Here is a 134356-nt window from a genome sequence, read left to right on the forward strand (position 1 = left end):
CGGGAATAACACCTCCGTGGCTACTGTCAGGGAGGCCGGAGTGGGAAGAACACAAAACCCACAAAACAGACCAGGGGTGTAGGTCTGCCATGAATATCAGAAAATTTCAAGCTACTTCTAGTCCTGGAACCAACAGAAATCTGCTCTATTTCAGTAGTATGTCTTCTATTTTATCAAATGATGTCAAGAAACAGATAATAAAGGCATCCTGGAAAATGCATCAAATTTGCTATTTTAAGCTGAACACAAAGTCAAAGTTTTGCTTTTCCCATCATGCATCACATGGGGCAATATTTCTTTTACATTTGTGCACTCAAAGCATAGACCCATTCTCTCATTTCTAGGCCAAAATTTACCACTCACAGATTATATGAGTGAGCAGAACTCATGATGTACATCTACCTGAGGAACCCTGGCATCAATAATGTAGTTCTACATGATGGCCAGTCAAAGGGATAATGATAAGTAGCAAATTTTTTATAGCTGTTGACTAATGTATGATCAAAATCTTTTACATAAATATAGTTTTCCAGTCTGTCCTACAATACATAAAAATTCATATATCATATTTTCTTACAAGAGTTTCTCACAGATAACCATCAACATTCCTTAGAAAATTCTTTGTCAGTAAGTTTCTATGACATGTAGATTTTTAAATACTTGTACAACATTGAAGTTGAAATTTGAAAAAAGGATTCTCAAGAAGGCATTCTTTGCAATTTTCGAAGATTTATCATTAAAAGTTTTGGGTACCATACTGTTGATGTAGGCTATTTCATTTATTCTTGTCCTCAATCACCACTGCAAAGCAAAAGTGTTACTAGCAAGAGACAAGTGAAGAGGATTAGCACAAGGGAAAAAGTAAAGACACATTGCAGAATGTACTTTTATTGTCAGCATTATGCTATTTGGATTCAAGAAGACAGTGAAGTGAATCATTTGCTGTAAGTAATGTACCTGAGGTTTCCCTTTATATTGCTGAGGAATTTACTGATTTTTTTTAACCTGAAACAATTGGGTTAAGCTAGAATGTGCATTTTAGACTTTCATGTCTGAAAGTATTTTTACCCAAATTTGTTTTAGTATTAATTGCAGAATAAAAGTGCTTTTATCAAATGCCAAAAGCCTAGCAGACACCTTTACTTCAATCCTTAAGAGAGCTTCACTTTAAATGTTTTGTTTTTAAATAAGAGATTATAAACCATTTTTTACTGCAACTTTTGCCTATATTATAAGCTGAAGCCAGCAACCAGGTGTCCAAACATAAGGTGTCCAAACATAAACAGTCACTGAGTCAGTAGTTGTGCATGGAACACTTGCAAGTGGCAACTGACTTGAGAGACCTTTAAGGAGTTTCAAAAAATCTAAAAAAAAAAAAAAAAAAAAAAAAAAAAAAAGTGATTTACACATATGTTTGGAATATTACAAATTAAAAGCATTTTAAACTGAATTTTTCCTGATACATGGGCAACAGGGCACAAATAACATGCTATACATCAGCTACATATTGGTAGTGGCCATGTGGTTTGCCAATGCATCAACTAGTCACATAAATATCAATGGAGTTTCACGAGGCTGTCATACAAAGCAAAACATGACTAGCCAAAATTTCAATATACACAAATAACATACGTAATTGAATCATTTCAATCATATGCACAGTATCAATATAGGCCATACTTAACGAACAACTTTATTTCTTTGTCTAGCATACAAAGTATAGCTTACCATACCATGGGTGGGGTTTGATCCCGCGGTCAGAGAGTCTCTGACCGTGGGATCAAACCCCACCCGTGGTATGGTTTGTTTGCAATCATGTCATTACGATTTCGTGAGTCAAAGTGTAGCTTACATGTAATCAAATACTGTTAAACACAAAGAAAGCCACTAGCATGCCTGTGCATTATCACAAATTACTAACACTCTAACCAAGCCTAACTTAATTATCATCTGCGGAAAATCATAAGAAAATTTCTGTAAAAAGATAAGGTTTTGTTATGTCATAAGTACATGTGTGACACTTATAGTGGCAAAGTTAATACTGTATGTTGTATTTTGATTTGTACATACGTTGGAATCCTACTTGCACAAACAAATTTAATAACATACAGTACTAACCCGAAAACGGGTTGCAACAATCTAACCAAACGTAGCCTTACATAAATAACATTTATGGAGAAATCATAAGAAAAATGAATAACCCCCTGTTGAGATATCTTTAAATGCTGCACTGCAAAAATCTATATAAAAAAAGAAGGCTGTCTGGGATCTGGACACCCCACCTGATACATGCAACCTGATACACTTCTCAACTGCTGTGTAAATAACATTTCATGAACTGTTCACTACCCAACTGCTGGCCCAATTGATGCTACCTACTTTATGCTCAACCAATATTTTTGAAAATAAAAACCTCATGCTTCAGCATGTAGACTGAATGTAAGTAAGTTTATTCAGGTATACACAAATACAGTTACAATGATTATCATACATAGCAACATATGTGTAGAGAACCTAGGATAACCCAAAAAAGTCAAGAGTGACTTATTTCCATTGCTTGTTTAATACCAAAAATCCAACTTAAAAATTTATGTTAGTACAGTAATACACTTCTAACTCAACAGAAAGTGCTCTGGCTCAATTATTTTCCTCTTGTAGGTGTGCATGGTTTACGTACACACTGTCTTTTAATAAACAAGCCTCAAAGTGTTTATGATGTGATCTTTCTACTGCGTTTAGTGGACGATTTGGTGCCCCTTGGCCTGGTGGCAAAAGCTCTCGTTTCACACGGTGAGGGTCTGGGTTCAATTCCCGGCAAAGGGGTAGAAATATTATGTTTCCTTACACCAGTTGTCTATGTTCACCCATCAATAAAATGGGTACCTAAGTGTTAGTCAACTGGTGTGGGTTGCATCCTGGAACAAAATTGACCTAATTTGCCCGAAATGCTCTGCATAACAAGTGGCTTTCTATATAGTAGTACGTATATCACTGATGTCAGCTAAGCCTGTATACCTTGTACATGTACTTGTAGTAAATAAAGATATTAGTATTAATATTATTATTATTATTGTTTTATATTCCCATGTTTGAACTTTTTATCACATTTATTGTCATTGTTGTATGTTATAGTTCATTAATTTTTACTGAAATATGGAAATAAGACACTTGGTCTGATTTTTTCGGGTTATCCTAGGTAATCTACTCATATGCTGCTATGCATGATAATTCATATATAATTGTATTTATGTGTACCTGTACCTGAATGAACTTACTAACTCAATTAAACCTAACTTCAGTAAGGTAAATTGAGAAATTGGCTATGAACCATGAGAAATTCACACAAAATTAAAGAGGAGAGGTTATGTATTTCTAGTCACATGTATGTCACTGTTTAAAAATAAATCCAATCAAACTTTTTTATTTGTTTATGAAGTTATACTTGCTGCTAATGAGTAACTTTTACCTAAATACAACAAATACATCAGAGATTCATTTTCCCCAATTGAAATTGAAAAAAAAAACATTCTTTCAAAACAAAAAAAATAATATAAAGTTAGCTCAGAAATAAGTTATGAGTAGGATTTGCCCAACATGAGCCAGTAGGCTTACCATAGTGCTACTCCACTACGTTAAGCAATAAAATAATGTTCCTAAACTGGTACTTTACCACAAACACTACTTTGATGTCTCTCAATAATGACATGTTTTACATAATGACATTTTCAATTCAATTAGTAAAATTTTCAGAATAGCATATGACAACTTTAATTAGTTTAGGTAGCTGGGTGAGCAGTTTAAGTTCAAAGATTTGTATATATAGCCTACATGTACATGATCCTAACACATTTTATTGTATTTCTCTTATTGTAACTTATACACTACATATTTTTTTATCAACTGTTTTGTATTTCTACATTAGTTAAAGTAAGCACATTGTTACTAACAGTGGTATACAGCATAACAAATTAATATTTAATTTGTTATACTGAGCTCATAAAAGACTACAGTGGAATGTGTGTTAAGTCAGTGTAGGTGGAGAGTATAATACACAGTTATTAAAGTTGTGAGTGAGTGTGTAGTGTAGTGTCAGAGGGTAGAGGAGGTTGTTACTGGCTGTGAGTCCCTCATAACTCCCGCAAATGACAATATCTCCATCTTGTTTCTTCCCACATAATTTATTCCTTAATCAGAAATGTCAAATTTCTCTATCAGGAGCTCAAGGTGGTGGTGGGGGTCGTGACAGTAGTTGTGGAAGATGCTGAGTATCAGGAAGAGTGTGCCGGGGGAGACACAGAGTGTAAAATAAGAGAAGGAGGCAGCAGAAATAAGGTGAGCTACAATATTAGCGTAAACACAGACCGGCGCTTTCGCGGGCATTTACCTTTTACTGAGAAACTTCTCTCCTGTGTGCTGGATGGTGAATAACTGAGTGCCAGGCTCTATACTGCCCGGCGGCTTGATCAGCCGGAACTGTTGGCCCTGTAACAAGGGCATCTGAGAGATCTGGTTGGGGATAATATGGTAAAAAGAGCGGGAGGAGGTGAGGTACTGCGACTGTTGTTCGAACCCACGAGCGTCCTGCACTACCTCACACTCATTATACTACCTCGCTCTACCTCACACTAGCACCTCCCAACACTCATTATCCTACAAAATATAACCCGTCATCATCAACGGAGGAGCAGGAAGCAGAAGGGAGTAATAAAGAGGAGATATGAGGGTTAGAGAAGAGAACCAAGAGAAAGTATCAACAAATAGTGATGGCGGGAAAAGTGTGATCCAGGGAGGTGAGTGTGTCAGATGAGTCACACTCTCACATTTATTATTCCAATATTACTCCTTTAAACTACTTTCCTTTATCCTCTTCGACACTTTTCAGTCTGGTGATGTTCTCCCCTTCCTTGGATCAATCATTACCGCAATACAAATAACTTGCACCCCTAAGAAAACAAGTCACTTTCACTTTTTTTTTTTTGGTGGGGGAGGAAGGTGTTATCACAGGTAATTTACACATATGTTGCTAACACATTTATAATACAAAAATCGTGTGATTGTACTTAAATAAAATTATTTACCTTCTTACTACTTACTAATCTTGCCTACTTTACTTACTTTAATTAATTTTGCTTTATTTTATTTTACGTATTAATGCAAAATAGGGTTTCAGTTGCTATTATAGATTGTTGGGATGCTGCTTCTGAAGATGGTGTAGCAACACTAGTGAAGTTATTGCTGCTCTGGTGCTCTTTATCAACACCACCAAAAGTCCCTTCGTATGCTCTGCATACGAAGGGACTTTTGGTATGTACACCTGATTATTTTATTCCTTTGTACAACCATGTATCATGTCAAAATAAAAGTATTATTATTATTAGTAGTAGTAGTAGTAGTATTAATATTATTATTATTATGGTGCTGCTGCAGGTGCAGATCTAGAAACTCTACCAGTTGAAAACCCAGCCACCACAAATCTTAGCAAACAGATATATGCAGATTTTATGCTTGTAATATCTGTATGAACATAATATCTGGAAAAACTAATGGGATATACAATTCTGACTATCCAAAAAATGCCGTGATCTCCTGACCAAAGGAGTATTTTTTTTTTACTAAGTTCGATCATGGTGTAATATAGCACACAATATGCATGCAAAAGGAATAACTATAATAGTGAGCAAATGGATTTTTAATTTTCTAACAAATAGAACGCAAAGAGTATTAACAACCAAAGTGAGAAGCTCTGCTACCCAAGGCACAGTTATCTCCCCCCATCATTTTCCTCATCCTCAATTCTGATATAAATGGAGACGTAAACCGTAGTACTGTATCCTTTGCAGATGATTCTAGAACTAGCAGAAGAGTGGCATTCATTGAAGATCACGGCATTTGTAACAGCCTGGTTGATCAAGCTTTGATCCACCATGAGCCTTGGTCACAGACCGGGCCGCGGGAGCGTTGATACCCAAAACTCTCTCCAGGTATGGTAAATCCCCAAACAAATATAAGCAAAGTCATCATGTGGGCCGCAAAAAACAATATGATGTTTACTGAGGACAGATTTCAATTACTCAGTTATGAAAAAGTTGAGGAAGTAAAAGCTCAAATGGAGTCTTAAACAAATTGTATTCATTCATTAGCGTAAAACTAACGTGAAAGATTTAGAAGCTATAATGTCAGAGGATCTCGTTTTCAGTGATCACAACAGTTATCATGACAACCCCAAAGATGACAGGATGGAAACAGGACAAATGTCTCCCGATGCAGTCATGATGACCCGCCGTTGGAGGTTTTGGGCATCTGACCGAGGCCTTCCGCTGGTTTACCGGTCCACCCCTTTAAAAATTATGGTTAAAGTTATGATCATTTAGTTACAGTATGGATAATGAGAACCTTCAAAACAAGGGATGCCAAACAAATAATGATCCTCTTTAAGTCATTTGTTCTCTCTTAGTTGGAATACTGTTGTACACTAACAGCCCCCTTTAAGGCAGGCAAAACACTTAGATCTTAAAGATCTAGGTGCTTCACTGCACGTAGAAGTTCAATGAAGCACCTTAATTGCTGGGAACGCTTGAAGTCCGTTGACTTCTACTCCTTAAAATGCAGATGAGACAGATGCATCATAATTTAACACCTGAAAAAACCTAGAGGGATTGGTCCCAAATCCGCAGACAGAAATCACTTTCTACGAAAGCAATAAACACGGCAGAGGGTGCAATATACTCCCAATGAAAAGCAGTGGTGCTATGAGTACACTAAGATACAACACAATAAGTATAAAGGGCCCAAGATTATTTAACTGCCTCTAAGCATACATAAGGGAGATTACCAATAGAAACCTAGCTGTCTTCAAGAGAGAACTAGATAAGTTCTTAAATAGTTCCACATAAGCCGGGCTGTGGTTCGTCCGTTGGACTGCATGCAGCCAGCAGTAACAGCTTTAGTTGATCAGGCCCTGATCCACCGGGAGGCCTGGTCATGGCATGGGCCGCGGGGGCGTTGACCCTCGGAACACTCTGGTAGGATCTAGAAAGAAAATTTACTTACATTACTTATTTATCTCCAGTTCCACATGTGTTAAATAATCCCTACGGATTTAACACTTCTTATTAATATAATAATAATAATAATAATTTATCAACAGCTCTGTTAGGTTACATGCAACACTCAACACTAATGAACCTGCAACACTCAACACTAATGAACCTGCAACACTCAACACTAATGAACCTGCAACACTCAACACTAATGAACCTGCAACACTCAACACTAATGAACCTGCAACACTCAACACTAATGAACCTGCAACACTCAACACTAATGAACCTGCAACACTCAACACTAATGAACCTACAACTCAACACTAATGAACCTGCAACACTCAACACTAATGAACCTGGAACACTCAACACTAATGAACCTGCAACACTCAACACTAATGAACCTGCAACACTCAACACTAATGAACCTGCAACACTCAACACTAATGAACCTGCAACACTCAACACTGATGAACCTGCAACACTCAACACTAATGAACCTGCAACACTCAACACTAATGAACCTGCAACACTCAACACTAATGAACCTGCAACACTCAACACTAATGAACCTGCAACACTCAACACTAATGAACCTGCAACACTCAACACTAATGAACCTGCAACACTCAACACTAATGAACCTGCAACACTCAACACTAATGAACCTGCAACACTCAACACTAATGAACCTGCAACACTCAACACTGATGAACCTGCAACACAACTAATGAACCTGCAACACTCAACACTAATGAACCTGCAACACTCAACACTAATGAACCTGCAACACTCTACACCAATGAACCTGCAACACCAACCAACCTGCAACACTTAATACCAACCTACAACACTAAACACCAACCTACAACACTCGACAATCTGCAACACTCAACACCAACCTGCAACACTCAACACCAACCTGCAATACTAAACGCCAACCTGCAACACCTAACACCAACCTGTAACACTCAACATCAACCTGCAGCACTCAACACCAACCTGAAACACTGAACACCAACCTGCAACACTCAACACCAACCTACAACACTCACAACCTGCAACACTCAACACTAATCTACAACACTAAACACCAACCTGCAACACACAACACCAACCTGCAATACTAAACGCCAACCTGCAACACCTAACACCAACCTGTAACACTCAACAACAACCTGCAGCACTCAACACCAACCTGAAACACTGAACACCAACCTGCAACACTCAACACCAACCTACAACACACAACCTGCAACACTCAACACTAATCTACAACACTAAACACCAACCTGCAACACACAACACCAACCTGTAACACTCAACACCAACCTGCAACACTCAACACCAACCTACAGCACTCACAATCTGCAGCACTCAACATCAACCTGCAGCACTCAACACCAACCTGCAACACTCAGTCCCCTCAAGGGAGGTTTCTTGACGTTGGTGAGGGGATCTTGATCTAGGGAATAAGACCTGTGCTCCAGTTCCCTGAATTAAGCCTGAATACCTTCCATCCCCTCCCCCACAGGATTTTAATAATAATGCAACGCTCAACACCAACCTACAACACTAACACCAACCTACAACACTAACACCAACCTACAATACTCGATACCAACCTATAACTCAGCATCAACCTACAACACTCAACACCAACCTACAACACTCAACACCAACCTACAACAACATGCAGCGCTCAACACCAACCTACAACAACCTGCAACACTCAACACCAACCTACAGCAACCTGCAACACTCAACACCAACCCACAATACTAAACACCGACCAACCCTTAACACTCAACACCAGTCTGTAACACTCAACACCAACCTGCAACACTTAGTATCAACCGGCAACACTCAGCAACATGCAACACTCATATGACTCCAAATACAGTATTTTGACCCCTGTTGATGGGAAAACTTTAACTTCTTAAATGAGAAGTAATGTTGATTTGATTGAAAGATTACACTCAAACATAAGTGACTGTGAGCTATTTACCTCTGCTGTTATAGTCTTGTTTGCTAAGGTTCCTAGGAGCGCCCTCTGCTGCTGCAGCAGCAGCATAACGTGTCTTCATGTAAATGTGTGTGTGTGTACTCACCTATTTGTGGTTGCAGAGGTCGATACATAGCTCCTGGTCCCGCCTTTTCACTGATCGCTACTAGGTCCTCTCTCTCCCTTCTCCATGAGCTTTATCATACTTTGTATTAACACTGTGTATGGTTCCTGCCTCCACTACGTCACTTGCCAGACTATTCCACTTCGTGACAACTCTGTGACTAAAGAAATACTTCTAACATCTCTTTGACTCATCTGAGTCTTCAACTTCCAATTATGACCCCTTGTTTTTGTGTCCTATCTCAGGAACATCCTGTCTCTGCCCACCTTGTCAATTCCTCGCAGTATTTTGTATGTCGTTATCATGTCTCCCCTAACTCTCCTGTCCTCCAGTGTCGTCAGGCCGATTTCCCTTAACCTTTCTTCGTAGGACATCCCCCTTAGCTCTGGAACTAGCTTTGTTGCAAACCTTTGCACTTTCTCTAATTTCTTGACGTGCTTGACCAAGTGTGGGTTCCAAACTGGTGCTCCATACTCCAGTATGGGCCTGACGTACACGGTGTGCAGATTCTTCAACGATTCCTTACTGAAGTATCGGAACGCCATTCTTAGGTTTGCCAGGCGCACATATGCTGCAGCAGTTATCTGGTTGATGTGCGCCTCAGATGTGCTCGATATTATATTCACCCCAAGATCCTTTTTCTTGAGTGGGGTTTGCAGTCTTTGGCCACCTAGCCTATACTCTGTCTGCGGTCTTCTTTGCCCTTTCCCGATCCTCATGACTGCATTTGGCGGGGTTAAATTCGAGGAGCCGGTTGCTGGACCAAGCTTCCAGCTGGTCCAAAGTCTCTTTATAGTCCTGCCCGATCCTCATCCAATTTAATTCTCCTCATTAACTTTGCATCATCTGTGAACAGTGACACTTCTGAGTCTATGCCTTCCGTCATATCATTCACATATACCAAAAATAGCACTGGTCCTAAGACTGACCCCTGTAGAACTCCGCTCGTCACAGGCACCCACTCTAATACCTCGTCACGTACCATGACTCGTTGTTTCCTCCCTGTCAGGTATTCTCTGATCCATTGCAGTACCCTACCTGTTATGCATGCCTGATCCTCTAGCTTTTGCACTAATCTCTTGTGAGGAACTGTGTTGAAGGCCTTCTTGCAGTCCAAGAAAATGCAATCTACCCACCCCTCTCTCTCGTGTTTTACTTCTGTTACCTTGTCATAAAACTCCAGAAGGTTTGTGACACAGAATTTGCCTTTCATGAATCCGTGCTGGTTGTCGTTTATAAGTTTGTTCCATTCAAGGTGCTCCACCACTCCCCTCCTGATAATCTTCTCCATGACTTTGCATACTATACACGTCAGGGACACTAGTCTATAGTTTGTGCCTCGTGTCTGTCTCCTCTTCCATATGTCAGGTAGTTGCCCAATTTCAATGGATATGTTGAAAATTGTTGTAGTGGCACACACAGCATCTCTGCTCCCCCTTTAAGGACCATGGAGAGATGTCCAGTCCCACTGCCTGTGAGGTATCAAGGTCACTCAGCAGCTTCTTAACCTCCTCGGTTGTGTGTATTTCATCCAACACTTGTTGGCGAACTCCTCTGTTCTGACTTCATTATCTTTGTAATTTGCCATGATTGTGACCAGATCTACCTGGAGTTCATTACCTTTGTAACTAGTTCAGCTATCATAACTTTGGGGTCCAGTTCCTGGACCCATTATGTACCTTTGTAATCTTTTGACTACCGCCCACAGGATGGGTATGGGGTGCATAATAACGATATTAAACTAACTTCTGACTTCCCAGAGTCCTTTCTGTCTTCACTGTAAATACCTCCTTAAATCTCATGTTGAGCTCCTCACATACTTCTTGGTTGTTTCTTGTGAGCTCTCCACCTTCTTTCCTTAGCTTGATTACCTGGTCCTTGACTGTTGTCTTCCTCTTGATGTGGCTATACAACAGCTTTGGGTCAAACTTGACTTCTGATGCTATGTTGTTTTCGCACTATCGCTGGGCTTCTCTCCTTATCTGTGCACACTCGTTTCTGGCTCTTCAACTAATCTCTTTATTTTCTTGGGTCCTTTATCTTCTGTGCTTTTTCCATTCTCTAGTGCACTTAATTTTTGCCTCCCTACACCTTTGGGTAAACCAAGGGCTCGTTCTGGTCTTCCCATTATTTCTGTTGCCCTTGGGAATAACCCTCCCCTCTGCCTTCTTGCATTTTGTTGTTACGTAGTCCATTTCGTTTACTGACTGTCCTACCAATTGTCTTCCCCACTGAAATTCCTGCAGGAAGGTCCTCATACCTGTGTAGTTTTCCCTTTTGTAGTTTGGCTTTTCCCATCCTACTCCTGTTACCCTCTCCACTTGTAACTATGTATTCAAAGCTCAGAACCACGTAATCACTAGCTCCAAGGGGCCTTTCATACGTGATGTCCTCAGTGTTCGAGCTACTCAGGGTGAACACAAGGTCCAGTCTTGTTGGTTCATCCTCCCCTCTCTCTCTAGCAGTGTCCCTAACATGTTAATGCAGTACCACATCCATTATTTTGGCTCTCCATGTTTTGGGACCCCCATGTGGCTCCAGGTTTTCCCAACCAATCTCCTTATCATTGAAATCGCCCATAACTAGTAACTTCGCTCTACTCACGTGAGCTCTTCTTGACACCTCAGTGTGTCCACCATTGCTCTGTTGCTCTCTTCATATTCTTCTCTTGGCCTCCTGCAGTTCTGTGACGGGTTATTCATCACTGTGTGTGTACTCACCTAATTGTGGTTGCAGGGGTCGAGACTCAGCTCCTGGCCCCGCCTCTTCACTGACCGCTACTGGGTGTGTGTGTGTGTGTGTGTGTGTCGTGCCGAATATGTAAAACTTGGAATTTTGGCTTAAATACCAACGCTCTTCTTGCCGAATAAGTCAAGCGAAAATTTGTGTACGCAATAATTTCGCAAAAATCAGTCTTATAGTGCTAGTAGCACCCCTGCTTTTCATTGGGGGGATATTGCACCGCCTACCGAGTCTATTGCTTTCACAGGGAGTGATTTCAGATATTTCACCTACCTTGAAAGGCGCTGTTATATGCAAAAAATCGCGAACACCCGATGAAAGATACAAAACAACCACGGGGGAAGTTGGAAGATAACTCAAGGCCTAGGTTTTCGTGTTGCAATCGACACATCAGGAGCCTGCAATGTTGCAAGTAAGAGGATAAAATCTGAGCAAACACGTTCAGAGCACATAATGGTGTAGGGCGTGACAATAGTCCATCTGGCAGAGTTTACGTTTAGTTATGTCTACATGAGCTGGTGGTGTAACTTCCTGGACCTGGTGGTACTTTTAACCCATCCGAAGCTGGGCAGTAGTGACATAACATCAAGAGTGCTAATTTTATCCCCCTGCATAAGAGAATGCTGATAAACTGACTGGTGTCAGTCTTCCTCGGTCTTAAGTCCATGGCGTTTACCTGAAGTTATTTTTCATATTATTGTTCTAAAACTATTAGTTGACAGCCCAAGATTAAAATATGCTCCCTCCTTGAAGACATGTGCCTTTGAGATCGACACCATGCCCAGCCCTTCTAGGGCAGGCTAGGTGCCTGAGCCAGAGCTTGCAGCTCACAAGACTGTCATTCCCATCAGCCCCCTTGGGGCGGGGATGGCAGATCAGAGAGGCCTAGCTTCTCCCTACGAGCCCCGTGAGGGCGGGGAATGTGGCTAGGCCTGGGGACAGTTGGTCCCAACGATGAGGGGGTACTTGTACCTCCTCCCATGGGAGACTTAAGTCTCAGACACTCCCTCGACAGGGAGAAGGGAGTATGGCAAATAGTTCATTTTGAAGGATAGAAGCTCATTTATTGATACGGGCTCCACTTTCTATATGGAAACCATAACTGCACGACAACAACGACACTTACCAGCTACACCAGTGGGTTGGTGAACAGAGTCATCAACATGCATTAATTATGCAAGAGAGTACTGTGACTAAAGCATCATTACCATTATATTTGGCTTTAAAATGAAGCTTTGGTTGTGATTTAATAAGGTTCTTTGGAGGAAAGTGAGGGATGGTGGTTGGGAAAGAGGTAGTCTCCCATGGTGCAGGTAAATGTCACTGTTATCATACTTGACAGAGATTATGTATCTGTTTCATTGTCAGGTCATTTCTTGTTTTATAATTCTTTGGGAGAAACGTTCACCGGTGCTAAAGAAATTTTTGATATACCTTTGATGAGTTCCGAGAGTCTTTTACTTCCGGAGCCCGGCCAAGGTTTCTGTGCAAGGTTAGAATGTATTTTCATGATTATATTAACACCACTGAGGACATTTCTTTCAGTGACACGATCTCTAATGTTTGAAATATCTAGTTTTTTTCCGCATGTTTAGGATTTTGACTATACGTGGACATCAAAGGACGATCCTCCTATCTTCATTTTGCAATTTTTCAAGCCTCTCCAATCTTCCAGTCTGACACAAGAGCAGGTAAGGGTGCAGCATGGTCAACCAATAATCTATTGTAAGCAAAATACATAATTTTCACATTAGAACCGTACTTAGGATGAAACCCTGCAACAGCTCGAAGTGCTTTCATCCTCCTCGTGCATTGCCGACAAAGTTTTGTTACAAGTTCAAGTAGTGTGACCTCAAAGCCTAGATACCTGTATATAGTTACATCTTTGAGCCGTGTCCAATCTTGCAACTAGATTCTGAGGACTGTTTCTCTTTGTCGGAAGGACACCTGATAACTATCTTCGTTTTCACCGCAGAGATGATTAACCACAGGTCCTGACGCGAATCAATTACATGGTTAAAAATATTATGGGAGCTGGACAGTCCGGTGGTGTGAATCATTATATCATCAGAAAAGTGGTCATATAATGATTGGACTAGCAAGGCATGAAAATTATTAAAGCATTAATTATAATATTGAGTAAGGTGGAACTATCGACACCTCTGTGGGTTCCTAAGTCAGGTAGCCTTTAATTAAGCGGAGAAGTCATCCTCCTACATACATTCCGGCAAGTTCATTAATGATTACATGTTGGTTAGGTATATCAGAGGCAGAATTAAGGTCAAGGAAGGCACAATGGGAGCTGCCAGTGTGCAGGGTGAGAAAGGTGGTTATGCCTTCCATGTGTGAAACCTCACAGCCTGGGAGACAATGATTGTTTAATTCTACGCATGAGACGATTTAGAATCATCTTTTCAAATGTTTCATATGAGCAGCTAGTAAGAGATATTGGGCGAAATGCATTTTCTTGATTGGGTTTTGGAATAGGAAAGATGAGACTATTTTTCCATGATTTAGGGAGCTCCACGTATACACAGCTCATATTCTGTAGTTCAGGTAAAAAAAATTCCTGGTACTGGACAGAACTCTAAATATGTTGTAAGTATTACTACCTTTCCCAGACAACGTGGATTTGCCTTTAATTAGTGCAGCATCGATCTTAAACTTAATGAAAAGAATGTTGCACTCATCTTCCTTGCTGAACATCGTGTTTGGGCATTAATTTCATCTGTGTAGTAGTGGGTAGATTGTTATAGCTTTACGTAGCAGTTCAAGCAGTGACTTAACTCACTGACTCAGTACAGAATGAGGGTGTGTCACCTAACCAGTCTTGTTACCCTTATTTCCATTTATATCCCTTCATACCCTGTCAAGGGGGTGTGGACATTGAGGAAATTGACAATTTTTTCAAGAAACAAAAAAATCGTAATAATTAAAAATTTTCATGAGGTACGAGGACTTTAACCGGGAGGGGGGGGGGGCAGGAAATTACGCCGTGAAAAACTATTAAATATTTCCATTTTCTGTAAAGTCACGACAACAGAAAACAGTATCTTAACTAGCACATGCTTATTAAAAGCAAACGAGAGGGGCGAGGAAAGATAATAATATAAGATAATATTTGTTCGAATTTTTAACCTAGAGAGTTAGCCACCCATGATAACCCAAGAAGCTCAACGCGTCATCGAGGACTCACTTTTATTTCCATTGGAACCATTTAATCTTGTGTCCCAGGGTGCTACTCACACCAGTCGACTAACACCCAGGTATCTACTTATTGCTAGAGAGAAAGAGAGAAGGGAGATAGCGAGAAGAGACAGAGAGAAGGGAGACAGACACTTGATTCAGAGAGTTAGTAACTCAGGATAACCAATGAGTAATAAATACAACTTATTTCCATTAGTGTAAAGGGTTCCCTTCCCCAAGATGCGACCCCACAATAGTCATCTAACATCCAGGTACCTCGTATCACAGTTCGGCTCATTACCGAGGGGGCTATGGGGTCGAACCCAACGTAAGGCGGGATATATGGGACAGCATTCTAATAGATGGTCATTTATTACCTGGAAATTAAATAAATGCCTAGGATTTAGTCGACGTAGCATTCCGGGAGGCTGGGAGAGGGGGGTAATCCTAAAAGGACCCCAGTGGAAATAAGCCACAATGATCGGGATTAATACCCCTTAAGGGAGTTTCCTTGACGCTGGTGAGGGGGCTCTTGATCTAAGGAATTGGATCTGTTCTCCAGTTCCCTAGATCTTGGCTGCGCTTCTTCCAAGGAATTGGATCTGTTCTCCAGTTCCCTAGATCTTGTCTGCGCGTCTTCAACTGCCCCAGGCTCGAACCTGGGTCTTTCGGTTGGGAGACACAAACCATTAAGATTAATTAGACATCCTTAGGTTATTGATCCCAAGATAATTATTAATCAAAGATAGCCCAACACAGTTAACTATGGCTAATTTCTCTTGGGATCTTTCTCTTGGATGTGACTTACAACAGCCGACTAACTCCGTGGTACTTATTTACTGTTAGGTAAACAGCAGCAGCTGGTATAAGGGAAGGAGATTTTATAATATTTTGCCCACCTATCCTCCCAAGAAATTAATGCATAATCCCCAACTTCCATTACTTTCTAAAGTCAGTGCTCTGGAACACTTACACGACAAGATAAGATAAGATTTCATTCGGAATTTTAACCCCGGAGGGTTAGCCACCCAGGATAACCCAAGAAAGTCAGTGCTTCATCGAGGACTGTCTAACTTATTTCCATTGGGGTCCTTAATCTTATCCGACCTATGGACAAACAGTACTATCACCCAGACTATGCTGAGGGTTCCCTTATTCCTGACTGGGAGGGCCTGATGGTACTATAATACAGAGGTGTATTAGAATTAATCACTGGGCTTCCACGTTACAAACTGTGAGCTGTTTGCCATACTTGTTCTCAAGCTTGTGGAAGCTACGACTGCACACACTGTAATTTTAACTGACTCTTTCCTACCTGGAGGGTATTCCGGAGATCAACGCCCCCGCGGCCAGGTCCACGACCAGGCCTCCCGGTGGATCAGGGCCTGATCAACCAGGCTGTTACTGCTGGCCGCACGTAGTCCAACGCACGAACCACATTACTTTCTATAAATAGCCTGAAACCTGAATGTAGCATGCTTATGTATGAAGCCAGGCAGATTTACTCAAATTATTAAGAAAGGGATTATAGTTAAACTTTTGTTGATTTCATGTCATTCCTGGATTGCGTGCAGCTAGCAGTAACAGCCTGGTTGATCAGGCTGTGATCCACCATGAGGCCTGGTCACGGACCGGGCCGCGGGGGCGTTGACCCCCGGAACTCTCTCCAGGTAAATTCCAGGTAGGCCTCCGGGAGTATGACAAAGTTGACGAATTAGCTAAACAATCATTAAATAAAAAGAATGTTGAGTATAATTTTGTCTTTCAAACAAAAGTTTACTAAACGTCGTTGGAAAGGAACTAGGAAACGAGCGTGAAGAAATTAGAACAGTACAGATAGGAACTAGCAGATTCTTTATCCACCATAATAAAATGTGTCAAATTAAACATCTACAGGAGAAGGTACAAAGATTAGTAGACTGCAAGAGGCTGTTACTGATAGACTTAGGGTGGGCTATAAGTATCTCGAGCAGTACGGTTTGTATGAAGATGTTAATGAGATAAAGTGCAAAGTGTGTGGACAGAGACACGGTCATACACTCAAACATTATGTCTTAGAGTATCCAAACATCCAACATTTCTGAGAGACCTCCATATATATCTTACAGGATATGGTAAAGTATTTTATCATTAATGGTAAGATATCTGAAATCTTGAGGTTGTATCCACGTTTTGCATCGACTAGATGAATGAACTGTTTTTATAGAGATTGTAACCCAGTTATGACCATTTATTTAGTGGTAATATCTATTATTTATAATGTATTCCATGCTGTATTGTGCACATCAACTATCTGAAATAATTACAAAATAAGTAATGGCTAATTTTTCTTCATAGTGATGTAACATTGCTCAGTGGGGTCTAACAAAGACCTATTCTGACATGTAATCCTGTTTTGTAGCGCTACCTCTCACAGGATGAGCATGGGGTGCACAAACTAGCGCTCAGGCGTCACAGCATAAAGAAAGGAGATCAACCTATACGTTTCGTCTCTTTCTCGCCCAGTAAATACACACCTGGGTTTCGTGGACCCTATAGGATGTTCACCACCATGAAGGCTATGTATACAGTAAAGCTATTATTCCAGCGTCTGTTAGCTGTAACCATCTCTGTTGTAACTATCTCAACGATGCAGCGTTCGGCTCATATCTGAAAGGACTTGGGTTTAATCTTCGTCGGGGCGAGGAAACTGGGCAAGCCATTGTTCACCTAACAGTAAATTGATACCCATGTGTTAATAGACTGTTGTGGGTGACATCTTAGGGAATGGCCTAAGGACTCCAACGAAAATAAGAAACGCTCCTTGGTTTTTTCGGATTATCCTGAAGTATTAACGCCTCTGGGGTTACTAATCCAAATAAAATCTTTTAGCCGTCAGAGCTTAATAATGAAAATAACGTTCTTGTTTTTCAGCCATTTATGGGGCGTCAGCACAAAGGAGTGGGCCCAGAAAAGCAGTAACCATGTAAATCGAAACTGAATGTTGAAAATTGTCAGGTGTGTCAGGGTATTAGACCTAACTTGACCAAAGGAGACGAAGACGGACGATGTACTATCGCTGCGCGAAACTTCTCCCCAGCAACCTGGTCAATAGAGATGGATTCTCCCTAGCTATGATGTGAAAATTATACATATGTTTACCTGACAGCAAAACGGTCGCCAGCTGTCGTCAGGAACCCATTTGATTATATTTATCATCACTAATACCGTGCCGAATTGGCTCAAGTCGGATATCAGTGATAATAGGCCTGAGCATTATTTACAAATCCAGAGTGGGCAGTATATTATCAAGTAGGGGGATATCTTAATGATCATTAATTCTTTTATAGTTATCAATCATGCTTTACGAATCTCATACACTTATAAATTGCCTCATTCATCTTATGTGCTATATCAAAACCAAAATTTCGCAAGGGAATTTTACAGGGATTGTTGCTTTAGACCTACAAAAGGCCTTTGTTACAATGAACCAAGATATATTAGGTAAAACAAACTACAAGCTATTAGCATAGGCTCTGTAGACTGGTTCAAATCTTACCTGAACAACAAAACATAAATTGTTAAAGATAAAAATACGGACTCGGAATTCTTGCTGACATCGTGGGAGCTCCACGAGGAAGTATCTTCAGCCTTCTACTATCTTATGTTACTTAAGTGATATACTCATTAGGATTAAATGTAAACACCTGTTATATGCTGATGACTGCGTTCTTTAGTATCAGATAAACACCTAAAAGATATAGCTAAAATGTGAACGTCGAAACTGAAGTCATGCAGACGGTGGTTAATAGTCATCTTGAAGACTAATCTGTATTATACTGGTTTGGGGCTAATTTTCGAAGCTACTAATAATGAATTAGATCAAATACAATCTAAGCAGAGCAAATGATTATTTTAAGGTAATGTGCAACGAAAGAATATGCAGTGAATATGCAGTTGAGAAGTGAATATCTTAGTGTATATACAAAGAGAGGAATATATCTCAACAAATACACACTGAGATTTTATATCCTAAAACAGAAATTCAGATATTCGTGATTTAGTTTCCAGGTGAACTGGAGCGTTAATGAGTATTAGTGTGTCTGACCAGACCAATGACTAGAGTGTTTGACTCACAGCTAAAAGGATCTGGATTCGGTCCCTTGAAGAGACGGATGTGACATTCTTTTGATGTCCCGGGAAATGAAAACGTGGATGCTGAGGCAACGTCTGCTGTTTCGAGCTCACTGTTTAACAGATATTTGCCTCAGTGGCTTTATGTGGCACACATGGTTATGTCCTTGGAAAGTAACAAACCCAGTAGGTCCTACAAACAAGGATCAAGTTATATAGGGTTCAGTGAGCTTGGGAAGCTTCGCGCTCCATCAGCAATAATCGTCACTTACAGATGAACCAGCTGACTGAGGAGTGAGTATAAACATCTCACCCATAACCACCTGTGTATGTATCATGTGGCATGCAGCTAACTCTAAGATACATTTTAAATGATTGACTACAATTAGACCTTTTCACTTTCGCCGTGGTTTTTATAATTACCTTTGTGCCTGTGCGAATCTCTGGGAGCTTTTAGAAAAATCTTTAAGCACAGACAATTTAATGAGATTTTTAACTGACACCGGTTATTTTGATTTGGTACAAGAGAATTTATTTGTCTGGTGTGTGTTGTTCATGCTAAAAATTATTTATTTTTGTTTAATTTTACATTTTTTTATGTGCGTTGTATTTTTTATTACTGTCCAAGAACTTTTCAAACCTCGCAACAGCCTATCTAAGAGAGAGACCAGACGCATTGGCAGTTTTCCTTATACCTGCTGCCCGGTTCATCTAGCAGTAACTAGATACCTGGGTTTTAGATATAAAAGTCGGAAATTCATCGAGTTGAAATATATGCTACGTACTGAAAGTTTATACTGCTCGAATACGAGATATTGAAAGGGAAGGATTTGTGAAGGGTAGCGTGCAAACCTTGTGCTGTGTAAACACTTCGCCCGTCACAATTACTCTTCGTGTATTCCTGATTTAATCGGAATTATTTACATAGAACATGCACGAAAATATATAATATATATGCTGACATGCACTTATTTTATTTCACGTACGCCTCTTCCTACAATATTTCTGGGTTTTTTTCCGGAATATTTCTGAAATTATGATCACAGTAGGTTAACCAAGCTAAAAAATGTAAGGTGATGGGTAAATGTTTGATAGCTGTCATCATTACCACAACTTCAGAGTATCCCAACCTATCATGTACGTGCTGTAAAGTTGTGATACCTAAATACTTATGAAATTTATATGTTTACAGTGAATCCCTATTTCGTCTTATACCCTTCAAGGGCAGTGCCTGTATGATGGAATTGGAGCTACCCTTCTTCAGGTAAACCTAATGGGAGCTACCCTCTCTCAGGTAAACCTGATGGGAGCTACCCTTTCTCAGGTAAATCTGATGGGAGCTACCCTTTCTCAGGTAAACCTGATGGGAGCTACCCTCTCTCAGGTAAACCTGCCTGGCTCCCAGTTCCTGGAAGTTGTGACTCTTTTTGTGTTTAGTGCTTACCATTCACTATAATAATAATAACAACAACAACTTATGCTTCTAGGTTGGTGTGTGCGACAGGAAATACGTTGTAGGTGTTCGCAGCTTTGCCATTGAACACAAGGCCGTCCCACGACAAAGCCTTCAGTATGTCGCGTGGCAAAGAAAACTCAAGGAGCTTTCCCTCAGATACACTCTCGGACCTGCCCAGTGCACTTCTCAGTTCGGATGTTAACGTGGGAGCTTCCACCTCCAGAAGTTCAAGTACCAGCATTGGCGTCGGTGGAAGGCGAGAGGCCACTTTAGGTGTCAATGTGGGAGCCTCCACCTCTAGGAGCTGCAGTAGCAGCATGACTGGCGTGGCTCAGAGTGTACCTGCGTCAGCCTTGTCAGGAGCACAGTGGGCGACGCGCAGTGACAGGTTAAAAACACGTGTTTAGTAAGACCCTGCATCAATAAAAGTAAAAGTAACAGTACTGTGACTGGAGCAGTTCACAACTAACCCGCATGTGAGAAATTACCTTCATGAGGTTTACAGGGTATTTCCTAATTTATTACATGCAAATAATTTGGGTGAGGTATAAGGGACTTAGTCATAGTAGGTCACAGAACTGCCACTCTTTCGATGCCCACTCCTACATCACTCACAAAAAAAAAGCTTGACCTGACATTAAATTACATTATTATACATGATTATATACACCTGGAAAATCCTAGAGGGACTAGTACCGAACTTGCACACGAAAATCACTCACTACGAAAGCAAAAGACTTGGCAGACGATGCACCATCCCCCCAATGAAAAGCAGGGGTGTCACTAGCACGTTAAGAGACCATACAATAAGTGTCAGGGGCCCGAGACTGTTCAACTGCCTCCCAGCACACATAAGGGGGATTACCAACAGACCCCTGGCAGTCTTCAAGCTGGCACTGGACAAGCACCTAAAGTCAGTTCCTGATCAGCCGGGCTGTGGCTCGTACGTTGGTTTGCGTGCAGCCAGCAGCAACAGCCTGGTTGATCAGACTCTGATCCACCAGGAGGCCTGGTCACAGACCGGGCCGCGGGGGCGTTGACCCCCGGAACTCTCTCCAGGTAAACTCCAGGATAGTAAATTATAAAATAGTGTGGACTGTATGAAAATTAAAGGAACTGATCTCCAATAATGATTAATGGGAACACTAATACACATTGACATGGTTAGAATTTTCTAATTGACACCAGGCACATATGTACCAAAAGTTAGATAATTAAGAAATTTGTATTACCACTTACCATTTATATTGTAGTTGGATCACACCACAAAGCCTACCTAACGAATAGAATTCTACTGGCTGGCGAGAAATCTAAATGAAAGGATAATGGCATACATACTGGATGTATTGCATGGCAACACCTCATTATTTCCACTATCATCACCTAACTCTGGAGGCCCCACAAATTTTCTGTCCCTATTCTTCAGCAGGGGACATTCCACTTCTTATTAATTATAGTTTGAGGCCAATCCAATCAATTATGGCCTCGATTATGCTGGATTACTAGACGATTTCACCACAACCAGTGCTCACGCATTAATTCATTATGACATCTCCCCTACACACCCAACTTCACACAAAATTTCTTAAACGATCAAATCAGCATTACATTTTATACACAATTATTATATTCACATTTACACATGCTGAATTTAGGAAAATTTAAAAAAAATCCGTACCGCACATTTGAGATGAAAAACTAGTTTCAGTTTGATCTAAATTCTAAGTTGATAATGGGGCAGGGTGGACCAAAAAGTTGTTCGCTCTGCACTTCAGTTTTGTTAAATGTTTGTGAATGGTACCTTTATAGTGCATAACCTGTCCATTTAACTGTGTTTGTTATCAGTTATGTGGATTTACATTCTTACCTGCTTGTCTCATTACAGATTGTATAAGAGATATGAAGAAAATACTACCTATAAAATTACTGTGAAATGACCCACTTGTTTCTATAATTTGGAGCTCTTCATATGTTAACTATCTTAGTTACACAATCCTATGAATAAAGAGAAGAATGGACGGGGACTCAGACCGTGGTCCTTGAGTGTTACAGGCCCAGGTGTGTGCTATTTAGTCACAAGTGAAAATTTAATTATTTTATAACCGGCACTGTTGGTTGTAAAATAATTTTATTTTAACCTTTGTAGGTGAATGGTACAGCACTGGGCATGCCACACACATGAACCAATGTTCGAGTTCCCTTCCATTCTTCTGTTTATTTACTGACAGTTGTTCATTATGACTTATCCTGGGTTAATACACTGTCGTATGTTAAGAGGGTCCGTCTAAAATCCGCCTTGATTAGAAGTAGCTACCTTTTTTTTTCTTTAACACCGGTCGTCTCCCACCTGAGGAATGTTGAACCTTCCCCACCCCCACCCCCACCCCAAAATAAGGAAACTGTGTTACACTTATGTTGGTGTGAGGTAAGTGTTACACTTGTGCTAGTGTGAGGTAAATGTTACACTTGTGCTAGTGTGAGGTAGGTGTTACACTTGTGCTAGTGTGAGGTAGGTGTTACACTTGTGTTCATACGCTGAGCTAAACTTGTATGCACAGAAGGTGTACAAGTGTTTTTCAAGGATTAAGAGACATGTTAGGCCTGAATCGGTATTATGAATGAATAACTTTCATTGGTTTACATTGGTGAGAATATACATAATGTATGGAGCATCAGTAGTTCAGTTAAACCGAGTTTATTTTAAATACACATTAGAGTACTGCTGTGTTTGAAGGAACGTATGCACACCATGTTATGTAATGTTGGTAGTATAATGAACACAGTTACTGGAGGCTGGGAAACCAAGGTGGAGACATTAATAATAATAAAGCAAGAAATGAACATTAGGATGTACGTTTCTACTTTTAACTTTTCTGTTGAAGAGGATCTCAGTAAGAGGTTTAAATATGCGCACCTCTTCATTTTTTGTTTCAAATGTACAGTGCTAGTGGCGAAAATCAAAGGACTGCCGTACAGGGGGTCTTTTTTCATCAGTGCATTATGACGGGTAGCAGCTGTTAGCATGAAGTCACGGTGTTGCGTGAGTGCCTTTGGAGATATGCCGGTTGAAGAATACACATAAAGATGGTTGTTAACTTATATTGACAGAGTCTTGTGAGGGGAAGCCCATACCTATATGTCTCGCCTATGCCTAGTCTGGAACTGAGAGGGAGGCCTGCAGGCAAGCTCTCACATGCGCGGCTATGTGACGTCACAGCTGGCCACTGAGCCTAACTGGACAGGGAGCCTATATATAATACAGCTGGTTACTATATATATATATATATATATATATATATATATATATATATATATATATATATATATATATATATATATATATATATATATATATATATATATATATACTAGACACGTAATATGGGTAATCAGTGACACTGCCGACAACAGCCTGCCGCCACACTCCACAGTGACGACTCAGTGCTCATGTGGCTGCCGTGTGAGAGGAAGTGTTGCACTTTTGTCTTTCATATGCCCCATCTTTTGTCCGGTGTTCCCTTTGGTTTTGGGACTATACATGTTTGATTATGGGTAAAAGGAAGTCTTTAACACCTGAGCTCAAGTCACAGGGCTTCACAAAGCTTGGCACTAGACAAAAGAAATAGTGGAGAATGTTGGTGTGTGTGACCGTTCAGAGAGGACCTGGGTGCAGCCTTCAAGGCTGGTAGAGGTGTCGAGTTACCATGTGCCAAACCTCGGCCTGGCCCTTCGAAGAAGACATCTGTTCGTACCTTAACTGTTGAAGAAGCAGTTAGAGTACTCCTAAGATAACTGCTGGAGAACTGAATGAAAAGAACCCACATCTTCTCTCAGAGGTGTCTGTAAGAACTGGTAACAGACATGTGTCAGAACTGGGGTACAGTAGTCACTGCCAGGTTAAAAAACCGATCCTCTCGAAGCCACAGAAGAAACGTAGTCTGGATTATGCAAAGAAATATCTTCACTGGAATCCTCAACAGTGGTCTGAAGTACTTTGGAGTGATGAAACAACCTTCACCATCACCTGTAACCGTGGGGGACATGTGTACCGGCCCAGAGGTAGTGACCTGTAGGACCACCAAACACCCAAACTCTCTCATGGTTTGGGGGTGTTTCAGTGCTCAGTGTTGGTGAACTCATTGTGCTTCCCAAAAGCCAGTATATGAACCAGTATAATTACCTGGAGTTATTGTGTGACAATTTACCTGAGGCGTTTGACAAGTGTGGGGCTACGGTTTTTATGCAGGATGGTGCACTGTGTCATACTGCCAAATCTGTAGTTTAGTGGCTTAAGGACTGTGAAGTGAGGTTCTTTAATGACTAGCCAGGCAATTCCTCAGACCTAAACTCTATTAAGAACCTCTGGTCAGTAGTGAAACAAAGTTTACTGGGCAAGGGTATCAATTCCATCCTGCAGCTGGAGGCTGCTCTACATGAGGCATGGAATAATATACCTCCCTAAACCCGCAAGAATTTGTGAGAGTCTTCCTACATGGCTGAGAGACGTGATTAAGCGTAAAGAATGCAACACCAAGTATTAAAACCTCAGTAAGTGTGCATATATATATATATATATATATATATATATATATATATATATATATATATATATATATATATATATATATATATATATACATATATATATATATATGTGTGTGTGTGCAGAACAACCACTCTGAAAGAATAGAGAAATTCCAAGTGCTTTCGTGACTACTCACATTATCAAGGAACTATGAAAGTAAAGCATCCAAGGAAGCTATATAAGGGGTCTGGCCAGCACCTCACTATCAGATCCCACAACGGTTAAACACCTGACGCGCGCCGACCCAACTTGGATAGGTCCTTTGCACAACTCACCCCACAAACTATTCTACCCAAGAAATTTTAAAAATTATTTGTTCAGTGTATTATTAAATTCTTCCCAAATTCTATTAATTATAAATGGATCTAATTTATATAAACCAAAGGAAATATTCATATTATTGTCAAAACTGAATATTTCCTTTGGTTTATATAAATTAGATCCATTTATAATTAATAGAATTTGGGAAGAATTTAATAATACACTGGACAAATAATTTTTAAATTTTCTTGGGTAGAATAGCTTGGGGGTGAGTTGTGCAAAGGACCTATCCAAGTTGGGTCGGCGCGCGTCAGGTGTGGGATCTGATAGTGAGGTGCTGGCCAGACCCCTTATATAGCTTCCTTGGATGCTTTACTTTCATAGTTCCTTGATAATGTGAGTAGTCACGAAATCGCTTGGAATTTCTCTATTCTTTCAGAGTGGTTGTTTTGCATATTCTGAAATCACCTGTTTACTGTGATCTTATTGCATATATATATATATATATATATATATATATATATATATATATATATATATATATATATATATATATATATATATATATATATATATATATATAATTATACATATACATATATATATATATATATATAAGAGGGAAGAGAGAGGTGAAGGTTTATAAACTAAAAGAGGAGGCAGTTAGGGTAAGATATAAACAGCTATTGGAGGATAGATGGGCTAATGAGAGCATAGGCAATGGGGTCGAAGAGGTATGGGGTAGGTTTAAAAATGTAGTGTTAGAGTGTTCAGCAGAAGTTTGTGGTTACAGGAAAGTGGGTGCAGGAGGGAAGAGGAGCGATTGGTGGAATGATGATGTAAAGAGAGTAGTAAGGGAGAAAAAGTTAGCATATGAGAAGTTTTTACAAAGTAGAAGTGATGCAAGGAGGGAAGAGTATATGGAGAAAAAGAGAGAAGTTAAGAGAGTGGTGAAGCAATGTAAAAAGAGAGCAAATGAGAGAGTGGGTGAGATGTTATCAACAAATTTTGTTGAAAATAAGAAAAAGTTTTGGAGTGAGATTAACAAGTTAAGAAAGCCTAGAGAACAAATGGATTTGTCAGTTAAAAATAGGAGAGGAGAGTTATTAAATGGAGAGTTAGAGGTATTGGGAAGATGGAAGGAATATTTTGAGGAATTGTTAAATGTTGATGAAGATAGGGAAGCTGTGATTTCGTGTATAGGGCAAGGAGGAATAACATCTTGTAGGAGTGAGGAAGAGCCAGTTGTGAGTGTGGGGGAAGTTCGTGAGGCAGTAGGTAAAATGAAAGGGGGTAAGGCAGCCGGGATTGATGGGATAAAGATAGAAATGTTAAAAGCAGGTGGGGATATAGTTTTGGAGTGGTTGGTGCAATTATTTAATAAATGTATGGAAGAGGGTAAGGTACCTAGGGATTGGCAGAGAGCATGCATAGTTCCTTTGTATAAAGGCAAAGGGGATAAAAGAGAGTGCAAAAATTATAGGGGGATAAGTCTGTTGAGTGTACCTGGTAAAGTGTATGGTAGAGTTATAATTGAAAGAATTAAGAGTAAGACGGAGAATAGGATAGCAGATGAACAAGGAGGCTTTAGGAAAGGTAGGGGGTGTGTGGACCAGGTGTTTACAGTGAAACATATAAGTGAACAGTATTTAGATAAGGCTAAAGAGGTCTTTGTGGCATTTATGGATTTGGAAAAGGCGTATGACAGGGTGGATAGGGGGGCAATGTGGCAGATGTTGCAAGTGTATGGTGTAGGAGGTAGGTTACTGAAAGCAGTGAAGAGTTTTTACGAGGATAGTGAGGCTCAAGTTAGAGTATGTAGGAAAGAGGGAAATTTTTTCCCAGTAAAAGTAGGCCTTAGACAAGGATGTGTGATGTCACCGTGGTTGTTTAATATATTTATAGATGGGGTTGTAAGAGAAGTAAATGCGAGGGTCTTGGCAAGAGGCGTGGAGTTAAAAGATAAAGAATCACACACAAAGTGGGAGTTGTCACAGCTGCTCTTTGCTGATGACACTGTGCTCTTGGGAGATTCTGAAGAGAAGTTGCAGAGATTGGTGGATGAATTTGGTAGGGTGTGCAAAAGAAGAAAATTAAAGGTGAATACAGGAAAGAGTAAGGTTATGAGGATAACAAAAAGATTAGGTGATGAAAGATTGAATATCAGATTGGAGGGAGAGAGTATGGAGGAGGTGAACGTATTCAGATATTTGGGAGTGGACGTGTCAGCGGATGGGTCTATGAAAGATGAGGTGAATCATAGAATTGATGAGGGAAAAAGAGTGAGTGGTGCACTTAGGAGTCTGTGGAGACAAAGAACTTTGTCCTTGGAGGCAAAGAGGGGAATGTATGAGAGTATAGTTTTACCAACGCTCTTATATGGGTGTGAAGCGTGGGTGATGAATGTTGCAGCGAGGAGAAGGCTGGAGGCAGTGGAGATGTCATGTCTGAGGGCAATGTGTGGTGTGAATATAATGCAGAGAATTCGTGGTTTGAAGTTAGGAGGAGGTGCGGGATTACCAAAACTGTTGTCCAGAGGGCTGAGGAAGGGTTGTTGAGGTGGTTCGGACATGTAGAGAGAATGGAGCGAAACAGAATGACTTCAAGAGTGTATCAGTCTGTAGTGGAAGGAAGGCGGGGTAGGGGTCGGCCTAGGAAGGGTTGGAGGGAGGGGGTAAAGGAGGTTTTGTGTGCGAGGGGCTTGGACTTCCAGCAGGCATGCGTGAGCGTGTTTGATAGGAGTGAATGGAGACAAATGGTTTTTAATACTTGACGTGCTGTTGGAGTGTGAGCAAAGTAACATTTATGAAGGGATTCAGGGAAACCGGCAGGCCGGACTTGAGTCCTGGAGATGGGAAGTACAGTGCCTGCACTCTGAAGGAGGGGTGTTAATGTTGCAGTTTAAAAACTGTAGTGTAAAGCACCCTTCTGGCAAGACAGTGATGGAGTGAATGATGGTGAAAGTTTTTCTTTTTCGGGCCACCCTGCCTTGGTGGGAATCGGCCGGTGTGATAATAAAATATATATATATATATATATATATATATATATATATATATATATATATATATATATATATATATATACATATATATATATATATATATATATATATATATAATGTCATGCCGAATATGTAAAACTGGTCAATTAGCAAGAACTCATTTAAAAATAAGTCCTTTCTGAATTTTTCTCTTATACGTTTAAAGACTAAAATGCCGGGAGCAATGGGCTAGTAACCCCTTCTCCTGTATACATTTACTAAAAAAGAGAAGAAGAAAAACTTTATAAAACTGGGATGCTTAAATGTGCGTGGATGTAGTGTGGATGACAAGAAACAGATGATTGCTGATGTTATGAATGAAAAGAAGTTGGATGTCCTGGCTCTAAGCGAAACAAAGCTGAAGGGGGTAGGAGAGTTTCAGTGGGGGGAAATAAATGGGATTAAATCTGGAGTATCTGAGAGAGTTAGAGCAAAGGAAGGGGTAGCAGTAATGTTAAATGATCAGTTATGGAAGGAGAAAAGAGAATATGAATGTGTAAATTCAAGAATTATGTGGATTAAAGTAAAGGTTGGATGCGAGAAGTGGGTCATAATAAGCGTGTATGCACCTGGAGAAGAGAGGAATGCAGAGGAGAGAGAGAGATTTTGGGAGATGTTAAGTGAATGTATAGGAGCCTTAGAACCAAGTGAGAGAGTAATTGTGGTAGGGGACCTGAATGCTAAAGTAGGAGAAACTTTTAGAGAGGGTGTGGTAGGTAAGTTTGGGGTGCCAGGTGTAAATGATAATGGGAGCCCTTTGATTGAACTTTGTATAGAAAGGGGTTTAGTTATAGGTAATACATATTTTAAGAAAAAGAGGATAAATAAGTATACACGATATGATGTAGGGCGAAATGACAGTAGTTTGTTGGATTATGTATTGGTAGATAAAAGACTGTTGAGTAGACTTCAGGATGTACATGTTTATAGAGGGGCCACAGATATATCAGATCACTTTCTAGTTGTATCTACACTGAGAGTAAAAGGTAGATGGGATACAAGGAGAATAGAAGCATCAGGGAAGAGAGAGGTGAAGGTTTATAAACTAAAAGAGGAGGCAGTTAGGGTAAGATATAAACAGCTATTGGAGGATAGATGGGCTAATGAGAGCATAGGCAATGGGGTCGAAGAGGTATGGGGTAGGTTTAAAAATGTAGTGTTAGAGTGTTCAGCAGAAGTTTGTGGTTACAGGAAAGTGGGTGCAGGAGGGAAGAGGAGCGATTGGTGGAATGATGATGTAAAGAGAGTAGTAAGGGAGAAAAAGTTAGCATATGAGAAGTTTTTACAAAGTAGAAGTGATGCAAGGAGGGAAGAGTATATGGAGAAAAAGAGAGAGGTTAAGAGAGTGGTGAAGCAATGTAAAAAGAGAGCAAATGAGAGAGTGGGTGAGATGTTATCAACAAATTTTGTTGAAAATAAGAAAAAGTTTTGGAGTGAGATTAACAAGTTAAGAAAGCCTAGAGAACAAATGGATTTGTCAGTTAAAAATAGGAGAGGAGAGTTATTAAATGGAGAGTTAGAGGTATTGGGAAGATGGAGGGAATATTTTGAGGAATTGTTAAATGTTGATGAAGATAGGGAAGCTGTGATTTCGTGTATAGGGCAAGGAGGAATAACATCTTGTAGGAGTGAGGAAGAGCCAGTTGTGAGTGTGGGGGAAGTTCGTGAGGCAGTAGGTAAAATGAAAGGGGGTAAGGCAGCCGGGATTGATGGGATAAAGATAGAAATGTTAAAAGCAGGTGGGGATATAGTTTTGGAGTGGTTGGTGCAATTATTTAATAAATGTATGGAAGAGGGTAAGGTACCTTGGGATTGGCAGAGAGCATGCATAGTTCCTTTGTATAAAGGCAAAGGGGATAAAAGAGAGTGCAAAAATTATAGGGGGATAAGTCTGTTGAGTGTACCTGGTAAAGTGTATGGTAGAGTTATAATTGAAAGAATTAAGAGTAAGACGGAGAATAGGATAGCAGATGAACAAGGAGGCTTTAGGAAAGGTAGGGGGTGTGTGGACCAGGTGTTTACAGTGAAACATATAAGTGAACAGTATTTAGATAAGGCTAAAGAGGTCTTTGTGGCATTTATGGATTTGGAAAAGGCGTATGACAGGGTGGATAGGGGGGCAATGTGGCAGATGTTGCAAGTGTATGGTGTAGGAGGTAGGTTACTGAAAGCAGTGAAGAGTTTTTACGAGGATAGTGAGGCTCAAGTTAGAGTATGTAGGAAAGAGGGAAATTTTTTCCCAGTAAAAGTAGGCCTTAGACAAGGATGTGTGATGTCACCGTGGTTGTTTAATATATTTATAGATGGGGTTGTAAGAGAAGTAAATGCGAGGGTCTTGGCAAGAGGCGTGGAGTTAAAAGATAAAGAATCACACACAAAGTGGGAGTTGTCACAGCTGCTCTTTGCTGATGACACTGTGCTCTTGGGAGATTCTGAAGAGAAGCTGCAGAGATTGGTGGATGAATTTGGTAGGGTGTGCAAAAGAAGAAAATTAAAGGTGAATACAGGAAAGAGTAAGGTTATGAGGATAACAAAAAGATTAGGTGATGAAAGATTGAATATCAGATTGGAGGGAGAGAGTATGGAGGAGGTGAACGTATTCAGATATTTGGGAGTGGACGTGTCAGCGGATGGGTCTATGAAAGATGAGGTGAATCATAGAATTGATGAGGGAAAAAGAGTGAGTGGTGCACTTAGGAGTCTGTGGAGACAAAGAACTTTGTCCTTGGAGGCAAAGAGGGGAATGTATGAGAGTATAGTTTTACCAACGCTCTTATATGGGTGTGAAGCGTGGGTGATGAATGTTGCAGCGAGGAGAAGGCTGGAGGCAGTGATGTCATGTCTGAGGGCAATGTGTGGTGTGAATATAATGCAGAGAATTCGTAGTTTGGAAGTTAGGAGGAGGTGCGGGATTACCAAAACTGTTGTCCAGAGGGCTGAGGAAGGGTTGTTGAGGTGGTTCGGACATGTAGAGAGAATGGAGCGAAACAGAATGACTTCAAGAGTGTATCAGTCTGTAGTGGAAGGAAGGCGGGGTAGGGGTCGGCCTAGGAAGGGTTGGAGGGAGGGGGTAAAGGAGGTTTTGTGTGCGAGGGGCTTGGACTTCCAGCAGGCATGCGTGAGCGTGTTTGATAGGAGTGAATGGAGACAAATGGTTTTTAATACTTGACGTGCTGTTGGAGTGTGAGCAAAGTAACATTTATGAAGGGATTCAGGGAAACCGGCAGGCCGGACTTGAGTCCTGGAGATGGGAAGTACAGTGCCTGCACTCTGAAGGAGGGGTGTTAATGTTGCAGTTTAAAAACTGTAGTGTAAAGCACCCTTCTGGCAAGACAGTGATGGAGTGAATGATGGTGAAAGTTTTTCTTTTTCGGGCCACCCTGCCTTGGTGGGAATCGGCCAGTGTGATAATAAATAAATAAATAACGTTTAAAGATATATTTTTTCATTAATGTTTTTTTTTTTTATTATTATTCGCCGGTACTCTCCCGGTCCGGGTCTTTTCCAAGTAGTGGTGACCCGGCCTTGGCTCCCTATCTGGGGAGTGTCTCGAGACTTAAGTCTCCCATGGGAGGAGGTACAAGTACCTCCTCATCTTTGGGACCAAGTGTCCCCAGGCCTAGCCACATTCCCCACCCTCACGGGGGTCGTAGGGAGAAGCTAGGCCTCTGGTCTGCCATCTACCCCGCCCCACAAAGGGGCTCGTGGGGATGGCAGTCTTATGAGCTGCAGATGGTAGCAAGCTCAGTTCATTAATGTTAATGTAAATTATTTTTATTTTGCACCAAAAAAATCTTAGAAAACTTACCTAACCTTATTATAACAAGAACAATTTATTTTAGCCTAACCCAACTAAATATATTTTAGATTTGTTTACAATAATTTAATACTAAACAAAGATAGTGAAATATATTTTTTTCGTTAGGTTCAGAATGATTTTGGCGAAATTATTGCATACACAAATTTTCACTTGTCCTATATGGCAAGATGAGCGTTGCTATTTAAGCCAAGATCGCAAGTTCTGCCTATTCGGCACGACATATATATATATATATATATATATATATATATATATATATATATATATATATATATATATATATATATATATATATATATATATATATATATTATATATATATATATATATATATTATAATCTTTCATAGTATGTGTTTGTGTTTTGGTACGTGCGTGGGGAAGGGACGGCATAATGCTGTAACTAGCACTGTATCTCCAAGTGAGTTTCTCCATTTATATACTCAGATATTTTAATATTTTGTAAGTAAACTTTCTCATTGAAAGCATGTATTGAGAGTATTGATTACAGTAAAATGTTTAAACAGTCTACAGGCTTATATACAAAATATATTTATCTTGTGGGTTATTCAGCTGTAGCTTCTGTTTTGTACTATAATAGCTGGGCGAGATGACCATGTTAATATACTGCTTACGGAGGGTATGCTGGCTATCTTGAAAACTCTCATCGCTGTTGGAGTGATATGTTGTGGTTATGAAGAGCGTAAAGATTTCTGTCCGACACTGCTTACCCATCCTTTGTGCTTTATGTCTCTGCAGTTCCTCCCATGACGTGAGCGGATCATTGTGGCCATACCGGAGAGAGACCCTGAACCAGAGTTGTACCTCCACCACGCCGCTGCTTCACAAGAGTCTCCCCTCTGACTACCTCACCAAATCGTCCCCCAACGTACAAGGAACTAACTACTCGGCGTTGTCTGCCAGAACCACCTTCAATACACCATACACTCCAGCCTCAAGAAAAAGAGGACTTTCTTCGAGGAGCAGCAGTAGTCAGTATCCCCTGCGTACCCCAACTCATTTCCATGGTGATAGCACAATATTACTACCAACGTCTGCGAGCGGAGATGAGCACTCTGTTGACTTGCCCAGGTGATGATCTCTGCTGGTGTTGTAGCTTACTGTTGTCTGAGCAATACTGCAAGATTAGGTGCACCACATACTTCTTCTAGCCTGGTGTTTCTTCACTTAATTGGTCCAAATTTACATTGACTTTTTCTGTTATTACACTACAACACGTAAGAAAATTCATTGCTAAATTTGCTGTTGTGTCTTTTTCGGAGGTTATATTTTATGGAAGGAGTAAGGGATTATTTCTATTTCTCTATATACACAGTAAGCTTATTTAATATTTTTAGAATGTCAAGTATCACTGCTAGTTAGTAATTTAGTGAACTGCAGTCTTAATAACCCTCGTGAAATCAATAGACTTTAATCCTAACAATGTATCTATCAGCGATGATTAATACAACCCTAGTGTATGTTACCCAGTGGTACGAGGAGGAAATGGGGGGAGGAAAGCACCTCCATCAGACAAGGAGTAGCCAGCTCCAGCAGCACCAGCGTCACACCAACCCAGCACACCCCTTCTGCCGCTGCTGCTCACTATGACTTGACTCAGGATGATCTTGGCTTACCGGACCTTTCTGAAGACGACATCTCTCAGGTATGTATGTAAACTCGGACGGGAAGAGGTGGGAAGACGTATGCATCAGATATGACACCGATTAACTTAGTCGCGCAAGAAAATTTTTGCAAAGCCTGCAAAACGTAAGCTTGTCCAGGCAAAAGCACTGATAAATGTGGTGAGTGAGGTTAGGAAGCACAACTTCAGAGGTGGTGGAAACAAATACCGTGGTCAGTTTTAAGGCTAGGTATAAAAGGGACCACGAGACAGAAACCTGTGAAGCCGGTGGAGTGTGGTTAAGAGGTTGAACCAGGAGCTGAGACTAAACTCCCTACCCTCTCAACTACGATTTATTATTATTGTCAAAACCAAGCGCTAAATCCATAAGGGTCATACAGCCAGTCAACTACGAGCCGCTGTAACCTATCCTCATTTTTGCTTTAATTTTCTCAAGAAGTTTCCAACGTCAGTTTCTCAACTCTTCCGTCTTAAATATACTGATTTACGTATTCCCAAAGGGATGCCTTTTAAGTGGTTGCCTAAATGTTTTTTTCCTTCCAAGGTTTTCATGTGTATCTTGAAAACGCCTCATCCAGTTGGGAAAGGATCAAGCAACTATTGGTAAATGCAGGTACCTCGAGCTCAATTTTATAGACTATTCCGTATTTGGCTTCCGTGCGAAAGTCTCTTCTCATTGGTCTTTAGAAGAAGGTTTGTATTGTTAATGGAGTGTGTAGTGGTAAATGTACCAATTTTATTTTTAAAATGCTGTATATTTTTCCTGAGATAACCTGAGTATGCCTCATCTGAACGGCTTCAGCCTCTAGCGGCTGATGCATCTTATTAAAATGATGGTGCTCAATAAGTCTAGGTGTTGTAGATGCAAATCTGTCAGTTTCCTAACATAGTTAATAAACCTGAAGTCGTTAGATTCCAAGCAAAAACTGAGGAATGCTTCTCTGACCGGCTTGAAACTTCGAGCGATGGTGGGTTTTGATCGGTGAAAAGTTCGCAGTGATTTTGGGCTGTATGAGTTTTAATTTCGCTAATTTTATTAAACACATTGGTTTCTTTGCAACAAATAGAAAATGCCTCTTCTGGTTGACTTTAAACCTTAAATGTTGTTGTATTAATTCTACTTTTAAGAGACAGGTCTTGGGATATGTAGGTGCCAATCTGTCAGTTTTACTGACTTTTTTTTTTAAATATAAATATTATTTTTGCGATAATTTGTGAAAGCCTCAATCCGATGGTGACTGCCTCCTCCTGCTTCTGCTCACCTGACTGCAGTATATAAGCAACTTCTCCACACACATGCTGCACATTCCTAATGGCTATAATAAGTAAGTAAGTAAGTTTATTCAGGTATACACAAATACAGTTACATAGAATTATCATACATAGCAGCATATGTGTAGAGAACCTGGGATAACCCAAAAAAGTCAGACACATTGACTTATTTCCATTGGGGTCCTTTTACCTTATTATTATAATATAAAGGTTATAATATTTTCTTATTATTCTACAATGAAGATAACATCTTATTATCATACTAAAAAGACTATCTACTACACGAGGGTCATTAAGACTATCTACAATACGAGGGTCATTACTAGGAATAAGGTAAAATTTACACGTATGTTAGCTAAAAAAATAGAAAATCATTCCCCTCCCTTTCTGTAGCTACATTCATCAGACACCTTTTGGCACTCTTCTTGAACTGGTTCATGCTAAGACTGGCTTTGACATGTGCAGGCAGTCTGTTCCATTCCTTTATTGCTGTACAATAAAAGGTGTTTGAAGCCTGGCCACTAACTGTGGGTACTACAAAGTTGTGCTCCCATCCCCTAGTACTATGATTGCTTTGGTTCCCAACCTTGACAAAATTGACAGCAAGATATTCTGGACACTGTTTGTGAGCAATTTTATAAACATGATTTAGCTTCAGTTGTTTTACTCTGTCTTCAACATTCAGCATATCCAACTGCTGTAATTCATCCTGGCCTACATGTTCTCTTGGTCCCAGCCCCAGGATGAATCTTACGATTTTGTTCTGGGTGATTTTCAGTCTATCTTTCAGTTTTTTTGTCAAGGCAGAGTACCATGAAGAGCAAGCGTAATCCATATGGCATTGTATAAGGGCTAGACATAGGGTCCTGCGAGCCTCAGTAGGTAGACACTGTGCTTGTCTATACAGGAACTTCAGTCTGACATTCGCTTTCTTTACTACATTGTTCCCTATCAATTCTCCTGACATGCATGGGTCAAAGGGGATTCCCAGATATTTTACTGATGAAACCAAAGTGATGGGCTCCCCATTACACTGAACATTAAAATTATTTACCCTTCTCAGTTTATGTTTCGTGCCAAAGAGAATGGCTTCAGTTTTCCCGAGGTGTAATGATAGTTTGTTGTCTACTAACCATTTGCTGCAGGACTCCAGTTCCAGTGTTAAAACATTAGCAATATCTTGTGGGTCTTTACCTGACACTGAGCACTGTCATCTGCATACAGTAGGAGTTTGCACTTGACACTGATAGGCATGTCATTGACATAACATAAGAATAATAAGGGACCCAGAATACTACCTTGGGGAACTCCACATCTTATCGGCAGGGGTTCTGATTCCGTTTTGTTGATTTTGACTATTTGTCTCCTGTTGCTAAGGTAGGACTTAAACCAGTCTACAGAACCTATACCGATAGCTTGAAGTTTCTTACATAATATATTGTGGTTGACAGTATCGAAGGCCTTTTGCAGGTCTAAGGTTACCATACCTGTGAGGTTCCCCTTTGACATTTCAGTTCTCAGGTAATCCATCAGATTAATAATGGAGGTGTCGGTTGAGTAGGTTCTTCTAAAGCCCGATTGATAGCTATGGAGAATGTTGTTGTCATTAAGGTACTTAACTACTTGAGAGTACACCGCCCTCTCTAGAATTTTAGATATTATACTGAGTATACTAACAGGCCTATAGTTGCTTACATCAGACCTACTATTTTTCTTGAAGATAGGAGTAACTCTGGCCTCCTTGAACTCCTCCGGTACGGTATTAGTGGTGATTGATCGATTTAATATGTGAGCAATAGGGATTGACAGTTCAGAAGCACCATCTTTTAGGAACTTAGACGGGATGTTATCCGGGCCAGTGCTCTTAGTTGGGTTTAACCTGCTTAGTTCTTTTTGAATAAAGTCATGAGATACACTTACTAGTTGACAGCTGTTTGGGGTTACCCCTTTATTGGTATAGTATGTTGAAACTTATCAGAGTCTGTGTTAAAGGTATTTGATGCAGCTGGTAGTTTACTTACTAGTGTTGATGCAACAGATGTGTAGTAGGAATTAAAGCAATTTGCCACCTTAGATGTTTCGTGGCGTACCTCATTATCGATAGTGAGTACTATGTTAGACCTATCTACTGGCTTATGGCTATACCCCAACTGTTTTAGTTGTTGCCAGAGCTTTCTGGCAATCTTCAATTTTTGAGCAATAGTGCTTTGCCTTTGCTCCTTTTATAAGTCTCTGTACTCTGTTCCTCACCCTTTGGAATTCATTTAGTGCTGCAATATCCTGTTTGTTTGCTTTAAATCTTTTTAGCAGCTGGTCTCTGAATTTCATATTATCTAATATCTCAGTATTCATCCAGGGCTCAGTTCTTTGTTTAATCCTAACCTCTTTAACTGGAGCAATATTATCAAGGATGGTAGTGAACATTGTTTTGAATTTTTCCCAGGCATCGTTTACGTCCGTGCAACTTGTTATCTCTGTCCAGTCACAATTGTGTAGCCTATTTACCAGTGTTTCTTTACTGTAGTTTCTAGTTGATCTCATTTTTATTGTCCTGTGTAGGCCCACCCTATCCCTAGTGATTTTCCTGGTGCAGTAAATGATGAAATGATCACTAAGACCTGTGGTAATGACGCCTGACTGACTAATGCTCTCAGCGCGGTTACAAAGTATGTGGTCAATTAGGGTGGCTGAGAACTGTGTGATCCGGGTTGGTGTGTTAATTAGTTGAGTGTAACTATTTAATCCTAGAATTTGCTTATACCTTTTGCATAGCACGTTATTTTGCTGCTGAAAACAGATATTGAAGTCTCCCAGTATTATTGTCTCGCAATTGTTTTCAAGTCCGGACAATACTCTGGAAAAGTCTTCTAAGAACTGGTCCTGGGTAGGAGGACGGTAACTAGTTCCTACTAAGATGGGTTTGGTCTTAGGAAGCAGCACTTCAAACCATAGAATCTCCAGTTTATTGTTATTTAAATCAGGTCTTGGGTTGTAAGCTAAGTCATTTCTAATGTAGGCACATACTCCACCACCCTTTCTGTTCCTATCTAAGCGTTTTATATTGTAACCTTCTATTTTGACCTCGTCGTCAGTCACCGTATCGCCCAACCAAGATTCAGAGATGGTTATAACTGCCGCCCTAATTTTGTTAGCTAGAATCCTAATCTCTGCCAATTTAGGAAGAAGTGATCTTGTGTTGACATGAATAAAGTGAAGGCCTGTTTTCATAAAACAATTATAATCATCAATATATGGCAATGGGTCATTTGTATTAAAATTAGGTAAATCAATGTCATCACTGCTAAAGGGTAACTGTGCCAAAGTGCATTTGTTGCACACAAAATGAATTCTGGCACCGTTACTATAATTGTACATACATCCATCATGCACCCACCCCTTACACATTTTACATAAGGTGCATTTTCTGTTTTTCATGCGTACTTTAGTACAGTGTATGCACCTGTTTTGTAGTATTTGAGATAATAATGGCTGTATTGTCTCACATTGACCTATGTAAGCATTACATATGGAGTTAAGGTTATCATTCCTAGCTACTAGACCGTCATTATCACCGTCATTTATCTGTCTGTTTTGCCTCTGCACAATAGTTTGAGGTCCTGGATTAATTTGGATATCACCACTTAAGAGCGCTACAATAAGAGCTGTGTGCCACTGTTTTTGTTTGGGCATGCGGTGGTGCCATACCTTGCGGCGATAGTGACGTTTACTTTTCTGGTAGGATGGCAACTGTTGGGCTTTTACTGTCCAGGGTGCTGTTACTCCATTCACCTTTTCCAGCCCCCATGACTGATTTCTTTCTTCATGGAATTGAAGAAGAAAGATAAATATAATTATGGCAGCCTGTACCCCCCTAATGCCTGCCATTTTCACTCTTCTCTCTTTTACTCATATACAATAATATTTATTTCTCTTTTCAGTCACCTAGTACACTTAGTATCTGCTTTAGCAATCACCACTGAATTACTAGTAAATTTTCTTCTTCAAAACCCTCTTCACTGCTCACTTTTCCCTTAACTTCACAAACCCCTTACAGTTAACCCCTTATTACACACTCCCCTTCCCACCTCACTTCACAGTCTGGCTTCACCAATTAACTTCTAACTCCTTTCCATTCTGGTAGACCAGAAAGGTTTAATCAATGGTTTTATCCTTCCAAATCCCCCTCAATTCCATTTATCGGGGGTTGTGTGGTGTTGTTGTCTCCTGACCTGTTCTGCTGACTCAGCCATTTTTAAAACACTGAGGGGAGTAACGCCACCTACAACCTGACTTTCCTTGAGTTTATAGATATATTTGGCGTTTTCTGCTATGATTCTCTCACTGTACACTGGTCAGCTGAATATAGGTCAGCTACTAAAACATTAACCTTGACTATTTAACTATTCACTTCTTTCCCACGACTGGCTCTGAGGGATAACCGTCCTATATATAACCTTGGAGTTTTGTACTGTTGATTTGACGATATCTCCTGTGTTTCCCTCTCGTTAGCACTGGTACAGGTGATATGATGGTGGTACAGATATGATGCTACTGTCAACAGATGAACGTCAGTAAAGATGAGAATTTCACTTCGCTAGTTGTACGTCTGGCAGTAGCTGCTGTTTGGATGCCGGTCAGCCATGTTTAAATGCTCAATTCTTTCCCTCGTTTGGCACTGAAGAAAAAAGTCCTACAGACCTGTCATTTCCTTGGAGATTTAGTTGGTCAGGTTTTCTGCCATGTTGTCTTCCCTTTAAACACTGGTGCAGTTGATATGGAGGTCAGTTATTTCATTGTAGTGGAAAACGTCTCATGCCTGGCAGCAGGTCTGGTACTTGAATGCCGGTCCCTCTTTTGTCATATTTAGTCCATTTCGTTGTCGTCACCGTCAGTTTTTATGTCACTATGGGTTCCTTGCATGTTGTTGCAGCAGTACTTGCAATTTGGCCATCACTGGAGTTCGGATAGGCCCACGGGACGGCAAGATATAGGAGCAGCCTTGTTGCTGCTTGCAGCGGCTGCGGCGCAGCAAGGGGTGGAACGGTAAGCCTGCGGAAGGTCTCGGTCAAATTGATCAGAAGCTCTAGCTGCGGGTCACCATATGACTAAAACCCGGGTCAGGAAACATCCTGTTTCCTGACAAACCTTACCTAACTTAACCATGTGCTATACATTTTTTTAAGATTGATGGACTGAAGACATCGACTCCAAACTGAGGGACTGATTACCTCAAACTCCTCCTTATCTTTCACTGTTATGCTCTGTATTAGCCAGAAAAAAAAACACTGACTGGCGAAACATTTCCTTGTAAAAAATTCGCAAATGTTGCACATGTGTTATTCTTCATATTATAAATCTTTATTTAGTATTAAAAAGGAATTATAATGAATTGTAGTGTAACGTATTACATTATATTTATTTTAGAACATTTGCAACTGCATTACGTAGTATTGTGCGAATAGAATACGTGTGCAATACCGGGGTACATATATTTATGAAGATATTCCACCAACCAGTGGCTCTTTTGTTAACTGATTTCAGAGATACATAAGTTTTCATAAATAAAGATATGCAGGTGCAGCACATGTGTCTTACTCATGAACTTGTCTGTATTTAATTGAGGTACAGCATAGCTGACAACTGGTAAAAAGAGACATGTAGCAAACTGAGATCCGCACAATTTCTTAATTCCGCATCCGCAAAATAAGTAAGACATCCTCATACATATCTGCATCCGCGGATATCTAAATTTTCACATCCGATACATCTCTAAAGTGAGATCTTTATCAGTATGACGGTTCACTTACATGAGGTTTTATCTGGCACAAACAGTCTCATAAGAATGATTTGTCTTAATAATAAAAGTCCTTTTTCCTGCATGTGTCTTTGTCGTTATTTTATAGCATTAATGTTATAAAAACATTGTGTTGCTGCAACTAGTATATTGTGTGTGCGAGTGTACTTGTCTCGTGCCACAGGTGGTGATGAGTGTGTCGTGGTCACAGGGCAAGCTGGGAGCTGCATTCTATGACATCACCTCAGCTCAGGTAATGACCTAATTATAATTACTTATTTGTAATCATCTGTTTGTGGCTAGAGGAGCAGAACAATGCTCTTGGTGTTCCGCCTTTAATGACTACCTCGGTCATTTATTAACGTCAAGGACCCACTCACTAACAAGGTATTATTAACTCGCAATTTGAAGATTAAATTTCAGACGTCCTGGACCATTAAGTCATTAGTTTAGGACGGACTAAACATAACCATCCACTAGCTTTGTTCTGTAGTTAGTATCTTCCCGAGTATCATAGCGCCGTGTTCAATTGGCCGTTGGTTTACTATTATAATATCTCATGTGAAGCGCTAAACGCTTGTGGGTCATTCAGCACAAGCAGTGGTGGATGGTTAATCCTCCATACGAGACAGACACGCCACAAAACTGTACAAGTTCACACAACTAAGATACTGATAATGCTACACTCGTCACTGTGTGACGGAAGCCACTCTCTTTAATCCACCCAGAGTGATTAGTCCAATTTAACCTTTCTCTCTCTCTCTCTCTCTCTCTCTCTCTCTCTCTCTCTCTCTCTCCACTTATATTGTTTTTCACTATATCCTACATTCTTACTCAAATCCCACCCCTCCCCATTTTTGCTATCTAACCTGATTACTTTCCATTCTTCAGGCGCAATATGACCCAGTGAGTTTAGCGCTTTCCCGCGAGCATCATCATAACAATAGGTTTTAGTAACCCAGAATAACCCAAGACACTCTCCTCACCCTTTGGGGGTGGGGTCCTTTAATCCCGTGTCCCAGGATGTGATTCACAACATACCCAGGAGCCTATTTACTGCAAGGTGAACAGAGGAAACAGTTGTAAGGAAACATCTCCAACGTTTCCACTCGGCCGGGGATGGAACCCCGATTCCTTCGTTGCGAAGGATAATTTTATAAAGTAGTTTTATGCAGTAGTCTCCTGGATGGTAATCGTTGAGAAGCGCTATACCTGCATGAGAGCTGGGGTCATACAACTGCTGAGTTGGCCGTTAGGTTGGCTAATGAGGTCTAAATACTCTGGAATACATTAGGGTCATTATGGCTGCACGCAACGTTTCACCACCAGACAAGAATACTTTAATCCCTAAAATAGGGATTAAACTACACACACACACACACACATACATGTGCACACACACACACACACATACATGTGCACACACACACACACACACACACACACATACACGGGGCCAGAAGCTGGGACTCGACCCCTGCAACTGCAACTAGGTGAGTACACACACACACACACACACACACACACACACACACACACACACACACACACACACACACACACACACACATACACGCACACACATGTGCACAGGTAAGAAGGGAGGCCCAACGACAATACGAAAATGACATAGCAGCGAAAACCAAATCTGACCCGAAGCAGTTGTACAGCCACATCAGGAGGAAAACAACAGTCAAAGACCAGGCAGAGTGAGGAAGGAAGGAGAGATCACAAGAAACGACCACGAAGGATGTAAGGAGATTCATGAGATTCAAAGAAGTGTTCACAGAGGAGACAGAAGGGACTCCGGAAAGACAGAGAGCTGGGGTGCACCATCAAGTGTTGGAAACAATACATGCAACCGAGGCTGCTAAGCGAGCTAGACACCTCAAAGGCGATGGGGCCGGATAACATCTCTCCATGGGTCCTGAGAGAGGGAGCAGAGGCACTATGTGTGCCATTTTATTTTGGCAACGTTTCACTCTCCAGGAGCTTTGCCAAGCCGTTACAAACAGTACATGGACACAGAGGGTATATATAGGTTTAGAGTGAGGTGTAATACTAGTGGTAGTAGTAGTAGTAGTAATATTAGTTGTAGCAGTAGTAGTAGTAGTAGTACAATATGGTATTACTACTACTACTACTACTACTACTACTCTTCCATTAGTATTAAACCTCACTCTAAGCCTATACATATACCCTCTGTGTCCATGTATTATTTGTAATGGCTTGATGAAGCTCCTGGAGAGCGAATCGTTGCCACAATAAATGTCACATTAATTGTAATTGTGTCCTTTTACTTAACATATTGTCGGTAATTCTGCCAATATTAATCCAATCTTCAACACGTCTATCGAAACCGGGCGACTACCTGAGGTATGGAAGACAGCAACTGTAGTCCCAATTTTTAAAAAAGGAGATAGACACAAAGCATTAAACTACAGACCAGTGTCACTGACATGTATAGTATGAAAAGTCATAGAGAAGATTATCAGGAGAAGAGTGGTGGAGCCCCTAGAAAGGAATGAGCTTATCAGCGACAGCCAGCACGGTTTCAGGGACGGGAAAGCTTGTGTCACAACCCTACTGGAGTTCTACAACAGGGTGACAGCAGTGAGACAAGAGAGAGGTGGGGTAGTTTGCGTTTAGTGCAAAATTTGGAGAACCAGTCAGGGATAACAGGGAAGGCACTGCAATGGATCAGGGAATTCCTGTCAGGAAGATAACAGCGAGTCATGGTACGTGGCGAGGTGTCAGAGTGGGCGCCTGTGACGAGCAGGGTTCCACAGGGGTCAGTCCTAGGACTGGTGTTGTTTCTGGTACTTGTGAACGACATGACGGAAGGAATGGACTCAGAAGTGTCCCTGTTTGCAGATGATGTGAAGTTGATGAGAATTCAATCGGACGAGGACCAGGCGGAACTAAAAAGGGATCTGGACAGGCTGCAGGCCTGGTCCAGCGACTGGCTTCTTGAGTTCAACCCCACCAAATGCTAAGCCGTGAAGATTTGGGAAGGGCAAAAAAGACCACAGACGGAGTACAGTCTAGGGGGTCCAGAGACTACAAAGCTCACTCAAGGAAAAGGATCTTAGGGTGAGTATAACACCGGGCACATCTCCTGAGGCGCACATCAACCAGATAACTACTGCAGCATACGGGCGACTAGCAAACCTAAGAACAGCATTCAGACATTTCAATAGGGAATCGTTCAGGACCCTGTACACCGTGTACGTTAGGCCTGTATTGGAGTATACAGCACCAGTTTGGAATCCACACCTAGCCAAGCTCGTACAGAATTTTGAGAAAGTGCAAAGTTTTGCAACAAGACTAGTCCCGGAGCTAAGGGGCATATCCTACGAGGAGAGGTTAAGGGAAATCGACCTGACGACACTGGAGAACAGAAGAGATAGGGGGGATATGATAGCGACATATAAAATACTGAGAGGAATCGACAATGTGGACAGAGACAGGATGTTCCAGAGATGGGACACAGCAACAAGGGGTCACAGTTGGAAGTTGAAGACTCAGATGAATCACAGGGATGTTAGGAAGTATTTCTTCAGTCGCAGAGTTGTCAGGAAGTGGAATAGTCTGGGAAGTGATGTCGTGGAGGCAGGATCCATACATAGCTTTAAGAAGAGGTGTGATAAAGCTCATGGAGCAGGAAGAGTGACCGAGTAGCAGCCAATTAAGAGGCGGGGCCAGGAGATGTGTGAATCGACCCCCGCAACCACAACTAGGTGAGTACACACACACACAATTATATATATATATATATATATATATATATATATATATATATATATATATATATATATATATATATATATATATATATATATATATATATCATTTACCAAACTGCAGCAGGCCAGGACTCGACCCTACGAACCTTGTACCGCCTCCAGAGACAGAACAATGCACGCATCACCTTACCACTACGCCACTGATCCTACAAGAACCAAGCACACAGCACGTAACTGTGTTCGCCTTGGCCCGAGGACACGTGGCAATGGTATCTCAAGGATTAATTTCAGCCTCATCTTGTTTGAATACCCGCCTCAGTATATATATATATATATATATATATATATATATATATATATATATATATATATATATATATATATATATATATATATATATATATATATATATCAGTATATGCGTTGAGAGAAATATTCCTCTCAGTGTATATTATATCCTGAGAACAGCTGGGTCATATGACAGCTGTGTCGTGCAACAGCTGGGTTATACAACAGCTGTGGAAGGTGAGACAACAAACATGGATGGTGAGTGTGCTTTTTGAGCGTCTTCCATTATTATTATTATTATTATTATTATTATTATTATTATTATTATAATTATGGGGGAGCGCTAAACCCGTAGGATTATACAGCGCATGTGGGGGGATGGAAGGAATTCAGGCTCAATTCAGGGAGCCGGAGTACAGATCCAATTCCCTAGGTCAAGAGTCCCTCACCAGCGTCAAGGAACCTTCCTCGAGGGGACCGCCTTCCATCATAACCACACTGCTTATTGGTGATTCCCTTGCCCACACTGCTAACATTCCTACCCACTCTGCTGACCTCCCTTACCCACATTGATGACCTACCCCTACCTACACTACCCACAGGTGTATGTGGTAGAGGACAAAGTGGATGCTGCCCCCGACTTCTGGGTACTAACCACCTTGTTCCGTGAACAGCGACCCAGGTACGTGTATCATCTTACCTTAATGCTGCAGTGTGATAGGCGATATATAAGACAGTATGTAGGCTGTAAGGTGACAGGTATTATAGAAGACAGGTAGTCCAGAAAAGAATAGATAGGCCGTAAGAGGATAGGCAGTCTAGAAGTGCAAGAGATCAACTAGGCTGTAAGAGAATAGGTAAGATAGAAGAGCATGGGTAAGCTAGAAAGTGACAAGTAGTCTATAAGGAAATATGTAGAATAGGAGAAGTAGGATGGAAGGGAATGTGTAAGATGAAAGAGAAAAGGGTAAGCTGGAATGTAATAGGATGGAAAGTGACGGGTAGTTTAGAAGCTAATATGAAGGATAAGAGATATGTAGACAAGAAAAAATAGATTTTAAAAGAACTAGAAAACTATGAAAGAATATACAAGGTGGAAGGCAATAAGCAGCCTTGAAGAAAATAGGCTGGAAGGTAAGAAGTAAACAGGAAGATGAGAGATAAACAGGAACATGATGCTTAGACAGGAAGATGACAGAGAAGGGTAGGTAGACATCTAGACATGAAGGTGCAAGACAGAAAGGTGGCTTTCTAAATAAGAAGGTGACTGGAAGACAGGAAAGTTAGATGCAAACAGGGAGGAAAGCCAGACAGCAATATTAAAAGAGGTAGATATGTAAAGGCCAGGAAGCGGCACAGAGTGAAGAAACAAAAGTTACGCAAGAAAGAGGCTGCATCAGTAAGAACATAAGAATGGAGGAACACTGCAGCAAGCCAGTAGACCTGCTGCAGTGGCCTACTGTCCTGTTGCCTACTGGCCTGTTGCGGTAAACACTGCAGCAGGCCTACTGGCTTGCTGCAGTGTTCTTCCATTCTTATGTTCTTACTGATGCAGCCCCTTGCGTTAAACACTGCAGCAGGCCAGTAGGCCTGCTGCAGTGTTTAACGCAACTAGTGAAGGTGTTGCGTTGTGCAGAAGTGATGACTCGGGAAAAAAATCCAGAACACGATTTTATTTGGACAACTTTTCGTTCTGCTAGAACTTGATTAAGTACTTTGACTTATTGAAGCTCTAACACGGGCGAGATGTTGTATCAGGAACATGTGCCTTTTCCTCAACATTGTCTGCAATACGTCATTAGGATGCATCAGTGTCTGGGTTGCAGGTGGGTTCTGGTGGGTGGGAGGCAGGACGACCGTTTGTTTACCATGCTGCGTCAGCTGTGTGGTATGCCGCCCACTCCTCTCTGTAGGGAATCAACGTCCACCCCCACCCAGGTAAGTGTGTCGCCCATAATTATGAACAAGAATAGAGGAACACTACAGTGGGCCTACTGGCCCATACTAGGCTGTACTATAACATCTGGACTCCTGTTGCTTATACTTCTTGATATAAATCCCGGCAATCTGTTTGTCTCACTGTGTACGCTTAGGCATTACTGTCTTGGCTTCAAGTTGTTTCTTAACAAAACTCCCAAGCCCTTTTCGCATACTGTATAGCCAAGTTCTGTATTATTTACTTTATAAATGCTAAGGTTATGTAAATTCCAGAGCTTTAGGACTTTGTATTTATCTACAGTGAATTGCATCTGCCACTTTTCTAACCATGACACGAGCTCATCTAAATCCTCCTGAAATTCAGTGGCATATTCTTCTGAATCAACTATTCGGCCTATTTTTGTGTCTGCGAATGTGTCGTTTGACTAGATTCCCGGTCAAGGAATTCCAATCAAGTTAGTCTCCTAGAATTACTAGGTTATCGTGCCCTGTAACCTTAACAGTTTCCTCCCATTGTAGTTTCCCTTGGTTCCTATTTAAGTTGGGGGGAGGGACAAGACAAGAAAGTTTAGGTAAGACTCCATGTGGGGTGAGTTAGGAGGATGGGACAGGTGAAGAATAGCGCTGGAGAGGAGTGTCCACAGTCGTAGAGAAAGTGCCAGGGCCCAGCCCCTTGCCGATCGTGGGACAGACTGGAGAATCAGGAAGAGTAGGCTTAGTTGCAGCAGTCTTGTGGAGGTCTTCAGTCTTGACAAGCTGGCAGCAGGTTAGGTCGCAGGACAGGGCGGGCAGGTAAGAACATCAGAGGGCAGCATACTGGTGTTATTAACGTGATTAAGTTGACAGATTTGTAGAAGAGCCATTCTCAAATTTCTTGAAGCTGCTCCTAAAGAGGTGGTAAAGTTTTGTCTTGTTTCCATTGATGAATCGTATAGGCTTGAGGAATTCCAGAACTTGGGTGAGTGAAGTGATGAGCTTGTTCGCAGGAAAACTTGACAGTTCCTGCACCATGGCCTTTGTAGAATTCAGTGCAGGTCATGGTATCAGCATTTGATGGAGCAGTGTAGAAGGTAAGGCTTTCCCATGTTGGTGTGCTAGAGTCGTCAATATCTTCATCTGGCGTGGATTCAGTAGGCGAGTCTACCACGGTACTAGCGGGTGACCGAGGGTCGACAGGAGCAATGGAGAGGTGTACTTGTGGTGTAACATCAGGTTGGGAGGCGGCGGTGGCGGTGGTCGAGGGGCAGCGTGAGCGGTGATGTCGGAGGTTGTGGAAGGTGCAGGAACAGTTGCTTGGGCAGTAGGAGACAGGTCAGCAGGAGTAGTGAAGTTAACGACACTAGAAAGAATCCTGAGGATGTCAGCTGAAGGTGTGGAGTCAGGGACGACGAAGGCAGGCAAATCGTTAAGTCAGAATAGTTAATTTTGGTGGTGTTGAATGTGCCTGGGTTGGCTGCATTTGCAAGGTGCGCATCATACACCATGCAATACAGCACCTTTGAGGGAGCCGCGTCCGGCAGTGGAGAGGGGGAGGTGCTGGATAGAGATGGCTGTTGTGTAACTTGAAGAATTTTCTTGGTATCAGACTGCAGTTTTGTTATGGCGACATATGTCGGCGATTTGGGGCTGCTCTTCTTAGGTTCGTACTTGTCATACCTACCCTTGCAGCCAAATACCACTAGGGAAAGAAGTGCTGACTAAGAAAATCAAAGAAGTGGGAGGGACGGTATATCACGCCTAGAATTATTTCTCGTGCCTCTCCGAAATTTCTACAAGACACTGTATTTGTCATGTAAAATAATGATCTATAATAAGAGCAGCTTCATAAACGAAAGAGGGAAACTAAGTTATCGTAGCTACTGAACCCACAGTGAAACCCTTGATGATATCACCATCTTATTGCGTCTCTCAACTCAGGCTGACCCATTTCACTACTCTACGTAAGAAACCCATCTTCTGCGGTGGAATGTGGCAAGGAAATAAACTTTATTTCCCACTATGTAACTAAAGTACATCGTCTTTATAGAAATACAGGGGACTCCAGTGGAAATAAGTCTTAGTGTTTGACTTTATTGAGTTATCTTAGGATAAAATAACATATATTATGAACCCCTAATATGTTCCCTCGAGAACATTGTAAAAAATATGTTATATCATAGTATGTAACTTTGACTAAGAACGTCAGATTTGTGAATGTGACATTGGAATGAAAAAGTGATTATGTGACTATTTCATCGTGCGCTAGGTGGGTTTCCTTGTCGTGTTCACGCTTCAAAAGTGGCTATCACCTTGACTCGTCAACGCGTTTTCTGACGTTATTGTATAATTGATGAAATTTTGCTGACAGACGTCCATGCCCTAACTTAAGCTTATATAAAATAGAGTAGCCGCACTATTACGAACACAGGTAAAGAATGGCCCGTGAGACCTGGTCGTAATGGGAATTTGAGCAGACTCAGTAGTAGACTATAATGTATATTTTGCCCATACCTCGCTATACAGATATGTACACTATGTACAGTATGTACAAATAGAATAATACGTGTACACCATGGTGACAGATGGCAAAGCAGAAGTCAGAGAGTGCACCATACTCAACCAACAAGTAGGCAAGTCTGTCAATGCTTACCACAAGTGAACCACGTGGCTTCAGCTTTGGCGGGCTTGCCTGTGGTTGGTCAATAAATCAAGGTATTGATTTAACAACTGTTACCCTATTGATCGTTAAATCCTTAGCACCTGGTTTGCTGGCTGGGAGGCAGCCTATATGGGAGTGTGACATACGCCGAATAAATTGTAACATACTCTTTGCATGCCACATGCACAGTGCGGGGTGTGCCTAATTTTGTTTGAGTGCTTGAGAGTCTCTGAGATGGAAATATACAGATGTTTTACCTGTTTTTCACTGTTTATGTCCAAGTGGTTTCTACCTTACCAAATAATAATAATAGTGTGTATGCCTAGACCACTTATGTTCATGGAGGTATACCTCCCACTTTAATTAAAATAGTTTTATATAATACACTTGTGACAGAATGAGGGTGGAGGCAGCAGCAGCAGCGGCGGAGGTAGAGGGAGTGTGGGAGGAGCCTCCAACACTGGTGCACCCTCACCAGCACCATCCTCCACCACAGGCTCCTGTACCATCAGGGTTCTCCCCATGGCTGACTTCAGTAAGTCCTCTTGCTATATTCTTTATACCCTTCATGACAGGTGTCTCGTGGCTCATGTGGCAGCGTTTCGGCAGACATAGACTGGGATTGTATCCCAGCACGGGTGACAACCTTGGGCATGTTTCATTATACCTGTTATCCCCTTTCCACGTAGCAGTAAGTAGGTACCTAGGTGTTAATAGGCTGTTGTGGGCAGCATCCTGGGGAAGAGAACCGAAGGACACTAGTGGAAATAAGTGACACTAATTAGCTGTCTTAGGTTATCCTGGGTTACTAACCCTCTGGGTTAATATTCCGAATAAAGTATTCTTTTTCTTGATGCTGCTGAACGTTTCTTGATCCAAGGAATTAGACATCCGTTCCAAGGATCAAACCTGATTACCTCTTATTCCTCAGATGCTGTATGACCCTTACGGGTTTAGCACTATCCCATTAATATACAGGTAATAATGATACACAATGAAACCTGTGGAGGGTCTCTAGTGGACATAAATTATTCCAGTTATTTCTGTACTCTTGAATGTGGGTAACTCTAATTTACTGACTTTCTTGAATAATGAACACAAGCCAGATACTAAGAGAAGTATACCCTTCCCAGTGCGCACTGCGCTCAGTATGTCAGATACACGACCAAACTACGTGCCCAGAGGTATTCCGATCCCTCTGACCACTGTCCCGAGTTAGTCGGATACTGGACCAAAGCTACTGAGACATGAACACGGACTTTATTTATTATTAGTAGTATGTTAGTTATATAAGTATTAGTTGCGTTAGTTTAGATACAGAACAGAAGACAACAAGTCTCTACCTTGTGTGATGTTGACCAAAGGCAAGTGTGGATTGTCAACAGAATCTTTAAAGTCAGATCCTCTGAAGGGAGGTTCTTTGATGCTGATGAAGGGCTCTTCATCCAAGAAATTGAACCTGCCTTCCCCTTTCTTGGATCGAACTTGAATGCCTCCCATTCCTGAAAACCCTGTTTGATCTCCACGGGTTTAGTGCTCCTCCTTGAAAGTAATAACAACCCATTATAGTCAAGCATTCATTTATTTCTGATCAGAAGAGACATTTTTCAGTTATTTCACCAGTTTGACTAATGTAATTGTCATATTAAAACTTACACAGCCTAAAATGAAGGCAAAGCTTCCTTAGAGGAAAACAAACCAGCACTAAAAGTTGTGCCCCGCTTCACACGGTGAGGGTCCGGGTTCGATTCCCGGCGAAGGGGTAGAAACATTGGACGTGTTTCCTTACACCGGCTGTCTGTGTTCACCCATCAGTAAAATGGGTACTTGGGTGTTAGTCGACTGGTGTGGGTTGCATCCTGGGACAAAACTGACCTAATTTGCCAGAAATGCTTTGCGTAACAAGCGGCTTTCTATATAGTAGTATGTCATTGATGTCAGCTAGGACTGTATACCTTGTACATGTACTTGTAGTAAATAAAGATATTATTATTATTATTATTATTATTATTATTATTATTATTATTATTATTATTATTATTATTATTATTATTAAAACCTACCAGAAGAGGCATTCTCCAGTTACTGAACGAATTAAAGAAAACATTCATCTACACAAGCAATAGCCATGATTTTTTTTTATACATTTCATAGGATGAATCAGCCATTAATGATTGATGCTGTTTACAATTGTTCTACTTTGATCAGAGGAAAGTGCTAAACCATAAAAAGCCATATACCACCTGTGGAATGGGAGACATTCAGATTTCCTTCTTCCCCATTACCTTTCTAAGATATTACTACCTCTGACTGCTCTAAGATGTCACTGTCTCAGACTGCTTTAAGATGTCACTACCTCAGACTGCTTTAAGATGTTAAACTTTCAGTGTATATACACTGAAAGGAACGCACCTCTCGGTATATATACTCTGCGATGTTTGGGGTTTAGGCCAAAATATGATCTTTTGGTTATTATTGAGAAATAAGAAAAAACAAGATGGTGTTGCCAGTCAGTCAAACAATAACTGAATTGGAGTCTATGTACCGTGTCCCTTTATTTAAACACGCTGACACTTTCTATATAGAATCTCGCACTTTTTCTCTCCCAATTCAACAGTTTTGTAATCGATTTTTTTATATTTTGTCTGTAAGACATTTGAATAGTGTATTGTTGTGTGCAGAGTACGAGTTGTGTGTGCGGCGTGTGTTGTCCCTGGTGCTGCCTGGAGAGCCAGAGGGCATCACCGAGGAGGAGAGAGAACTCTTCGTCAGAGGCAAAGTCAACACAGACCTTGTCTCCATGACCCGTGCTCTGGGAGCACTCCTCAGGTGAGACGCTCTACTATTGCTTCATCACATGGGGGTAAAGGAAGGGTTTAGGATGGACCGCGATGTTTCGATTCATCCTGGACTTGATAATAGCCCAAGACCGACCGAAATGACGTCCAATTTTCCTCTTTAATACATAAGTTAATTGTGAAATATTGCAGCTACGGAATTGTTGCTTTTATTCTTTCAGAACGAGTAGATTGGTCGTAGTCATGAAGTTTAGCACAAAAATGGACAGTATTAAATGTACTATGCAAATCATTAATGACATTAATGAATAAAGTAGAAGACAGAAGAGAACCTTGAAGAACATGAAAGTTGATGGAGGGAGGCACATTCAGATAATCTTCATCAACAGAGATAGATCAGAGAGGAAACTCGAAATTTGTTTGCAGAGGTGAATATCTGAAGGATGTTAGTCTGGAGATTACATGTGTCATACCCTGTTGAAAGTTTTGTCAGTATCCAGATTTTCGGTGAAGAATAAGTAAGGTAAAAGAGATCACCGACAAACCGAGCCTTAAGGAACATATTCTTACGATTAGAGAGATTATAGTTGCTTTAAAAAAACTGTTAAGCAATAAGAGCAACGGGGCAATAGTCCGAAGGGTTGGAGTGGTCACTTAGGACAATAAACCAAAAGAAGGAAAGATGTGAATAGGAATCTAACTAGCTTTTTTTCCTTGATGTTCATGTCCACTGTTCTGAGTACCTCTGCATGCACAATGGCATATGCCGCACAGTGATCTTTTTTTTTCTATCTCCTCGGACTCCTCCGTACCCTCCACATGTGTGATCCTTAGAGTCCCTGTTCTGAAATTTCCCTTTTATGCAGCTCATTCCCTCGTCTTGGCTACCATTCTAATTTCATAAATTACCTACTCTAATACTAAAAAGATTTTCTTTTCTCCTAAACCCATCTCTCCTGTGAAAACTCCTGTATCCGCCATACCTTCGTTTTTAATTTGTATAATCTTAATAAGGCCTTTGGTCCTGTGGATATCAAGCTTGTCTTTCGTCAAACTAATTCACTACGTAGCCATCTGGCTTAGACTTCTACTGCCACTGATACTTCCAGTGTCTATTACAGTTCCTGCTTCTCTTATCCTCTCCAATATACTGTAAAACTGGCCGCCCCCCTTCTAACATATTTAAAGAACACAAGAGAAGTGTTCGCATTGCTGATATAACAATGGTTTTGTCTGTGAAGATGCTTGCATTTCCTAATACATTGAAGTTTACTGCAGAATACTCGTTACTTGACAGTAGTTTTCTCCTTACTCTACCTGTTCTGGTTTATTACTGTTTCCTTTCATTTGTAGTCCATAACAGACAGAAATATTGTCTTGCGATGCATCGTAATACTAGGTGGTACAGGAATGCCGACAAGTTCTAGTTGATAAAAGTTAGTTGTGAATTGCCTCATCTATGGTAGTCAGTTTTATTTTTCGTTTTAGGTGAGCCAGTAGAGACAAACTCCGAGACATTCCTTTTATCGCACGGGAAGAGAAGGGAAATGAGGGTACTTATCTGAAGCAGAAGTTCTTTTGATTTTAAGTCTGACACAAAAACGAAATTTATCTTCTCATTGTTTTAATATTATAACTAAAATTATGCACTAAATAACTTAGGTGAGTCAAGTGTGAGTCTAGCTATATTTATCTGTGTTTTTATGTTTCTATAGATTCCTGGACAAGCATGGGCTGGAGCTGCTGGCTTCGACCGTGTTGATGGACGGTACACCTATTCTAGGCCTCCATGTGTATGCTATGTGAGTCAACAATCACGGAGTATACATGTCTGAACCAAGACAGGCTGAGGGCAAGTTAGTTAGGATGTAAGGACATAGGTGCATTCACTCAGCACATCTTTAGTGGAAAGGCTTAAGTCCTGGAACCTTGGTCACTCACTGGGAGTGACCAGGTCTTATGACCGAAACGTAGGATTTTTTTTTTATTTTATTTAAAACAGTGCGATACAAATGACAGAAATATATTAAAAAGATACACGACAAAAGATTACTGCACTAGAATCGCACTTAACCCGAGACCTAATAACAACACCATACAGTACAGTGGTAATACACACTCACACACACCACACCGTATATTACATTGGTATTACACTCACACACAACACACCGTATATTACAGTGAATATACACTCTCACACACAAACACCGTATATTACAGTGGTAATACACTCACACACAACACTATACATTACAGTGGTATTGTTTTATTTGTTAAAGAACATCTCTAACAAGGTTACATATTACCAAACATCAAACACTGAAAATTATGAAGATTGTACAATAAAACAGAGATAAACAAAACAAACAAACACGCACAATGACACACACAAGCACACACATTACACTACATGAGACTACATCAGGCACATACTAGGTGAGGTTTCTGCCTGTCAAACACGTATGCAAGACTAATTCTAAGATCTCAGGTGCTTAACAGAGCACCACGATACTCAAAACATTAATATTGGCGATTATCACGAGATCTTAACATACATAGGTATTTAGTATTCAAAGAAGGAAACGGGATAATACTAAAAGTCACTATAAAAACATCCAATATAACAAAACAAAACTACGATGTGATATTTTACATCTCAGCAAAACAAAGAAAAATAATGCAAACTAGTTACATGTAATATAATATTACTGTAAAGCACACTGTAACACAGCATAAAATATAACATAAAATAAACCAATTGCTTATGCTAGGAAACACTTTTTACCACTTACAATTGAATCAAAAACAGTAAAGACACCTATAACATATTTGAGTCTCATTGAAAATTTTCATCATAAAGTCCTTGAAATGATTTATACATGATAAAAATATGCAATCGTAGTGCTACACCTTTCTAAATGATAACTGTGTAGTTCCTGAAACCCTCGGGGTAATAACCCTATTGCCTCTAGATATCAAAACTCAATTATACATCCATATAAACAGCTCTCCATGCTCACACCCACGTCTAGGAAAATAGCCCGTCGTATCCCCTTACCCATTTTGCAAATCCCATAAATCCCTTAATGTGAAATTTCGATAACCCTCACTAAAATCTCTCTCCCATCTCCCTCCATACACCCCTTTATTCCTACACTGTGTCCTATAAAAAGTTGCTGCCAATGCATTAATTCTTGCACGCACGTCCGCCTCCCTCATAGCCCACATCATGTATATATAATCCGTAATCATATACCCAATCGCATTCTCAACCCTTTTATTCACCCCAGTTATATCTAAACTTAAAACCCTCAAAACCTGCAAACCCCCTCCCCCCACTAACCTTAAAACCTTACCCATCCAAACCCTTATAAGTTCAATACAATCGCAAAAATATACCGTATGATAAATAGTCGCCAATCCTCCACAATCCTTGCATTCCCCATCCTCTCGTATTCTCTTATAGAATAAAACCATTCCTGACGGCAAGATTCCATGTAAAAATCTATACATAACTTCTCTGACTTTAGGTTTTAAACGCAATTTATTTAAACGCCCCCAAATATTATGCCAATCATACATCGGATAAACTCCTTCTACCGCCGCTACCAGAGCCTTACCATCTGCCCTATCAAGATTTCTCAATTTAATTTGTGAGTGATCCCTCACGTTTATGAAGACCCGTAACATTGCCTCACCTATCATGAACTCCCGACCCCCCCACCACCGTCGCATATCCTGATGTATCCTATGAAGACCGTCTTCTTTCGCCCCCCCCCCTCCCGCTTATAACTATGTTTTAAATACATACTTATTATCCTCTTTTCGACATCTATAAGACCCAGCCCTCCACGGCCAACGGGGAGTGTGACAACCGCTCTACTTAACCATTCGCTCCCTGTTCCCCAAATGAATCTAAAAACACTTTTTTGTAACCTTTTTAATTCACAACGAAGTATCGGAAATATTACCGTAACATGCCATAGTTTACTATATAATAGCACATTCGTTGTTATCACCCTTTGTTGCAAACTTAAATTAGCAGCTCTTAACCCACTAAGACGCTTCAGAACACTATCAACGATACGCACGGAATTTATTTGTTGTGCTGACTTGATATCATTTACATAAACGATCCCACATATCTTTATTTGGTCCACCCTTTCCCACCTTTCAGCTACCATTCCTTCCTCACGCGACCCTTTTCCAAGATTCATATACTTTGTTTTCCCCATGTTGATCGTCATGCCAGTAGCCTTTTCAAAAACTTTCACTAACTTTTCTACCCGAATCAAATCCATGTTTTCTCTCACCAAAATCGTCGTGTCGTCGACATATCCAACAATGCCCGCTCCCCCACCCCTTACATTACCCAACCCAATTGCTTCCAATAAAACCCTTATCCCTCTATAAAAGGGATCTTGAAAACAAGCAAAAAAAATTTGTGAAAGGGGACAACCTTGACGCAAACCCCTTCCCATCTGAATCCGATCTCCCAACCTCCCATTCACCTGCACACGCAAAGATGCCTCTTTATACATTAATTTGGCCCATGATATAATTTCTGCCCCAAACCCCTGCCATCTCATTATCTTCCATAACGTCTCCCGTTCCACACTATCATATGCCGCCTCCCAATCTATAGCCAATACCCCCCCCCCTCCCAATCTTACTCTTTCTTCAATAAAACTTCTAATCATACCGTGACCTTCATACATAGACCTGCCCGGCACCCCATATTGTCCTTTGTCAATCACTTTGCCCAGGACTTTTTTTATTCTGTTGGCCAAGATCCTTCCAAAAATTTTATAGTCCCCACATAATAACGAGATTGCACGATAATCTTTAACCGTTAATGGCTCGCCTTTAGGAACTAGGACGACCACAGCCAACCTTTGTTGTTCCCCTAAAACCCCATCCCGCTTCATGATATTGAATAAACGTACCAAAAACCCCTTTAAAACGTTCCAATTTTGAATATAAAAGTCGCTGGGCAACCCATCTATTCCTGGCGCCTTACCCAATTGCGCCCCAGATAAAGCCTCCCAAGTCTCACACTCCGTTATCGGCCCTCCCAACATCAAACGATCATGCTCCTCCAGCTCACAACGCACAAACCTACCGATTGACTGCAATGCAATTTCACTTATTCCAACACTTTGCGTTTTCAATTTAACCCAAGCATCAATATACCCACTCATACCCTCCGTCGTCGTCAACACCTGATTCACTCTATACCCCTGCATACCTACCTGGACATTCAACCCCATTAACTCCATTGCTTTGCGACGTCTGTGTTGATTCCTCAACACACACGCCGACGGCCGATCTCCCCACAAAACCTCTTCGATTCCACCCTTAAGCCTTTCCCCATCAAACCTTTCGTTTTGTAAATTTCGTAGTTGCTCCTTAATTCGTTCAATTTCTGTAACAGGATAATTAGCATTCGCTTGTACATAGCAGTCGCGCAACTGCCCCTCTAAATATCGTTGGAAACCATACTGTAACTGATTATATCTCACTCCCTGACTAATATAAAATTCCTTAATTCGCTTTTTGGCTATCATTTCCCACCAATTAACCAAAGCCACATCTCCAGGTGCTTCAACCACAAGGCGTTCCCACATATGCCCAAAAGACAAACGACTTTCCTCTCTCTTCAATAACTTTACATTTAATTTCCAAAATGACGGACCCCTTCTAGGCACACCCTCAATATCTACATCCATTACAACTCCTCTATGATCCGAAAAAACCACATTTATCACACTCACTCTCCGCACTGTAACCGCACTAGACACGTACATTCTATCTAATCTCGCCGCATAATCTCGTCTAATGAAAGTATGCTCCACATTGCCACCCCCCCCACACACATCCATTAAACCCACACTCGTCAATAAATCTCCCAGGAACCCCAAGCAACAACCCGCTCCTCGAGGCTCCACATCTTTTCGTCGTATTACACAATTCCAGTCTCCCCCTATTATCGCTACATTTGGTAAACTACGTAGATGATATACTAATACATCTTGTACAAAATGAGTTTTAAGTCGTACATCTCCCTCAGCCGGCCCATATACACCTACAAAACTTATATGTACTCTACCCCATAAACCATCCACCCTAATCACTCTCCCCTCCCCCCTTTCACTATGGCGTACTACAAACGGGCTATTTTCCTTTACCAGAATGGCGACGCCTCCTTTTAACCTCGTCGCATATTCCATATACACATCGTAACCATCTAATTCTAACTCATATCCAATTCTGTAATTGTGTTCTTGGATAAATACCACATCCACATCTAGACGCACCAAAAATTCATTAAACCACTTTCGCTTCCGCTCCGATCTCAAACCGTTAATATTTATTGTCAAAACCTTAAAGTCAAATTAATGGGATTTTCCTTTGGTTCTAGGTATAGACTTTTCACTTATACATTTTACACCTCTATCCCTCTCCCCTTTTTTGGGAATCACCTTGATAAACTCTTTTTTCGTGGATTCACTGTTCCCTTTCCTTTGTACATCCGCCCAAGACTTTTTCCCTGGCCTTTGGGCAGGAGTAAGCACGTCGTCTGAGTCTGGTGGGGTCGCAGTTCGCTTTCGCGTCCTACCCTCCACCTGCATTGGGATTTCTTTAGTACTATCATGATGCACCTCCACTTCTGCTATATTTACCATCATACCATGCGACACCCCAGACTCAATGCTTTCATCCGTCGCCTCACCGTGATGCTCAACCGATCCCAAATTTGCACCTGGTTCCTCCACACGGTTGACGATCGACTCGTCTAACAATACATCCAGTGCCTTCACTAAAGACGCCGCTACATCCTCGTCCCCCATAGTGGGCAGAGTCTCTTCAAATACTTTATTTATATCCAGTGATGGTGATTCTTCTCGCTGTTTTGCATCCTCCAAAGCATTCTCCTGCGCTTTTTCTACCTCTTCACTCCAAGATGTCCGTTGTCGAGACGGGTGAGCATAAGACTGTTCTCGTCCCTCCACTTCCTCGACCTCTTCCGGTTGTTGCTGTTGCGATATTTGGAGATTCCCACGACGCTTACCACACTGTGCCGCTATGTGGTCATACGATCCACACAGCCGACACGTACGACGTTGCCCCGCATATGTTACATATACTTGAGTTCGAAATGCTTGCAACATAATATAGGACGGTATGGGATGGCGTAAGGTCATTTTGACTGAATATGTTCCCTCCAAACTTCCAGCATAAGGTCCAGCGGCCCACCGACCTGCAGAGGCCATATGAACCGTACCATAATTACGTAGTTCATCTTTTATAACAAATTCATTCGCCTCAAAAGGCACATTCCTTATTTTAACCCATGTGTAGTGTCGTGATACATCATGTAGACGTACTGATACAGCTGAATTGACGGCTATAATGGTCTCTTGATACTTATCCACCACCGCTTCATAAACATTTGCTGACGTCATTTTAACGAAGATCCGTGTCGTCCCATTAAGTGCTACACCACATATCTCTTCATTAGCGATACCGTAGGTATCACGGATAATCGCCGGTAGTAACAAGTCCATCGTGGCTCCAGTGACAGCCCCACGGGTCAACTCAACGCAAACAGTGTTGATGCGCCTGTAGCTCTGCAGCGCCATGTTGGTAAATGAGCAGCGCACGTCCTCACTTCTCAATGGTTGTGACGAACTGAGGTAGCTCGCCTGAAAACAGCAGAGGGGTGCCGTAGGATTAAGCTAATCTTAGATATATTGAGTAGGATTAAGCTAACGTAATTCTGATTAGGATTAAACTAACCGTAAATTGACTAAGTAAGATTAAACTAATTTTAGATACTTTGGGTAGGATTAAACTAACCCTAGATAGGATGAACAGGATTAAACTAACCTTAAATAGGTTGAGTAGGATTAAACTAGTGTTTTTCACGTGACGTCATTAAACCGGAAGTCGGCCATATTGCGCACTCATTTTTGTTTTGATCCATGTATCGTAGAGTGATTTTTTTTTTCATTTGTAGTTTGGGAAAAGCTCTAAAAACCATAGGGGTCATAATGAATAAGACACTAAATACGTTTACACGTCGACTGAATAATGCAAAAAAAAACTCACGTTTACTTTGACGAGGCATCTGTGATTACCATCCTTTGATTTTTGTCACGAACCCAGCCACATTAAAAACTGATTATATGCATGTTAACCTTTAAATTTTATAATATATACGGATTTGTTGCAAGTAAATAAATAAATAAATAAATAAATAAATAGTTCACGATATCTGCGGAGAATCCGGTAATTCTCCAGACGACCGTTAAACTCACCTTCTAATTGGGGAAAGAGGGGGAGACGTGCAGCCCCCCTAAGGGGGGTGCCAGTTCTGTATCTACTTAGTTTATAAGACAGCCTAGTAACAAGGCCCCACAGGTTACTGTATTATACATTACTAATACACTTATTTAGGTTAAGTTAGAGCTAGTCGTTTAGCTTAACATAGTAATTACATTACAAATACACTGAAGTTAAAGCTAGTTGTTTAGCTTAACTACCCATACACTAATACACTACCCATACACTAATACACTGTTTAGCACTTCTCTTCGCGCCAACTGCTACCCGCGCCCTGCCTTACCGGTCACACAGCTAGTGAGAGATACGGGGCGACTTTCCTCGTGACATCCATTGCAGTGAATTGCTCGTTACCACACGCGACCCGATAGTTAATTCCCCGCGATCGGACTCTCGTGGGTAGACGAGACTGGCACATGACTCTGCAGGTATTCTCTGTACACTACAGCACATCTTCCTCCACGTAAGTACTCGAGTCTTTGAATGGATTTATGTACTCTACCACGTGCAAGGGGTGGCTGTTCCCTTTTAACAGAGACCTACAATTGTCATTGTCTATCATTCACACTGCCTCTGTGTGGAATAGAGGTATGTACACAATTATTTCAGGTAACTAGAACGGGGCGGCAGGTTCTGGGCTGAATTTCGTGACTGAAAGGGGAGATTACTAACCCACTCAGTCGTGACCCACAGCCTCTATCCTACACAATGTCAGGATACATCACTGCTGGTCTGGCAGTAATCACGTTATTTCATTTGACCACAACGACACTGTTGTATTTCTTATGAATCTTCGCCACTTATTAGCTTTAATTTTCTTTATTACCTCAGCTTTCCTGTATAACAATCATATCTGCTTTAAAATGTTCAGAAGGTTTAGTCTTTTTTTTTTTTTTTACATTCATTAAGAATAATGTGTTTAGTCTCCGTTTTAGTCAGTATAGCTGCCAATCATGTCTTATGCTTACTCAGTATTATATTACGTAAACGTGGCTAAGTTCCCTTAGGGTGCTAAGTTAGCTTTGGTGTAAAATACTGCAATATATCTGTCAATTTGTTGATCAGTTTAGTTTATCAGGTACAACACATGTAGCATCTGGGATTTAAATGTCATAAACACTTACAGACGAAAAGTGAGAACCGACCAGAATAGAAAAATGCAACTCAGACAGAAGAGCTGTGTATATTTGGGCCTCCTAGAAACCCTGCTGAAGAGGGTCTCTGAGGGAGACTTAAATATACAGATTTCTTCGACCTGTGTTTAATTTTTCTTTGCAAGTGGTTCTTCACTTTACAGGTGGTATAGACGTATAGCAGTGATGGAGTGATGTGACAAGTGTGTGTTCTCAGGGAGGAGCTAGCACAGCTGGACGACGCCACGGCCACCGCACTGCAACTTTTTTCTGAGGACCAGCACCCAGCCGCCTTCAAGAGTGGCAAGTCTTCTGCCAGCAAGGAAGGTCTCAGTGTCTACGCCCTACTCAGTAGGACCTCCTGTCCTATGGCTGCCCATACCCTCAGGTGATGCAGGACCTTATGTCTTACAGCTGCCCACTCCCTCAAGTGTAGTTACATCAGATCTTAATACATAAATATCTAAACTTTCATTCATTTTCTTCCTTCAATTTTTCGATTTTATTACTCTCATAACTCTAGAACACCTCATCGAATCGGCTTCAAATTTTTGAAACTTGTGCACGGTAACGGGAACCAAATTATTTAAACAATTAGCATGTTTACGTGACCTATGACCAAAGTGTTGAACCCATTCCCAGCATTCTGGAATTGCTAGGATAACTTCGAAAACTTAGTAGAGTACCTTCAAACGTTCAAAAAAGGTGCATGAAAATTGGACGACGACGGTGAGTAAAATTCAGATGGGTAGGCGCAGATTTGTTCATTTTATGTGTAAAAAATTCTATTCCCATTAAATCACACTGAATAATTTTCATTCTGAACTGCTTCAGTATTTAATGGCTGATGGATTTTAGCCTATATAGGTCCTAATTTGCATTTTTGGGGGGAAGAAAATGGAAGAATGAAATACTGTTTTCCATGCTATAATTTCTGAGCATCGAATCCGATTAGTTTTAATCCTTCCATGGTAATAATGCAACTTCTGAGCTGCTTCCAGCTTAATATGCTTGTGTATTTTTGGATGTTGGTCTCTTTGAAAAGTTTCAATTGTATTTGGTCTGTGTATGTCATAATTTACCATTTTCATTGAAGAAATTTGGATATTAATTCTCATATGATAACTTGTAAATGCCTCTTCCGCTTCTCTTAAAATATTCAAGGTTAATATTGAACTGTATTATCAACTTATGCCACGCTCTACACTATTTTATTCGCATACATTAAGGCACAGAAGGTTATGGATTGCGCATCGATCGAAATACATATAGTCTAACTTCCTATCATGTTATGTAAGCAACTGCATCATCTGGGTGGTGACGCCACTCATTAGCTTATAATGACCCACATTGGAATGACCTGCACAATCCGTGTTTCATCATTTATTCAGCACTAACACTACAGTAGAGTGTTGACATTGATTAAAAGTTCCCGCTTTCCTGGCCTGTGTCGTGTGACAAACAGGACTGTCGTGTGTTATGTTTCTGACAACATTGTTCCACCGACTACCGTAACTTAATATCTTATTCCCTGAGCTTTCTACAGTGCGCGAACCACTTTAAAACTATACTATGTAATTCAGATGTATAATGTGTAATTCTTGAGTGTGGTACTGTATAATCATAATGTGTGTTGTGGTTTATTTCAGGCGAGTGTTGCTGCGCCCGATGGTGGATCAGGAGGTGCTTGAAGCACGCTATTCGGCTGTGGGATGGGGCGTCGACCCCGCCAATCTGGACACTCTGAGGCAGCTCCAGGCTTGTCTCAGACACATCACTAACGTCCCGGTAAATACAAACTCATACTACACCTGTGTATTTTGTATTTTATGTAGAACTGAACCCGTGGTGTGGTGTGTGTAACAGACACAGTGGTCCAGGCTTAACCTTTCCGGTAACTTTTAGAGTCAAAATTCTGGTATTTTTCACCAGTAAAAAGTTTTAGTATCCATCCATTAATGAGAGTCAGATCGAAGACAGGCAATATTAAATCAGTTCAAATTAATATAACCAAAATATAATTATGAAACAAGTTTTGTTTTGGTATGTTGATATTAATGTTTGTATATATTAATAATAATTGCTAGTTGTTAATGAACCTCTTATTGTTGTCCAAATATGTATAATTTTCTGTCAAATTATTTAATTACATTGATTTTTTTTGCATGGGTGGCGGCTCAGTACACAATGACTCGTCTCCAGAGAGGTCAGCTGAATGTCCGTGACTGGAAGATCCTCTACAAGGTCAGTAATGTTGAGTCTGAAGAAGAACCAACACACACCCATCACACTTATCGTAAGGAAAAGTAGAAAGGTTCCGAAAAATCTTGTACAAATATGCTTTATTTACTGAAAACCTATAACTGTGGTAGTAAATCTGACTTGATTGTGAGAGTGATTCAAGTCCTTATGCAGATATTGTTCTAGAAGCTTTGATCTTGCCATAATAACGTGTAAGTCAGACGTGTTTACAATTCCTTAGTTGCGGTACCAGTGACTAATTTTCTATTTGCAAAGACTGTAGCTACACGCAGTTAAAGTGGACACAGTTATGTTCTTTGTGTCACGTCCTCGTTGATGATACGAATTTTTAGCAGTAATAAAATAGTTGAAACAGTAGTTCAGTAAACTTTATTATTATAAAAATAGATAGTTGGAAGCCCGGTACAATTGACCAGCCCAAACATACTGTACAAGTAGTGTCAGCTGCACAAACATACTGTACAAGAAGTGTCAGCTGCACAAACATACTGTCCAAGTAGTGTCAACAGCACAAACATACTGTACAAGTAGTGTCAGCTGCACAAACATACTGTACAAGTAGTGTCAACTGCACAAACATACTGTACAAGTAGTGTCAGCTGCACAAACATACTGTACAAGTAGTGTCAACTGCACAAACATACTGTACAAGTAGTGTCAGCTGCACAAACATACTGTACAAGTAGTGTCAACTGCACAAACATACTGTACAAGTAGTGTCAGCTGCACGAACATACTGTACAAGTAGTGTCAGCTGCACAAACATACTGTACAAGTAGTGTCAACTGCACATACTGTACAAGTAGTGTCAGCTGCACAAACATACTGTACAAGTAGTGTCAACTGCACAAACATACTGTACAAGTACTGTCAGCTGCACAAACATACTGTACAAGTAGCGTCAGCTGCACAAACATACTGTACAAGTAGTGTCAGCTGCACAAACATACTGTACAAGTAGTGTCAACTGCACAAACATACTGTACAAGTAGTGTCAACTGCACAAACATACTGTACAAGTAGTGTCAACTGCACAAACATACTATACAAGTAGTGTCAGCAGCACAAACATACTGTACAAGTAGCGTCAGCTGCACAAACATACTGTACAAGTAACGTCAGCTGCACAAACATACTGTACAAGTAGCGTCAACTGCACAAACATACTGTACAAGTAGCGTCAGCTGCACAAACATACTGTACAAGTAACGTCAGCTGCACAAACATACTGTACAAGTAGCGTCAACTGCACAAACATACTGTACAAGTAGCGTCAGCTGCACAAACATACTGTACAAGTAGTGTCAACTGCACAAACATACTGTACAAATAGCGTCAGCTGCACATACTGTACAAGTAGTGTCAACTGCACAAACATACTGTACAAGTAGCGTCAGCTGCACAAACATGCTGTACAAGTAGCGTCAGCTGCACAAACATACTGTACAAGTAGCGTCAGCTGCACAAACATACTGTACAAGTAGTGTCAACTGCACAAACATACTGTACAAGTAGCGTCAACTGCACAAACATACTGTACAAGTAGTGTCAGCTACAAAAACATACTGTACAAGTAGCGTCAACTGCACAAACATACTGTACAAGTAGTGTCAACTGCACAAACATACTGTACAAGTAGTGTCAGCTGCACAAACATACTGTACAAGTAGTGTCAGCTACAAAAACATACTGTACAAGTAGTGTCAACTGCACAAACATACTGTACAAGTAGCGTCAACTGCACAAACATACTGTACAAGTAGTGTCAACTGCACAAACATACTGTACAAGTAGTGTCAACTGCACAAACATACTGTACAAGTAGTGTCAACTGCACAAACATACTGTACAAGTAGTGTCAGCTGCACAAACATACTGTACAAGTAGTGTCAGCTACAAAAACATACTGTACAAGTAGTGTCAACTGCACAAACATACTGTACAAGTAGTGTCAACTGCACAAACATACTGTAAAAGTAGCGTCAGCTGCACAAACATACTGTACAAGTAGTGTCAACTGCACAAACATACTGTACAAGTAGTGTCAACTGCACAAACATACTGTACAAGTAGTGTCAGCTACACAAACATACTGTACAAGTAGCGTCAGCTGCACAAACATACTGTACAAGTAGTGTCAACTGCACAAACATACTGTACAAGTAGTGTCAACTGCACAAACATACTGTACAAGTAGTGTCAGCTACACAAACATACTGTACAAGTAGTGTCAACTGCACAAACATACTGTACAAGTAGTGTCAGCTGCACAAACATACTGTACAAGTAGTGTCAACTGCACAAACATACTGTACAAGTAGTGTCAACTGCACAAACATACTGTACAAGTAGTGTCAACTGCACAAACATACTGTACAAGTAGCGTCAGCTGCACAAACATACTGTACAAGTAGTGTCAACTGCACAAACATACTGTACAAGTAGTGTCAACTGCACAAACATACTGTACAAGTAGCGTCAGCTGCACAAACATACTGTACAAGTAGTGTCAACTGCACAAACATACTGTACAAGTAGTGTCAACTGCACAAACATACTGTACAAGTAGTGTCAGCTACACAAACATACTGTACAAGTAGTGTCAACTGCACAAGCATACTGTACAAGTAGTGTCAACTGCACAAACATACTGTACAAGTAGTGTCAGCTGCACAAACATACTGTACAAGTAGTGTCAGCTGCACAAACATACTGTACAAGTAGTGTCAACTGCACAAGCATACTGTACAAATAGCGTCAACTGCACAAACATACTGTACAAGTAGTGTCAGCTGCACAAACATACTGTACAAGTAGTGTCAGCTGCACAAACATACTGTCCAAATAGCGTCAGCTACACAAACATACTGTACAACTAGCGTCAACTGCACATACTGTACAAGTAGCGTCAAATGCACAAACATACTGTACAAGTAGCGTCAGTTGCACAAACATACTGTACAAGTAGCGTCAAATGCACAAACATACTGTACAAGTAGCGTCAACTGCACAAACATACTGTACAAGTAGCGTCAGCTGCACAAACATACTGTACAAGTAGCGTCAACTGCACAAACATACTGTACAAGTAGCGTCAACTGCACAAACATACTGTACAAGTAGCGTCAGCTGCACAAACATACTCTACAAGTAGCGTCAGCTGCACATACATACTGTACAAGTAGCGTCAGCTGCACAAACATACTGTACAAGTAGCGTCAGCTGCACAAACATACTGTACAAGTAGCGTCAGCTGCACAAACATACTTTACAAGTAGCGTCAGCTGCACATACATACTGTACAAGTAGCGTCAGCTGCACAAACATACTGTACAAGTAGCGTCAGCTGCACAAACATACTGTACAAGTAGTGTCAACTGCACAAACATACTGTACAAGTAACGTCAACTGCACAAACATACTGTACAAGTAGCGTCAGCTGCACAAACATACTCTACAAGTAGCGTCAGCTGCACAAACATATTGTACAAGTAGCGTCAGCTGCACAAACATACTGTACAAGTAGTGTCAACTGCACAAACATACTGTATAAGTAACGTCAGCAGCACAAACATACTGTACAAATAGCGTCAGCAGCACAAACATACTGTACAAGTAGCGTCAGCAGCACAAACATACTGTACAAGTAGCGTCAGCTGCACAAACATACTGTACAAGTAGTGCCAACTGCACAAACATACTGTACAAGTAGCGTCAGCTGCACAAACATACTGTACAAGTAGCGTCAGCTGCACAAACATACTGTACAAGTAGCGTCAGCTGCACAAACATACTCTACAAGTAGCGTCAGCTGCACAAACATACTGTACAATTATTGTCAACTGCACAAAAATACTGTACAAGTAGTGTCAACTGCACAAACATACTGTACAAGTAACGTCAGCTGCACAAACATACTGTACAAGTAGTGTCAACTGGACAAACATACTGTACAAGTAGCGTCAACTGCACAAGCATACTGTACAAGTAGTGTCAACTGCACAAACATACTGTACAAGTAGCGTCAGCTGCACAAACATACTGTACAAGTAGTGTCAACTGCACAAACATACTGTACAAGTAGTGTCAACTGCACAAACATACTGTATAAGTAACGTCAGCTGCACAAACATACTGTACAAATAGCGTCAGCTGCACAAACATACTGTACAAGTAGCGTCAGCAGCACAAACATACTGTACAAGTAGCGTCAGCTGCACAAACATACTGTACAAGTAGTGTCAACTGCACAAACATACTGTACAAGTAGCGTCTGCTGCACAAACATACTGTACAAGTAGCGTCAGCTGCACAAACATACTGTAGAAGTAGCGTCAACTGCACAAACATACTGTACAAGTAACGTCAGCTGCACAAACATACTGAACAAGTAGTGTCAACTGCACAAACATACTGTACAAGTAGCGGAAGCTGCACAAACATACTGTACAAGTAGCGTCAGCTGCACAAACATACTGTGCAAGTAGCGTCAGCTGCACAAACATACTGTACAAGTAGTGTCAACTGCACAAACATACTGTCCAAGTAGCGTCAGCTGCACAAACATACTGTACAAGTAGCGTCAGCTGCACAAACATACTGTACAAGTAGCGTCAGCTGCACAAACGTACTGTACAAGTAGCGTCAACTGCACAAACATACTGTACAAGTAGCGTCAACTGCACAAGCATACTGTACAAGTAGTGTCAACTGCACAAACATACTGTACAAGTAGTGTCAACTGCACAAACATACTGTACAAGTAACGTCAGCTGCACAAACATACTCTACAAGTAGCGTCAACTGCACAGACATACTGTACAAGTAACGTCAGCTGCACAAACATACTGTACAAGTAGCGTCAACTGCACAAACATACTGTACAAGTAGCGTCAGCTGCACAAACATACTGTACAAGTAGTGTCAAATGCACAAACATACTGTACAAGTAGCGTCAGCTGCACATACTGTACAAGTAGTGTCAACTGCACAAACATACTGTACAAGTAGCGTCAGCTGCACAAACATACTGTACAAGTAGCGTCAGCTGCACAAACATACTGTACAAGTAGCGTCAGCTGCACAAACATATTGTACAAGTAGTGTCAACTGCACAAACATACTGTACAAGTAGCGTCAACTGAACAAACATACTGTACAAGTAGCGTCAGCTGCACAAACATACTGTACAAGTAGCGTCAGCTGCACAAACATACTGTACAAGTAGCGTCAGCTGCACAAACATACCTTACAAGTAGCGTCAGCTGCACAAACATACTGTACAAGTAGCGTCAGCTGCACAAACATACTGTACAAGTAGTGTCAGCTGCACAAACATACTGTACAAGTAGCGTCAGCTGCACAAACATGCTGTACAAGTAGTGTCAACTGCACAAACATACTGTACAAGTAGTGTCAACTGCACAAACATACTGTACAAGTAGAGTCAGCTGCACAAACATACTGTACAAGTAGCGTCAGCTGCACAAACATACTGTACAAGTAGCGTCAGCTGCACAAACATACTGTACAAGTAGCGTCAGCTGCACAAACATACTGTACAAGTACCGTCAGCTGCACAAACATACTGTACAAGTAGCGTCAGCTGCACAAACATACTGTACAATAGCGTCAGCTGCACAAACATACTGTACAAGTAGCGTCAGCTGCACAAACATACTGTACAAGTAGCGTCAGCTGCACAAACATACTGTACAAGTAGCGTCAGCAGCACAAACATACTGTACAAGTAGCGTCAGCTGCACAAACATACTGTACAAGTAGCGTCAGCTGCACAAACATACTGTACAAATAGCGTCAGCTGCACAAACATACTATACAAGTAGCGTCAGCTGCACAAACATACTGTACAAGCAGCGTCAGCTGCACAAACATACTGTACAAGTAGCGTCAGCTGCACAAACATACTGTACAAGTAGCGTCAGCAGCACAAACATACTGTACAAGTAGCGTCAGCTGCACATACATACTGTACAAGTAGTGTCAACTGCACAAACATACTGTACAAGTAGCGTCAGCTGCACAAACATACTGTACAAGTAGCGTCAGCTGCACATACATACTGTACAAGTAGCGTCAGCTGCACAAACATACTGTACAAGTAGCGTCAGCTGCACAAACATACTGTACAAGTAGCGTCTGCTGCACAAACATACTGTACATGTAGCGTCAGCAACACAAACATACTGTACAAGTAGCGTCAGCTGCACAAACATACTGTACAAGTAGCGTCAGCAGCACAAACATACTGCACAAGTAGCGTCAACTGCACAAACATACTGTACAAGTAGCGTCAACTTCACAGACATACTGTACAAGTAGCGTCAACTGCACAAACATACTGTACAAGTAGCGTCAGCAGCACAAACATACTGTACAAGTAACGTCAGCAGCACAAACATACTGTACAATTAGCGTCAACTGCACAAACATACTGTACAAGTAACGTCAACTGCACAAACATACTGTACAAGTAGCGTCAACTGCACAAACATACTGTACAAGTAACGTCAGCAGCACAAACATACTGTACAAGTAACGTCAGCAGCACAAACATACTGTACAAGTAACGTCAACTGCACAAACATGCTGTACAAGTAACGTCAGCTGCACAAACATACTGTACAAGTAACGTCAACTGCACAAACATACTGTACAAGTAACTTCAGCTGCACAAACATACTGTACAAGTAACTTCAACTGCACAAACATACTGTACAAGTAACGTCAGCAGCACAAACATACTGTACAAGTAGCGTCAGCAGCACAAACATACTGTACAAGTAACGTCAGCAGCACAAACATACTGTACAAGTAACGTCAACTGCACAAACATACTGTACAAGTAACTTCAGCTGCACAAACATACTGTACAAGTAACTTCAACTGCACAAACATACTGTACAAGTAACGTCAGCAGCACAAACATACTGTACAAGTAACGTCAGCAGCACAAACATACTTTACAAGTAACGTCAGCTGCACAAACATACTGTACAAGTAACTTCAACTGCACAAACATACTGTACAAGTAACGTCAGCAGCACAAACATACTGTACAAGTAACGTCAGCAGCACAAACATACTGTATAAGTAACGTCAGCAGCACAAACATACTGTACAAGTAACGTCAGCAGCACAAACATACTGTACAAGTAACGTCAACTGTACAAACATACTGTACAAGTAACGTCAGCTGCACAAACATACTGTACAAGTAACGTCAGCAGCACAAACATACTGTACAAGTAACGTCAGCAGCACAAACATACTGTGCAAGTAACGTCAGCTGCACAAACATACTGTACAAGTAACGTCAGCTGCAGAAACATACTGTACAAGTAACGTCAGCAGCACAAACATACTGTACAAGTAACGTCAGCTGCACAAACATACTGTACAAGTAACGTCAGCTGCACAAACATACTGTACAAGTAACGTCAGCTGCACAAACATGCTGTACAAGTAACGTCAGCTGCACAAACATGCTGTACAAGTAACGTCAGCTGCACAAACATACTGTACAAGTAACATCAGCTGCACAAACATACTGTACAAGTAACGTCAGCTGCACAAACATACTGTACAAGTAACGTCAGCTGCACAAACATACTGTACAAGTAACGTCAGCTGCACAAACATGCTGTACAAGTAACGTCAGCTGCACAAACATACTGTACAAGTAACGTCAGCTGCACAAACATACTGTACAAGTAACGTCAGCTGCACAAACATACTGTACAAGTAACGTCAGCTGCACAAACATGCTGTACAAGTAACGTCAGCTGCACAAACATACTGTACAAGTAACGTCAGCTGCACAAACATACTGTACAAGTAACGTCAGCTGCACAAACATACTGTACAAGTAACGTCAGCTGCACAAACATGCTGTACAAGTAACGTCAGCTGCACAAACATACTGTACAAGTAACGTCAGCTGCACAAACATACTGTACAAGTAACGTCAGCTGCACAAACATGCTGTACAAGTAACGTCAGCTGCACAAAGATCTCCAGCTGAGTAAACTTAAATGTTTTAATTTTATAATAGATTATTTTTCTGATATAACACAAAAATATAATTTATTTTATTGTTTATTTGTGCTTTATTTGCAGTCTCTGTTCAACTCCATCCTGGTGGGCGAGTTATGTCAGGCTCACGACAAGGAAATACCTATTTTTAGGCAGGTAAGAACATTATGTCTGCGGTATTATTATTATCATCATGGGAGAGCGCTAAACCCCATAGGTGGAAATGGAAGGTATTCAGGCTCAGTTCGGGGAGCTGGAGCACAGATCCGATTCCCTAGATCAAGAACCCCTCACCAGCGTCAAGGAACCTCCCTTGAGGGGATGTTTGCAGGTAACAAGGTTATTATGTCCGTAGGTAACAAGGTCATTATGTCTGCAGGTAACAAGGTCATTATGTCTGCAGGTAACAAGGTCAGTATGTCTGCAGGTAATAAGGTTATTAGTTTGGAGGTAACAAGGTCATTATGTCTGCAGGTAACAAGCTCATTATGTCTGCAGGTAACAAGGTCATCATGTCTGCCGGTAACAAGATCATTATGTCTACGGGTAATAAGGTTATGTCTGCGGGTAACAAGATCATTATGTCTGTGGGTAACAAGGTCATTGTGTCTGCAGGTAACAAGATCATTATGTCTGTGGGTAACAAGGTTGTGTCTGCCGGTAACAAGATCATTATGTCTGCGGGTAACAAGGTCATTGTGTCTGCAGGTAACAAAGTCATTATGTCTGCGGGTAACAAGATCATTATGTCTGTGGGTAACAAGGTCATTAGGTCTGAGGGTAATAAGGTCATTATGTCTGGAGGTAAGAACCTTTTCAAACAGGTAAGAACACCATCTTCAAATATGTAAGAACACCGTCTTCAAACATGTGAGAACACCATCTTCAAACATGTGAGAACACCATTTTCAAATATGTAAGAACACCATCTTCAAACATGTGAGAACACCATCTTCAAACATGTGAGAACACCATCTTCAAACATGTGAGAACACCATCTTCAAACATGTGAGAACACCATCTTCAAACATGTGAGAACACCATCTTCAAACATGTGAGAACACCATCTTCAAACATGTGAGAACACCATCTTCAAACATGTGAGAACACCATCTTCAAACATGTGAGAACACCATCTCCAATCATATGAGAATACCATCTCTATATCAATTGACAAATGATCAACCCATCTTCATTTATCTGAGTATCGCAATGTAAGGCAGTCACTCCCATGCAATATTTGCAACTTTTTCACTAAACATAGCCTCTGAGGCACTAACAGCGTCTGACCAGATGTCCTTCAAGACAAAGGGTTATCACCAAACTACGTCCTCAGCACCTTGTTTCTAGTCTCAGTTAACAGACTCGCTTTAGTTCTATCTCCTGTGTTTGTTGAAAATTTCGTCATTGCTTATGCCGTAAAGGATGGACATCTGAGTGCCACTTTATAATGTTCTACGTATTGACTGACCTTCCAATTGTGCTTCATCACACGGCTCCAGGTTGTCCCCCCTCAAGGAAGGTTCCTTGATGTTGGTGAGGGGCTCTTGATTTAAGGAATTGGATCTGTGCTCCAGTTCCCCGAATTAAGCCTGAATGCCTTCCACATCCCCCCATCCCCAGGCGCTGTATAATCCTCCGGGTTTAGCGCTTCCCCCTTGATTATAATAATAATAATAATCAGGTTGTCTGTATCTAAGCCTGGTCAATAACTTTCTCACGGCATCCAAGTCGTTCCTCATTCCCTGCTGTTACATTTTGTAGTCTCTACTTTGATTGCTGAAAACCATAGAAGCATTACATACTTTTCTTAAAGCTGTGTTCTTTAGTAGGGTAAATATACAAAATTTTCAACTTTTTCCAAGGGGAGGTTGATGGAAAGATTCTTCATCTTCATTCTGCATTAATCTTATCTAATTTAGGTAAGGAAGACCAGGTATATGGTGCTTCCATAACCACTCTCTAATTTTAATGGTTGTTTGCATGAGCTTCAGGAGTCTACGTCTACGACCTGTAGAGCTCCCACACACGTTGGTAGAGCTTACATTTTCACTAGGTCCTAAACTTTATATGTCGCTTTAATGTATGCGTATAGAACCTTGTAGGATCTTTTGGTCTATCTCATCTTCCTGATTCTTGTTTTCCCCACTCAGTTTCACTTCTCTGCTCTAGACTCGGGTTCACTCTTCATTAATCCTTACCAGTCACACACACGTTACCACTCTGTACATCAGTCGACCTCTCATGAGGGGTTCCTTGACGCCGGTGAGGGGTTCTTGATCTGAAGAATTAGACCTGACTTTCCCTTCCTTGGATCAAATTTGATTACCTCCCATCCTTCTAGGTTCTGAATAATCCGTGGGGGTTTAGAACACTCTCATGAATGTAATAATAATAATAAGTATATGGTTGGCTCCAATTCCTCTGACGAAGAAGGATTTGCTTCTATTTTTCTTGACTGTATGATGCAAGGATGACAGTTAGGTCATTTTTGAGAGCAGAGATGACGCACTTCTCGCAAGTCATCCACATTGCTACCTTGTCTGTCTCATCATGTGTTGTAGTGTCACACTCAGCGTGTTAGTATTCAATACCTGTTATGTTCTATTTTAAACACATAAAAAAGCATTTTTTGTGTATGTTTCTAGCAATTTTGGAGTTGAAGGCACTGGACTTCAAGTCTCATCTTGCACATTTCTTATTTCAAAACCTTCTAATATCCCGCTGAAGATTACCATTTTTCAATTATTTTACAGTACTGACTAATGTTCGTAAGATTGTCGGCACCGTAGTTTGTATTAGCGACCGACAAACTACTTCTAATCAAATGATAAGCGTTTTTCTTTTCTTTTTTTTTTCTTTTTTTGCCATCCTTTCATTGTTTTCATTGACCACCTACTGGACACACCAGACTCGCAGCACTAAACTGCAAAAATAATGGTGGTGGTGGTAACATTCCAACGTTAACCAGAGAGCATATAACCCCTCAAGGGGAGTTACTTAATGCTGGTGAGGGGCTCTTGATCTAGGGAAGGCATTCAGGCTCAATTCAGGTAACTGAATTGAGCCTGAATACCCTCCATCCAGTTCCCTCCCCCACAGGCACTGTATAATCCCTACGGGTTTAACTCTCCCTTATATGATAATAAGAACAGAAAGCATATTAGCTTAATTTTCTACTACACATTCGCTGACCTGAAAATGCAAAATTTGTCTACCCTAATTTCTGAAAGTCCCAACTTGATTAAACTGTAGATTCTCTCAGTGACATTTTAACTGGTTAACACTTCTGCCTCTTTACCCTCAAAGTCATCCATCTTTATTATTCTTCTTCCCACTCTTCTAAGATTTCACTCTGTTTTGTAACCCTGTCTTTATGACTACTCTTACAGTTAATTATTATTGTCATTTTCGAGATGCAGCCTAAATATTATTAGTATATTTCATATATCCTCGCATTTACACTTAAAATATTATTAAAATCTTAAAATGTTTTTTCAATAGATGCTTTAATGTATTAAAGACACGAATAAGCAAGTTTTCCGTTAACTCTATATTATCATATTTGCATGTACAAAAGACACGTAAGTAGGTATTAAGACATTTAATAAGTACACGTTTCGCCCACCAGGGGCTTCATGAGTCCAGTACAGAATGGTGAATGTCAGAGATATGACACTGTCTCTCCTGTTTCATCCTGTGTACGTCTGTGCGTATTTTTAGCATCTCTTTGCGTCTTCTCGTACAGCAGTCTCTTCTTCCAGTACAGTTAATCATGAATCTCATGCACTTGTCAGACACACCTGCCTCTGCCATAGTGCTTACCACGCAACGTGCCAAATGACAGACGCGTATCAGGTGATTTGTTTTTCCCTGACGACTCCAGTATTAAGAATGTCTTGGTATATGGACAGACAGGTGAGAGCGTGACGGAGGGGTTGTACCGGGCCACCTTCCTCATCCAGCGCATCATGGACATGGAACAGTCAGAGCGGGAAGCCAGGTTCGTCGTCAAGCCTGGTGTTGACACCGAGCTCGATGACAGTAAGTGTACTGCTCTCCATCAATGTATTTATATACTCAAGTGTACGTATATACCTGTTTATATATGCTTGTGTATATACAGATTAATGTAAGGTTGTTAATGATATGGCGATACCGACATGTGATTGTGGACACTTGTGTACAGTTCAGGACATATATGAAACGTTTCGCCACGCGTGGCTTCATCAGTTCTAATTATAAAGCCACTCCTGGCGAAAAGTTATCTTTAATAAATGTCCTCAACTGTTTACAAGCGTTGTTTTGAACTTCACCGACCTAAGCGGCAGGCAGACGTGTGACAAAAGCTGGGCTCTGTCTTTTTCCCGTAATACATCCCTTCAACATTTGGGTGTCATTGCTACTTTCATTCTTCTCATGAACCCCGCGACACGTTTGGCAAATCTAAGACTAGCTTTCAGACATCTTGATAAGGAATCATTCACGACCCTGTGTACATCAGGCCCATACTGCTGTATGCAGCACCAAATTGGAGAATGTGCAGAGATTTGCAACGAGATTAGTTCCGGAACTAAAGAGTATGTTCTCTGAGGAGAGGTCAATCGTTAAGGGAACTCGGCTTGATGTCACTGGAAGACAAAAGAACTAAGGGTGATTTGATAGCAACGTACAAAATGCTGTACTGAAAGGAATTGAGAGGGTGAATAGCGACAAATTGAGAGATGGGAATCAGGAACACGAGAGCACAACTGGAAGTTGAAAACTCAGATGAGTCACAGGGACGTAAGGAAGAATTACTTCAGCCTGGAAAGTCAGGAAATGGAACTACCTGGAGAATGAAGTGGTAGAAGGAGGATCCATACATAGGCACGTAAGTTTCCCCGTCTTCTAATAACATGTTCATTTTTCAACTATAATCTACATTGTCCATAATTACTATCGCATTTGCTTTGTCTGTTTCGTAAGGTGAAGTCCAGGATCTTTCCTTAATTTATGGTATAACTTAACAAATCCTTGAAGACAATTGTGTTGCAGACCTCTGCAACACACCACAATTGTCCTCAAAGATTTAAGTTATACCTTGAATTAAGGAAAGATCATAGACTTCACCTTACGAAACAGACAAAGCAAATGCGATAGTAATTATGGACAATGTAGATTATAGTTGAAAAATGAACATGTTATTAGAAGACGGGGAAACTTACGTGCCCCTAAGAAGAGGTACGGTACGGCTTTCGAAACCAGGAGTAAACCTAATAGCAACCAGTGAAGACATGTGGCCAAGAGCTGAGACTCGACTCCTGCAAGCAAGCAAGCAAGAGCAAACACACACACGCACACACACACACACACACACACACACACACACACACACACACACACACACACACACACACACACACACACACACCTTGTGGGAGCACCAGCTAGAGCAAATAGCATGGCAAACACCAGGGATTCACTTATGTCATGTATTAACACTCCCCTTTTAAGAGGAAAATGATGGATGTGGCCACAAGTGGTTGAGGAAATATCAAAAACCTCGATAATAACCCATGTGTAACACTTGTGCAACATCCTTTCATTTTAGGTATCACTGGTAGTGTCATCCTGCCCTAGTGTCATAACCTATGCCCTAAGTAAAGAGAAATGGTTCTGGAACGTGTAGTATGTATTCGGCAGGCTGGGTGGCTGGTTGGTTGGCTGGCTGGGTGGCGGGCTGGCCGCCTGATTGACTGTCAGTCGGTCGGTCTGACTGACTGACTTTGGTTCTCTCTGTATCTGTCTATATCTCTGTCTCTCTCATATGTACACATAAGGACAGTTATTATACATAGTATAAATTACCTAGGATAACCCAAAAATTCCAGCAACGTGCTATACGGTGCCTGTAGATATAAGACAAAATACCTTTTCACGAATCAGACGTGACAACTGCATCATGTGTAATACCTGTTGGTTTACGAGCTGCTCCCTGAGACTGAGAGACAAGCAGATGGAAAGACAGACAGGCAGACAGACAGACAGACAGACACACACACACACACACACACACACAGGTGGAGGTGGAGAACTCACAAGAAACGATCAAGAGGTATGTGAGGAGCTCAACACGAGATTTAAGGAAGTATTTACAGTAGAGACAGGAAGGACTCTGGGGGGACAGACCAGATGGGGACACCAGCAAGGAATACACCAACAAGTGTTGGACGACATACATACAGATGAGGAGGAGGTGAAGAAACTGCTAAGGGACATCGATACCTCAAAGGCAATGGGACCGGACAACATCTCTCCGTGGGTCCTTAGAGAGGGAGCAGATATGTTGTGCGTGCCACTTACCACAATCTTCAACACATCCCTGGAAACTGGGCAACTACCTGATGTATGGAAGACGGCAAATGTAGTTCCCATTTTCAAAAAAGGAGACAGAAAAGAGGCACTAAACTATAGACCTGTGTCATTGACGTGTATAGTATGCAAAATTATGGAGAAGATTATCAGGAGGAGAGTGGTGGAGCACCTGGAACGGAACAGGAGTATAAATGCCAACCAGCACGGATTCACGGAAGGCAAATCCTGTGTCACAAACCTTCTGGAGTTTTATGATAAAATAACAGAAGTAAGACAAGAGAGAGAGGGGTGGGTTGATTGCATCTTCTTGGACTGCAAGAAGGCCTTTGACACAGTTCCTCACAAGAGATTAGTGCAGAAGCTAGAGCATCAGGTGCATATAACAGGAAGGGCACTGCAATGGATCAGAGAATACCTGACAGGGAGGCAACAACGAGTCATGGTACGTAATGATGTATCACAGTGGGCACCTGTGACGAGCGGGGTCCCACAGGGGTCGGTCCTAGGACCAGTGCTATTTTTGGTATATGTGAACGACATGACGGAAGGGTTAGACTCAGAAGTGTCCCTGTTTGCAGATGATGTGAAGTTAATGAGGAGAATTAAATCTGATGAGGACCAGGCAGGACTTCAAAGAGACCTGGACAGACTGGACACCTGGTCCAGCAAATGGCTTCTCGAATTTAATCCTGCCAAATGCAAAGTCATGAAGATAGGGGAAGGGCACAGAAGACCACAGACAGAGTATAGGCTAGGTGGCCAAAGACTGCAAACCTCACTCAAGGAGAAAGATCTTGGGGTGAGTATAACACCGAGCATGTCTCCGGAAGCACACATCAATCAGATAACTGCTGCAGCATACGGGCGCCTGGCAAACCTGAGAACAGCATTCCGATACCTTAGTAAGGAATCATTCAAGACACTGTACACCGTGTATGTCAGGCCCATACTGGAGTATGCAGCACCTGTTTGGAACCCGCACTTGATAAAGCACGTCAAGAAACTAGAGAAAGTACAAAGGTTTGCGACAAGGTTAGTTCCAGAGCTAAGGGGAATGTCCTATGAAGAAAGATTAAGGGAAATCGGCCTGACGACACTGGAGGACAGGAGGGTCAGGGGAGACATGATAACGACATATAAAATACTGCGTGGAATAGACAAGGTGGACAAAGACAGGATGTTCCAGGGAGGGGACACAGAAACAAGAGGCCACAATTGGAAGTTGAAGACACAAATGAGTCAGAGAGATAGTAGGAAGTATTTCTTCAGTCATAGAGTTGTAAGGCAGTGGAATAGCCTAGAAAATGACGTAGTGGAGGCAGGAACCATACACAGTTTTAAGACGAGGTTTGATAAAGCTCATGGAGCGGGGAGAGAGAGGGCCTAGTAGCAACCGGTGAAGAGGCGGGGCCAGGAGCTAGGACTCGACCCCTGCAACCACAAATAGGTGAGTACAAATAGGTGAGTACACACACACAGACACACACACAGACACACACACAGACACACACACACACACACACACACACACACACACACACACACACACACACACTCACTCAGGGAGAAAGACCTTGGGGTGACCATAACACCGAGCACATCACCGGAGGCACACATCAACCAAATAACCGCTGCAGCATACGGGCGCCTGGCAAACCTGAGAATAGCGTTCCGATACCTTAATAAGGAATCGTTCAAGACACTGTACACTGTGTATGTTAGGCCCATACTGGAGTATGCAGCACCAGTCTGGAACCCACACCTGGTCAAGCACGTCAAGAAGTTAGAGAAAGTACAAAGGTTTGTAACAAGGCTAGTCCCAGAGCTCAAGGGAATGTCGTACGAGGAAAGGTTAAGGGAAATCGGACTGACGACACTGGAGGACAGAAGGGTCAGGGGAGACATGATAACGACATACAAGATACTGCGGGGAATAGACAAGGTGGACAGAGATAGGATGTTCCAGAGAGGGGACACAGAAACAAGGGGTCACAACTGGAAGCTGAAGACTCAGACGAGTCACAGGGACGTTAGGAAGTATTTCTTCAGTCATAGAGTTGTCAGCAAGTGGAATAGCCTAGCAAGTGAAGTAGTGGAGGCAGGAACCATACATAGTTTTAAGAAGAGGTATGACAAAGCTCAGGAAGCAGAGAGAGAGAGGATCCAGTAGCGATCAGTGAAGAGGCGGGGCCAGGAGCTGAGTCTCGACCCCTGCAACCACAATTAGGTGAGTACACACACACACACACACACGTACTCATATACAACAGGCCTAATGTCTAATCGACATGTGCCTAGGACAAAATGGTAACTAACACACGAGAGAGAGAGAGAGAGAGAAAGCCCACACTTTGACGACAAAACACATAAAAGAGATTGGCCCTGTGTGAAGAAAAATAAAGGTCACAATACCGTGACTAGAACAATTCAAACACACACATTAAAAATAAAAAATAGACGATTTTTTAGTTCGTCTTAGAGCATAATAGAGTTGCTCCCGACTTGTTTATGGTCCAGGATAGCCTCGGTGTTATTTATGTTACATTACCCCCTCAAGGAAGGTTCCTTGATGTTGGTGAGGGGCTCTTGATTTAGGGAATTGGATTTGTGCTCCAGTTCCCCGAATTAAGCCTGAATGCCTTCCACATCCCCCCCCCCCCCAGGCGCTGTATAATCCTCTGGGTTTAGCGCTTCCCCCTTGATTATAATAATAATAATAATATGTTACATTACCTTATCAACTCCCCATTTAGAACGAGGAGAAACGCCGTTTAATTTTACCTTCAATTTGTGGGATGTTTGTACGTTTAAGCACCATGTGTGCATTTGTTTAACTCGTGTTATTATTGCTGGCAGAAAAACGTCGTTTCAACGGTCTGGGCGAAGTGATGCGTCGGATTGCGGAGTTAGAGCTGACCCATTTACCTGAGGAGGTCGAATCCTGCTGTATCATCTACCTGCCTCATGTGGGCTACCTTCTTGCCTTTTCCCCCACACCCGCCTTCAACGACACCCTCAGCGCCCACGACTACACCCTACCCGGCCTCGAATTTATGTTCAAGACAGCTGACATGGTCCTATACAAGAGCCAAACTTGTTTGGGTCAGTCTCCACCATGTTGCCATCTGTTGTTTGTGGTTACATACACGCCTGGGGACCGCAATCACTTTGTATATGTTATATTACTGTGCAATGTGATTCTTATTGGAATTATTACTATTTAATATGCAGTGACTAATTTTGTATTTGTGTGCGAAAACGTATGTGTGTGCTTATGCATGTATGAATGTACGTTTCCGTATTTATGTATATATGAATGCGTGTGTATGTAAAAGAATGTGTGAGCACATATATATAGATTCACCTATATGTACTTACCTATTTGTTGTTGCATTGGTTGAGTCCTCTGAGTATCTTGCATGTTTTTATATCCCCCCTAGTTCTTCTGTCTCCAGTGTCGTTAGATTAAAATCCGTTAGCCTCGTTGCATACATGCTTCTGCACTTTAAGTTTCTTAACATGCTTTTTAAGTGTGGGTTTATTGATAGTAATGTGTCTTGGGGGGGGGAGGGTAGTGTGCGTGGGCATGCTAAGTAAAGTTTGTCAAAGGCACTTGTGGATAGACGCTTGACGTCGTTTGTGTGTTAGTTACACGTTGTGAGAGGCATTTGTCGATAGACACCTGGCCTTTTTTTTTTTTTTTTTTTTTTTTTTTTTTTTGTGGGTGTGTGTGTGTGTGTGTGTGTGTGTGTGTGTGTGTGTGTGTGCGTGCGCGCGCGTTTGAGAGAGAGAATTAGCCAGTCCTCGTTAGACGGTCTACTTTGGTCGTTACTTCTTTATATATAGTGACCTACTAAGAACGATGGTCATTCACTGTTTCACTGACCAGTGGTAGTTCTTCGTGTATAGTGGCCGGGTAAGGACGGAGGTCCTTCGCTGCTCGACTATTGGTAGTTCTTGTTGTATAGTGACTGGTAAAAACGGAGGTCGTCTATTATTTTTCATTTTTTTGAAAAGATTTTCCAGTACATAAGTGACAATAAACTGTATGTATATAAATGCGGAAGACTAGGTATATTTCACATAGTTATAAGTAGGTACCTGGATGTTAGCCGATTGTTTTGGGTCGCATCTTGGGGGGGAAAAAGATCAAACGAACCCATTGTAAATAAGCGCTGCTGATTGGCTTTTCCTGTTTCACTAATTTTTTAATATTCGAATAAAAGATTCCTGACTTCAGTAAAGCAAGTGTTACCGCAGAGTTGGACCGTGAGCTGGGAGACATCCAGGTGGAGATCGCGAACCACGAGACGCGGATCATGATGCGTCTGGTGGAGACTGTGGTGCAGCAGGCGCAGCACTTCCTCGCTCTCCTCCAACACATCCTCATGCTTGACTGGTCAGTGGCGTTTCAAACTTACCGTCTACATAATCAAGACCTTTTATCCATTGTCTCTAATTTCACTTGTTTCGGTTTTTTGAAGGAAAATCTTAGAACATGTTAATCTCTAATTGATCATATCAGTGATCTGCTAGAAACTTGATTTTTAGGTGAAAGGACACAGACTCGATTAATGAAACATTTATTACGGCCACGTTACAGTCTCCAGGAACTTCATCAGGCTCCTGGAGAGCGAAACGTAGCTTACTCATATTTTTTTTCCAACACGCTAGCCGTCTCCCACCGAGGCAAGGTGACCCAGGAAAGAAAAACACTTTCACCGTCATTCACACATAATCACTGTATTTGCAGACAGTTCAGATGTCATTCCAAACAGCCAGTATCCCAAACTCCTCCTTTAAAGAACAGGCATTGTACTTCCCACTTCCAGGACTCAAGTCCGGCTAACAGGTTTCCATGAATTCCTTCACAAAATATTACCCTGCTCACACTCAAACAGCTCGTCAAGCCCCAAAAACCATTCGTCTCCAATCCTATCCAACACGCTCATAAATGCCTGCTGTATGTCCAAGCCCCTTGCACACAAAACCTATTTTACTCTCTCCATCCTTTCCTAGAACGACCCCTACCCCTCCTTCCCTCCATTACAAATTTATACACACCTCCAAGTCATTCTGTTTTGCTCCCTCCTTTCTAAATGACCAAACCACCTCAACCCCTTCTCAACCCTCTGAATAATACTTTTAGCAACGCCACATCTCCTAATTTCCACACTGCGAATACTCTGCATAACATTTACACCACACATTGCCCTTAAACACGACATATTCACTGCCTCCAGCTTCCTTCTCACTGCAACATTTATAACCCATACTTCACATCCATATAATTGTTGGTACCATTATACTCTTATACATTCCATTCTTCGCCTTCATGGATAATGTTCTTTGTCTTCACAGATACCTCAGTGCACCACCCACCTTTTTTTATTTATCAATTCTATGGTTTATCTCGTCCTTCATAAACCCATCCGCCGACAAGTCTACTCCCAAATATCTGAACACATTCATCTCTTCCATACTCCCTCCCTCCGATCTGATATCCAGTTTTTTCTTATCTAAATCGTCTGATACCCTCATTACCTTACTCTTATGTATGTTCACTTTCAACTTTCTTCCTTTACACACCCTCCCAAACTCGTTCATTAGTCTTTGCAATTTCTCTTCAGAACCTCCCAAAAGCACAGTATCTTCATCAAAAAGTAACTGTGTCAACTCCCATTTTGTATTTGAATCCGGATAATATAATCCCACCCCTCTCCCCAACACCCTAGAATTTACTTCTTTTATCTACAAATATGTTAAACAACCATGGTGACATTACGCATCCCTGTCTAAGACCAACTTTTATTGGAAAGCAATCTCCCTCTCTTCCACACACTCTAACCTGAGCCTCACTCTCCTAATAAAAACTCTTTACAACATTTAGTAACTTACCACCTATGCTATACACTTGCAACATGTGATTCATTACTCCTCTATCCACCCTATTATAAGCCTTTTCTAAATCCATAAAAGCAATGAAAGCTTCCCTACCTTTATATATTGTTCTACACGACTACAGTGCTCTCCACACCAACTCCAAGGCTGAGGGACTGATTACCTCATCTTTTGTATATAGTTCTTCTGTCTTCAAATCATGTCCTAGAATCTGTATTGATAAAGCCACTGAATGGCGAAACGTCTACAAAAAAGAGATGTTTAATATTTGAGAACTGTTGGAATGTACAAAAATATGAAGTACCTGGAATTTTGAACCTTCTCTTGAAAATAGTGTAATGTATTTCCTCACTAAATATTGGACTTAAAGCCACTGATAGTTAAAATAGCATGATTCCTCGCAAAGTAACCCATAAGTAAGTTTATTCAGGTACAGGTACACATAAATGCAGTTACATAAGTTTTCATACATAGCAGCATATGTTTAGATTACCTAGGATAATAACATTAAGGCTACAATGCAATTACAATTGAGAGTCTTGTGCCTTTTTTATATTACTAGATTAAACTCAGTTGTACTATAGCTCATTCTAGCTCAATACATAGTCAGTACCAAATTCACTATATTAGACCATAGTGCAATTACTAGTGAGAGACTGGTGCTATTTTTAATTTGTATTTTTATATTATTAGATTAAATCTAGTTGCACTATAGCCCATTCTAGCTCAAAACATAGACTCCACAAAAGTCATTATATTAGACCTTAGTGCAATTACAAGTGAGAGTCTTGTTCTATTTTTAATTTGTATTTTTATATTACTAGTTTATACCTAGTTGTACTTTAGCTCATTCCAGCACAACACATAGACAACATCAACTTCATTATAATTATTAGTGACTATACTCTATATGACCAAAATACTCTAGCTATATACATGTCCAAACTTCCCACCACTACAGATATCAGTACTAGAACTCAACACATGACTCAGGATATAAATAACCATAATTTAAACCTAGAAGATGATTGATCACGTTGACCCTGATCTAAACCTCCATAATCTGACACCTAATCAAAACCTATTGGAAAGTAACTGCCTTTATTACACAGCATCACAAGCCACCACTATCCTAAACAATGCTAAAAGTCCATCAGTACTTAACTACAACATCAGGTCCTTAAGCAAACACTATGATGACCTCCTTGCACTCCTTGAACCACTAAAGACACCCTTCTCCTGCATTATTCTTACTGAGACCTGGCTTAAGCAGGACACAGCAATTCACAACTGCAGACCAAACCAAGTTGGGGGTGGTATTGCAATCTATTACTCTAACCAATTATCTTGTATTAGCACCACTTGCTTTATTGATGAATATGGGGAATACATTTTTGCTAATTTTACTGTAAAAAACCTTAAGACACCTATAACAATCGGTGCCATTTACCGGATACCTCACACAAACATCCCAAATTTCAGTGAGAAATTAAAGTCACTAATAACAAACAGACAAATGAATAAGCACCACCTTCTCTTAGCTGGAGACTTCAACATCAACCTTGGCATACTAGATGATCAGCCTGTAACTGATTTCATCAACAATATGAACAACACACTTCTCATACCAACAATAACTAAACCAACCAGGCTCACTGAGACAAGTGCAACCATAATAGACCACATATGGACCAATATACTAGCCCCCCTTAAATCAGGGATAATCACAGATAGCATTACAGACCACTACCCTACCTTCCTCCTGACAAACATTAGTAAACCACCACTTGAATACAACAAAGTCTCATTTAGACTCCATGGCGAGGCCTCAATAAGGAAGTTCACAGCTGACCTAGAGACTTGACTGGCCTACAGAATTCTCCAAGGCCAGTAGTATTGACGACTGGACAGACATTTTTCTTAACAAATTACTTTCACTATACAACAAACATTGTCCTATAAAAACGAAACAGATCACAAACAAACGGCTTGGTTGTCCATGGCTAACCAGCACCATTCTGAAATCCATTGACAAGAAACACCAATATGAAAAGCAATATAGACAGGGCTTAATATACAAAGATATTCTTAAACACTATTCATCAGTTCTCACCAAAGCAATAAAGAAAGCCAAACAACTATACTACTCCATTAGATTCACAGACACTAGAGGAGATACAAAAAAGACCTGGAAAACACTCTCTCAGATTCTAGGGACCCACAAACTGAAAAAAACCAAGAATATTGTCCTAACTAAACCTAATGAAACACCACTACATCCCACTGACACAGCTAACAAGATAAACGACTTCTCAACCATAGGATCTAATCTCGCCAATAAAATCCTACATACCAATGCCCATGCCAGGGACTACCTAGATGGGAATTTCCCAAATTCCTTCTATCTTGCACCAACTGAGCCCACGGAAGTCACCGAGATTATAAAGTCACTTAAAAATAACTCAGGGAATCTGTCTCATGTCCCACCATTACTGTACAAGCGAGCGGCCCATGTCCTTTCGCATGCTATTTCATTACTTTTTAACAAGTCACTAGAAACTAGCATCTTCCCGAAACTACTCAAGATGGCAAGGGTTACACCAATACATAAAGGTGGTGACCCTACAGACTTAAACACTATAGGCCAATATCAAACTTACCATTGCTATCCAAAATCTTTGAGAAACTCGTGCACAGGAGACTATATTCATTTATAACGGCGCAAAACATACTCAACCCCTGCCAATTTGGATTCAGGAAAAATAAAAGCACTAATGATGCAATCATAAAAATGCTAGATCTGCTTTACACAGCATTGGAAAATAAGGAATATCCACTAGGAATTTTTATTGACCTAAGAAAAGCTTTTGACACAGTAGACCACGACATCCTACTCCACAAACTTGACCATTACGGTATAAGAGGCCATGCGCTTGCTTATTTCAAAGCTTACCTTACTAATAGGTATCAGTATGTCACCATTAAAGACACAGCATCAACAACACGGCCACTTGATACTGGAGTTCCGCAGGGAAGTGTCCTTGGTCCCTTGCTCTTCCTCATATATATCAATGATCTTCCAAACGTATCCCAACACCTGAAACCCATTCTCTTTGCTGACGACACGACTTACGTCATCTCTCACCCTAATCTTGCCACCCTCAACACCATTGTTAACGAGGAGCTGATCAAAATATCGACTTGGATGACAGCCAATAAACTTACGCTTAACACTGACGAAACCTACTATATTATGTTTGGTAGCAGAGCAGGTGCACAAATTAACATTAAGATCGACAACACTAATTACCAGACATAATGAGGGCAAATTCCTAGGCCTATACCTTGACAACAACCTGAATTTCAGCACCCATATCCAACACATAACCAAAAAAGTATCCAAAATGGTTGGGATCCTCTCCAAGATACGATACTACGTGCCGCAAAATACCCTTCTCACACTATACCACTCACTTATTTATCCATACCTCACCTATGCTATTTGTGCTTGGGGATCAACTGCAGCAACACACCTAAAGCCAATAATAACCCAACAAAAAGCTGCAGCAAGAATAATCACTAAATCCCATCCCTGGCAACACACCCCCTCACTCTTCATAGATCTAAACTTAGTCCCTGTTCAGTACATCCACACTTACTACTGTGCAATCTACATCTACAGGACCTTAAACTCCAATATCAACCTTGACCTAAAACGCTTTCTTGATAGTTGTGACAGAACCCACAGGCATAACACCAGACACAAACATCTCTACGACATTCCCTGTGTCCGACTAAACCTTTACAAAAATTCAATGTATGTCAAAGGCCCTAAAATCTGGAACACCCTACCTGAGAACTCTAGAACTGCAGACACATTCATCACCTTCAAAACTGCCATTAGAAAACATCTTATCTCCCTGATACACCCTGTCAACTAACTACACGAATACCACATGGTGGTTCACACTTACACTCACTCACCCATTTGACCATAAACAGAAATATTAATCTCAATTTTAAAATAATGAATCCTGTGATACTCCAATACTGAAACTATGTACTGTGCCAAAACAAAAGCATTCACGTTGCTAAACTCACAAACTAGTATTTAGTCACTTAGCCATAATACCAACTTACCTCATAATTTGTAATATTTTAAAATTAAGAATTAAACTAAGTCTGCCCGAAATGCCTAGCCATGCTAGGTGTTCTAGTGGTACACTCTGTAATCATTATTTTACTACATGTAAACCACACAATAACCAAATTCTGTAAACTCAGCATTGTAATCCTTATAGAGAATAAACTTTGAATTTGAATCATTTGTAGATGAATGGTTCAGAGAACCGACATGTTGATAAATTAGACACATGTGCAACTCTTGGGTATCTTTATTGAGGAAACGTTGCGCCACACAGTGGCTTCATCAGTCCATACGTAGGAGAAACTTGAAGAACAGGAGGAGAATGAGGTAATCAGTCCCTCAACCTTGAGTCGATGTGTTCAGTCCATCAATCTTTAATAGAATACGGCATATGAGCAGAGAAGCAGCTTATAAACCGTATGGCAGGAGAGGTGCAGCAGTCATAGGTGGTGTCACATTTGTTCAATGCGGAAGTAGGTCGTGCCCAAGAATTAGGCAAGCGAAGAATTCCTAAGTATTAAGATCCCAAGAAGTTGCAGTGTCTGACAGGTTTGTAGATGAATGGTTCAGAGAACCAATGGTTCTCTGAACCATTCATCAGAGAACCAATGGTTCTCTGAACCATTCATCTACAAACCTGTCAGACACTGCAACTTCTTGGGATCTTAATACTTAGGAATTCTTCGCTTGCCTAATTCTTGGGCACGACCTACTTCCGCATTGAACAAATGTGACACCACCTATGACTGCTGCACCTCTCCTGCCATACGGTTTATAAGCTGCTTCTCTGCTCATATGCCGTATTCTGTTCAAGATTGATGGACTGAACACATCGACTCAAGGTTGAGGGACTGATTACCTCATTCTCCTCCTGTTCTTCAAGTTTCTCCTACGTATGGACTGATGAAGCCACTGTGTGGCGAAACGTTTCCTCAATAAAGATACCCAAGAGTTGCACATGTGTCTAATTTATCAATTTGAATCATGACTGATTTCTGCTGTAACTTACAGTTAGGCTTTAAATAATAAGATATTACAAGGACCCCCAATGGAAATAAGTCACTGACTTTTTGAGGTTATCCTAGGTAATTTACACATATGTTACTGTGTATGATAATTGGTTAGTGCCCTCGTGGCTAAAGCTCTCGCTTAACACGGTGAGGGTCTGGGTTCGATTCCCGGCGAGGATTGAAGCAACGGGCGTGTTTCCTTACACAGGTAGTCTATGTTCACTCATCAGTAAAATGAGTACCTGGGTGTTAGTCGACTGGTGTGGGTCGCATCCTGGGACAAAATTGACCTAATTTTCCCGAAATGCTCTCTATAACAAGCGGCTTTCTATATAGTAGTATGTCATTAAAATGGTATAAAATACCGACAGGTTGTTAGGTAAGACACATATGCAACAGTTAGGTATCTTTATTTCGAAACGTTTCGCCTACACAGTAGGCTTCTTCAGTCGAGTACAGAAAAGTTGATAGAAGCAGAAGAGACTTGAAGACGATGTAATCAGTCCATCACCCTTGAAGTTTTGAGGTGGTCAGTCCCTCAGTCTGGAGAAGAATATTGTTCCATAGTCCTGTCACTTCAACTCCATATTGTTTCAGATTATGGAACAATACTCTTCTCCAGACTGAGGGACTGACCACCTCAAAACTTCAAGGGTGATGGACTGATTACATCGTCTTCAAGTCTCTTCTGCTTCTTTCAACTTTTCTGTACTCGACTGAAGAAGCCTACTGTGTAGGCGAAACGTTTCGAAATAAAGATACCTAACTGTTGCATATGTGTCTTACCTAACAACATAGTAGTATGTCACTGATGTCAGCTAGGACTGTATACCTTGTGCATGTACTTGTTGAAATAAGGATATTGTTATATCATTTCCTAGTATACGTAAATAAACTTAGTTTCCCTGGTTGTGCAGCCTGCTGGCGTTTTCTGTGGTGTCTCGGGAGTGTGGGTGGGTGAGGCCGGAGTTGAGAGAGGAACCAATGTTGGAGATACAGGAGGCACGTCACCCACTGTACGAGCTATGTACACCCACCTTCGTCGCCAACCCCATCAGGAGTGGTCGCCCATCGCACCAGTGCATCACTCTCGTCACTGGACCCAACGCCAGCGGCAAGACTGTCTACCTCAAACAGGTCAGATTGTTATCTCGCATTTACTTTGTTTATACTAGTTGTCTTTTCTTTTTAATTAGGCCACAACAAAGGAAAAGTTGCCCAGTCAGTAGTGTAGGCCCAAAAGAAAAAAAAATTCTACTTTATAGACTGACACAAATATTTTTTGAGTGATTAATCATGATAATAGATGGGGAAGCGCTATACCTGTAGGAGTCATATAGCACCTTGGGAAAGGGGGGTAATCAGGGATGATCCAGGGAAGAGGGTGGCTCTAGCTCTTTAAATCAAGAGCCTTCCTATATTGAGTGAAATGACATTAAATACGAAGACGATGGAGAGAGACATGCCGTTTTAGAGGGTTTATTGACATTGACCCAAATGGGAAACTCCTTCCACTCACGAATACATGTGTGACTTGATAAAGGCCACTGTATGGCCGAAATGTGTTTAATAAAGGATCGCACTGTAATGCATTCGTACCTCTTTCCAGCCCTCCTATATATGAAAAGTACTCAGGAAGCAGAGTAAGTGAGGCTTAATTAAGCTATAATAAATAATTAAAATACGTAATTCTGGAGAATATTCCTGTCATTTTGGAGGCCCTTCAGGCAATATTAAAATATGAGGTTCAAGGAACACATCAGAAGAGACTAATACCTAAGATATCGATACGACGTAGAGGTTCAAGAGGTTCATAGCTTGTAAATAAGAAGAGTTTGTTGCTTTGTACTGGAAATTATTATATTTACAGTGGAACCCCGGTGTTTGAACTTAATTGGTTCCTAGGTGGTGTTCGAGCTGCAAAAAGAAGTTCGATTTCCGAAACAATATTTCCCAGGCTTTAATTATCAGCCTCACACTGGAGGATCTTGAACTGACTCTTCCAAAAGTCTATGAGAGTTAGGTCAGTGTCAGAGGTCACTTCTAAGCACTTTCGAAATAGGGCTTTCGTTTAAAGTTTTTCTACAACTTAATTTTAAACAAGTCAGCGCATTTGGACTCCAGGAAATCATTCAAAGACCGGGTCAAATTTTCTTAACAAAATTGTCCGGACTTCCGTTTGTTCGAGGTCCGATACGTTCGAACACCAAGGTTTCACTGTATTATAATTTATATATACTAAGTGGCACAGAGGGACAATGTCAAATTATGCATAAGAGCAGTGTGAGATTCAGTTCAGGCTGCAGAATACCACTCATTAATAAACGATAGAAAAATCGGAAGTGAATGAGTCGGCAGAAGAGGGGGATGATATTAGATGTACTATATAGATCATTAAAGAATAATTATAATAATGTTAGGGAACAGAACTCTGCGGTAAACCACAAATAACGAGGAGAGGCAGAAGCTGAGCCAGCTAGATTTAGATGGATTTAGAAGATAAATAGTTAGAAATTAGGTAATTTTTTAGCCTTGTCTTTACCGAATGTCGTGAAAATCTGGCACAAGCTCCATAAAACGTTGTCTTGGTAGCTTGAATTTATTAAAGAAAATTACCTCATCTTTTTTGAGGAGGCTTCGTCTTAATCTTACTTTAGTCTTGTATGAGCTTTCCCTACTTCGTCCTCGTCCTGCTTTTGTCTTATATAAATTAACCTTATTTCGCCTTCGTCTTCGTTAGTCTTATATAAACTAATCTGATTCGGTTCTTCCTGCTTGAGTCTTGTATAAACTAACCCTGCTTCCTATTCATGCAGACCATATATGTTCCTTTCTGAGCTTGTTGTCATTCAAAACTTGTTATATTTGTGTCTACGAACATTTTTTTTCGTCCCCAGTCTAAAGTCTGCATTCAGTTTATCTCATCATTATAGAGTCGCTATAATATCCATGGTTTCTGTTATCTTGTTCGCTTCTTTAGCCTTCATGATCCTATGCCACACAATTATCACAGGCGTTGGTAAAGCCGACACCTTCAGTTATCACAGATGTTAGTAAAGCCGACACCTTCAATTATCACAGATGTTAGTAAAGCTAACACCTCTATATTACCTTCTTTAAAATTGCGTCTCTAGATCCTTATAGAATCCTTTAGTCTGTCTTATCTTTCTGGTTTTCCTGTTTTTCGCTATGGAGGTGCCTGTGGTTCAAATATGCCTTACCTCTTTTCCATTCCCCAAGTCTCACAGCTGTGTCATAGACTGGTGCTCACATTTCCTTAACTATTTCTACTCAGTCCTATGCTGCTGCTGCTGTGTATAACGGTGTCAACAAATCCTCAGTGGGATACACTGCGGTTTTTTCCTGATTATGGGATACACAACGACTGCTGGGGTTTGCTGAATTATATGTAATTCTCGCTGCTGCCATCCACTTCTGTTTATTTTTACAGAATCCTAAAGTGTATTACAAGCGATCCAGAGCATTAATTTCTCGCATCCTCTCATTTTTCATGTTCATTACTGGTTGTGCCATCTTCGGCAGATTCAAAAAAGGTCTTTTGCTGGGTCTTTGTGCATTCTTATGTTCAGAGCAAGGAACTTGCTGATGTCTTGTACGTTCCACAGTTCAAAGCCTTCCAGTCTCCTTTGAGAGTTATTAAACCAGGATCACCTAAGCAAGCTAAGTGGTATATTTTAGCCGGAATTCTTAGGTTTTCCTAAAACTTGACCCACAAAATTCGGCTAACTTCTAAGTATCTACTTACTACTAGTTGAGCAGAGGCAGTAGGTGCTAGTAGACTTGCCCATGCGTCCTGTCTCACCTAAAATTGACTCCGGGATCTTCGGATATGTCTGTATTTCCACCACTCAGTTATGTGTTAGTCACCACGAACGTATTTTTAATCAGGCACAATGAATTTTGTGGCTAACCTTTTATCATTGCTGTCAGTTGAGGTACATGAAACTTGCGATTGTGTTATGGACTCACCAGACTTGCAGAATCAACTACTGTGAAGCTTCTCGCGCTGTTTTGAAAGATTTTTTTTCAAGGGGTACCGATAATACTGTACTTCTGAAATACAGTACAATATTGTCCCTTTCATAAGAGAAAACATCAGCTTCAGTTTTTACCTTACAATTCTCTCTCTGGAAGCCCCGCCTTTGAAAATCATTCACTCTGTGGCTTCTTAATTCAAACTGATTTCCTCCATGTTTCTGTCCTGTAACGTCAGTACCTCAGTACTAAGTCTGCACCTCCTTACCACGTAGTGTTTAGTGAGCCATACCGAGTCTCTTGTTCTGTGAATATAACAGTATTTGCAAGCAGGTAATCACATATGCAATTGGAGGTTTTAAACAACGATTGAAAGGTGTCTTCTTGTACATGTGGAGATAGTAACGGTACATGTATTTTGTACATGTAGGGATGGTAGCAGTACAGGAGAACTCACCTAGTTGTGGTTGCGGGGGTCAAATCACAGGTATTCATGTACATGTGGGGATGGTAACAGTACAGGTGTGTTCTTGCACATGTGGGGATAGTAACAGTAGAGATGCCATCATACACATGTATCTCTATACATATATCTTCATACACATGCCATCATACACATGTTATCATACACACATGATACATACAGGTGGGTGTGATAGCAGTGCTGGCACAGGTGGGGTGTTGGGTACCTGCCCGGCGGGCATGTTTGAGGCCCCTGGACGCTATCATCGCCGTCACACAGACCACGCCCCCTGTCACCTCCGCACTCTCCACCTTCATGCTGGACCTCACCAGGGTAAGCCCTCCCTCTACCCTATTCTCAAGAACTTTGCAAGAGATTTAGTCAGGTGATTCTTAACGTCCCCCTCATATTTCATAATCATTGTTGGCTCTGTTGCATTTTCACCAGACACAACAACGTCATCTTTTCTCGCGTCTCAGGTCATTCTAATGTTCAAGACAACGAACTTGCTGGCTCCTCTGTATTTTCAGCTTTCAAGACCTCTGCATTTTCCATTAATAGCCTAGATTAAATTGTTAGGATTTATTTAAGAATTTAGTGTAAAAAAATGTAAAAATTGTAGTCTAGGCAGTCCTCGACCAGCGTCTTCTGTGTTAGTAGGTACAAGTCTTCTAATTCAATGACTTTGTGTTCTAATCTAACTGATGATCAGAATAGTCGATTATGGTTAGAATGATTACCACGTTCCAGTTAAGAAGCTTTTGCTGATTTATCCACGTACCTTACCGTCATGTTGAGTACTTTTATATTCGGAACAATGTTTATTTTGTAACGTACAAGCATTTCTACACAAGACTAAACAAATTATAAAAATATCACAACTTTTCGAGTAAACCACACACATATTACCCCCTTCCAAAAGTTTTTAGTGTATGTAACCGATTTAAACAGTTTAGCTCGCTAAAATCGGGGAGCTTAATAGTAGATGAGCGGCTAACTGAGGGCGTAATAAGTGATAAGTGATCCCCTACTGGTGTTGGTAACAGATGTGTGCGGCGCTGGCCAGGGCTACCCAGTATTCTCTTGTTATTATTGACGAATTCGGTGCCGCCACTTATGAGAATGATGGCGCCGCTCTCTTGACGGCTTGCCTTGATTACTGGAGCGAACTGGCAGCCCCAAGACGCCCCGCGGGAAGCTGCAGACGCAGGAAGAGAGGGCGAGAGGATGGCAACAGCAACAGTAGTCACAGGAGGGAGGAAGATGAAGAAATCAACAGCAGCAGCAACAGTGGTATAGGGCAAGGAAGAGTAGATGAGGGAGCCCCGCCACACGTGTTCGTGTCGACCCATCTGCTACAGGTGTATGATCACCTGCTGAACCCTGAGGCTGTACGATGTCTGGTGAGTCAGCAACCTCCTCACTCATAATAATAATATCTTTATTTACTACAAGTACATGTACATAGGCCTAGCTGAGATCAATGACATACTACTATATAGAAGCCGCTTGTTATGCAGAGAATTTCGGGCAAATTAGGTCAGTTTTGTCCCAGGATGCGACTCACAGCAGTCGACTAACACCCAGGTACCCATGTTTCTGAGGGGTAAACATAGACAACCGGTGTAAGGAAACACGCCCAATGTTTCTACCCTCGCCGGGAATCGAACTCAGACTCTCGCCGTGTAAAGCGAGAGCTTTAGCCACCAGGCCATGGGGCACATCGCATCATTCTCTCATTCTTTGTGACTATGTGGCCCATTCAGGTTTAATGATTTCTAGTGAATATAATAATAATAATAATAATAATAATAATAATAATAATAATAATAATAATGTATATGACAGGGAAAGCATATAAATCTATAGGGGAAGGAAAGAGGGGTAGGGGTCGTCCTCGAAAGGGTTGGAAAGAGGAGGTAAAGGAGGTTTTGTGGGCGAGGGGCTTGGACTTCCAGCAAGCGTGCATGAGCGTGTTAGATAGGAGTGAATGGAGACAAATGATACTTGGGACCTGACGATCTGTTGGAGTGTGAGCAGGGTAATATTTAGTGAAGGGATTCAGGGAAACCGGTTATTTTCTTATAGTCGGACTTGAGTCCTGGAAATGGGAAGTACAATGCCTGCACTTTAAAGGAGTGGTTTGGGATATTGGCAGTTTGGAGGGATATGTTGTGTATCTTTATACGTATATGCTTCTAAACTGTTGTATTCTGAGCACCTCTGCAAAAGCAGTGATAATGTGTGAGTGTGGTGAAAGTGTTGAATGATGATGAAAGTATTTTCTTTTTGGGGATTTTCTTTCTTTTTTGGGTCACCCTGCCTCGGTGGGAGACGACCGACTTGTTGAAAAAAAAAAAATATTTACTTTACAGCCACTTGTGAACTTGGCTCACACTTTTTTTTTTTAAATATAAAGAAGCTATCCATACACTCTCAAAAATAGTTATTCTATGTGAAAATTAATAATTTTGGGAGATATTAGCCATAATGATGCATGTACGCTAGAATGCATCCAGGAGGGACCGGCCTTGCCAATCACGCGTCACTTTTAGTCACGTGACACGCCCGGCCAGTCACAGCTCATTAGCATTTCCGCTGACTGTTCCCAACATGAGTCCGCTTAAGTAATGTCTTCTCGCTGTGTTACTTGTGACTTGACTCTTGACATAATTTGCATTCTGCAGTGTGAGTTCCATTGTAGAATAATTATTTGAAAAGGTTACATATGATGTTTGAGATTAGGTTACGTTAGGTTAAATTATGTTATATTTGGTTTCTTTAGGTTGAGTTAATTTTGGTTTTCCCATCTGCACAAAATAACGCTCATTTGCACTAATCTCTTATAATTGAACATTTCTTATAAATTATCGCTAAACTCAGACCTGGCGATTAAGTAAATATTTACCAACAATACTAAGAATAACCTCATTCTCATTCTTTAAAGTGTAGCCTGACAAAATTAGTTTACTAGGTTGATGTGAGGACTCATTTAGTTTATCGTGATATAGCTAGTTTACTAGGTTGACGTGAGGGTTCAATTTATTTAGTTTAGCGTGACATAAAGTTAGTTTGCTAGGTTGAAGTGAGAGGTAAATAATGGTGTGGTTGATGCCGTGTGCAGGTTCTGGAGGCCGTGGAGGAGGATGGGGCGGTGGTGCCACTCTACCAGGTGGCTGAGGGTCGTGCCCACACCAGCTACGCCGCCGCCGTCGCCGCAATCTCAGGAGTACCACAAAACCTCATCCAGAGAGCCAACCAAGTAAGTGTCTCCTCCATAACTGCTTCATGCAGGCAGTGTGGAGGTAAACAATCTCGAGTTTATAACTGACCTCCTGGTCTAGTTCGAGTCTGGGCCGATGGAGTGTTGACCTCCAAAAGCATCATTCAGGTATCCCTGTCTAAATTATCGTCTTCAGGTGATTTATAAATAGATAATATTAATATATCAAATGACAGTCTGCCTCAGTTAGGTAAATAAATTTCTGCACTTTATATTTAACACTTAAACTGTCCAAACGTAGATCTACGTCCACTTAAAGATGATTAGTAAGACACATGTACATCAGTTGGGTATCTTTATTGGTGAAACTTTTCGCCTATACTGTAGGCTTCTTCAGTTAAATGCAGAGTATAGGTTGAAGGTAGAAGAAATGATGAGGTAAAGATGATGTAATCAGTCCATCGACCTTGTAGAAATAGTTTGAGGTTGTCAGTCCCTCAGCCTGGAGAAGAGCTCAGCTCCATGGTCTGGAACAATATGAAGCTGAAACATGATGGTTGATTGATTACATCATCTTTACCTCGTCACTTCTGCCTTCAACTTATACCCTGTATTGACAAAGCCACTGGATGACAAAACGTTTACAATAAAGATACCCAGATGTTGCACAGGTATCTAATTTTCATCTTGTCGGTACTTGTCAGACACTGCAACACCATGGAATCTTGGTTCAGAGGACATCTCCACAACCATCTTCACTATTACTAATCTGTCCCTCGTGTATGACCTACTTCCACTGGGAAATCTCGTCTACCAGTGACAATGCCTTTGCTAACCGTTGTAGACAGCCTGTACTGTCTGCACAGACAGCCCATGCTGTCTGCCAGCTTAGTTCATATTTCGCACCATGCTGGTGCTGCCACCTATAAGCAGCAAGACACAAGTACTCCTGTCAGCATAGTTGCTGATCCCTGTGTTATATAGCATAGCATATTAGTATCATCCATGTGCTTTAGATAGGAGATCCCTTGTAGGCCTGTGACTTTGTGTGACGTCACAGGATGCACATGTGTACGCTCGTACCTCTGCCCCTGTCTCACTCAGCGTAGACACCCAGGCGAAGACAGGCAAAGCACTGGGCTCCAGTTCCCATCATCTCAGTCTGACAATATATCGTAACCATCCAACAAGTGTGTCTACCTTCAACCCTCGATATCTCCATTTAAGAACCCCTACGATAAATGGTGGCAACGGAGGGCCTGTAATTCTGATGATTACAGCGATTTCTGGAGATAAATTTCGACTGAGCCGGCCATCTTGTGAGTAGGCCTACCGAGGTTAACGCCAACCAGCTACCTCAAGCCAGTTCTCCCGTCCAAGCTCCTACCAGCTTCTACATTATTCACTGGTCAGTCTCTTTGTATTAGTGTATCTGCTTATTTGCATCACTCCCAAGGGGTTGACCCGAGTTTGCAAAATAAGCCAGCTTCCAGTCTGTGGTGGGGGAATCAGAACAACGGAGTCCCAGCCGAGCCTAGCCTACCCCATCCAATTATTTTGCCTGCCAAGCCAGCTTTCCACCCCTGCTGTGCTCATCGTGTGAAGTTATCAAGCTATTCTGTGTGAAGGGTTAAGATAAGCCAGCTAGCAACTAACCCAGGTGTCTTACCCCAGTACTCAAGTAAGCCATGTGAGTAGTCTTCATCGCTTGTGATTCAAGCTCCAAGCCATCCTGAGTGCTCTTTTTCATCCTTGTGGTGTTGTGGTATTTTGTGGGTTGTTTTTAAGCCAGTCGGCTTAGAATTATCTTCGCAGCAGTGTGGCTGTCCTCAGTGGGGCTTACGCCGTTCAACCCATAAGCCCAGCCACCCACGACCATGTGTGTCGCACCATTGCCGGTCTTAGCCCTGTTATACCCACAAACCCAACTGCACTCACCACGCGGCCTCAGACGCCTCACTCAGCCATTACCCACTCACCTAACTTCTTCAGTGTTTTGGTAAACTACTAAGGGTTGTAGCACCATATTTTAAGGACCACATAGGGGGTCAAGAGCTAGAGTGTGTTTTGAGCCACCATTAAAAGCCTCCTGTGTGAAGTCTATCGTCGATGTAAGCGCAATTCTACGATCACCTGTGCAGAGGACAGCAGCAAGACGACATGAACAATCCTCTACTCTACACTACCATCAACCTCATTCTTCACCAAGTCGTTACAGCGATAATATTTTTTTTCATAGAGACATTTGCGAGTGTTGAGACATTTCTTTTGTGTTTCCAGTGATTTTTCTCTTAGTGACATTCAGTGACTCTTGATCAGACTCAGTGTTTATCATGTACTGATTGCATTAATTTCTTTTAATCTCCTTTATTCAGTGTTAATTTTCGTGCATTATCTTATGTCTGTTGTGTTGTGTATCTTTTTATACACTTGAAGTAAGTACCTTAGTGTTTTTCCTTTGTTGTGTGTGCAACATATGAGCAGTATAGAACTTGTGTTTACACTTCAGAATCACCTTGTGTTCTCAGTATTCCAGTGAAGTATTTCAGTAATTTATCAGCTTTATTCTGCATCACAACTCAGTGTTGTCTCAGTTATATATATTCTGCATCACAACTCAGTGTTGTCTGTTATATATTTTTTTTCTTCCCAGCATTTGTGTATTCTTGTTTTGTTCCCTGTGTGTTGAACATTCTTGTGTTCATATTCTTTCATTTAGCCAGTGTCTAATTTGTCTTATTTCCACAGACAATAGTGCCATTATTTTGTACAAGCAAGAAATCATTTTTACAAAATTTTTCACACATCAAGTTTCATTGCAAGAAAATTCTAGTATTGTGTTTGTTGATGTGTTGTGTTCTGCATCACTGTAAGTGTTCAAACTTTTTTTGTTATGTGTTTTAGCACCTATTATTTTTCATGTTTCATTGAACAAATTCACTCTTAGTGCAATTTTTAAGTTCTTCTTTTAGAGTAAATTGTTCTTTTGCTTGTTAAGTGTTGCTTGATTGCAGTTAAGAGTTAAAGTGTTCATTCCTTGATATATTTCTTTTCTTGTGTGTGTAATAAATTTTTTATTGCACATTGATTCATTTTGCAATAATTCTTGTGCAAATATTGTGTTGCCACTAAAGTTTTTCTTGCAGAGATTCTAAGCAGTGTTTTTTTTGATTAGCAATTATTTGCAATATTGCTACAGATTATTTCAGTGCAGTTTCATATGCTCTGTTCTGTGCATAATATTTTATTCTGTCTGTGTCATTTTATTTTATTTCAGTGAATTGTGCCTCTGTTTCATTTTTGCACAAGTTTTATTGAGTCCATTTTATCATTTTATTGTGCATTTCCCTGTTGCATTGAAAGTAAAGACAACTCACTGTGCCATTCATTCAATTTAAAGTAAAAGTTGAGCAAATCAGATTTGAGTAAAGTACAAGTTCTCTTGATTTCAAAGTGTTGTTCATTTCAGTTGAATATTTTTTTTCTGTGAGTTCTTTGCTTACTGTGTGACCTGTCAATTTTTAATTACTTATGCAGAGTCGTTAAGTATTTTCTTCCCGTTTAAGCCTATTGTGTTATTCTCTCTATTTTTTTTTTTTGACTTATGCCCTTCAGTAATTTCACTGAGAAGATGTCTCAGTCACTTTTGAACGTTCACTTAGTGTATCATGCCAGTCAAAGTCAATATGAATCAGTCCACAGTACCAATATTCTCTTACTGACTGAAAGACAATACCTAGCCCCTGAGCAATGTGTTTGTTCTCACAGCTTGTATCTGAGATTTGTTAAAGTGCCGCGAAATGTGAAGTTCAGATTAAGTTCCTATAGATTCGTTCATTACTTATTAATGTAGCCGAGTGGTCAGGCACTAGTAATACTGTCACTCCTGTCTGGACTCCAGCCACAATATCATGCACGCAGGATAGTGCTGAGACTACTATCCTTGCGATGGCGACTTGTTCAAGTACTCGTTCCTTCCCAGGGGACGCTTTGAGAAGAACTTTACTTGCAACGAGTTGTGCCATCTCTTGCTGATGCCACAAGCCGTTGCAGAAAGACGTTTCTGTGGCTAGTGTGCTCACTTGAGTGTTGTTGTTGTCCCTTGTGTTTCAGATGGTGATCCCATCCTAGTTGACAGTAATCAGTGCATTGTAAGAAGTTGTTTCTTGAATAACTTTCACGTTGTTAACGTTTGTAAGTGTAGTTTCTTTATAGCTGATACCTCGTGTCACTGTGTGCGACTCAGATTGAATATCAGCATTGTTGACCGTATTCATTTCCTTTCCCTTTGCTTGCAGTTTGAGATAGTAGATTCGTTCTCCCTTGCTCATATTGCATGTTATAGCGTTAATTTTTTCAACCGGGGGGAGTCATCCACTCCACCGAGTTTGTTCATTCCTCCTGTAAGAAAGAACTGATACCTTTATTCCAGAACAAACAGCCTACTGGAAGGTTAGCCAGATGGACCTTGACTATCCAAGAGTTCAATCCCACTTTTGAACATTTACCTGGCAAGTCGAATGTAGTCGCAGATGCTTTATCGCGACACGTTAGTGTAGTTACTGCAGATCCTCCATTTACTGTCGAGGATGTCAAAACTGCCCAAAGAACAGATCCCATGTGGTCTGGTGTGATTCGATTCCTGCTCCAGGAAGATCTTATTCTTACTGTGAAGCCACCAACACCCATTAGTGACTTTGTAATGAGCCAAGAATTACTGTATCGAATAGTCGAGTTGAGTACTCCTAGCAGACGAGTTAGTAATTCCACAGTCACTAGTGATTGTAGCTGTATCTTTTGTAGATACTCGTTCAGACTGTCCTCAGTCAAGGCATGTGTTAGCCATTGCAGAGGAATTCGATCCTCCCAGAGATGATAACCATTCTGCATACGTAAACCTTACCCTCGCAGAATTGGGTTTAAGTGTAAACAGCCTGTATAATTAGATGTCCGAGATGAATGAAATTATCAACTGTGTGTTTTGTCATTAGCTGATCAGTTGTCAGAAATTTTCGTGTTCACATTCCCTCCGTATTCTGAGAATTTGACAGTAATAGTCTGAGTGCGCACCAGATGCCTCTGCTGTTAATTTCACCTTGTATATATATATATATTTATTCTTCCTCAGAATCCGTAGAGTGCATGAATACAGATCGATCGATCAATTCCACCCATATTGTACAATGATTTGTTTTTATAGTTTGTAATGTATTACGTTAAAACTCATTACGTTAACACCCATTACGTAAAACTCATGTTGTAACATCCATTATGATACCATCCATTAGTTCTAAGTTATATATGAATTTGTTATTGTATAGAATCAGCCCAGATCCGCCTGCCTGTTTCAGCCTATAGATAGTAGTGTATGTCGAGACGACATACGTAACATGACCGAGCTGTCAGCATAGTTGCTGATCCCTGTGTTATATAGCATAGCATATTAGTATCATCCATGTGCTTTAGATAGGAGATCCCTTGTAGGCCTGTGACTTTGTGTGACATCACGGGATGCGCATGTGTACGCTAGTACCTCTGCCCCGGTCTCATTTGGCGTAGACACCCAGGCAAAGACAGGCAAGGCACTGGGCTCCAGTTCCCATCATCTCAGTCTGACAATATATCGTAACCATCCAACAAGTGTGTCTACCTTCAACCCTCGATATCTCCATTTAAGAACCCCTACAATACTCCCAGCTCTCTCGTGGGATGGCCCTGCCCGGGCCATGGGCACAACACAAGCCTGTGTACCCACCACGACTTAACAATAAAGTAAGAAGCCTCCAAAGACGTTCATCATTTACTCCCCGCTACCAGAACACCAAACAATCCCCGTTATAAATGGTGGAAAGCGGTGGTCACAGCAGTTGTTTGCCCAGAGAGAGGAAGGAAGAGGTATGAAGTCATTTTCACTTCATCACTCTACACAACAAGCATCCGTCTCTCAACGAGTTATCCTGACGTCGTGTCTGCACGTTTGAGCATCCAGACACAGGTACAAGCAGGATCCAGCCGAAATTTACCGAATTTCTTCGAGAATTGTAAATGACCCCACGCTACAGCGTCCCACACTGTTTCTCAAGTCACGTGTTCAGCGTCACTTGTATGTTGCTGCTGTTGTTGTTCAGCTCAGCACAGCTGTTTCAGCAAGACAGAGGTGAGTTTTGTGGTGATTTCTGCGTCCAGTGTGAGCTTCTCCACGTGTTTGTGGGTGGGGGAGGAGGAGAGGAAGTGGCTGTTCCTCACCTTGCCCATGCTCGCCCTACTCATGCTCACCCATCTACCATACACTCACCACTGCCCCACTCCCTCTGCTGTGTTTTCTGCTGTTTTTCGTGTGAATTCGTCGCCAGAGCTGTGTATCCGAGTGCCCGAGGCCACTCGAAGCTATGTGGATCAGCATGCCACGTAGATCACGACATCACGTGGATCACCACGCCACGTTGGGTGTGGGCAATGTCACGTGGATCTACCAGCCACATGAGTTACCAGATGTCCCAGGCCACATGCTGCCCTCATCACATTGACGTCACCGACGATGCTGCCCGACTTCAGGATGTCACGATGTCTGCCTGGCGTCACTTCGAGATGTCTGCTGACGTTACCTCGCGACATCACGCCTGACATCACATGTCACATCGAGTGTTCTAGTAATTATTTCAGTAATGTTGAGAAGATTGAGAGAAAATATATGTCGTGTGTTAATTTCCTCTCAGTCAGTGTTCTCACGTTAGTGTACCGCGGGTGTGTAAAGTTTCCGTGTGTCCAGTGAGGTCTGAGCCAGACCTGAGTAGCACCACTGTGTTAAGTCACCCGTGTGACCAGTGTGTTTGCCAGCTATCAGACAGCCCTGAGCCCGAGCCCCCTTGTACAGAAAGCTTTTATGCTCGTTGCTCGTGATGTTCTGCAGAATCGTACCTGCTATGATTCCCATCGAGATTTGTTTCACTTCACCTCCAGACCGTCAGAGTGCAGTTATATGTAGAGAAACAAGTCTGGGGATGCTTAGACTAACCTCTGCTATAACTCCAACTGTCGAGAGAATGATACTCGCCAAGCCGCAGTTAGCCACTGTCGGCAGGCGCTGTTTCAGACTCGTGTCACAAGCTACAGTGAGCAGCCTGCACAAAGAAGATGTCACTTTGACTGCTAGCTCTCTCACTGCAGTCTGGTGTATGATGTTATGACTCCCAGATGTTTTGCCCAGTCGTCTCTGCCACGACTCGCTCCACAACTCGCTCCACGCTCGCCGGCAGTGACAGCCCAGCGACAGTCCCAGTCGAGAAGTGTCCTCCTGAGTCGCTTGCCAGAAGTCCTGCCCAGTTGCCGAGTTTTGTCGATGCCTCACTCGAGGGCACCAGCTTGTCGTGCCCCAGGTTGAGTGAAACCTGCAGCGACTCCTACGATGACTGCTTCACCGTTCCAGAGGAGACCGTACCCTGTTACGTCACAGCTCAGCCACAGCGATGTCTCCTGTGTTGCAGTATCTGTCCAGATGCAAGAAGGCATGCAGTGATGCCCATCGACGCTCACTGCCTATGACCACGATGTTTAGCACACCCCACATGTTTTTTTCTTCCCTCTCTGTAGGAAGTTTTTTTCCATGTTCATATGTATATATATGTTTTTATTTTGTGTTCTGTGCCCTGTTCCTACGAGAGAGAGACCGAGTTCCTTTTACCACCAGTATTGTCACGTCGGGACGACACGCGGTAGGTGGCCAAGCATATGTAGACAGCCTGTACTGTCTGCACAGACAGCCCATGCTGTCTGCCAGCTTAGTTCATATTTCGCGCCATGCTGGTGCTGCCACCTATAGGCCTTGCCACTTCAGTATGCCCAGACTTGCCTCTCTCTCACACACACAGCGGCCTAGCAGCAAGACACAAGTACTCCCAGCTCTCTCTCGTGGGATGGCCCTGCCCGGGCCATGGGCACAACACAAGCCTGTGTACCCACCACGACTTAACAATAAAGTAAGAAGCCTCCGAAGACGTATCATTTACTCCCCGCTACCAGAACACCAAACAATCCCCATTATACCGTCCCTTTTCACCTGACGCCAGCATATAAGCGCCAACCTTCTTGCCTGTGTTAGAGAGTACAATAAACAAATGTAGCAGTAATAGCAGCAGCAACAACACACACAGCATGAGGAATTCTTGAGCTTCCCCAGTGCTCAGGCCTAATGCCCAAAGCTGGGGTGTGACTCCAAAAGGATTCTGTAGTGCTTGCTGCCTTCGCACCTCCTGACATCGTCTGCTGCTATATAACTGCCACACCCTTCAAACCCAGTGTGGGCAGGGTTTGTGGCAGCCCAAAGTGCTTAGCTTCTCCCTCCGAGCCCCATGGGGGTGGGGAATGGGGCTAGGCCTGGGGACAGCTGGTCCCAGAAGACGAGGAGGTATTTGTACCTCCTCCCATGGCAGACATTGGTCTGAGACACTACCTCGACAGGGGCCAAGGCCGGGCCACCTCTTGGAAAAGGTTAGGGCCGGGCGATTATACCGGCGAATCTAGAACAGAATTGCTTGTGCTCCAGTTTCTTCAAGACTACGGTGCTCTTCACACTGACTCCAAGGCTGAGGGACTGATTACCTCATCTTTCTGTCTTCCAATTATGCCCTTGACTTTGTATTGATAAAGCCACTGGATGACGAAACGTCTACAATAAAGATGTTACACATGTTTAATTTTCATACCTGGAGATATTAGGGATACTTGGAAATGTTAGGGATACATGGAGATGTTAGGGATACCTGGAGATACTGAGGATACTTGGAGATGTTAGGTGACTCTCTGGCTTCCGTTATATTTTTTCTCTTGGTAAATGTGAAATTTTGGGGGAAGTAATTTTTTTTTACCTTCAGGAAAATCGACATTAATATATACGTTTTGTGGAGGTAGATGTACAATCTGTAAACGAAATTTGCATTGGATAAATGTAATACAAATATTCTAAACTAATCTATGACTTTTGTCTTTTTCTTCAGGTGTATGAATGTATCCGTGGTGGGCGTCTCCCTCCAAGGTGGTCCTTACTGGAGGACGAGAACGAGAGGAGGAGGTGTGAGGCTGTAGTGTCTCTCCTCCTCTCGCATGATCTCTCGAAGGATCCTCTCCACATCCTACTTGAAAAGGTGCGCGGTTATAGTCAAAAGCCGGGGTCGCCTGGCCGTTCCCACCATATGACCATGGAATCCAGTGACTCGGCCAGATTCCGCACTCCCTCCGGCACACCACGACGCAGTCGCAGCAGGAGAGAGAAGACCGACGGGGAAGCAAGTGATGCCAGGTCTGCATTAGAGAGCGGGACGATGCTGCAGAGAGACGTCGCAAATCCACTGATAAATTGCGTTGAGTCTGTCTTGTCATCCAGAGCCTCAGGTCCTGTGCGAGAGTCGCAGGGAGCATCCCAGGGCAAGCCTCAATCGTCACCTAAAGTTTTGGCTGAGATAACACCACAAGGCTCTTCACAGAACACACCCCAAGCCACGCCACACACCGCATCCTGGGATACTCCCAGGATCATGCACGCAGTAACTCCTCGGCTTATGAATCAAGGAACGCCTCGAGCCACGTCCAGGAAGACACCCGTAGTCAAGCCTCAAATAACACCCCAGGCCATGAATCTGACAGTACCCCAAGTTGCTCAACAAACCATGGGTCAAGCCACTCCACAGACCAGGGCACAAGTTACGCCACAGACCATCGGTCAAGTCACTCCACAGACCAGGGCACAAGATACGCCACAGACCATGGGTCAAGCCACTCCACAGACCATGGGTCAAGTTACGCCACAGACCAGGGCACAAGTTATGCCACAAACCATGGGTCAAGTGACGCCATGGACCAGGGCACAAGTTACGCGACGGACCATGGGTCAAGTCACGCCACAGATCAAATCACAAGTTACGCCACAGACCATAGGCCATATCACTTCACAGACAAGAGACCAAATCAGTCTACAGAACAAGGGACAACTCACTCCACAGACCAGGGAACAACTCACTCCACAGACCACAGAACACCTCACTCCACAAAACAGGGAACAACTCACTCCACAGACCAGGGAACAACTCACTCCACAGTCTAGGGCCCAGGTCACTCCACAAACGAAAACTCAAGCTAGTAACGAAACCTCCCTACACACTGTAGCCCAGCTCACCCCACAAACAAGAGTTCAAAGCACTCCACAGACCAGAGCTTACATCGCCCAACAAACCTGGACCCAAGCCAACTCAGGGACCAGGGCTTTCGTTACACCCCAAATAATGGCTCAGTTAAATCTTTCTGAGAGTTCCCAGCCTACTGGTGAAGCCACGCCCCAGGAGGGAGCACAGGGCCAGGTGATGTCACGAAGGTGAGTCTCATGTTGTTTACTTACCTAGTAGTTCTGTTTATAGGGTAATTACGAGATAATAAAACATACTGATGCCATTCGTTAAACACTTAAGATGCTTCACTGTTGTTGTTATTGTTTTGTGAAACTTTCCATTGTTTTGATGTTCTTGCTATGTACCTGGAAACCAGAGTGTTTTCATGTGATCAGCTGAGTTTGTAATTTTTTTTTTCAACAAGTCGGTCGTCTCCCACCGAGGCAGGGTGACCCAAAAAAGAAAGAAAATCCCCAAAAAGAAAATACTTTCATCATCATTCAACACTTTCACCAAACTCACACATTATCACTGCTTTTGCAGAGGTGCTCAGAATACAACAGTTTAGAAGCATATACGTATAAAGATACACAACATATCCCTCCAAACTGCCAATATCCCAAATTACTTTGAATATTTATCTCTAACCACGACAGTTATGGAGATACTCTATTGTTTAATCTGTGTGCACACACACACAGATACAGTATAATGATAAAAATATTTATTTGTTCATCGTGCTATTCCTGTTACAATGAGTACATATAATTAATTCAGAACTAAAGTACTGTACTAGGGTTAGCTTATTTTTTTTTTTGTATCAGAACAGACTTTTAACATGCAAGTATATTCTCCAGATCCGTGGCTCGTCTCCCACAAGGAATTCAGATGACTACAGAAAACAGAGCATGTCCATCATTCGTCCCAGAGTCGCAAGGGCAGGTCTTCGTTTCCATAACAGTGCCCACGACCTTCCACACGCCACTCTTCGGCGACTCTCAGGACAATTCCCTCAAGCACGCACCTTCACTCGATGCACAAATCAGAATTTCTCAAATCCCTAAAGAGAAACCACATAATCCGAGTGATGAGTTCAACAACTCATATGTTAGGCTCCCTTCATCTGAACCTTGCACGCCAGGTACGGAGCCTTCGTTAAAAATGGAGCCTGTTACACCGATGAGTAGTTTCCCCACTACTGATGGTCCTCACAACACACGACAGATGGAATCTGTTACCCCTCTGACTGTGCCTTTTGATTCGATCAACGAACCCTGCTCTGCAAAATCCGAAATTGTTACTCCATTAACTCTGACGAATACCCCAAATACTTCAGATATCCCCGGAATTCAACCTACGCTGATGATTTCACATGCCACGGGAATTTCACAAACACCAAAGATTCCTTCAGCTTCAAGTACTACCCTAAACAAGATGGGCATTTATAGCAAAGGAAGCATGAAGCACCATATTACCCCAGAATCGACGCTTGCTAGCATCTCCTTGGAGACGGAAGAATCCTTGCTAGATTCCCCAGAACAGTATTCATCCAATGTATCCTCGTGTAGCCAAGAAAGCATTCCATTGACGAGGCAGTACTTTAAGCCCCCTAGTTTCAGCCAATTCGGACAAGATCATCTCCAATCCTCCAGATTTAGTTTATTCGGTCAAAAAGGTACCCAGGTCCGCATGCCAGAGCAGAAGTAGACCAAACTGACACTGTGTACCTGTAATATACATACATACAGGACTTGAATCTAGTGAGAAAATAATTTTTGTCGAAAACCTGCCAGTCCTCAGGTGTCAGCTCTGTGTACGTCCAAGTTTGTGAATACACATTCGCTTGTGTATGTGTGTGTACTCACCTATTTGTAGTTGCAGGGTTCGATTCAGTTCCTGTGTATGTTTGTGTGTGTGCGCGAGCTCGTCAACATGTGTGCGTGTGCAAAAGCAGCAATGATTATTTTACCTTTCCACTTGTGTGTGTGCACTAGTGTATATTTATGTGCACGTGCATAACTGCCTGCTTGTATACATGCTTGTGAGAGTGAGCACACGCCTGATCAGTCTTAGTTGTTTCATTAATTCCAATACTTTTCTTTCTATTGTAACTAGACTTAAAAGTAAATTCCTCATTTTTCTCACAATCGGGACGATTTAAACTGTTAAACTATTATGACTTAATACATCACGAAGAAAGGACAGCCTTGATATTGATGTGCTTTATCGATTCCAGAACTCCAAACCCTCTAATTATTTTAATAGAAAAAACAAAATAAATTTTTTTTGGCAAAATTTTGCTGAGGAATTTAGAAATTATATTTTGTATGTGGTTTAGTTATTTATTGTATGTTTCTTGCATTTAGAAAATTTATAAGATAAACAAAGAGGTATTGCCGTGAATAAAATAAGGAATTAATAATGCTTTTTTAAGGATGTCTTATAATAAATTTCAAGCAGAAGAGAGCTCATCCATCTATAAAATTCTCAAACTTCTGCTTTATCTGATAATTAAAATATTTTGTTATTGATAAATGATCCACGATTTTTGTAGATTATTGAAGCGTGACATGAGGAGAAATGTATTTACGACTTTGTAACAAAAACAGATCCCACACAGTCTCAGTAACGCAAGTGACTTCTAAAACAATGAGGATCTCTATCTTTTTCTTGTGCGTCATTCAGTGCGAGTAGTGGTGGGCGCTCGTTCCTCACTTCGCTAACTAAACAAACGTGTTGCCTAACTCGACTCGACTATTTATGAAGTCATGGAAAGGTTGCCTTCCAGCAGTAAGAGGAGACGATGGGTACTTGGATTGTGTGAAGCACGTTTATTAAACAAACGTTCACAGCTGTTTTATTGGGAGAGAAGAATTGTGTTTATCATTGGGGAAATGTTTATCATGCAAGTTTCTCTCGAGATTACCAAGTCTACCACCAATAGTGAACACAAGAGTTGCGGCGCGCGTATGAACAAGTTACTTTCACAGTTTTTGCATAGATAACTGCTTCAGGTTATACACTTCTAGGCACATGGTATATACAGTCAGAGATGTATATCATTCAGTGTATATACACCGAGATTAAAATAATATATTAACACTCCGAGGTTAAAATATTATTAAGGTTAGAGTACAGGTGAATTGCAGCCGTAATGCCCCTCGTACAGTTGAAAAGGCTTAAGCCTGACATACTAACGCCTTGTTCTTCTTGGTACATGATTGTACCTCAGTGAGGAAGTTTCAGTGAAAGATCTTTGGCCATACACTCGCTGTATGGCCCTTGTGGTTTAACGTTTCTTTTTTTATTATAATAATAATTTGGCCATACACTGCTCGTCTCATTGGCATCATCCACATACTGTGTAATGTATTCCTAGTTTCCAACGCTTTTTTTTATCGTGATATTTTTGTCCTTTCATCTGTTTGTTACCTTGCTACTTGTCCTTCATCAAGCAATCTTTATTCTTTCACCACATTCTCATCTTTCATTCAAGCCGACTGGAAACTGTTGCATCGATAAAACGACAAAATTTTAAAGTAAAATTAATTAGAACGCCATTTGATCCCATTTGGTATAATAAATGAAAATAATAACTGAGTTTTAATTAGCAGCAGTGAAAATGTCGACAAAGACTGAATAACCACATATGTTTATCTAGAGAAGAACAGCTGTAACTTAGTTCTCTGTAATCAAGGTAAGTCTTAAACAAATGCTGTTATGTATAACACAGATGTGGGTTGTTATATGTAAATAAGAAGCTAGGAACCAATAGAGTTTAATTGATTTTAAAATCTACACGTGTTGTCTCACAAACTGGGATGTGTTGACAAGCGCCCAACGCTTGTCAACACTATTTAAATAGTAAAGACTGAAGACGGAACATCACGAGTACAACTCTGTTTCTGTATTTACAAATAAGTAATCACAAGTACATAAGCACACCAGGCAAGGAGCTTTAACTCGACCCTCGCAACCACATATAGGCGAGTACACCTATAGGCACGATTCCTTCCTGAGAGTCCTACTATAATCATCTACCTCAAGAATATATTCCTTATACTGACTTGCAAGTCCCTGCAAAATCTGTATCATGATGACCTTCCCTTGGTGCCTATGGAGATACTGGTTCACACAGTGGACCCATTTCTTTCTCTTCCCCCTCCTCAACTTCCTGTGCTTAATACCACGAATGATTTGTTAATGGACAAACTTCACAATTGTTAGTAATGTTGTATAATAATCTCTTCCGAAGTTTGCTTACTGCAACAAGGAGAAACTTGCAAGTCAGGCTTGTGATTGTTGGTGGGAGCGTTAGGGAAGATGGTGGTGGTGACGGGGTGTGCTTTCTCTTAGGTGAATTGTGGTTACAGGTGCTATCAGGAGACTGTTTACCTCCCCTTCCCCTGGAATCCCACCCTCTATTATTGTAGTCTGTAGCATCATGATCTACTAGATACACTCACCAACTTTCACACACACACACACATACACACACACACACACACACACACACACACACACACACACACACACACACACACACACACACACACACACACACACACACACACACACACAAATAGGTGAGTACAAGCACAATGATTACAAAGGACTAAGTGCTAAGTCTGAAGAACTACGATCAATAGATGACAGAGGTTTGCGACAAAGTAAAAAAAAATAAAGAGGTATTGAGAGGGAAGCAAGAAAGGATGTCAGGGAGTGGAAGAGCAACGACAGGAATACGTAAAGAAGATACTACAGGAACTGGATACAGCAAAAGCAATGAAATATCTCCATAAGTACCAAGGGAAGAAGCTGCATCATTGTGTGAACCAAAAATGATATCCAGGGTTAACAATATTTACAATACAAATTAGTGATGCCAGAATTAGTTTCCTACATACCACTGAGTGCATAGCACCTGTAACTATTAATTATGTATATTAAATACGAAATATCTCTATACATTAACTGTTCTCCTAAATACGTTACTTTATATCCCGTACACCCTCTCAAGGGAGGTTCCTTGACGCTGGTGAGGGGCTCTTGATCTAGGGAATTGGATCTGTGCTCCAGTTCCCTGAATTAAGCCTGAGTACGTTCCATTCCTCCTGCAGGCGCTGAATAATCCTACGGGTTTATCGCTCCCCATGATTATAATAATATAATATCCTGTACAATGAGTGTGCATACTTTCTAGAGACAATACTCATAATATCTATTTTCATTTTCACCCATTTCCATTCCATGGCATTTATCAATGTTAAATTCCACCATCCATTTATCACTGTGTGTGTGAGAGAGAGAGAGAGAGAGAGAGAGAGTTTTGTTTCAGTGCCAACAGGATGATGTAGAATAAACCATACCCCGGCCGGGATTGAACCCGCGGTCAGAGAGTCTCAAAACTCCAGCCCGTCGCGTTAGCCACTAGACCAGCTAGCCACAATAACATTCGTCCAACTAGGTATATTTCTACACCATAGGAAGGTTAGCACAGGCACCACTGTGACCACAAATGCATGTTTTTACAGACGAATCTCCAGCTAGCGTGGCCGTGCCGAACTCTAGCTCAAGTCCCTTCACTGCCGTCAACATGACTCACGAAATCGTAATGACACGATTGCAAGCAATCGTGTCATTACGATTTCGTGAGTGATGTAGAATCCTTGTAACAACAGGAAAACAGAAGTCTGTTGTATTTCCTGTAGGCAATGCAAAAAACATTTGCGTGGGGGAAATGGGGAGAAATTTGAAATATGAGATAGCGAATATAAAATGACGTCCTGCATTTTATATTCATAAAACAACACTAAATTTCCTGTCAAATTGCTCCAATCAGTTTGGGTAAAGTTAAAATCTCCCACTAAAACTACATTTTCATATCTAGATGCCATAGCATTTTTATCCGACAAAAGTTAACGGAAGTTAATATCTGGGTTTGGTGGCTCATATATCTCACCTAAGATTAGCTTTTTATGCCCTTCGATAAACTGCAGCCAAACAGATTCCATGCCTGCCCCTTCCTTCTTTATATCGTTTCTGATGCAAGTTTAGATTTCCCTAGCATATATATATATATATATATATATATATATATATATATATATCTATATACATATATATATATATACATCAGACAATCTCTTGGAAGCAATCAAAGCAACAGGTACGAGGACACTCACACATATTCCCAAAGCAGCCCGTCCACACGCAGCTGGAAAACTTACAGACCTCCTGAAAAAAGTAAACGATGGTTCCACTATCTTAAATGCTCCACCAACCATCAAGGCATGGCACAACTTGCTACTTTTTGGCAATGTCTGCTTAGCTGTGCCGGAAAGAAGGGGAAAGAGGCTAGCCTCAATGATAATTAAATCCTTAAGAGATTTTCCTAGAGTTGATAACCTCATTCACCTTCCCCGTCAACACAAAAAAGGGAGAGGCAGAACCCCCACTCACTCTACTGACAGTGAAAAAGTCAGAGTCCAGGTGAGCAAGAAAATTGAAGAGGGCAACACAGTGGGGGCAATCAGAATTATTACCAGTGAAGATACAGTTGCTCCCAGGGATGCTGACACGGCTGAAGCACTTAGAGGAAAGCACCCTGCCAGGGAAACCAGTGGCACCAACAGTTCCAACACCTCTGTCCCCACTATGGAACCATTGATTGTGGAAGACTCAGACATTTACAAAGCAATAATGTCGTTCCCATCTGGCTCTGCTGGGGGTTACACTGGAATAAGGCCACAGCATTTAAAGGAAATGGTTAATCCAGTTATTGGGGAAATTGCAGAGACACTGCTTTCAGAGATCACAAGGTTCGTCAACAATTCCTTGGCTGGTCTGATTCCTGATGAAATTAGACCTTTCTTTTTTGGTGCAACACTTTGTGCACTTAAAAAGAAGGATGGAGGAATTCGGCCAATTGCAGTAGGCAACACCTTACGCCGCCTCGTATCCAAAGCTGCTGTCCGAAGTATTCGTGCACAGGCAGCCATGATGCTTCAACCAAACCAGCTTGGCTTTGGGGTCTCTCAAGGAAGTGAAGCAGCGGTTCATGCAACAAGGGCATATATCAACAACCTGCCTGAGGACAATGCAGTGGTAAAATTAGATTTCAAGAATGCGTTCAATCTCCTGAAAAGAGACGTGGTATTAGCAGCAGTACAAGAACATTTCCCTGGTCTCTTCCCTTTTGTTTCAGCTGGGTATAGCAAGGAATCAATGCTTCTCTTTGGAGAGCATGAAATCACATCATCGGAGGGTGTCCAACAAGGAGATCCTCTTGCACCATTTCTCTTCTGTATTGCAGTTAGGGAAATCACAGTCAGACTGACCAGCGAGCTAAACATCTGGTTCCTAGATGATGGCACACTAGCAGGTACAAAGGAGTCCCTCCTACATGACCTTACACAGGTAATGACACGGGGACAGGAAATGGGTCTCATCCTGAATCCATCCAAATGTGAAATCATCTCAGTCAGTCAACAAGTGATAAATGCAGTGAGATCAAAACTACCAGGAGCAGCAGTCATTGCCCCCACAAATAGTGTCTTGCTAGGAGCACCTCTGGGAAGCAATGCCATTGACACAATTCTCAGGAAGAAATTGGAAGAGTTAAGGAGAATGGAACAACGAATAGGCAATCTGGACACCCACGATGCCTTGTACCTTCTCACAAAGTGCTTGAGTCTGCCCAGGTTGACATATTTCCTAAGATGTGCACCTTCATATGATAACCCTATACTGCACGAATATGACAGTATTCTGAGGCAGATTTTTACGAAAGTACTTAACCTTACTCTAGAAGACGGGCAGTGGAACCAAGCTACACTTCCAGTCAGACTAGGAGGCATTGGTGTCCGCAAGTCATCACAGATTGCGTTACCTGCTTTTCTGTCCTCGTGTATTGCATCCAGAGAGCTTGTAGCAGCGATTCTCCCTGAACATCTTAGGGACAAGATTGGAGCCCAGGACCAAAAATTCCTTGACGGAGCAATGATCTGGGATAATCTAACGGGCTCAGAAACCAGACCTGCTCCCCCCAACAACTACAAACAATCGCACTGGGATGGTCCAATAGTGGAAAATATAGCCTCAACGATGCTTCAGAGTGTGTCAGGGAAGGATAGAGCCCGCCTGCTGGCAGTGAGAGCCCCTCATGCTGGGGACTTTCTGTTGGCTGTTCCCAACTCCAGCCTTGGCACACGCCTCGACCCACAGACCATCCGCATCGGTGTTGCCCTTCGACTTGCCGCCCCTATTCTCGCCGAACACAGGTGTATTTGTGGCAGTGAAGCAGCAGACCGATTCGGGTACCATGGTCTTGTGTGCCGTAAATCCGAGGGAAAGATTGCAAGACATGAGGAGGTTAATAACATTATCAAGAGGAGCCTCACAACAGCTGGATGCCCAGCAGTAAGGGAGCCACCCCAACTATGCAGATCTGATGGCAGCCAGAAGCGTCCAGATGGTATCACCCTTCAAGCCTGGACAGATGGGAAGCAGGTGGTGTGGGACTATACATGTGCATCTACCTTGGCTGATACCTATCTCCAATACACCAGGGAGGAAGGAGGGGCAGCTGCCAGCTTTAGGGAGTCCCAAAAGTCTAGAAAATATGGAGAACTTGCCCATCATTATATGTTTGTTCCCATAGGCTCAGAGACCCTTGGCTCATGGGGAAAGAGTGCATCTAATTTCCTTAAGGAGCTGGGAAAAAGACTCATCAGGGTAACTAGGGATCCCAGGGCAGCTAGTTTTCTGTTCCAGCGGCTCAGTGCGGCTGTTCAAAGGGGTAATGCATGCTGCATTTTGGGCACGCGCCCCAGCTCTGAGGAGCTGGATGAGATTTTCGCCTTATAATCGGTGATACACACGTAACAACATGTACCGTATATGCCACCTTTATATCAACAATGTATCTCTTAAATCTTCTGTGCCATATTATGTAATAAAATATTCCTATTGGTAAAAAAAAAATAGTTTAAAAGATGGGGTGGTAGGGGAAGTGGAATATTCAAATGGCTTCAGGAAGAAATCCAAATATTCTTCCTTGAAGCCTTTTTATCCACTTCTCCGAGGCTATGGGTCCCACAATTTACACCAGAGGTGGACCCCATCCTATAAAAAAAAAAAAAAAAAAAAATATATATATATATATATATATATATATATATATATATATATACGGTATAAACCTTGGTAATAAATACCGACAAGTTGGTTTAGAAAGACACGTAAGCAAACACTATTAACATATTTATTAGAAAACGTTTCGGTCCTGGGACCTTGATCAAGGTCCCAGGACTGAAACGTTTTCTAATAAATATGTTAGTGTTTGCTTACGTGTCTTTCTAAACCATATATATATATATATATATATATATATATATATATATATATATATATATATATATATATATATATATATATATATATATATATATATATATATATATATATATATATATATATATATATATATATATATATATATATATATATACAGCATCTTCGTTCCCTTTCCCTTTGACTCTGTTAGAGCGGAATAATTTATGTGGTATTCAGCAAGAATGTCCCTATTTTTTCAGATTGAACTAAGTTTTGGTTATTGCAAGAACACCTATGTTTCTCCACTTGCAATTAGTTTTAGTTAGTCTATTTTGTTTCTTGCTATCCGGTTATTTGTAAAGCAGCTGCTAAGGATGCTATTTCCTGGCTGATGTTTTCTGTCTTTCTTTGTAGACCAATTTCCATGTTTATATCAGTAACTATTTCATGAGCTATCCTTTTTTTCTGAACATATTCCTAACTAAAAAAAAAGTCAACATTTTCTACAATTCAGGCTTTTATTTATTTTTATTTATTAACACATCGGCCGTCTCCCACCAAGGCAGGGTGGCCGAGAAATAAAAACTTTCACCATCATTCACTCCATCACTGTCTTGCCAGAGGGGTGCTTACACTACAGCTATAAAACTGCAATAGTTAACACCCCTCCTTCAGAGTGCAGACACTGTACTTCCCATCTCCAGGAATAAAGTCCAGCCTGCCGGTTTCCCTGAATCCCTTCATAAATGTTACCTTGGTCACACTCCAACAACACGTCAAGTCTTAAAAACCACTTGCCTCCATTCGCTCCTGTCTAAAACGCTCATGAATGTTTGCTGGAAGTCCAAGCCATTCTCACACAAAACCTCCTTCACCCCCTCCCTCCATCTTTCCTAGGCCGACCCCTACCCCGCCTACCTTCCACTACAGATTTTCACACTCGAAGTCATTCTATTATGTTCCATCCTCTCTACATGTTCAAACCACCTCAGCAACCTCTTCTCAGTCCTCTGGATAATAGTTTTGGTAATCCCGCACCTCCTCCTAATATCAAAACTAAGAATTCTCTGCATTATATTCACACCACACATTGCCCTCAGACATGACATCTCCACTGCCTCCAGCCTTCTCCTTGTTACAACATTCACCACCCATGCTTGACACCCATATGAGAGCATTGGTATAACTATACCCTCATACTTTCCTCACTTTTCATCCATAAGTAAGTAAGTTTATTTAGGTATACACAAATACAGTTACATAGAATTATCATACATAGCAGCATATGTGTAGAGAACCTAGGATAACCCAAAAAAGTCAGACAGAGTGACTTATTTCCATTGGGGTCCTTTTACCTTATTATTATAATATGAAGGTTATAATATTTTCTTATTATTCTACAATGAAGATAACATCTTATTATCATACTAAAAAGACTATCTACTACACCAAGGTCATTAAGACTATCTACAATACGAGGGTCATTACTAGGAATATGGTAAAATTTACACGTATGTTAGCTAAAAAATAGAAAATCATTCCCCTCCCTTTCTGTAGCTACATTCATCAGACACCTTTTGGCACTCTTCTTGAACTGGTTCATGCTATGACTGGCTTTGACATGTGCGGGCAGTCTGTTCCATTCCTTTATTGCTGTACAATAAAAGGTGTTTGAAGCCTGTCCAATGACTGTGAGTACTACAAAGTTGTGCTCTCTCCCCCTAGTACTATGATTGCTTTGGTTCCCAACCTTGACAAAATTGACAGCAAGATATTCTGGACATTGTTTGTGAGCAATTTTATAAACATGATTTAGCTTCAGTTGTTTTACTCTGTCTTCAACATTCAGCATATCCAATTGCTGTAATTCATCCTGGCCTACATGTTCTCTTGGTCCCAGCCCCAGGATGAATCTTACGATTTTGTTCTGGGTGATTTTCAGTCTATCTTTCAGTTTGTTTTGTCAAGGCAGAGTACCAAGAAGAGCAAGCGTAATCCATATGGCATTGTATAAGGGCTAGACATAGGGTCCTGCGAGCCTCAGTAGGTAGACACTGTGCTTGTCAATATAGGAACTTCAGTCTGGCATTCGCTTTCTTTACTACACTGTTCCCTATCAATTCTCCTGACATGCATGGGTCAAAGGGGATTCCCAAATATTTTACTGATGAAACCAAAGTGATGGGCTCCCCATTACATTGAACATTAAAATTATTTACCCTTCTCAGTTTATGTTTCGTGCCAAAGAGAATGGCTTCAGTTTTCCCTAGGTATAATGATAGTTTGTTGTCTACTAACCATTTGCTGCAGGACTCCAGCTCCAGTGTTAAAACATTAGCAATATCTTGTGGGTCTTTACCTGACACTAACAGAGCACTGTCATCTGCATACAGTAGGAGTTTGCACTTGACACTGATAGGCATATCATTGACATAACATAAGAATAATAAGGGACCCAGAATACTACCTTGGGGAACTCCACATCTTATCGGCAGGGGTTCTGATTCTGTTTTGTTGATTTTGACTATTTGTCTCCTGTTGCTAAGGTAGGACTTAAACCAGTCTACAGAACCTATACCGATAGCTTGAAGTTTATTACATAATATATTGTGGTTGACAGTATCGAAGGCCTTTTGCAGGTCTAAGGTTACCATACCTATGAGGCTCCCCTTTGACATTTCAGTTCTCAGGTAATCCATCAGATTAATAAGGAAGGTGTCGGTTGAGTAGGATCTTCTAACGCCCGATTGATAGCTATGGAGAATGTTGTCATTAAGGTACTTAACTACTTGAGAGTACACCGCCCTCTCTAGAATTTTAGATATTATACTGAGTATACTAACAGGCCTATAGTTGCTTACATCAGACCTACTATTTTTCTTGAAGATAGGAGTAACTCTGGCCTCCTTGAACCCCTCCGGTACGGTATTAGTGGTGATTGATAGATTTATTATGTGAGCAATAGGGATTGACAGTTCAGAAGCACCATCTTTTAGGAACTTAGACGGGATGTTATCCGGGCCAGTGCTCTTAGTTGGGTTTAACCTGCTTAGTTCTTTTTGAATAAAGTCATGAGATACACTTACTAGTTGACAACTGTTTGGGGTTACCCCTTTATTGGTATAGTATGTTTGAAACTTATCAGAGTCTGTGTTAAAGGTATTTGATGCAGCTGGTAGTTTACTTACTAGTGTTGATGCAACAGATGTGTAGTAGGAATTAAAGCAATTTGCCACCTTAGATGTTTCGTGGCATACCTCATTATCGATAGTGAGTACTATGTTAGACCTATCTACTGGCTTATGGCTATACCCCAACTGTTTTAGTTGTTGCCAGAGCTTTCTGGGGTTATGCTTATACTCTTCACAAAGTTCTTTGTCTCCATAGACCCCTAAGGGCACCACTCACCTTTTTTCCCTCATCAATTCTATGATTCACCTCATCTTTCATAGACCCATCTGCTGACACGTTCACTCCTAAATATCTGAATGCATTCACCTCCTCCATACTCTTCTCCCCAATTTGATATCCAATCTTTCATTACCTAATTCTTTTTTATCCTCATCACCTCTTTCCTATATTCAATTTTAATTTTCTTCTTTTACATACCCTACCAAACTCATCCACCAACCTCTGCAACTTCTTTTCAGAATCTCCCAAAAGCACAGTGTCATCAGCAAAGAGCAACTGTGACAACTCCCACTTTGTGTTTGATTCTTTATCTTTCAACTCCACACCTCTTGCCAATACCCAAGCATTCACTTCTCTTACAACCTCATCTATAAATATATTGAACAACCATGGTGGTATCACACATCCTCGTCTAAGGCCTACTTATTCTCCTACATACTCTAACCTGAGCCTCACTATCCTCGTAAAAACTCTTCACTGCTTTCAGTAACCTACCTCCTTTTCCATACATTTGCAACATCTGCCACATTGCCCCCCTATCCACCTTGCCATACGCCTTTTCCACATCCATAAATGCCACAAAAACCTCTTTACGCTTATCTAAATACTGTTCACCTATATGTTTCACTGTAAACACCTGGTCCACACACCCCCTACCTTTCCTAAAGCCTCCTTGTTCATCTGCTATCCTACTCTCCGTCTTACTCTTAATTCTTTCAATAATAACTCTACCGTACATTTTACCAGGTATACTCAACAGACTTATTCCCTTACAATTTTTGCACTCTTCTGTCCCCTTTGCCTTTATACAAAGGAACTATGCATACTTTCTCCCAATCCCTAGGTACCTTAGTCTCTTCCATACATTTATTAAATAAAAGCACCAACCACTCCAGGACTATATCCCCACCTGCTTTTAACATTTCTGTCTTTATTCCATCAATCCCATCTGCCTTACACCCTTTCATTCTACCCACTGCCTCACGAACTTCCCCCATACTCACAACTGGCTTTTCCTCACTCCTACAAGATGTTATTCCTCCTTGCCCTATACACGAAATCACAGCTTCCATATCTTCATCAACATTTAACAATTCTTCAAAATATTCCCTCCATCTTTCTGATACCTCTAACTCTCCATTTAATAACTCCCCTCTCCTAGTTTTTAACTATCAAATCCATTTGTTCTCTAGGCTTCCTCAACTTATTAATCTCACTCCAAAACTTTTTCATATTTTCAACAAAATTTGTTGATAACATCTCATCCACTCTCTCATTTGCTCTCTTATTACATTGCTTCACTACTCTCTTAACCTCTCTTTTTCTCTCCATATACTCCTCCCTCCTTGCATCACTTCTACTTTGTAAAAACCTCTCATATGCTAACTTTTTCATCATTCCACCAATCGCTCTTCTTCCCTCCCACACCCACTTTCATGTAACCACAAACTTCTGATGAACACTCTAACACTACATTCTTCAACCTACCTCATACAACTTCGACCCCATTGCCTATACTTTCACTAGCCCATCTATCCTTCAATAGTTGTTTATATCTTACCCTAACTGCCCCCTCCTTTGGTTTATAAACCTTCACTTCTCTCTTACTTGCTGTTTCCATTTTCCTTGAATCCCATCTACCTTTTACTCTCACTGTAGCTACAACTAAAAAGTGATCTGATATATTTGTGGCCCCTCTACAAATATGTACATCCTGAAGTCTACCCAACAGACCTTTATCTACCAATACGTTGCCCAACAAACTACTGTCTTTATGCCCTACATCATATCTTGTATACTACACTTTACTATACCTCTTTTTCTCAAAATATGTATTATCTACAACCAAACCCCTTTCTATACAAAGTTCAATCAAAGAACCCTCATTATCATTTACACCTGGCATCCCAAACCTACCTACCACACCCTCTCTAAATGTTTCTCCTACTTTACCATTTAGGTTCCCTACCACAATTACTCTCTCACTTGGCTCAAAAGTTCCTACACATTCGCTTACCATCTCCCAAAATCTCTCTCTCCCCTCTACACTCCTTTCTTCTCCAAGGGCATACACACTTATTATGACCCACTTTTCGCATCCAACCCTTATTTTAATCCACATAATCCTTGAATTTATACATTTATATTCTTTCTTCTCCTTCCATAACTGATCCTTCAACATTATTGCTACCCCTTCCTTAGCTCTAACTCTCTCAGATACTCCTGACTTAATCCCATTTATTTCTCCCCACTGAAACTCACCTACTCCTTTCAGCTTTGTTTCACTTAGAGCTAGAACATTCAATTTCTTTTCATTCATAAGATTAGTAATCATCTCTTTCTTATCATCTGCACTTCTAATCATATTTCTATTTGTATATTGAGTGCAGTACCCTGATCTTTAGGGCTCAATAAGTCTGACCGGTTTAAGTTAGTCTAGACTAAGTTAATATCTAATAAAGTTTGCTATAGTGTGAAGCATCTCAGGAGGAATTTACTAGGCTCCTGCTGAATGATGTTCATCTCCAGCCGAGCATCAGCAGAAAGTCTCTTGTGATGCAGCAGTAACTGTAACTTGTCATTTATCTCTCTGGGGAAACTATGCTTTACGTTCTTCCCTGAGAATACTTAAAAATTGAAAGTACATGGATTTTTTGCTTGCAGAATTTTGCATGAATTTTATTATTGTAATTTTATATGAGGAAATAAAGTATGAGAAATTTTCCACGACCAGAGAGAAGAGAGAAAGTTTGGTTGTCAATAGAGACAAGAGTACTTCCAGGTATGTCATTGAATGAACAACTTATTATCATGTAGATGTAAGTAAAAGTGAAACTGCTTATATGTCCAAGAACACTACAATATATCTAGACATGACAGTAGGCTACATAAAACAAATATGTGCTGTTTAGGAGAAAAAAAACATTATTTTATATTAAAAGAATAAGAATCTGCATAAATATTTAGTGATATTATAGTACATTAAGGTACGGCGATGCTTTACAATTCAAATGCAAATGCAGCGATATCCAGCCAGGGAGAAGAATTTACGATATATTTATACAAGAACATCACTAGGTTAGTAAAAAGGTACTCAGAAAGGTGGAGCTCGTTCCCCACACCTGCATGAAGGTAACTTACATCACCCCAGAGAAAATGAGCGCAGTACAGCTACATCACTCAGGCAAGACAATAACCAAATGTGCATCATAAGTAAGATAACACCTTCGAAAATGTTCTAGAAATAAACTATGTGACCAGGTATAAAGTTCTTGTATGTAGAGGCATGAGTCAAGGACGGGGCCAGTTGTAAGGGTGGTGCATGTATTTGATTTGTGAGGCGAGGGTGACGGAGCAAGTAAGATATGACAGGAGTGAGACAGGGATAAAACCAGCAGTGAGAGTGGTGTGTGTGTGTATGTACTCATCTAATTGTGGTTGCAGGGGTCGATTCACAGCTCCTGACCCCGCCTCATGTGTGTGTGTATGTACTCACCTACATATGGTTGCTGTGTGTGTGTGTGTATGTACTCATCTAATTGTGGTTGCAGGGGTCGATTCACAGCTCCTGGCCCCGCCTCATGTGTCTGTACTCACCTAATTGTACTCACCTAATTGTGGTTGCAGGGGTCGAGACTCAGCTCCTGGCCCCACCTCTTCACTGATCGCTACTGGATCCTCTCTCTCTCTGCTTCCTGAGCTTTGTCATACCTCTTCTTAAAACTATGTATGGTTCCTGCCTCCACTACTTCACTTGCTAGGCTATTCCACTTGCTGACAACTCTATGACTGAAGAAATACTTCCTAACGTCCCTGTGACTCGTCTGAGTCTTCAGCTTCCAGTTGTGACCCCTTGTCCCTGTGTCCCCTCTCTGGAACATCCTATCTCTGTCCACCTTGTCTATTCCCCGCAGTATCTTGTATGTCGTTATCATGTCTCCCCTGACCCTTCTGTCCTCCAGTGTCGTCAGTCCGATTTCCCTTAACCTTTCCTCGTACGACATTCCCTTGAGCTCTGGGACTAGCCTTGTTGCAAACCTTTGTACTTTCTCTAACTTCTTGACGTGCTTGACCAGGTGTGGGTTCCAGACTGGTGCTGCATACTCCAGTATGGGCCTAACATACACAGTGTACAGTGTCTTGAACGATTCCTTATTAAGGTATCGGAACGCTATTCTCAGGTTTGCCAGGCGCCCGTATGCTGCAGCGGTTATTTGGTTGATGTGTGCCTCCGGTGATGTGCTCGGTGTTATGGTCACCCCAAGGTCTTTCTCCCTGAGTGAGGTCTGTAGTCTTTGTCCACCTAGCCTATACTCTGTCTGCGGTCTTCTTTGCCCCTCCCCAATCTTCATGACTTTGCATTTGGCTGGATTGAATTCGAGAAGCCAGTTACTGGACCACATGTCCAGCCTCTCCAGGTCTCTTTGCAGTCCTGCCTCATCCTCGTCCGATTTAATTCTTCTCATCAACTTCACGTCATCTGCGAACAGGGACACTTCAGAGTCTATTCCTTCCATCATGTCGTTCACATATATCAAAAATAGCACTGGTCCTAGAACTGACCCCTGTGGGACCCCGCTCGTAACAGGCGCCCACTGTGATACCTCTTCACGTACCATGACTCGTTGCTGCCTCCCTGTCAGGTATTCCCTTATCCATTGCAGTGCCCTTCCTTTTACGTGTGCCTGATCCTCCAGCTTCTGCACTAATCTCTTGTGGGGAACTGTGTCAAAGGCCTTCCTGCAGTCTAGGAAAACGCACTCTACCCAACCCTCTCTCTCGTGTCTTACTTCTGTTACCTTGTCATGAAACTCCAGGAGGTTTGTGATACAAGATTTGCCTTCCATGAACCCATGCTGGTTTTCATTTATAATCTTGTTCCTTTCCAGGTGTTCGACCACTCTCCTCCTGATAATCTTCTCCATGACTTTGCACACGATACATGTCAGAGACACAGGTCTGTAGTTTAGTGCCTCGTTTCTGTTTCCTTTCTTAAATATGGGGACTACATTAGCTGTCTTCCATTTCTCAGGTAGTTGCCCAGTTTCAAGGGATGTGTTGAAGATTGTGGTTAGAGGCACACACAGCATCTCTGCTCCTTCTCTAAGGACCCATGGGGAGATGTTGTCCGGTCCCATCGCCTTTGAGGTGTCAAGGTCACTTAAGAGCTTCTTCACCTCCTCCTCAGTTGTTCGTATGTCATCCAACACTTGTTGGTGTATTCCCTCTTGATGTTCCCTTCTGTTCAGTCTTCCCACAGCCCTTCCTGTCTCTACTGTAAAAACTTCCTTAAATCTCCTGTTCAGCTCCTCACATACCTCCTGATCATTTCTTGTGAGTTCTCCGCCTTCTGTCCTTAATCTGATCACCTGGTCTTTGACTGTTGTCTTCCTCCTGATGTGGCTATACAACAGTTTCGGGTCAGTCTTGATTCTCGATGCTATGTCATTTTCATACTGTTGCTGGGCCTCCCTCCTTAACTGTGCGTACTCATTCCTGGCTCTGCGACTGATCTCCCTATTTTCGTGTGTTCTCTGCCTTCTGTACTTTTTCCATTCTCTATTGCACTTTGTTTTTGCCTCCTTACACCGTCGGGTGAACCAGGGGCTTGTTCTGGTCTTCCCGTTGTTACTGTTGCCCTTGGGAATGAACCTTTCCACTGCCTCCTTGCATTTTGTTGCTACATATTCCATCATTTCATTTACTGGCTTTCCTGCCAGTTCTCTGTCCCACTGGACCTCCCGCAGGAAGTTCTTCAACCCTATGTAGTCCCCTCTTTTATAGTCAGGTTTTTCCCATTCTACTCCTGTTATTCTCTCCACTTGCAGCTCTACTATGTATTCAAAGCACAGAACCACGTGGTCGCTAGCTCCTAGGGGACTCTCATACTTGATGTCCTCAATGTCTGAGCTGCCCAGGGTGAACACAAGGTCCAATCTTGCTGGTTCATCCTCCCCTCTCACTCTGGTAGTGTCCTTAACATGTTGGTGCATGAGGTTTTCCAGCACCACGTCCAACATCCTGGCTCTCCGTGTTTCGGGACCCCCATGTGGCTCCAGGTTTTCCCAGTCAATCTCCCTGTGGTTGAAATCCCCCATAACCAGGAACTTTGCTCTGCTGGAGTGAGCTCTTCTTGCCACCTCAGCAAGTGTGTCCACCATTGCTCTGTTGCTCTCTTCATATTCCTCTCTTGGCCTCCTGCAGTTCTGTGGTGGATTATACATCACTGCAATGACCACTTTGTGTTCCCCTGACTGAAGTGTACCTGCTATGTAGTCTCTTTCTCCCGTCTCATCTATTCCTTCCATTTTCTCGAATTTCCATCTGTTTTTTACGAGCAGAGCAACCCCACCTCCCCCCCTGCCCCTTCTATCTTTCCTCATGATCTGGTATCCTGGTGGGAAGATTGCATCTGTTATTGTCTCCATGAGTTTTGTTTCTGTAACTGCTATGATGTCTGGGGACTTCTCATTGATTCTTTCTTGCCATTCCTCATGTTTATTCGTTAATCCATCTGCATTTGTGTACCAAACCTTCAACTTCTGTTCTAATACTGTAACTGTGGTGCGGGGGGTGGAAACAGAGGGATCGGTGTGTGATGGTTGGTTTGGATTGTTCAGTTGCCTTGGGGGTGTCGTGGCTGGAGTCCTTCTGCAGGTGTTTCTGGGGGGTGCGCTTGTCCTTCCATTTGATCCTGGGTTATTCTGCTCTCCTTTTTCATTTCCTCCCATTTCTCCTTTCGTTTTTGAACTCTCTCTTTCATTGTCTTCCTTTCGTCCTGTGTTCTGTCTCGGTCGAGGTACACACTCCGGAACTCCTGCTTGCCTTTCAGCCGTGCTTTCTCCTGCAGGATCATGGTTCGGGTTGATTCTGCCTTGAAAATTACTTTGAGAGGCCGATTCCTTTTCTTTGTGAACCACCCAATTCTCCGAAAATTTGCCACCTGGGTCATGTCCCCCTCGCCTATCACCTTCATGATGTCTTCAATCGCTTTTTTCTCCTCCTGCTTTCTTTCATCATAAGTTTCCCCTTTAGCTTCGTCTAGCCCATAGACAAACACGGATCTCTCCCTTTCCACCTCCCACTGTGACTCCCATTGCATCCTCTGATGTGTTTTAGTTCCTTCCCGTGGAGTGTTCCTTCCTTCAGTCCCTTCCCTCGTTATGGCCCCTATGCTTCTTGTGTGTGTGTGTGTGTGTGTGTGTGTGTGTGTGTGTGTGTGTGTGTGTGTGTGTGTGTGAGGCTTGATTGAAGATGTAAGAGAGATGGAAGGTGTGATGACCCCGGGATGGAGGGTGTGATGACCGAGGGATGGGAAGTGTGATGACCGCGGGATGGAGGGTGTGATGGCCGAGGAATGGGAAGTGTGATGACCGCGGGATGGAAGGTGTGATGACCGAGGGGTGGGAGGTGTGATGACCGAGGGATGGGAGGTGTGATGACCGAGGGATGGGAAGTGTGATGACCGCGGAATGGGAGGTGTGATGACCGCGGGATGGGAGGTGTGATGACCGCGGGATGGGAAGTGTGATGACCGCGGGATGGGAGGTGTGATGACCACGGGATGGGAGGTGTGATGACCGCGGGATGGGAGGTGTGATGACCGCGGGATGGGAGCCACATCATTACCATGAAACTGGATCTCTTTTTCTCGATAAAAGAAAAGAGAAAATGAGAAAATGCACGTACTAGAGATCAGGAAAGAGTGAACCCAGTTAAGAGGTGGGACCAGTAGCTAGGACTCAACTCCCGCAACCACAAATAATTATGCATAATTATTTACCGTTTGCAGACAGGCACGTGTGAGCAAACACACACACACGCACACACACACACACACACACACACACACACACACACACACACACACACACACACACACACACACACACACACACACACACACACTTACACACGCATGCACATACAACAGGCCTAGTGTCTAATCGACATGTGCCTAGGACCAAATGGTAACTAACACCCGGGGCCAGGAGCTCGGACTCGACCCCCGCAACCTCAACTAGGTGAGTACACACACACACACACACACACACACACACACACACACACACTGCGTGGAATAAATAAGGTGGACAGAGACAGGATGTTCCAGAGAGGGGACACAGAAACAAGGGGTCATAATTGGAAGCTGAAGACTCAGACGAGTCACAGGGATGTTAGGAAGTATTTCTTCAGTCATAGAGTCGCCAGGAAGTGAAATAGCCTAGCAAGTAATATATTGGAGGCAGGAACCATACATAGCTTTAACACGAGGTATGACGAAGCTCAGGAAGCAGAGAGAGGGAGGACCTAGTAGCGATCAGTGAAAGAGGCGGGACCAGGAGCTGAGTCTCGACCCCTGTAACTACAATTAGGTGAGTACACACACACACACACTGGCATGATGATGGTAACGAGAATGTGGTGGTAGTGGTAAAAATGAGAGGGGCCATCATGATGCAGGAGTTAATTGATTGTGAGAGACAGCCACACAGTGGGACTATTATCATTTATTTTTTAAATTAACAACATTAGATCCACCACAGTGACTGACTCGTACACAACACATTAATACTGCTCTCAGTACTAGGTTTTTTGACACGTACGTTGGTACTGTTACCAAAGATATTCCAGCACTATGGAGTTATCTCACAAGTTCACATAGCATTTGCTTTCCCAGGATGAGACTCTCAACAGTCATATAGACATAGGTGAGAGGGTGTAGATGAGACAGTGTGAAAAGACGCTAACAAGAGGAGATACAGTAAAGGAGGATGAGTAGAGAGTCCACTTAAAGAACAATTAGAGGAAGATCTATGAATAAAGAGAATGGACGTGGACTTGAACCCTGGACCCTGGACCCTGGACCCTGGACCCTGGACCCTGGACCCTGGACCCTGGACCCTGGACCCTGGACCCTGGACCCTGGACCCTGGACCCTGGGACCCTGGGTTTATTCATGGAAAGTCGTTTATTGTGACTTATCTTGAGTTATGGAAGATCTCAGGGTTTACACAAGGGTAATCTACGGGAAACACTCTTGTCCATATTCTATCAGTAGAGATAATGTATGAAGAGAGAAGCGCAAGGCTCTCTTCTTCCTTGCGTTAGCTTTAACTAATATATTAACTGGAAAGTAATATTTTCCAGTTCGTTGAATTTCACAGAGCAAGAACAGTGTGGTGTACTGTGGCAAGGTGTGGTGTACTGTGGCAAGGTGTGGTGTACTGTGGCAAGGTGTGGTGTACTGTGGTAAGGTGTGGTGTACTATGGCAAGGTGTGGTGTACTATGGCAAGGTGTGGTGTACTGTGGCAAGGTGTGGAGTACTGTGGCAAGGTGTGGTGTACTATGGCAAGGTGTGGTGTACTATGGCAAGGTGTGGTGTACTTTGGCAAGGTGTGGTGTACTATGGCAAGGTGTGGTGTACTATGGCAAGGTGTGGTGTACTATGGCAAGGTGTGGTGTACTGTGGCAAGGTGTGGTGTACTGTGGCAAGGTGTGGTGTACTATGGCAAGGTGTGGTGTACTATGGCAAGGTGTGGTGTACTATGGCAAGGTGTGGTGTACTATGGCAAGGTGTGGTGTACTGTGGCAAGGTGTGGTGTACTGTGGCAAGGTGTGGTGTACTATGGCAAGGTGTGGTGTACTATGGCAAGGTGTGGTGTACTATGGCAAGGTGTGGTGTACTATGGCAAGGTGTGGTGTACTATGGCAAGGTGTGGTGTACTATGGCAAGGTGTGGTGTACTGTGGCAAGGTGTGGTGTTCTGTGGCAAGGTGTGGTGTACTATGGCAAGGTGTGGTGTACTATGGCAAGGTGTGGTGTACTATGGCAAGGTGTGGTGTACTATGGCAAGGTGTGGTGTACTGTGGCAAGGTGTGGTGTACTATGGCAAGGTGTGGTGTACTATGGCAAGGTGTGGTGTACTATGGCAAGGTGTGGTGTACTGTGGCAAGGTGTGGTGTACTATGGCAAGGTGTGGTGTACTATGGCAAGGTGTGGTGTACTATGGCAAGGTGTGGTGTACTATGGCAAGGTGTGGTGTACTGTGGCAAGGTGTGGTGTACTGTGACAAGGTGTGGTGTACTATGGCAAGGTGTGGTGTACTGTGACAAGGTGTGGTGTACTGTGGCAAGGTGTGGTGTACTGTGACAAGGTGTGGTGTACTATGACAAGGTGTGGTGTACTATGGCAAGGTGTGGTGTACTATGGCAAGGTGTGGTGTACTGTGACAAGGTGTGGTGTACTATGGCAAGGTGTGGTGTACTATGGCAAGGTGTGGTGTACTGTGGCAAGGTGTGGTGTACTGTGGCAAGGTGTGGTGTACTATGGCAAGATGTGGTGTACTGTGGCAAGGTGTGGTGTACTGTGACAAGGTGTGGTGTACTATGGCAAGGTGTGGTGTACTATGGCAAGGTGTGGTGTACTGTGACAAGGTGTGGTGTACTGTGGCAAGGTGTGGTGTACTGTGGCAAGGTGTGATATACTATGGCAAGGTGTGGTGTACTATGGCAAGGTGTGGTGTACTGTGGCAAGGTGTGGTGTACTATGGTAAGGTGTGGTGTACTGTGGCAAGGTGTGGTGTACTGTGACAAGGTGTGGTGTACTATGGCAAGATGTGGTGTACTGTGACAAGGTGTGGTGTACTGTGACAAGGTGTGGTGTACTGTGGCAAGGTGTGGTGTACTATGGCAAGATGTGGTGTACTGTGGCAAGGTGTGGTGTACTGTGACAAGGTGTGGTGTACTGTGGCAAGGTGTGGTGTACTGTGGCAAGGTGTGGTGTATTGTGGCAAGGTGTGGTGTACTATGGCAAGGTGTGGTGTACTGTGGCAAGGTGTGGTGTACTGTGGCAAGGTGTGGTGTACTGTGGCAAGGTGTAGTGTAGTGAGGCAAGGTGTAGTGTACTGTGGTAAGGTGTGGTGTACCGTGGCAAGGTGTGGTGTACTGTGGCAAGGTGTGGTGCACTGTGGCAAGGTATGGTGTATTGTGGCATGGTGTGGTGTACTGTATCAAGGTGTGGTGTATTGTGGCAAGGTGTGGTGTACTGTGGCATGGTGTGGTGTACTGTGGCAAGGTGTGGTGTACTATGGCAAGGTGTGGTGTACTGTGGCAAGGTGTGGTGTACTGTGGCAAGGTGTGGTGTACTATGGCAAGGTGTGGTGTACTGTGGCAAGGTGTGGTGTACTGTGGCAAGGTGTGGTGTACTGTGGCAAGGTGTGGTGTACTATGGCAAGGTGTGGTGTATTGTGGCAAGGTGTGGTGTACTATGGCAAGGTGTGGTGTACTATGGCAAGGTGTGGTGTATTGTGGCAAGGTGTGGCGTATTGTGGCAAGGTGTGGCGTATTGTGGCAAGGTGTGGTGTACTGTGGCAAGGTGTGGTGTACTGTGGCAAGGTGTGGTGTACTGTGGCAAGGTGTGGTGTACTGTGGCAAGGTGTGGTGTACTATGGCAAGGTGTGGTGTATTGTGGCAAGGTGTGGTGTACTATGGCAAGGTGTGGTGTACTATGGCAAGGTGTGGTGTACTATGGCAAGGTGTAGTGTATTGTGGCAAGGTGTGGTTTACTTGAGCAAGATATGGTGTACTGGTACATGGAGTGGTGTAGTGGTACATGGTGTGATGTAATGGTACACGGTGTGGTGTACTGGTACATTGTGTGGTGTACATTACATGGTGTAGTGTACTGGTACATGGTGTGGTATACTGGTACATAGTGTGGTGTACATTACATTGTGTGGTGTACTGGTATATGGTGTGGTGTACTGGTACATGGTGTGGTGTACGTTACATGGTGTGGTGTGCTGATACATGATGTGGTGTGCGGGTACATGATGCGGTGTACTAGTACATGGTGTGGTGTACATTACATAGTGTGGCATACTGGTACATGGTGTGGTGTACTGGTACATGGCATGATGTACATTACATATTGTGGTGTACTGGTACATGGCGTGATGTACATTACATGGTGTGGTGTACTTGTACATGGTGTGGTGTACTGCTATATGGTGTGGTGTAAATTACATGGTGTGGTGTACTGATACATGATGTGGTGTGCTGGTACATGATGTGGTGTACTAGTTCATGGTGTGGTATATTGGTACATGGTGTAGTGTGCTGGTACATGGTGTGGTGTGCTGGTAAATGGTGTGGTGTACTGGTACATGGTGTGGTGTACATTACATAGTGTCTACTGGTACATGGTGTGGTGTACATTACATAGTGTCTACTGGTACATGGTGTGGTGTACTGGTACATGGTGTGGTGTACTGGTACATGGCGTGATGTACATTACATAGTGTGGTGTACTGGTACATGGTGTGGTGTTCTGGTACATAGTGTGGTGTACTGGTACCTGGTGTGGTGTACCTTACATAGTGTGGTGTAGTGGTACATGGTGTGGTGTACTGGTACGTAGTGTGGTGTACTGGTACATTGTGTGGTGTACATTACATAGTGTCTACTGGTACATGGTGTGGTGTACTGGTACATGGTGTGGTGTACTGGTACATGGCGTGATGTACATTACATAGTGTGGTGTACTGGTACATGGTGTGGTGTTCTGGTACATAGTGTGGTGTACTGGTACCTGGTGTGGTGTACCTTACATAGTGTGGTGTAGTGGTACATGGTGTGGTGTACTTGTACGTAGTGTGGTGTACTGGTACATTGTGTGGTGTACATTACATAGTGTGTTGTAATGGTACATGGTGTGATACACATTATATAGTGTGATGCACATTACATAGTGTGGTGTACATGGTGTGGTGTGCATGGTGTGGTGTACATGGTGTGGTGTACATGGTGTGGTGTACAAGGTGTGGTGTACAAGGTGTGGTGTACATGGTGTGGTGTACATGGTGTGATGTACATTACGTAGTGTGGTGTACTGGTACATGGTGTGGTGTACATTACATAGTGTGTACTGGCACATGGTGGGGTGTACAGGTACATGGTTTGGTGTATATTACAAGGTGTGGTGTACAAGGTGTGGTGTACATGGTGTGGTGTACATTACATAGTGTGTATTGATACATGGTGTGGTGTACTGGTACATGGCGTTATGTACATTGCAATGTGTGGTGTACTGGTACATGGTGTGATGTATATTACAAGGTGTGGTGTACATGGTGTGGTGTACAAGGTGTGGTGCACTGGTACATGGCGTGATGAACATTACAATGTGTGGTGTACTGGTACATGGTGTGGTGTATATTACAAGGTATGGTGTGCAAGGTGTGGTGTACAAGGTGTGGTGTACATGGTGTGGTGTACAAGGTGTGGTGTACAAGGTGTGGTGTATATGGTGTGGTGTACAAGGTGTGGTATATATGGTGTGGTGTACATGGTGTGGTGTACAAGGTGTGGTATATATGGTGTGGTGTACATGGTGTGGTGTACATGGTGTGGTGTACGTGGTGTGGTGTATATGGTGTGGTGTACATGGTGCGGTGTACAAGGTGTGGTGTACAAGGTGTGGTGTACATGGTGTTGTGTACATGGTGTGGTGTACATGGTGTGGTGTACATGATGTGGTGTACATGGTGTGGTGTACAAGGTGTGGTGTACATGGTGCGGTGTACAAGGTGTGGTGTACATGGTGCGGTGTACAAGGTGTGGTGTACAAGGTGTGGTGTACAAGGTGTGGTGTACATGGTGCGGTGTACAAGGTGTGGTGTACAAGGTGTGGTGTACATGGTGTGGTGTACAAGGTGTGGTGTACAAGGTGTGGTGTACAAGGTGTGGTGTACAAGGTGTGGTGTACATGGTGCGGTGTACAAGGTGTGGTGTACAAGGTGTGGTGTACAAGGTGTGGTGTACATGGTGCGGTGTACAAGGTGTGGTGTACATGGTGTGGTGTACAAGGTGTGGTGTACAAGGTGTGGTGTACAAGGTGTGGTGTACATGGTGCGGTGTACATGGTGTGGTGTACAAGGTGTGGTGTACATGGTGTGGTGTACAAGGTGTGGTGTACATGGTGCGGTGTACATGGTGTGGTGTACAAGGTGTGGTGTACATGGTGTGGTGTACATGGTGTGGTGTACAAGGTGTGGTGT

General features: G+C 41.9%; 2 protein-coding genes across 5 annotated transcripts in view; one reads left to right on the forward strand and one right to left on the reverse strand.

Moving 5' to 3' along the window:
- Positions 1–4653, reverse strand: part of LOC128693317 (tyrosine-protein kinase BAZ1B) — a 304346-nt gene extending 299693 nt beyond the window's left edge. Inside the window, exon 1 of one of the 3 annotated variants that reach the window (XM_053782935.2) lies at positions 4385–4653. In XM_053782935.2, coding sequence (XP_053638910.1) covers positions 4385–4497 — 113 coding nt within the window. In that variant the 5' untranslated portion in view covers positions 4498–4653. The remainder of the gene's footprint in view (positions 1–4384) is intronic. The other 2 variants (XM_053782936.2, XM_053782937.2) reach the window with 2 other exon arrangements.
- An 8854-nt stretch (positions 4654–13507) lies between these two features.
- LOC128693167 (mutS protein homolog 5-like) lies at positions 13508–110292 on the forward strand. 2 transcript variants are annotated; one of them, XM_070089484.1, is made up of 23 exons: positions 13508–13605; positions 20701–21057; positions 33137–33469; positions 33869–34043; positions 41273–41341; positions 45725–45804; positions 46949–47060; positions 50095–50233; positions 52380–52527; positions 54212–54298; positions 62196–62366; positions 63628–63766; positions 64160–64222; positions 72380–72451; positions 76210–76339; positions 81509–81754; positions 82913–83051; positions 90628–90847; positions 94353–94502; positions 95216–95572; positions 97294–97431; positions 106386–107755; positions 108407–110291. In XM_070089484.1, exons 2-23 carry the CDS (start codon positions 20786–20788, stop codon positions 109254–109256), a joined length of 5460 nt encoding a protein of 1819 aa, XP_069945585.1. In that variant the 5' UTR covers positions 13508–13605; positions 20701–20785; the 3' UTR covers positions 109257–110291. The 2 variants fall into 2 exon arrangements, with proteins under 2 accessions (XP_069945585.1, XP_069945586.1); XM_070089485.1 differs by lacking the exon at positions 94353–94502 and having other exon boundaries at positions 108407–110292.
- The last annotated feature ends 24064 nt before the right edge of the window (positions 110293–134356 follow it).

Source organism: Cherax quadricarinatus, chromosome 28, assembly GCF_038502225.1.
Source record: "Cherax quadricarinatus isolate ZL_2023a chromosome 28, ASM3850222v1, whole genome shotgun sequence".
Lineage (NCBI taxonomy): Eukaryota > Metazoa > Arthropoda > Malacostraca > Decapoda > Parastacidae > Cherax > Cherax quadricarinatus.

What these genes read in the sequence shown, in the direction of transcription:
- LOC128693167 (XM_070089484.1), top strand. Translation starts at nt 20,786, where the DNA reads ATGTCGCGTGGCAAAGAAAACTCAAGGAGCTTTCCCTCAGATACACTC. An exon ending in TTCCGTGAACAGCGACCCAG is followed by an intron (nt 45,805 to 46,948) that starts GTACGTGTATCA and finishes TCTGGGTTGCAG; the next exon opens with GTGGGTTCTGGTGGGTGGGA. An exon ending in GGCCAGGTGATGTCACGAAG is followed by an intron (nt 107,756 to 108,406) that starts GTGAGTCTCATG and finishes TATATTCTCCAG; the next exon opens with ATCCGTGGCTCGTCTCCCAC.